Raw genomic sequence first — 120,144 nt, 5'->3', positions numbered from 1 at the left:
ATAAAAACATTAAAATGTAAGCCTAATGCTCAAACGGATGCATTTGTCATTGGTGGGAGATCACATAGCAGCATGTGGCTAATATATTTATTTTACTTTTATTATATAGGCCTAAATCTTGATTATATTGCAGGGCATGCCTCTGCTTTTGTGATATGACTGGTTCATTCCTGCTACACAACAAATATTGTGCTACCATTTATCCATTGCTCATTCAATAGACAACCATGTTTGAAAGTAAATAGACCGGTAGCCTATTTAAAATATTTGACAATATGGGTGACATTTTAGCCCCACAACCACAGGGCTCTCAAGAGGGTGGTGCAGTCTGTGCAAGGCATCACCGGGAAGCTTCTATCTCAAGGCCATCAGACTGATAAAATAGCCATCACTAGCATAGAGAGGCTGCTCCCTATGTGTGTATGCTCCCTATGATGTGTATGTAGGCTGCTCGCTACATACACATCCCTACATACAACTTCAAATCATTGGCCACTTTAATAAATGGAACACTAGTCACTTTAATAATGTTTACATATCTTGCATTACTCATCTCATATCTATATACTGTATTCTATACTATCTACTGTATCTTAGTCTATTCCACTCTGACATTGCTCGTCCATAAATTTATACATTCTTAATTCCATTCCTTTACTTAGATTTGTGTGTATTAGGCATTTGTTGTGAAATTGTTAGATATTACTGGTTAGATTTTGCTGCACTGTCGGAACTAGAAGCACAAGCATTTCGCTACACCCGCAATAACATCTGCTAAATTTGTGTATGTGACAAATAAAATTAGATTTGATTTATTTAATCTCAGAGCCTATACCAAGGCAGGAGATAGAAACACAACCATGTATTGATGAACAAAATATTGAACATCAATTCCTCTTTTGAATAGAAGTGTGGGCTCTAGGCAGCACTTTTAAATTGTTTGAATAGACAATCAATCTTGCAGAATGTGTGGCCAGTGTTTGGCACTCGCTATAGAGCCCCACAGTGGAGCTGTCATAATACTCATAAAACCGAGAGGTCAAACAGGGAAATGGTTCCAATTGTTTTTCCACCATTAATTTTTACCATAGGGAATTATAGAAACACTTCAAATCCGGAGTCCCCGGCGACGGTCCGCGGTCCGGTTCTTCCGGTGACGAGCCACGGTCCGGTTCCTCCGATGACGTGTCCACGAGCGGAGTGGGTACTTCGCCCCGCACCGGAGCCGCTCCCACGGTAGATGCCCACCCTGACCCTCCCCTATTGAGTCCGGTTTTGCGGCCGTAGTCCGCACCTTTGGGGTGGGGTACTGTCACGCCCTGACCATAGAGAGCTTTTATTCTCTATGTTGGTTAGGTTGGGGTGTGATTTAGGGGGGGGGGGGGTTATCTAGGTGAATTATATTTCTATGTTGGCCTAGTATGGTTCCCAATCAGAGGCAGCTGTTTATCATTGTCTCTGATTGGGGATCATATTTAGGTAGCCATTGTTCCATTGTGCTTTGTGGGATCTTGTCTATGTATAGTTGCCTGTGGGCATATTATTAGCATCACGTTTCGTTTCTTTGTTTTGTTCTTTAAAGTTTTCTATTCCAAAAATAAAGCATGGAAACATACCACGCTGCATCTTGGTCCACTCCTTATAATGATCGTGACATCTCTATTTACTCTCAGATTAGAAAATGCTAATTAGCATCAAAGTAGACATCATGCAAAACTGCAAATCCCTGCAAGTTAATCCTCGATTTGTCAATCTTGTCCAGATCATCATGGTATTTGTAGTTATTTTTGACAGCCACATTTGTAGTTAACTAGCATTTCATTTTTGGGGGGCAAATACAGGCGAATATATGGATAAGTCACTCTGTCCTCGAGAGATTTACACAGTTCTCAAAACGTAATGGGAAAAATGAATGGTGGAAAAACGATTGGAACCATTTCCTTGTTTTACCGCTAGGTTTTATGGGTATTATGACTCATACGGTGGTACTATATAGGCGGCATGCATTTTCAGTTTGAAAAATAGTATTTTTAAGACTTGACTTTTCAGTAACTGGGAAACATTGTAACAGTCCTGAACTACTTTGTGGTTATTTATCTGCTGCAGGCCTTGCTGCTGCTGGCATGGGCGCACTCCTCAACCACCTTTAGCGTCTCTGTCGTTCTTCCTCAGCCCTGTTTTGTTGGGTATTAACCCAAGAATGAGGGTGTGACAAGCTGGTTTGCATACCTGGAAGTCCATGTGTTTCCCTCTGACTGGACTTGTGTTGGGTGTGGATCTAATGTTTTCCCCATGCCAGCTGCTCGTTCTCTGGTTTGTGGGGTGTCTGTTTGGCCCACTGCTGCAGTTTGGGTGGCTCATGAGGAATGTCCATGCACACAGGAGGTTTAGTGAGGGCACATTGCTTCTTCTCTTCACCCTTGGCTGGCTGAAGCACAGGTCTGGTGGTGCCTGTGTCGAGGCCCTTGATACCAGCAGAGGAGTGGTGGTTTTGCCCGGTGTTGTGGGTGAGGCCCTTGGCGTTGGCAGCAGGGTAGTTGTTCTGCCCAGTTTCGAGGTTGGAGAACTCTGAGCAGGCAGCAGGGTGGTGGCCCTGCCCAGTGTCAGGGACCATGGTGCCAGCAGAGGTGTGGTGGCTCTGCCCGGTGTTGAGGGCTGAGACCTTGGAGCTGTCAGCAGGGTGATGGCCCTTCAGATGACTGTTAGCTACCTAACTGAACTAAGTTACTGTACTGTCTATGGCGCTACAACTGTACTGTTGTAGCGCCATAGACCTTCTAATATGTAGATGGCGTGGGAAGAAGCTCCAAAAATCACCTTCTCTCTTCAGGATGTTTATTGTAGATAAACAGTAACTAAAGTGTTATAACTTAACTCCAGTTCAGATCACACATAGGTGTACATATCAGGGCCATACAACAACTGAGGAACCAACGGAAAAACACAACCTAATTTACAATATCATGACAATTGGAACATGTAGGGATCAAAGTAGGCGGGACATACTGCTTCTGTGGCACAACAATATTTTCCATAACCAAAAATATTGTGTTTTCAGCTGTTTCAAGCTGGTGTACAAAACCGCAAAAACGAAATGTAAGAACGGGAAACATAGAAATAGCACATATAGAACACGTCTACAGCTTCTTAGACTTGCTGTCAATGAGAATGGCAGATCTATTACTCATATTTCTATGTGCATTTAGTGTGGTTGTCCAAAAAGTTACATATTGCAGCTTTAAAACAGCAACATTTTCTCTCAGCCTCATTACAATATGTATAGAATAGTATGAGCTTGGCTATAAAACTGCACATGACAAAATTTATAGAATTGTAGGAAGTTAGCTGTTTCCCCACCAAAAAAGACCTTGCGAAGGACGGGCGTAACTGCGGTACGCCTCTACACTGGGCACCATAACATGCACCGTCCTTAAGAAATAGGAATCCAGTCCGTGTTTTGTATATGTGTGCAGAACTAACTGTGGCGGTGGCTCGCGCCCACGCAAAACAAAAGGAATTCGGCCGTAATATATCAACGAGGCGTAGCTAGTAGCTAACGTCCGTCCTTCTCAAATTTGTGACAAAATCTAGACGTAGGTTGTTTGTTGACATTTATATATGACTTAATTTGGTGTAAATTATTGTTCGATTGCAAATACGTAATGCTATCAATGGAAGTAGCATGAAAAGGTGAGTAGCCGATGCTACTAGCGCGTGCTAGGTTTATGCTACGTTACCATGTTGGCTAGCTAATGTAATGTTCGCCTTGTTAAAATTTGCTACAATAATACACGTTGTAATGCCCTGTATAGTTATCAGTTGTTAGTTACCCCTTCTGTTAGCCATGCTCTAACGTTAGTTTAATGAATATATCGTGTTGTTGCTAACTAGCGTTAGCCGTCTAGCTAAGACATGTAGTTAGCCAACTAGTAACGTCATGTCAACAACGCAGAGCTTGCGTACCGCCGTGTATTTTACTATCAACCTTAGCTTCTTCAGAGACGTTCCCTTATGTACTGTAGCTCGCTAAAAGAATGACGTTACGTGTAACTAGTTAGCGAACTAACGTTAGTCAACGTCACTTGACTAAGCTGACGTTACAAAATGGATAAGAATGGTGCTTGTACTAACCAGCTGTGGGCTAAAGAGGAGGGGTACAAATTACATGTGATGTCACATGATGATGTTTGATGAATATTATAGTGGTATTGATCACAGTTCCTCCTTGCTCAGGCTTGGATTGAAAGCAGAACTCTGTCTCAGAGCTGTAGGGCCCTTGGGGCCCCAGTAGAGGATGCACCGTGGTGTGGACAAGGACTTCCAGACTTCAGCGCGGAGGATGGGTACATCTTTGCTGTTCCAGTTGTCTGTCCATGAGCGTGAACTGGACTTGGTGTTCCTGGACCACAGCTATGCTAAGCCATGGAATGCCCACCCGGACGCCAGCAGTGCCCGGCCCACGCGCATGCTGTTCGTCACACCCCGTCGCCAACCTGATGCTGTTCCGTGAGTTTCAACCCTCATTATCCTCACCGATGACTCATTGCCCAAACAATTTTAACATTGAAAACCTGTGCCTCAGAACAACATTTAATTTTGTAGCAGTAGCTTTATCACAACAATAATAAAGTTGCAGCTTAAACTGGATGACAGCATTTACTGAAGTATGTTTGTGTTCTTTTGCAGGGAATCAGACCTGTCAATAGATGTGGAATCTGTCACGCCTACACCTATTCCACTCTATGACAATCAGAAAGCACGCAGTGTTATGAAGGAGTGTGAGCGACATGTTTTATTTGCTCGCACAATTGCTGAGGGTCCCCCACCCCCTGATGACTGGGAGGAACACATCAACAAGTGAGTGGCCTCCACCCGACCTCCCTTTGAATAACCCTATTGGGGTTTAAAAATATATCTATGTTCCGTAAGGACTTATGTGTTGCAGATGCCTTGTTTGCTCAGCTCTTGTATACACCGTCTTTGTCTCAATCTCCATTTCAAATGGTGATAATCGTCAGACTTCATTACTGACTGCTTGTATTACAGGGCTGGATGGTCGGTCATTCAAAACAAGTTGTTTAATAAGGTGCTGAAGGCTCTGCAAGCTGAAAGACTGGCCCGGCTGGCCAATGAAAACGTGAGTTCATATGCACCAACTAAGTGCTTTTGTATGTGGTACTAATTCAGGTTCAATGACTATCAAAGTTCCTGTCCCTCTAGTCTTACCATCCCTTCCTCTGACTCATAGGCCTCCAATGAGCCAGTATTGCGCAGGATTGCTGTGGACAAGTGTGCCCGAAAGGTGCGCCATGCACTGGCCAGTGTCAACTGGGACACCAAATTGACCCAGTGGCTACACAGCACCCTGATAGAATCCCTCAGTCTGGCCATGCTGGCCGCTTACCTAGACGTACTGCAGACACTCAAGAGCAAGGTACTCCTCTTTCTCTCTCAAAATGTGTGTACACATTATTTGATGTTGTGACATGCATTCTTATATAGAGGGATACGTTCTATGACTGTGACAATCGTCAAATAAATATTTTTTATACCGCACATTTCAGACATGGAATTCAACACAATATGCTTAACAGGAATATACAATGAAAATGAATACAGAAATATTTACAACACAACAAACATAAGAGGATTAAAAACTAAAGAATAACTATCAAAACTGAACGACTTTAAGATCTCTTTTAAAAATGTCCACAGTTTCGGCCCCCCTCAGGTCCACTGGCAGGCTATTCCAGAGGCTGGGGTCATAATAACTAAAGGCTGCCTCTCCGTGCCTCTTGGTCCTAGGCTTTGGGATAGTTAAAAGGCCTGTGCTAGAGGACTTGAGGGACCTACTGGCTAAATGACTTAAAAGCCTGTCTGACATGTATTGGAGTGCACAGTTGTGGATTGATTTTAAAAACTAATAGAAGAAGCTTAATTTATTCTGAAACTCAAAGGCAGCCTGTGCAGAGACCTTAAAACCGGTGTATTTTGTGCTCTCTGTCTGGTCATTACCCGTGCTGCAGCATTCTGCATGTTTTGTAGTTGACCAATGGCTTTCTTGGGTAGACCAGAAAGGAGATGAGTACACTAGTCAAGCCTGCTTGTAATGAAAGCATGGATGAGTTTCTCAGTATCAGCCTGAGTGAGGAATGTTCCTCAGGTGGAAAAAAGCTATTTGTTCACATTCCTGTGATTTGAAATTGAATTCCGAATCTAAAATAACACCTTTTTTACCTGGTGTTTATCTTTATTGCCTGTGAATTAAAATGTGCAGCCAGATTCTCTGTACTTTGGTTCCAACAATAAGTACCTCAGTCTTGTCTTGCTGGAGGAAGTTGTTAGCCATCCAAGTTTTTAAATCATTAATACAGTCTAATTTATCTGTGGAGCTAAAATCCTGTGGTGACACAGATGGAAAGTTGTGTATCGTCTGCGTAGCAGTGAAAATCAATGCTGTGCTTTCTGATAATGCTGCCAACGGGTAACATGTATAAACTGAACAGCACCGAACCCAAAATCTAGCCTTGTGGAACGCCACATGTGATATGTATTTTCTCTGAGTTATGTTTACCAAGGGTGAAAAACTCTCAACCGGTTAAGTAGGTCCTAAACCAATTAGAACTAGACGGTTAGGCAAATCCACTTCTCCAGAAGGACATCATGGTCAACCATGTCGAATGCAACACATAAATCCATGAGTACAAGGACATAGAGCTGTTGGGCATCTGCGCTGGGTCATTTACCACTTAAACTAAGGCTGTCTCTATGCTGTGGTAGGCCTGAAAACCAGATTGGAATTTTGCAAAAATACAGTTTGCACTTGAAAAACTAATTTGGCTGTTTGTAAACCAATTTTTCAAGAATTTTGCTTAAGAATGGAAGGTTGGAGATTGGCTGAAGTTGTGATATCACTTTCCTGAGCATGTCTGTGTCAACCAGGAAAAATAAATCCATAGTGCCTTTGCGTGGTAGGCTAGGGCACATATCATAACTCCCATCAGGTCTTCCTTGATTGATACCCAGCCTAATGTTTATCTTATCTCTGAAATATGTCGCAAACAAAGATCATATAGGTTTGCGGGGTTAGGATTTATCAGGCCATTAATGGTCAAGAAGAGCGAGCACTCTCAAATTATTCTGATTATTAGTGATCAAGTTAGGAAAAATTAGCCCGTCTGGTAAGTTGTTTTCTCAATGTCATAATGGACCTGCAACTTTGATTTAATCCTCTTCTGTTTTGCCTTTCTGTAATTTCTTAAATGTATTAGTTTCCTCACTCATCCAAGGGGTTCTCCATTAGAATGTTGGCTTTTTCAGCTATGGCATCAATGGTTGCCCTTTTATTTGCTATTAAAATGATCAACTAAATCATTACGAGGAAGGCAGAATCGGTGGAGTATTGTTCACACTCAGTTAAAATCTGTAGCAACTTCAGAGGTAAGATGGTGTTTCTTAATAATGCGTTCAGTATTACCCTGTGCTATGGGCAAGAAGGTAGTAAAAAATACATAGTGGTGATCCGATAAAGCAGCAACAACAATAGTGGATATGTCAATAGAAAGCCCCGTGGTAATAATCGGGTTCAGAGTATGGCCAGGATGACTCAACATCTCTGTCTGTGCAGTTGCCCTCGCTGATTGATAGGATGCTGCTGACTTCATCAGTGAAGACTGGAGCGGCCGGTGCAGAGGCCCTCTCTCTGCTACTGAAGAGGCCCTGGGACCCAGCCGTGGGCGTTCTGTCTCACAACAAACCGGTAGGTCTCTAATGCTAATCCCAGTCTGTGGTTCTGGGAGCAATCAGAATTCACTGCAGTCAGAATGAAAAAGACAATGGAAACATGCTCACATTCCAAATGGTAGTAGGGGTGAAATTGATAGTTGTGGCAGGAAGTGCTTCGTAGTTTCATCTTAATTTTTTTAATTTTAATTTTTACCTTTATTTTACTAGGCAAGTCAGTTAAGAACAAATTCTTATTTTCAATGACGGCCTAGGAACAGTGGGTTAACTGCCTGTTCAGGGGCAGAACGACAGATTTTGTACCTTGTCAGCTCGGGGATTTGAACTTACAACCTTTCGGTTACTAGTCCAAAGCTCTAACCACTAGGCTACCCTGCCACCCCTACCGTTTTACAGTGCATTGCAAAATTATTCATTCCCCTTGGCATTTTTCCTATTTTGTTGCATTACAACCTCTAATTTAAATGGATTTTTATTTGGATTTTATGTAATGGACATACAAAAAAGTGAAATGAAAAATAAAAAACCCGGAAAAGTGGTTTTTGTGGTATGACTTAAAGATTGCTGTTCAACAGCGGAACCCATCCAATTCGCTGGAGCACTTTTGCCTTGAAGGATGGGCAGAAATCCCAGTGGCTAGATATGCCAAGCTTATAGAGCCATACCCCAAGAGACTTGCAACTGTAATTGCTGCAAAAGGTGGCTCTACAAAGTATTGACTTTGGGCGGGTGAATAGTTATGCATACTCATGTTCTGTTTTTTTTTTGTGTTATTTCATGTTTGTTTCACATTAATTCCAGGTTGTAAGGCATGTTATGTATATCAAATGACACAAACCTCAAAAAAATCGATTTTAATTCCAGGTTGTAAGGCAACAAAATTGGAAAAATGCCAAGGGGGTGAATACTTCGCAAGCCGCTGTATATGCCTAACTTTGACCATTAAAAAAATGTATGGTCCAGACATTGTTGTGAGTTCACTTGTTTTTCAGAAACTTGCCTCAAACCACAAAAGACGCACACAAAAATACATCCTTTCAGAAACAGCAACTATATCAGTATAGTGATGCAGGTCTTTGTCATTCAGAAACTTATCTGCAACTTTATATTCAATTTTGTTCGACTCAAGCTGTTTCCCCAACGCTGCTGTGCAGGCTGGGTGTGTCCGTATAGTATACAGTACATCTAAAGACCTGCATCACTATAGTGAGAGCGTTTCTAAGATGCGTATTTGGGTGTTTTTGGAGCATTTGTTCGTGGTTTTTTTCAAGTCCCCCATACTACACAACAAGGATAAGGAACTGATTTGCTATTTGGGGTATGTTTCTCAATAACAAGTGAAATCACAAAGGTGTCTATGACCCTTCTTTAACATTCCATTTACTTTTTAAAAAAGAAGAGCGATTTGGTCATTAAAATAAATTCTACTTTAATGTTTCTGGATTGACTTGGGATCCTTTGATTGCATTTGCTATTAATGTGATAATGACTGGATTTCTATTTTGTATTGCAGAGCAAGCTTCCTGGCTCCCCACTCATCTTAATTGCACCATCAGGGCCCACCAATCCTGCTCTTTCTACCTCGCGCCGAATGAGATTTTGGCAGTCACAGCTCTCCTGCTTGGGAAAGGTTTGTATCTATTCATTCTCAAGTGTGATTGTGCATCACTGCGTTTTATACACACCCAATAGGTATAAACCAACATGTTTGTCTCAGGTAATCCCGGTAAATACCCACGTAAACAGTGGAGCCAATGTGGGCATCACTCAGTGTCTGGAGCACATGTTGGGCACCGTCAGGGCCAAAGTCATGGAGGTAAGGCTGTTGTCTGAACCTGAAGTTGTGTAGCCAAATATCTGTTCCTAATGGACTAGGTCTGCAGTATTCAAACTTTTTCAGCAGGATCTCCAACTGTACAATTGGTACATTTCAACAAATACATTTAAATTCATTGCACTTTCATCTCTTATGAAAATGAAAAGAAACCAATACATATATTTACTCAATACAATTATTTCTCAAATCATCTTTCTGGAAAACATTTCTATATTGTCCCATACAATAATCGGCATTCTTATTTTTTATTTAGATTTTTGGCAACCCCAGTGCATCACCCCCATATTTGAATACCACTGGACTAGATTGTTGCTGCAATTTCAGATAGTTCTTTGAAGTTATGTGCTAGACTGTCTATTTGTCTCTTTATCTGCCCTTCAATGTATTTATGAACCAGGTCCACAGTCACTTCCCTCACAAACCCATTATCCTGGTTGGCTGGAATGTGGGAGCGCTCATCGCCTGTCATGTAAGGCTGCTGTGTGACTGCTGTCTCTGTCTACTACATGTCATCAACATTTTCTGAGAGTGTTCTCTGTGATGCTCAGAAAGTTATACAGTACCTTCAGAAACTATTCACACCTCGACATTTGTCATATTTTTGTTACAAAGTGTGTTTTAAGAGGGATTTAATTGTCCTTTTTTTGTAAACTTTTTATGAAAAATTAAACACTAATATACTGTATCTTGATTAGATAAATATTCAACCCCCGGAGTCAATACATGTTAGAATCACCTTTGGCAGTGATTACAGCTGTGTCTTTCTGGGTAAGTCTCTAAGAGCTTTCCACACCTGGATTATGCAAAATGTAACTATGTATTATATTCTAAATTCTTCAGTCTCTGTCAAATTGGTTGTTGATCGTTGCTAGACAACCATTTCCAGGTATTCCCATAGATTTTCAAGTGTTTTAGGTTATTTTCCTGCTGAAAGAAATTAATCTCCCAGTGTCTGGTGGAAAGCAGACTGAACCAGGTTTTCCTCTAGGATTTGACATCTGCTTAGCTCCATTCAGTTTCTTTTTTTTTATGATGAAAAACTCCCAGGTCCTTAATAATGATTACAAGCATACCCATGATGCAGCCACCACTGTGCTTTAAAATATGGAGAGTAGTACTCAAATCAAATGTATTTGTCACATACACATGGTTAGCAGATGTTAATGCGAGTGTAGCGAAATGCTTGTGCTTCTAGTTCCGACAATGCGGTAATAACCAACAAGTAATCTAGCTAACAATTCCAAAACTACTACCTTATAGACACAAGTGTAAGGGGATAAAGAATATGTACATAAAGATATATGAATGAGTGATGGTACAGAGCGGCATAGGCAAGATACAGTAGATGGTATCGAGTACAGTATATACATATGAGATGAGTATGTAAACAAAGTGGCATAGTTAAAGTGGCTAGTGATACATGTATTACATAAAGATGCAGTAGATGATATAGAGTACAGTATATACGTATACATATGAGATGAATGATGTAGGGTATGTAAACATTATATTAGGTAGCATTGTTTAAAGTGGCTAGTGATATATTTTACATAATTTCCCATCAATTCCCAAGTGTGTTCTATTGGATTTACCCCAAACATAACACTTTGTATTCAGAACAAAAAGTGAATAATTTTTTGTTGCAGCAGCATTTTTTGCAGCATTACTTTAGTGTGTTGTTGCAAACTGGATGCATGTTTTGAAATATTTGTTCTGTACAGGCTTCCTTTTCACTCTTGTCAGTTAGGTTAGTGTTGTAGAGTAACTATAATGTTGTTGATCCATCCTCAGTTTTCTCCTTTCACAGCCATTAAACTCTAACTGTTTAAGTCACCAATGGCCTCTTGGTGAAATCCCTGGGGGGTTTCCTTCCTCTCCGGCAACTGAGTTGGGAAGGACGCCTGTATCTTTGTATTGATTCACCATCCAAAGTGTCATTAATAACTTCACCATGCTCAAAGGGATATTCAGTCTGCTTTAAAAAAAAAACGTTTTTATTTTTATTTTACCTATCAGTAGGTGCCCTTCTTTGCAAGTTATTGGAAAAACTCCTTGGTCTTTGTGGTTGAATCCGTGTTTGAAATTCACTGCTCGACATAGGGACCTTACAGATAATTGTATGTGTGGGATACAGAGATGAGGTAGTCATTAAAAAAGCATGTTAAACACTATTATTGCACACAGAATGAGTCCATTCAACGTGTGACTTGTTAAGCAAATGTTTACCCCTGAAATTATTTAGGCTTGCCATAACAGCGGGGTTGAATACTTATTGAGTCAAGTCATTCCAGCTTTTGATTTTTTATTCATTTATAAAATAATTCAAAAAACATAATTCCACTTTGACATTTATTGTGTGTTGACCAGTGACAAAAATCAGGCTATAACACAACAAAATGTGGAAAGTCAAGGTGTGAATACTTTCGGAACATCTGGTGGTTATTGAAAACAATCCTTGTGGAATCGGAGCTCTGATCTGTGTTGTGATTGGTGGATGTGACGTTGGTGCACTGCACATATTGACGTGGTTGTCCTCTCCCAGGTCTCTCTCATGGAATACCTGACTGCTGTGGTGTGTCTTGGCTTTCCACTGCTAACCATCAATGGACCAAGAGGGGTAAGGAAATGTGCTCAAATGTTTCTTGCATTGTGGAGACATTTAGATATGATGCTTCGACTTGTCTTACACAGATCAACATAATTTTGCCACATGTCTCTGGATCTTAGATGTGGATTGACTGTTTTTGTATTGTTGACTGGCAGGATGTGGACGACCCCTTGCTGGACATGAAGACACCAGTGTTGTTTGTGGTTGGTCAGAATGCTCTGCAGTGTGGCACAGAGGCCATGGAGGAGTTCCGAGAGAAACTCCGAGCCGACAACAGCATGGTGGTGGTGGGGGGAGCCGACGACAACCTCAGGTGGGTTTACTCTAGGACTGGGAATTGCCATACGATATTATCACGATACTTAGGTACCCATACGATATGTCATTCAATTGTATATGAATCACGATTCTTTGTTTTGCAATTTCATGTTCCAAACATTTTGCTCACTATATGTATTTTTAAGACGGAAAGGTAACAGCAGTTGAAAGCATTCAGTCACTGAATGTTTTCTTGTGAAGACAAAAGGCCTGAAGTTTTCACTGCTCGCTGTAATTTTCTGCAGGGCTATTAAATTGAAGAATTTGAGTGCATCAGAGTTTGTTTCTCATACCTAATTAAATGTTTTTCTTCCTCAGAATCAACTCCACAAAGATGAAATCAGAGGGACTGACACAGACCATGGTGGATCGCTGCATTCAGGTTGGTCCATGTCGCTCTTGTCCTGTAGAGAAGCCATAGTGTTTTTATTCAAACAAATTTAGGTTAAGATTCTATGAAAACGTCAAAGGATTTAACCCTAGCCATCAAACTCCTCACGTGGAGTTCCATTGAAATGCTTTTCATGCAGATATACGTCTGTCTCTCCTGTGTAGGATGAGATAGCAGACTTCCTGTCGGGGGTGCTGACGCGGGCGGAGAGCCACGGCCATGGCTCAGGAGAGCTGAGGGACCTTGACACGGAGAAGAAGAAGAAGCCTAGACGCGAGCTACCCTTTGACCTGGAAAGGGGCCGCCCCTCCTCCCCTGCCCTCAGAGTACCAATATCCCCCTCAGGCTCCGAGGTATGTCCTGCATCAGCTCAGGCACGCTCCGGGAGAATAATATATACATTGCTGATCATTTGACTGGCTTTGTTTTTATGGTTGTGTTCTCAGGACCTGTCCAGTGTGTGCAGTAGTCCCACCTCCAGCCCCAAGCCAAAGACGTCGGGACTGTCCCCAGCACAGAAGTCCAGTCTGATCACTGCCACACAACTCCTCAAGACCCATATGCAGCGGTCTGGGACTGTGCTCACACACAAGCAGGCACAAGGTTTGTGTGCCAACTAGCATGTACGAAAACAGACGCAGACACACACACCACAGTTCTCACATTTGACACATTTGTTTGTGTGCGCTTGTTTTAATGAGTCATTTAACTCTCTTGCCAATGGGTTTTTCAATAGCTCTATGGGCTTGGGAAGATGTGAATGCGATATTGAATGGTGAAAATGGTTTACTTGGACACATCTTGCTAGGGCAGTAACGACATCAGAAGGGCACAATGGAACGTGACTATCTTTTCATCCCTTCTCTACTCTCTTTCGACTATCCTTCCACCTTTCTTTTCAATTAATTTCAGCCCAGTTTGCTGCTTTTATGAAACAAAACATGCTTGTGAGGAAAAATCTTCCTCCTGGCACTCCCTCCTGTGTCTTTGGTAAGTATGTCTTTCTCCTTTCTTTTCTCTTCCTTTCTGTCTGCCATCTCCCTCTTGCTGCCAGATCATTGATGTACATGGTTAACAGGGTCATATAACAATTTTAAGTGAGCATTATACATACACTGAACAAAATATAAACGCAACAATTTCAAAGATTTTACTGAGTTACAGTCCATATAAGGAAATTGGTCAATTGAAATAAATTAATTCCCTAATCTATGGATTTCACATGACTGGGAATACAGATATGCTTTTGGTCACAGATTCCTTAAATAAAAAAGTGTAAACCTAATGCAGCGTGACACATCTCTTTCGCATAGAGTTGATCAGGCTTTTGATTGTGGAATGTTGTCCCACTCCTCTTTAATGCCTGTGCGAAGTTCAACGTGTGACTTGTTAAGCAAATGAAGTTGCTGGATATTGGCGGGAACCGGAATACGCTGTCATACACATCGATACAGAGCATCCCAAACATGCTCAATGGGTGACATGTCTGGTGAGTATGCAGGCCATGGAAGAACTTCGACATTATCAGCTTCCAGGAATTTTGTACAGGTCTTTGTGACATGAGGCAGTGCATTATGCTGAAACATGATGTGATGGCAGTGGGTGAATGGCACGACAATGGACCTCAGGGTCTCATCACGGTATCTCTGCATTCAAATTGCCATCGTTAAAATGCAATTGTGTTTATCTGTAGCTTATGCTTGCCCATACCATCACCCCACCGCCACTATGGGGCATTCTGTTCAACTTTCACATCAGCAAACCGCTCGCCCACTGCCTGGTACAGTTAACCAGGATTCATCTGTGAAGAGAACGCTTTTCCAGCGTGCCAGTGGCCATCGAGGGTGAGCGTTTGCCCACTGAAGTCGGTTAAGAAGCCAAACTGCGGACGATAAGCACACAGATTAATTTCCCAGAGACAGTTTCTGACAGTTTGTGCAGAAATTCTTTGGTTGTGCAAATCCAGTTTCATCAGCTGTCCAGGTGGCTGGTCTCAGACAAAAGCTGCATGTGGAGGTCCTGGGCTGACGTGGTTACACATGGTCTGTGGTTGTGAGGCCAATTGGACATACTACCAAATTACCTAAAATGATGGAGGTGGCTTATTACATTCTCTGGCGACAGTTCTGGTGTACATTCCTGCAGTCAGCATTCCAATCGCGCTCAAAACACTCAAAACATCTGTGGCATTGTGTGGTGTGACGACTGCCCATTTTAGAGTGGCCTTTTGTCTCCAGCACAAAGTGTCTCTGTGTAACGGTCATGCTGTTTAATCAGCTTCTTGATATGCCACATCTGTCAGATGGATGGGTTATCTCGGGAAAGGGGAAATGCTAACCGGGATGTAAAATTTCAGCTCATGAAACACTTTACATGTTGTGTTTATATTTTTGTTCAGTATATTCCATTATACTTTGAGAAGTGAATTTGTGATCAGGGTTGGAATGGTCTGGTCTGTTTATCCCAGTCAGTGATGTGCTGTGTCTGTGTTTCAGTTCCTGTATCCAGTGAGCAGACCGAGGAACTGGAGAGAGACGAGCTGCGGGCCCATCTGAAGAGGAGGCAGACTCCCAGCCCCACTCCCACCAAAGCCTCCAAGAGAGCCAAGATTAAGGTGACCATTCTGCATGGAGAGACAGCAGGGGGCGCTGTCAGTTCTACAGCACAGGAAGGTAACTCGCTCAGATTTAAATATGAGCAGTTTTCTGAACCTCGAAGTGAATGATCCAGTAAAGAGATTGGAAGTTGTTGCCAAATGAATTGTAATATGTGTGGGGCTTTCATCTGAATGTTTATCAAATATTTTCTTATTTCCACTATTTCTAAAGTCTTTAGAAACCATTTTCAATGTTATAGTGTGGTGTTGTCTGATCAGATTTGGCTTATTTTCTTAATTGTCTGTTCTAATGCAGGGGGTCCTTCTGGGATGCCCCTAGCTGTGACTTTGGGACAGACGGTGTCTGGAGCCAAGGAACTCTCTGGACTCCTCACATCCCAGCGGTAGGCCTGACACACACACGGACACACAATGATCTCCAACTCCTCAGACAATCTCCTGTTGGGCAGCTCTGTGTGCAGCAAACGGATTGAGTTTTGGACTCTGGTTGGAAGTTGTTGAATAGGAAAAAAACTATGGGGTGGGTAGCTACCACAGCTCTGGTTATGTGTGTTACTGCAGGTCTGGTAGTCTGACAGAGGTGTCTAGTGCCCTGAGCTCGGGGTCCAGCTCTTTCCACAACCTGCAGAGTTGCATGGTGTCAGGGTCCTCCTCACCAGTCCAGGCGCAAGCTCCTGCTACTGCCCAAGGTATCTCCTACCTGCCTGCATGACTGTCCTAACTCGGCACAGCAGCGGATCTCAAAGATGACAGTCTAGACTCTAGACACTGAACTACAACCAAAAATGTTGTACGGTATATTTTCACTGATTTGTTAGTTGTGCAGAGGAACAGCAAATCCATCACACATTTAAAAGGGGGAGAGTTCTGTTTTATGTCCTGATTTTGAGCACTTCATGAGAACAACCGATCTGAGCAAACAATGTTATTGATTACTTAGTGTTACTTCTGCATTATCTATGGAAGCTTAACCGTTGGCCTTTTCTACCAGAGGTTGTTTTGTCGATTGGATGTATAGGGGTGGATCTCAACTGTTGTCAGTAGTTGTGTTGTTGAGCCTTCGGTATTGACTGTGTATAAATGTGAGCAGTGCTGATTCATTCTCGCTGTGTTTGTGTGCAGCACCTTCCGCCAGCAGCCTCCTCCAAGGCCTAAGTTTCAGTCTTCAGGAGATCGTGACCAAATCCCCTAGCCTGCCCACCACCACAGCTAGCATGGGCAGCATTCAGGTACACCCTGGACTTTCCTCATGAACCTGCAAAAAGTATACTCAGTAATGTGAGTTTGTCTGTGTGCTAACTCATTGTCTGACTGACTCCACCTCTCCTATCCCCCTCAGGCCTCTGGTGGGAAGCCCCAGGGTCAGGTCCTTAGCTCCATAGGTACTGGCAGCAGCACTCTGCTCCGGGCAGTGCCTGTGGTCTCCACTGGAGGGCTGTCCAAGACCACTGCCATCCACCAGCTTCTCACCAATGGCGGGCTGGCCAAGCTGGCGAGCAGCCTCCCTAGCCTGGCACACATCTCCACCCAGAGTGCCGGTACGTCCCGAACTGCCAAACCACGGCGGCCACGCTGAATGCCCAGGGTTCTCCTTAACCCCCTGATTTTCGGAAAAGCTAGAATAGCAGGACGGGCCCTATCGCCAGGTCACCTTGGCCACACCACAGATAGCTGACTGAGATAGTGGACAGCATGATCAATAATGTGTATGCAGATAGTCATCCATGAGGATCCTAGGTGTGGTCAGTATCAGGAAAACCAGACTTGCAGCCATGTAACATCAAAGTGTACAGATTTGTATCGTAAGGGATGATGTGTTTTTGTACTAATGTTCATGTTTGGAAGAGCCATAAGGAAAACATCAATGAATACATGATCCAGGTGTATGTGACATTGGAATTAGCAGTTTGATGAAGTCATGTTTAATACATATTGTTTATGTATTCGTCTACACATTTCAAATGTAAATGCTTACATGAGAATCTTTGAATATGTTCATGTTTGCCCGTAGTTTCCTTGATACGTGGAACTCATTGATACAAAATTGTTGTCACGATAATTGTGAATCAAGAGGGCCAAAAACAAATGGACATTCATGCATTTTGGCGTTTTGAATAGCGCCTAAATGTCACGTGACAACTGACGATGTCAATGGCCCTGTTCAGACTGCATTTGTTCACCAGATCTGTCCACTCGGTAGATGCCTCTTTATGTTTGTTTCATTTTGATTGCTTGGTCTTAATGTTACATTTTGTAAATCCATTAATTAAATCACCTGCAACAAGCAAGCAGCAGCCATGATTCCAGATGCACCCAAGGACCCACGGACTCACTGGACTTTGTAGAGAGGAAAGAGTATGAGGAGAAGTAGCAATAATATTCACATCCGGCATACCACCTGTTTCTATCATTGCAATAAAGATTGGAAAATAACCCATGTTTTCATTCCTCTTTTTTTGATCGAGAAATGGGTGTTGCTGTTGCGATATCCAAGTTGTCCACTCCTTTCCCAGGATTGCTGTTGTCTTTGATAGCTTCTTTTTTTGTAATTCTGTACAAAATTCAAACCTGGATTAATAATTATTTAAGCTAAGAGTAAAACGGCACTCATCTCTCTCTAGTCTACATCTCCTGACATGGACTATTCTTAGCATTGAGAAAAGCAAGCCAGACATGACAATACAGGCAAAATGCAAAATAAGCCCTTGGGCACTGAGTTGTATTTTAAGAACTATTTAATTTGAAAAATTCCCTCATTGGATTAGCACACACTGCTGGATTTGCTATTCAGGAATTTCAGTTGGAATGTTGTCCGCTTTGCTGTGTCTGAGGGAAAATGCTGTCTGAACTAGGCTTGACACCCAGTTCTAGTATACATATCTGAGTAGATGTGTAACCCATACCATCACTTTGTTGGCAGCAGGGCTCAGAGCCCCCACCATTATAACTGTGATGCTGCGAGGACAGCCCAGCAGAATGACTACGCTGGGCCAGGCTGAGAGGCCACTGATGCTGTCCAAACCACCTGATATGAAGGTGGGTCTCCTCACAAGCAGCTTAACGTCTCTATCACATGTTCTAAAATGAAGATTTGTTTTCAAATCAAAATACTCTATTGCAGTGATGAACCCAAAGATCGCACGCATCATGCCAGATGTGATACTCATCCTGGAGGAGTGACTGGACTGGCTATGATCCGACTCCATAGAAAAGGAGTGTAGCCATGTACCCCCTGCCCTTATGTCTATTCTCTCCCCAATGCAACAGATGAACACTTGGCGAATGGTTCCTTCCCCATGGTGTGAATTGACTTGTGTAGTGGACCAGTCTCCACGCTGCAGGAAACGTCATCAGCCCAACATATATGTATGGTCACACTCATTTCAGTTAAGAGTTGAAGATGGTATAAAATATTGAAGGTATTTTATTTTTGTCACAAGCTCTCAGTTGACACTTTTTTTGTAAGGCAATGGATAATGTAACAGCCATATGATAGTTGTATATGTGTAGAGGGGGAAATATTGTAATTGTTACCTGTTATTTTCTTGACCATTGGATCTTTAAATTAAGCCTGTCTTTTGAGATCATTACAACAGTTTTTTTTCTATATGCTTTGTTCTGTAACTTTGAATTATGCTAGGTGGAATTTTACAGCTAATATTGTTTCATGTTTAATTAAAGCCTTTTGGCCTGGCAAGATGTTTCAAAAGCCGAACCATGGAATTGATTTCTCAGTTCATGTTCAGAAAAAATATTTTCTATGTAGCGTGACAATGATCATGTTTAAGTAGGTGGACTACTCTTGGGTTGAAAATGTGAATTTACAGATCTACATTTGTAAACCATTTTACTTTTAAATGGAACAAAAGTGCGGTTCTCTCTGGGAGTCCTTACCTTTCAGTAATATAATCAAGAGAAAGAAATCCAGTCTTCACTGAACTTTAATTGTCAAAATGTGTTGGTCTAAATTATATTTATAATGTTATATCCAAAGTTCTGCGGCTGGCGGATTGTAATGGTAATGCTTGGCACCATCGTTTGGGGATTTTCATGTAAATTTGAATAGATATTAGTGAAGAATTGAACAAGCATATAATCTCCAAACCGTATTCCAATTCAGAATACAATGATTGAACCGTGTCCTGCGCACTGAATGAATTTAATTTGCATGAAATGATGTGAGTGCATAATCATTCTCACAGGCAGCTGCATTAATATAGACCTACTCATTTAGCAGACATCCTCTGTTTCTGCATTACACACATGGGTAACGGTCCGACAAGATAGAGGACAGTGTGTTTTAGGTTTTAGCTCTTATATAAGCCAGGCTTTGTCTATTATAAGCAGACGATACATATACCCGTCAGGAAGATAGTGAGAGACCTCTGTCAACTAACTTCCCCACAGTTCATGTCCATTCCTTCAGCGATCCATGATGAGAAATATCATATTCACACTCTAGTATGGGACTTCTACTGTAACATAACATGAGTGATTCCCCCCCCCCCCCCCATCAATCTGCACACAATACCCCATAATGATAAAGCAAAAACAGGTTTTAAGAAATTTCTGCAAATCTATCCAAAAAAGCAACAAAAAAACTGAAATAACACATTTACATCATTTCCCATCAATTCCCATTATTAAAGTCGCTGGAGTTGAGTCAGTGTGTTGGCAGCAGCTACTCAATGTTAGTGGTGGCTGTTTAACAGTCTGATGGCCTTGAGATAGAAGCTGTTTTTCAGTCTCTCGGTCCCAGCTTTGATGCACCTGTACTGACCTCGCCTTCTGGATGATAGCAGGGTGAACAGGCAGTGGCTCGGGTGGTTGTTGTCCTTGATGATCTTTATGGCCTTCCTGTGACATCGGGTGGTGTAGGTGTCCTGGAGGGCAGGTAGTTTGCCCCCGGTGATGCGTTGTGCAGACCTCACTACCCTCTGGAGAGCCTTACGGTTGTGGGCGGAGCAGTTGCCGTACCAGGCGGTGATACAGCCCGACAGGATGCTCTCGATTGTGCATCTGTAGAAGTTTGTGAGTGCTTTTGGTGACAAGCCGAATTTCTTCAGCCTCCTGAGGTTGAAGAGGCGCTGCTGCGCCTTCTTCACGATGCTGTCTGTGTGGGTGGACCAATTCAGTTTTCAGGTCTCTCCAGAGCTGTTCGATCGGGTTCAAGTCCGGGCTCTGAATGGGCCACTCAAGAACATACAGAGAATTTTTCCGAAGCCACTCCTGTGTTGTCTTGGCTGTTTGCTTCGGGTCGTTATCCTGTTGGAAGGTGAACTTTCATCCCAATCAGAGGTCCTGAGCGTTCAGGAGTAGGTTTTCATCAAGGATCTCTCTGTATTTTGTTCCATTCATCTTGCCCTCGATTCTGAATAGTCTCCCAGTCCCTGCCGCTGAAAAACATCCCCACAGCATTATGCTGCCACCACCATGCTTCATCGTAAGGATGGTGCCAGGTTTCCTCCAGACGTGACGCTTGGCATTCAGGCCAAAGACTTCAATGTTAGTTTCATCAGACCACAGAATCTTGTTTCTCATGGTCTGAGTCCTTTAGGTGCCTTTTGGCAAACTCCAAGTGGGCTGTCATGTGCCTTTTACTGAGGAGTGGCTTCCGTCTGGCCACTCTACCATAAAGGTCTGATTGGTGGAGTGCTGCAGAGATGGTTGTCTTTCTGGAAGGTACTCCCCTCTCCACAGAGGAACTCTGGAGCTCTGTCACACCTCCCTGACCAAGGCCCTTCTCACCCGATTGCTCAGTTTGGCCGGGCGGCCAGCTCTAGGAAGAGTCTTGGTGGTTCCAAACTTCTTCCATTTAAGAACGATGGAGGCCAGTGTCTTCTTGGGGACCTTCCCCAGATCTGTGCCTTGACACAATCCTGTCTTAGATCTCCACAGACAATTCCTTTGACCTCATGGCTTGGTTTTTGCTCTGACATGCACTGTAAACTCTGGGACCTTATATAGACAGATGTGTGCCTTTCCAAATCATGTTCAATCAATTGAATTTACCACAGGTGGACTCCAATCAAGTTGTAGAAACATCTCAAGAATGATCAATGGAAATTTCGAGTCTCATTGCAAAGGGTCTGAATACTTACATAAATATGGTATTCTGTTTTATTTTTTTATACATTTGCAAAAAATTCTGAAAACCTATTTTCATTTGTCATTATGTGGTATTGTGTGTAGATTGATGTAGAGTCATCCATTTTAGAATAAGGCTGTAATGTAACAAAATGTTGAAAAAGTCAAGGGGTCTGAATACTTTCCGAATGCACTGTATATTGCCTCAAACACACTGAAATGCCAGATTTTTTTTCACACAACTCAGAAGTCACCTTTCAGTGTAAATGAAAGCTTTTCCTGTCTGTTTTAAATTATTTGAAATGTCAAAAACAGCCAAATTTGCTCTCATTGGTTGCTTTGCAGTTAAACATTTTTTTTTTAAATCAGACTGCAATTTCATCATGATCTTTGTGTCAAAATGACACTTTTATTTAGTCAACACAGCTCCATCCTGTTCACTCCCCAAGCAATGGACTGAGACACATGACAAATCACATGCTTACTCAGCTAATCTCAACTCATCTCTACTTTCAGTGTAAAAATCAGTACACTATGTGTTTTTGCAAAGTTTGAGTAATGTAGTAGGCCTATGATTACACAAAGAATGAGGGCTGGGAAAGCTTTCCCTGGAACTTGACATTGAAGCTGACCTTTTAGCAGTGATGCCACTTAATCAACAAGATACAGTGGGCAGCTGAGCCAGCATTGGCCCAATAATGCTGGGGAGTTGGGTGGGCAGTTAGTTAGGAAATGATCCGTCTGCAGCATTGTGTTTCATTAATCCTCTATTGAATATTTGGTGAAAGGTTTTTATAATATATGTGATAGAAATGAAAATAATCTAATAATTGGATTAAGTTACTATTTTTGAGTAATCCATTGCTGTACCTTATTTGTCATGCCCTCCTTTTGGGTTTCTTCACAATCACATACATATTAAAATAGTTTCATCATTCTTCATGTTTATTTTTAGATAACAAAATGAGTGATCAAGTTTTTCTCTGCAGGTAAAATATTTCCATAACTGCAGTGTAAAATATGATAATTTTATGTGTTGGCAACAGGTGGAGCGTAACTCAATAAAAACCATTGCCTATATTTAAAATGATACAGTACGAATTATAACTCCCTTTTTTATTTAACATTTTATTTATTTTTCTCCAATTGTAGTTGGATATCGAATGAAGTGATGATAATGTTCAATAGGCTGTGATAATGGTCACTGTCTCTTACAGAAGATTTCTACTTTGTGTCTGTTGTAAGGGAACCCTCTCTGACAATGTCACCCAGGAATAAAAGTGTGTGTCTGTGTGTGTGCGTGCACATGTGTGTTGACTATAAGAGCAGAGAGAGGGGCATGATGATACACAAAATGTCACTTTTGTGATTTGTAGCTTTGGAATGATGATAGATTTGAGATTTTACTGACTCTCACATCACATTAAAAAAAACATACACATTGACCAGGAGGTATCATAAGAATGATGCTCTTAATTTTCCAGAATATTGTCCATGCACGCACATTTCGGGATCTTTTGCTGTGTTGAAATTAAATGTTTGGGTAAAATGTTATATATTTTTTCAAACATTGTAAAAATTGAAAGGTTTTCCAGAAGGTGTACAAAAAAAACATTAAGTTTAAGGGTTATCATTTTATATAGGCAAATATAAAGTATTTTCCTATAGCTGTGGCCCCTTTCCAGACCGAGGTAAAGACAGTTTCAAGTTGGATATTCGACGGATATTGGCGCTTTCTAACCTCAATAGCTTTCAAACCACTTGAGCCACAGACTCCAAATAAGTGTCATGATGTTGGAAAAAGTGCGCACAACATTGCACAGGTCTTATTTTCACAATTTGGACATTAATTCACTTTCAAAAGCTAATAAACCTGTGTAAATGTGAGAAGCATTTTGTATTCCAAGTTGAATTAGTTAGGGAGCGTAAAAAAAGTACAAACTATTTTTACAAAGTTCAGAATGTCCACTCAGTGGGCCTACACATTGCACAGCCTTTAGTTTGTCCATTTTCATCTCACATGGTTTTACATGAATTTTTCAAATGTAAAATTTCAATAGCTCCTTGGTCATGTGACCTCGTGACTTCAAACAAGGTTCAGAATATCCACTCAGTGGGTCTACACATTGCACACCCTTTAGTTTGTCCATTTTTTTTATCTCACATGGTTTTATATGAATTTTTCAAAATGAAGAATTTCAATAGCTCCTTGGTCATGTGGCCTACTGACCTCAAACAAGGTTCAGAATGTCCACTGACTATGCCTTCATATCGCACACTCTGATGCTTGTCTACTTTCATCTCATGCTATTAGACTTAAATCTGTAAGCTTTGCAGGCCTTCATTTCACATTGGTGTTAAATTTTAAAAAATGAAGTCAACAAATGTTCCATACTCGCAATAACTATCTTTCACATGGACACTGAAAAGATCCGTAAAATGGCTGTATGTGGTATGGATCAAGGACAGGAGAGGTGTTCGAACAGAGGTGCTTAAAGGAAGGTGCACAGGTAGGCCTCATGAAAAACAATGTTTCACATGCTCTTTTTAATCACAGTAATAGGCAGTGGTTTGTCAGTCACGGTGAGCTTGATAACGTGAAAGAATCCTTTTCATAACATCACTTTCATATACTATACATTAAGACAAATCCTTCTGCGTTGAGTATTAGAATGCCGTTTACATTACCTGATAATGACTTGATATTTGAGTGCATTCACAACAAGCCACCTGCACACAACTTACAAAATGCAATAGTGCATTTGAGAGTTCGTTTTTCTGATGAAAATTGTTATTTGATGCATGGCCTACTATTTCTAACTGGGAAAATAAATTCCTACGTCTTTTGTGAGTAAAATCCTTTTTCCAAAATTGATTTAGGTACATTTTTGTGAAGAGGTATGAGGGTTGTGATGTGGGTCATTTAATAGTAAAATAATTTAAGGGATCAATACATTTCTATATTGCTTCCCCAGTATCTGCATGAACCATCAGGCCAAGTGTTTTTGGTTGACCCTGCTGGACAGAAAGAGAAGGAGGAATCAGAACAAGCTGCATTCAAATTCAGGACTTAGTTATTCCATTGTACTGGATCTAATACATATTAGCATTTTACATACATTAATTAAATGTAATAGTTTTTCATGACATACTGTGAAAAACTCTCTTGGCTGCTGGCTCTGTCACTTTCAGACATACGCAGAGCAGACAAGAACCACAGGGGTTCTCTGTGAAGAGAGAGTAATCCAAAAGGCACAGACACACCCCTTGACATTCAATTGGCACCGTTGACCTGTATGTATTCTCTCCTGATTGGCTCTGTGGTGCACAGTCTGGCAGTCTGACTAAAGTGCCAGAGGTATGAGGAGAGACATCCTCTTTTGTATTTATGGGAACAAATATTTCCTAACACTTTGGATCCTATTCTTGGACAGTTAGAAGACACAATGCAGGGTCGTTATCCTGTTGGAAGGTGAACTTTCATCCCAATCAGAGGTCCTGAGCGTTTTGGAGTAGGTTTTCATCAAGGATCTCTCTGTACTTTGTTCCATTCATCTTGCCCTCGATTCTGAATAGTCTCCAAGTCCCTGCCGCTGAAAAACATCCCCACAGCATGATGCTGCCACCACCATGCTTCATCGTAAGGATGGTGCCAGGTTTCCTCCAGACGTGACGCTTGGCATTCAGGCCAAAGACTTCAATGTTAGTTTCATCAGACCACAGAATCTTGTTTCTCATAGTCTGAGTCCTTTAGGTGCCTTTTGGCAAACTCCAAGTGGGCTGTCATGTGCCTTTTACTGAGGAGTGGCTTCCGTCTGGCCACTCTACCATAAAGGTCTGATTGGTGGAGTGCTGCAGAGATGGTTGTCCTTCTGGAAGGTACTCCCCTCTCCACAGAGGAACTCTGGAGCTCTGTCACACCTCCCTGACCAAGGCCCTTCTCACCCGATTGCTCAGTTTGGCCGGGCGGCCAGCTCTAGGAAGAGTCTTGGTGGTTCCAAACTTCTTCCATTTAAGAACGATGGAAGCCAGTGTCTTCTTGGGGACCTTCCCCAGATCTGTGCCTTGACACAATCCTGTCTTAAATCTCTACAGACAATTCCTTTGACCTCATGGCTTGGTTTTTGCTCTGACATGCACTGTAAACTCTGGGACCTTATATAGACAGGTGTGTGCCTTTCCAAATCATGTTCAATCAATTTAACTTACCACAGGTGGACTCCAATCAAGTTGTAGAAACATCTCAAGAATGATCAATGGAAATTTCGATTTTTTTCAACTCGAAATCTCAATTTCGAGTCTCATTGCAAAGGGTCTGAATACTTACATAAATATGGTATTTCTGTTTTATTTTTTTTGCAAAAAATTCTGAAAACCTGTTTTCATTTGTCATTATGTGGTATTGTGTGTAGATTGATGTAGAGTCATCCATTTTAGAATAAGGCTGTAATGTAACAAAATGTTGAAAAAGTCAAGGGGTCTGAATACTTTTTGAATGCACTGTATATTGCCTCAAACACACTGAAATGACAGATTATTTTTCACACAACTCAGAAGTCAACTTTCAGTGTAAATGAAAGCTTTTCCTGTCTGTTCTAAATTATTTGAAATGTCAAAAACAGCCAAATTTGCTCTCCTTGGTTGCTTTGCAGTTAAACTTTCTTTTTTTTAAAAATCAGACTGCAATTTCATCATGATCTTTGTGTCAAAGTGACACTTTTATTTAGTCAACACAGCTCCATCCTGTTCACTCCCCAAGCAATGGACTGAGACACATGACAAATCACATGCTTACTCAGCTAATCTCAACTCATCTCTACTTTCAGTGTAAAAATCAGTACACTATGTGTTTTTGCAAAGTTTGAGTAATGTAGTAGGCCTATGATTACACAACGAATGAGGGCTGGGAAAGCTTTCCCTGGAATTTGACATTGAAGCTGACCTTTTAGCAGTGATGCCACTTAATCAACAAGATACAGTGGGCAGCTGAGCCAGCATTGGCCCAATAATGCTGAGGAGTTGGGTGGGCAGTTAGTTAGGAAATGATCCGTCTGCAGCATTGTGTTTCATTAATCCTCTATTGAATATTTGGTGAAAGGTTTTTATAATATATGTGATAGAAATGAAAATAATCTAATAATTGGATTAAGTTACTATTTTTGAGTAATCCATTGCTGTACCTTATTTGTCATGCCCTCCTTTTGGGTTTCTTCACAATCACATACATATTAAAATAGTTTCATCATTCTTCATGTTTATTTTTAGATAACAAAATGAGTGATCAGGTTTTTCTCTGCAGGTAAAATATTTCCATAACTGTAGTGTAAAATATGTGTTACGTGTTACACTTTGTTTTGTTTTAGATTGAATGTTTTGCATGCCAACGGTGGTTCCATGTGCTGTGCCAAGGAATGAAGACAAATGAGTTCAACAGAGTGAAGAACACAAACTGGAATTGTGGTCTTTGTTGTTGAAAATGTATGCTCTACCCCATCCACACTGAAGAGGCTCTGAAATGTACATCAACCAGGGATAAAGAGAAAGCTAACACTGTGAAATGTTTCATAATTTAAATGTCTGTTGACATTTTTATTAATTGATTTACTGGCCACCGTTACTGTGGTTACATGTTCAGTATATATATTGACCAGCAAACCCACTGCAGCCTACCTCACTAGCTCCCTCTCCATCTCTGTTTTGGACAATTAATAGCATGACTCTCATACTTTGCCCTTTTCCTTTATGGTTGATATTAATGACAGGGAAAATAAGTACTTAAAACTACCAATTATTGTTGATAAATATTTTTAAAAAGGATAAACACAACACTGGACTGAACCCCCTAATGGTCAAACTAATAATAATGTACCACAATATAGAAGATACATGACTAGGTTATGCAATATGGGTGTATATCCACTGCATGCTTCTTAGGTGTGTAATTGACATGCTCAAGGAGCTATTGCAAATTTGAAACTATGTACAATGTACTTTACACTGCGTGATTTTACAGTACACAAACAAGAGTGTGCAATATAGAAGGGTAATCAGCGGACATTAGGTCACATGACCAAGGGGCAATTGAAATTCAAAATGTTGAAAAATTCATGTAAAACCATGTGAGATGAAAATAGACCAACGTGTGCAATGTGTAGGCCTACTGAGTGGACATTCTGAACCTTGTTTGAAGTCACTAGGTCACATGACCAAGGAGCTATTGAAATTCAAAATGTTGATAAATTCATGTAAAACCATGTGAGATGAAAATTGACAAACTTAAGGGTGTGCAATGTGTAGGTCCACTGAGTGAACATTCTGAACCTTGTTTGAAGTCACTAGGTCACATGACCAAGGAGCTATTGAAATTTTACATTTGGAAAAATTCATGTAAAATCATGTGAGATGAAAATGGACAAACTAAAGGGTGTGCAATGTGTGTCTATGCCATCGGGTACAACCAGTTTTGAAAGTGTTAGGAGTAATAGTTAAAGAGCTATTGAAATTTGAACATTTTGATTTGTCACTATGTTGATAGTCCCTAACTGCTGTTGGTGGACGTAAGGGAACTACAGGCGAATATCCGTCGAACATCCAACCTGAAACTGTCTTTACCTCGGTCCTCTCCAGACATACCAACGCGATGATGTGCCACGATCACCGAAGTTTGCTGGCAAATGCACTAGCCCGGAGCACGGCTAGGGGAGCGAATCACTGCCCCAGAATCAAGACATTGTGGAGAGGCTGAGCTCTGATTTTAAACCCGCCCTCCGGAGAGATCTCATTTCCCCCAAAACCTCCCATTTTCTCTCTCTCTCTCTTTCTGTCCCTCTCGTTCCTCACCTCTTATTTCTCGTCTTTTGCTGTACCCCTCACTCACGAATCATGGATCTCACAACGAGATGTTTGTTTCTTCTATCCTGCCTCTGCATGATATCGGCGATCGATTTAGAAGCAATAGAAACAAGCTACTATGTGGAGTCCACTGCCACCTCAGATGTGATCGACTATAAGGATCCCTGTAAAGCTGGTAAGCTTTTGGAATGCTTTTTATCTAACATTTATGTGGACCTAAAACATGCCACGAAATGCTTTTATGTGTTTGGAAGTGAGGGAAATTCATTTTGGAGATGACAGCAGGGAATCGAAATAGATTTTTTTAAATGATTCTTTATTTTTTTTTTTTACATATTGTCATAGTTTTGCTGATTTACACATGATTGAGAATAGTAACATATGGTGGAAATGGTGGAAATATGGCACTCGTGGAAATAAACCGAGGACATCAATGTAATTTCTCAGGATACATTTTTCAAAGCAAGGGAAAAAAAGTTTGGAATCTTTACTGGAAGAACATAATGGAAAATGCTATTTGTTTTAAAGTTTCGCCATATCTTTATCTATAGTTAAGAGTATATTTAATGTATAATCTGTCTGTGTAGTTGTCAAAAATATGGCATTTTTAGAATAGCCTATTTAATCAAATGTATAGCCAAACTTGGAAGATTCATTTTGATAGCACTAAATCTTCACCCATTGAACTGTCGGTTGAAATGATTCAAATCCTTGCCGATGTTACATTTACTTAAGCTATGCAGGCCTTGGTCGTGAAGAAAAACACTGCATTCTACTATGTTATTATGAGGCTCTTGTGTTCCCCAACTGGTTTTGTCATTGCGCAAAATGACGTGCATTTACTTCACCGGCTGTTCACGCGACCACTGAAAACAAGCGGCTGGAGATTGGGGTGTTGTATGCTACATATGGGGTGTATTCATTACGCCGTTTCTGTTGGAAAACATTTCACCGTTTACTCCACGCGAGAAACGTTTTGCAACGAATCCGAGAATTTCTATTGGACAAATTCAGGTAGGTCCCTCCCGTTTTCGTTCCGTTTGGTTCTGTTTGGCTCATACATTTACATTGACATTTAAGTCATTTAGCAGACGCTCTTATCCAGAGCGACTTACAAATTGGTGCATTCACCTTATGACCTCCAGTGGAACAGTAGTGCATCTAAATCTTTTCAGGGGGAGGGGGTGAGAGGGATTACTTTATCCTATCCTAGGTATTCCTTAAAGAGGTGGGGTTTCAGGTGTCTCCGGAAGGTGGTGATTGACTCCGCTGTCCTGGCGTCGTGAGGTGAATAGTGAATACACCCCTGATCTATTTCATCCTCATGTATGAATGATCTCCATCTGACCCCATCTAAAAACCATTAGACCCATATTGTATGTGTTCTTCTAATTATATGTTGGCTGTTATCTGCAAGTTTCCTTGGACATTGCTCTCATCATCATGGGTCTTCTTCTCCCATAGCCAAGGTTGAAGGGGGTCTTTATTCATAATCCAGACAATAAGTGCAGCCTAATTAAACTAAATCAATACATTTGGATTCTGTTGAAGTATCGGATTTCACCATCCCCTGTCTAGCTAATGTCTCCAAATATAAAGTCAACATTCATAACAGAATAGGCCTATATTTTGTATAGAAGAAGATATCCCAGTTGTCACTTCAATAAACACTGTGCTGTAAATTCACTGTATCTCCTAGTGTCTTTGGGGAATTCTGAGAGATATTTTCCTCATCTGGGGAATACATTTGTTACAGATAGAGACATGGCTCCTCTTAGAAATTACCCCTCTGGAAGTTCTCCCTGGCACTTAAATGTTTTGGTGCTTGTATATGTCTCATTCTCGGTTGACAGCATCATGCAGGGGATGTGGGCTATTCCATGGTAAACCGAGTGATGGCACAAACAGCACAAACCATCATTATTTTACCAAACTTTGAATCTGCCCTGTTCTTCAGGTAAATGTGTTTTTGTAAAATGTTCAGCGGAAATTGTTAAAAGTAGTCCTCGTGTATAGAGTTGTATGGTGTGTTTAACTTTTCAATCAGTGGTTTTTGTTTTACATACATTTTAAAGAGTCTCAGCATCATTCTGTTACAGTGGAATTGACCACGTGTAAAGTCGTACTCTTATTCAGGTCCTTGTCAATTCAGTCCTCCGTCACCTCCTCTTCCTCTCTCATCAGTCCAGTGGCCTGGATTATTTGTCCTGTGTTTGTAATGAGAAGAAGCTGGGTTGAGCTTGACATAGAAGACCATATACCAGCCACTCTAAATTGCTGCAGAGGCAGATTATAATTCAAGTGGCATGTTGCAGTACAGAATGCATCACACACACACTGCTCATATTTCATGTGGCTTGTTTATACTCCTCTTTTACATAGTAAGGAGTGATGTGTTTTTTTTTGTTTGGGGGTTCAAGAGGTTGCTTCCTCTCCTCTACTCTCAACTCCCTACATAGATCTGTTTAGAGGAACAACCCTTATGTAAATCATCAGTATCTGTCATCTCAGTGGTCAGGACAAATTGTTATATGTCACTTGTAATAGTAGGATAACTGACGCATTACTAGGGTTGCAAAATTCTGGCGACTTTCAATAAATTCCCTGGTTTTCCCAAAATCCCGGTTGGAGGTAACCCGGAATCAGGAGGGAATAAGCAGGAAAGCAGGAAATCCAGAATCTTCCAACCAGGATTTTTGGAAAGCCCTACACATGACTCCAGGTAAGGAGCCCCCCAAAAGCACGGTCAATCGATCAGTACAAGTGCTCCAAAGTGGTATTCCTAAATGTAAAAAATGATGTCTTCAAATAAGGAATATATGTTTTGGCTGGAATTGAGGATGCAACATGAACAAAGATGTAATTTGCAGTGTTTGCTATGGATCAAGGTCCATGGTGTCCATTTGTAGCTTGCCGCTTATCCCGTTGGCCTAACATGATGTCTTTCATTTGTCTAGAGAGCAAATGACCAAAACAAGCCAGCTCTGCTGTGTATTTAGGCAGGGACTTAAGTCACGAGCTGTAGCAATCAAATGTCAAGAAATTATAACTTATTTTAGTAATGATGATATACCATTCCCATCATCATCATTATGAACAGTGTTATTATGTTCAGTGTTATCCCTGGGCATTGTTTAGGACAGGTGGTGGAGAGACAGTTGCAAGAATAACTCCCACCCACGTCAAGCCTCTGAGCCCCTCTCCCCTCCTCAATCCCAGCTCTCCCAGCTCTTTCCACCTGCTCCTTCAGCATGGTCTACATTTGTTAAATAATCCAAGGGATGGCTGATGTTGACCCGGATCCAACTTTTGTACTCTTTTTCCCAAAGATATGCTGCACCTATGATTCAGCCCTATTTAATCTCACTCAAACGTCTTCACTCAATGACTCGCTCACTGACTCGCTCACTCTCTCACTCACTAGTTTACTTGTTCATAATGCTAGAGCGCAAAAGGTGACAACCACTGTCAGCAATCAAAACTGCTGTTGTGTTCCTTCGCTCACTTGGCCTCGTGCCTGTATAGATTTCTACTCTTATTTCCCCTTAAGGACACCATTGCATTGAGTCAATTTGATAGTTGTCTGCTGCTCAAGGTTAGCTTTAGATCAATACAATGGACAGAGTGTGCTTTCCAGCCGTCAAGATTAAACGATAAATTAAACAAATCATTTAACTTTAGGTTCACTTGAGCAAAATATAACTGCTAACATTCATTAAAAATGTATATGGGGAAAAGCCATTTAAAGCTGATAGTTAAATGATGGAAAATGCCTTAGTTCACAGAGCTCCAACCTTTGTAGCATCCCTGAAACTAATTTAAGACTGTAAGAACCCATTGAGATTAGATCCACTTACTTTCTATATGAAAAATGGATGAGAGCAAGTCACGCTCAATGTCTTCTCTATTTAAATAATGATAGATCTTCAAGAGAGCAGAAACTGAGTTGACATTTGATTATGGATTATAATGGGGTAGATGACTTAATCTACCAAGGAGCGTCTTGCAAGGGCTGAGTCTCCTGAATGTTAAATAGTATCCTAATTTGTATTCTGACATCAGTCTGCGGGTTTGCCCTGTGTTTGAGCTCCTCTACTCTAAGCATTACCAAGAGACATCTGCTGTGTAGCCTATAGGGAGGGAGAGGAGGAGACCAGTCTCAAGCAACCCCCTGCCCTCACTTATGCAAGTGGTTTTCCGTCTCGCCCAGCCCATCTCCTCTCCCCTCTGACTAGCTCTGGCAGTTCCCACAGACTGTAGGTCATTCACACCATGCCAGGGCAGAGCTGCTGGAAGGTGGAGGGCAGGCTGGGCAGACTGGCCACACCAGCGTAAGGTGAGTGCAGCCCATTCAGAGGGGCTTGGCAGCTTATCCCGGGGCTGTTTACTGGCCCTGAGAATTGCATGTGTGCATATAACCCAAGCCTTTAATCATTCCCGCCTTAACTTGTGCATTTGGCTATGAGCTAGTCTCTGACTTGATAATAAACACAGGATTATGGGGTGATGAGGGATGGTTCGAAGGCAGGCAGCCGTCTGATGCCTTTTATCATCTGACAAGTTTAGTTTGATAATTCCCTGATTTTATTTCAGGTGTCCTCAGTTGTTGAGAGTATGTCCCAGAGGGAGCTTGTTGCTTGAGGCCCTGTTCTCTTGCCAAACATGGAGAGCTCACATGTCTGGGTTCAAATCCTGGATCTTTATATAACTCACAATGCAAAATGGGATCCTAGCGTGTATAGGCATTCAAGAAACAGATAGTGAAGTGTGAATGGTTATTCTCAAACAGATGTAGTTACTAGTGCGATTGACAGTAAGAAGTTTGTCTGAGTTTGTTTGAGGGGTGATTCTATTAGTCAGCAAAAAAGCAGTAGGAATGTCAGTATTGTTGTAGAAATGTTTTACTCCTAGTATGGCTTGATAATGGTTGTTAAATGGTTTGTTGATTTACTTCTAAACTTTATTTCATTATTTAGTTCATATTGCCCCTAGAAAGCCCATTATCATTACAAGGCAAATAGTTATCTAAAGGGTAAGCAGCCATGTATGGAAGATGAAATGTATACAAACCAGCCCACCCCACACACACAATGTAGTTTACATCAACAGGTTTGCTCCTGTAGTTTCCAGGTGATTAGGGTGCCATAATGTGTGTGCATTTGTGGGGAGTGGGACAATTTGTTTGTTGTCAGCGCTAAGAAATAACAAATGCCGTGGGCGTGCTCATTTAAATGACTCAAAGCACGCCCAATTAAGCAACAATAATGATGCTAAACAAGCAAAATGGGGACTTCTTTACAATTCATTCCCATTTGTCATTCAGTTTGACTATTCATTTGATCTTCAGTATTGTTCATCGGGATATATTATTGTGTTCCCAACCTGTAGTTTCTTAGAAGTCTCTCTTTTTGATTTTGAACATTATTTTTTATTCATGGAATATTTTAAGAGGGTTTGAAGTCTATTTGTGACTCCAATGCATCTTTAAGCATATCTCAGCTTGACTAATGAATTCAAGTCATATCTTAAGCAACTCTTCTCTAATCTCAGATCTGTACCTTATGTAGCTAGCGCTCTTGACAAGCAATGCATTGCCAAGATGTGCATTGCCACGATAACAGATGTAATGTGTTGCAATGGTTACATGATCATGGAACTCTATAATTATGATTATTTAACAATGTTATGGACATACAGTTTGGAAGTTATCGGAGAACACTGTCAGTCAACATTAAGCTTACATTTTAGACATGGATAAATATTGGGAAATTAGATCTAGCTAATGGGCCTGATGGAGTGTGAAATATGTAAATTGAGACAGGCGTTTAAACGTGTGGCTCTCCAGCTGAAGCTGTCTTCATGGTGTCAATAATAGGACTCAGTGGGGTGTCAGTAACTCTGGCCTGATCTCTGCTGTGGTGCCTGATGAGACGTCTAGGCTTTTATTGGAGTGTTATCCCCCTTGAATCTGGGGCTTTAGCTTGAGGCTTCTCCGGAACCTCTCTCCTAATTACACCTTAGTTATCTTTGAAATGAGTATACAAGTTGAGTTTGTACTCCTGCCTTGGGCTGAAATTGCAGTGTGAGGAAATGTCAAGATAAGCATTTGTTTAAGATGAACAGCTGGAGTTGTTTTTACAGGAAAGGGGCATAATATTTACAATACTCCCACCCATAATTCCACCAACCAGCTCTTACTGGAGTTATAAGCTTTTCATAGATTGTAAGATGCTGTTGCCTCACTATTCATGATGCTTGGATGCTTTCTTCATTTTTTTTCTCTCCGACATTTTAAAGATACAGTATACTCGTTGTGCCTCCTGTTGCTGTATCTCCCTGTTGTCTCACTTTAGCCAGTATGTGTGGCGTCAGATAGGGTTTGCAGGCACAGAATGAAACCTGAAAAGTGATACCTGTACTGACATCAGATGGTAATCATCTTAACTCAATACAGTATTGGCTTCCATTGGAATTCAAATGCAAAATTTGTTAAAGAACACATTCACTGTGAAAGGCGTCGCCATGTCATTGTAATGCATTTCAAGCACACGTCAGCTGTTTTTTTCCCCCCTCCTCCACCTCATCTCAGGGTCTTCGATTGGGAAAATGCCATTTTTCTTCAGGGAAACTGAGCCTCACGTTGCCTGCACTGTTGTCCTACTGATCCAACTTTCCTTTGTGTGACAGTGGTGTTAATTTTTAGATGATGTAGCAGATGTGGTGCCCTGGAAGTCACACAGGGACAATTGCCGGTAAAGAGTGTCAGTCAGTCATGGTGTGTGTCTGACACTAAGGAGGCCATGTCCTGGGAATTCCCTGTATCAAGTGGTGTTTAATTTGATAGAGATCTTGTGCGTAATCTTACAGGACACAGATTGATGGGGGTGGTCTGAGATTAAAGGGATTATGATGGTTAAGATTATCTAAAGAGACATTCCTTCCAGCTATGGGGGAGGGGGCAGCCTGGTTAGACTAGACATAACATAGTAAACTTAAATCCGAGACACTGAAATTAGTGTAACATGTTCAATTTAGTATGGTTACATGGTTACATAAGACAGAAGGTTACTTAATGGTGCACTATGCAGACATCGCTCTGCCATTTCCTGTTTGCTAAGATTCTAATACTTTGCCTAATTTCAGTTTGTGACAAAACAGAGAATCATTGTACGATCTTAACCACTGTGAAATATATTTTCAATTACCCAAAATATTGTATTTTCAGCTTTTTGATGCGGGTGTTAAAAATCGAAAGAAAAAGAAGCAAAAATGAAACTTAGGGAATCATAGAATTGGCACACAGAACAGATCTACTGCTTCTTAGACTTGCTTTCAATGAGAGTGACAGATCTATAACTCATACTTCTTTGTGAGTTACATATTGCAGCTTTAAATCAAAAAAGAAAGGAGGGTGGTTGGTCGGGGTGGATGGGTCAACATATAACGTGAACGTCTAGCAACCCAAACGTTGTGTGTTCGAATATCATCACGGACAACTTTTGCATTTTACCAAGTTAGCAACTTTGCAATTACATACTCCTTGGAATGTTAGCTAACCCTTCCTCTAACCCTAACCTTAACCCTTTAACCTGACTCTTAACCCTAACCTTAACCCTAACCGTTAGCCTAGCTAACGTTAGCCACAACAAATTGGAATTCGTAACATATCATACATATTGCAAATTCGTAACATATCATGTGAATTGTAATACGTAACATATCATACAAAATGGATAATCGACATCCACAAATTAATACATACCATACAAATTGTAACATGTATATCATACTAAATGGAGGGAGACAGATTAGCATTTACTATGTTAAGTCTACCCCTGAGTCCAGGTTGCAGCGGAGGGTCTAAGTGTAACACACACACAAAGTGCAATCAATCAAATGTTTCATCAAAGGCCATTTTTTATCTTCACATTATGTCCACATGAAAACCATATTTTTCCCAGCCACCGAGCGTGTCGCGCTGATGAAAAATGCCTGTTGTGTGTTTTCCTATCATAGATGTTTATGTTAGGACACTGAAAACCATATAACCTATCAACTGGAATGAAACTATTTATCAGAGCGGAAATGATCAAATTGTTCATCTTTTAAATTCCTGTTGATATTAATACCATGCCCGCAGCTGTTGTCATTTAGTTAATGAATGTTGCTGGAAAGAGAGAGAGAGAGAGTGACAGCAGTGCTATGCTCAGTAATGATCTGCTCCCATCTGCCACTCTCTCTCTCTCTTGTGCTCTCTCTCTGGGTTTGAATCTACACTACTAGTCTTTCTCTGCTTAGTCTGTTTTGACAGGGGTGCACATACAGTGAGGTTTCTCAGTTTAAAAAACAACTGCGCAAGTGCAATGGCTGCCATCCTGTCCTCTGCCCGGTGCCCCATATGGAAGATTCCAGAGATTCAGTCTGTGTCCGTGGATAATTCAAGGCAGGAGACAATGGGATTCATTCTCAATCCCTGCGAGATTTTCCTTAACCTGCAGCTTCTCCACGACGACTGGGTAGCCTGGGGAAATGAGGCCTAATGACGCAGGGGCTGTGCATTTGCTCATTTCAATCTTCGCTGTTGTCAGGGTACAATTATAGGCTGGATTAAGAGCTTGTCTCCAGAATGTTTTGTGGATGAGTGGGTGTCCACCATGGATGAAGAATACATTATCCCTCTGTGTAGGGCAGTGGGGTGGGGGTAGGGGACAATCCTGCACCTTGTTGTGTGGTTAGTTCTAGCATTAGGCCAGTAAATCACTGCTAATAACTAACTGAGTACAGTATTACTGTAGCATTAAGAATTAGGTAAAGCAGAGTAACTCTTCAAATTGGAGCTGCATTTTCATCTTCCACTGTGTTAAAGGGAAGATTACTTTGCAAATGATTTTGGACATACCTGTCTTAGTGCTCACTGTCCTCTGACATCAGCCCCAAATGTATGTTGGTTTTGTCCAAGTGCTTGTCTGTTCTCTCATCCTTTAATGCTGTCAGTCAGTTTTAGGAATCAAAAGTAAGAAGTAAGACAGTTTGTATCCATTGCATACTGTATGGACAGCTGGTAGCTAGCAATGATCAGATATACTCTTGGCACAGAGTTTCTGTATTAGTGCTGATTAGGAATAGTCTGTTTAGTGTTTCGGGGTTTTGGTCACACACAGCAATTTAGCGTTTTTCTGAGTGCAAATTCAAGGATCCCTTTGACTTCTGGTATTTCAAACCTGCCCGCAGAGCTCTGAGCATGCCCTATCTTGCAGGCAGAGATCTACATATTTTCTTATTGCTGTCATTAGCCTGTAATCCTGCCTAGCCCCACCGCTCTACAACATGCCCTCTCTGACCCTCTCTGTTGCTTGTGGGAGACTGGCTGCATCTCAGCCAGCTACATACTGTTTCAATAATTCTCCTCTGGTAGATAAGGGACACAAGCGAAAACCCTTTTTTTCTCTATTGTTTTCTTTCTCTTCCTTTCTCTTTGAGATAATCACACACCACTATCTGACTGTTATCAAGGGCCGGGCCAATGATAGCTCAGTTATAAAAGAGCTTTGTCTTAGATGCTTTTGTAGTGTTCTAAAAACAACTATACGTGCTGAACATATGCTTTCACTTTGATTCCTAGACCACAGTTTGTCAGTTCCTAGTTGTCCATCTTTCTCTATTGCACTTGATTTTCAACAACTCTGGGTAATTCTTGGGGTAACCTACTTTCACGCTCAAATTGTGAACACACAGTAGTCGGTACCATATTCACTCCAGCCACAGCAGATCACTCCATTAGGTCTGACTTGATCTATCTCTTGCTACTCTGCCTCCTATCCCCAAGGAGTAGAACCCTCACACACAGTGAAAACATGTTTGCAAAGGATAATCTTTCTCCCTCCTCCTCACATTCTCCCCCCCACAGGGTTATGAGGTGGGCAGTGAGGCTTTATGCCCTCCTCACATTCTCCCCCCCACAGGGTTATGAGGTGGGCAGTGAGGCTTTATGCCCTCCTCACATTCTCCTCCCCACAGGGTTATGAGGTGGGCAGTGAGGCTTTATGCCCTCCTCACATTCTCCTCCCCACAGGGTTATGAGGTGGGCAGTGAGGCTTTATGCCCTCCTCACATTCTCCCCCCCACAGGGTTATGAGGTGGGCAGTGAGGCTTTGTGCCCTCCTCACATTCTCCTCCCCACAGGGTTATGAGGTGGCCAGTGAGGCTTTATGCCCTCCTCACATTCTCCCCCCCACAGGGTTATGAGGTGGGCAGTGAGGCTTTATGCCCTCCTCACATTCTCCCCCCCCACAGGGTTATGAGGTGGGCAGTGAGGCTTTATGCCCTCCTCACATTCTCCCCCCCACAGGGTTATGAGGTGGCCAGTGAGGCTTTATGACCTCCTCACATTCTCCTCCCCACAGGGTTATGAGGTGGCCAGTGAGGCTTTATGCCCTCCTCACATTCTCCCCCCCACAGGGTTATGAGGTGGCCAGTGAGGCTTTATGCCCTCCTCACATTCTCCCCCCCACAGGGTTATGAGGTGGCCAGTGAGGCTTTGTGCCCTCCTCACATTCTCCCCACAGGGTTATGAGGTGGGCAGTGAGGCTTTGTGCCCTCCTCACATTCTCCCCCACAGGGTTATGAGGTGGCCAGTGAGGCTTTGTGCCCTCCTCACATTCTCCCCCCACAGGGTTATGAGGTGGCCAGTGAGGCTTTGTGCCCTCCTCACATTCTCCCCCACAGGGTTATGAGGTGGGCAGTGAGGTTTGTGCCCTCCTCACATTCTCCCCCACAGGGTTATGAGGTGGGCAGTGAGGCTTTATGCCCTCCTCACATTCTCCCCCACAGGGTTATGAGGTGGGCAGTGAGGCTTTATGCCCTCCTCACATTCTCCCCCACAGGGTTATGAGGTGGGCAGTGAGGCTTTATGCCCTCCTCACATTTTCCCCCACATGGTTATGAGGTGGGCAGTGAGGCTTTATGCCCTCCTCACATTCTCCCCCCACAGGGTTATGAGGTGGGCAGTGAGGCTTTATGCCCTCCTCACATTCTCCCCCACAGGGTTATGAGGTGGGCAGTGAGGCTTTATGCCCTCCTCACATTCTCCCCCCACAGGGTTATGAGGTGGGCAGTGAGGCTTTGTGCCCTCCTCACATTCTCCCCCACAGGGTTATGAGGTGGGCAGTGAGGCTTTATGCCCTCCTCACATTCTCCTCCCCACAGGGTTATGAGGTGGGCAGTGAGGCTTTATGCCCTCCTCACATTCTCCCCCCCACAGGGTTATGAGGTGGGCAGTGAGGCTTTGTGCCCTCCTCACATTCCCCCACAGGGTTATGAGGTGGGCAGTGAGGCTTTGTGCCCTCCTCACATTCTCCTCCCCACAGGGTTATGAGGTGGCCAGTGAGGCTTTATGCCCTCCTCACATTCTCCCCACAGGGTTATGAGGTGGGCAGTGAGGCTTTATGCCCTCCTCACATTCTCCTCCCCACAGGGTTATGAGGTGGGCAGTGAGGCTTTGTGCCCTCCTCACATTCTCCCCCCACAGGGTTATGAGGTGGGCAGTGAGGCTTTATGCCCTCCTCACATTCTCCCCCCCACAGGGTTATGAGGTGGGCAGTGAGGCTTTATGCCCTCCTCACATTCTCCCCCCCACAGGGTTGTGAGGTGGGCAGTGAGGCTTTATGCCCTCCTCGCATTCTCCCCCCCACAGGGTTATGAGGTGGGCAGTGAGGCTTTATGCCCTCCTCACATTCTCCCCACAGGGTTATGAGGTGGGCAGTGAGGCTTTATGCCCTTCTCCTCCCCTCTTCCTCCTGCTCTCATCTTCCTGTTCAGACATGGATTACCCTGCCACCCCTTCTCTCTTCCGCCTTCCTTCCCTCCCTTCCTCCACCCCTTTCACTCCACTCCTTCACAAAGAACAGGCTGTAAATCCAGCAAACGTGCTGGTGTTGAAAGCTTGTAAAACAGAGTGGCGTGTCTCTGTGGAGAGGACTCCTACCCTAACTGCTACAGAAATGGGGCATTTTAGAAAGGAATCCCATAAAGCATATTCCTCATAAAGGATGACTTTGGTTATTTGTCCTTCTCCTTGGCCTCCATTTAAAAACCTATTACTTGTTCAAGGTGCCCCATATACCGAATCGAGGCAGCAACTCGCAGTATTAGGTCTGCTTGAGGACTAATTAACGGTACAAGAATATCAGGACATGACATTTTCCCTCAGTTCTCTTAGCGGCAACTGGATTGACCCAGCACATCTGGGGTATGCTGCTCTAAAAGCTTTTGAATGTAGCTCTTATTAATTGATTTCATATGTCCTTGAATGTCATACAGATATGTTCCCTCCCCTGATAATATGATTTATTTAGCTTGGAGCTTATAGAGCTCTGAGATTCAGACCACACTCTTCTCCTGTTATTCAAACAGTCACATAACTGCTGTTTCACAACTCTGTGTTCTGTTTGAGAGCGAGGGAGAGGGGGCTAAAGAAAGGGGAGGGATTGTGTGTGGTTGTGCGCATGTGTATCAATGTCTAGCTTTTTCTCCCTTGGTTTGAATGGCTGTCTATGTGATCCACGTGGTTTGTCTGACTGCAGAGCAGGAAAACCTTGAGGCTAATGGACGATGCAAAACGATATCCAATATTGTGAAAACACCTTAAATATGTCTGACATACTTTCTCTCTCGGTGTCTGTTTCAGTTGCCTTTTGGGGAGACATTGCTCTGGATGAGGAGGACATGCGCATGTTTAAGGTGGACCGGATTATAAACATGGTCCAGCGGACCGTCCAGACCTTCAATCAGACAACCACAGGTGAGCAAGAGCTGTGAGGCTGAACCCAGTCATGGTCATTGAGACTATCGACTTCGGCCTAGTGCCATAGGCTTAAAGCTTGCATTTTCTTATAAATGTGCCTGCCATCAGTTCTAAAAGTCTGACTCCATTTGTGCATGTGCTATTATATAGTGCTGACTAAAATGTGTCTCATAGGAAACCTCCACCAGTATTTGTTTCATTAGTCCATTGTTGATATAGTCTCAAAATGTTTTGCTTGTCAGCAATCAAGTTGTCAAGATATGTACCAGAACTTTCAAAATACGTCCCCGTATGATGCATTTTGCATCACATGATGCTGCGTTTTGCATTATTCTGTATTTAGAAAGTTACATATTTTGACAACTTGATTGCTGACATGAAAAACATTTAGGTACTAAATCAACAATGGACTAATGAAACAAATACCAAATGATAGTTTTGGGGTGGAATTTTCATTTAATGACACAATTACAAACAATTTCAAGAAAAAACTTTAATACAGTGAAATAGTTCCCACATTTTCCCACCTCAAGGCCAATTATAAAAGGAGGCTTTGCAACTCTCTCCCAGTGCATCTGCCAGGAAGATGTGTACTATGCATGAACCACTCAGCACCATGTGATGGCTCGGCTCCAACACTTGGTTGGCCATGACACCTGTTTATAAACTAACAGCATGTTTATCACCAGCACTCTCAAAGTGTTTATGAAGGCGCTATAGAAAATGCTCAACGGGAGTTATAAAGCACGCTTCATTGTCGTTGTTATCTCTTTACCATTTAGGAACAGCTGAAAAGTGGTAGTCTCAAATGTTTAAGTTTCTCATGGTTTGTATTTGATGGTCTGTGAACTGTCAATTCACATAACAGGTCACTTTCTGACTCAATAATATCTGTTACGGCCCATTCTAGATTCCACAAAAAGGTGTTTGGTTTTTTACCATGTTCTCACCGGAGTTGAACTTGATGTGATTGTACAATATAAACTTCATCTTTGGCTGGGTTTTGTGAATGACAGGGTCTTCTGCAAATGAGACCAGTCGAAACATAGTAGTGCCAAACCGGCAAGGATCACACCGCAGGAAAAGGGCGGCAACCTCCAGGCCTGAGAGGGTGTGGCCAGAAGGTGTCATTCCCTATGTCATCAGTGGGAACTTCAGTGGTAAGTCCCACATCATCACTGATGTTTACTTGCCCTATGGTTCTCATATGAGCCCTATAATATAGTTCCCTACTAAAAGGTGGCAGCTGGTGTCTGTTCAGCATACTTGCATTCACAGTACCTACATTAAAATGAATATCTTGGCAGCTATTCTACATAAAACATTTTATTAACTTGACTTGGGATGAATTTGGCAGTGGATCTAGAACTATGAGCAAGCTGTCAGCATTGGTACAGTGTTTTATCCTCCTTTTTACATGCGTCTTATGTTCGTCAGCCTCACTGATCTCCCTTCTTCCCTTCACATTCAGGCAGCCAGCGGGCGATATTCCGCCAGGCCATGCGTCACTGGGAGAAGCACACCTGTGTGACCTTTATGGAGAGGACAACAGAGGAGAGCTACATTGTGTTCACCTACCGGCCATGTGGGTGAGTCCACGGAGGTCTAGGCTCGCATCCCTCAGGAAGGAAGTCTAACTGGTCAGCCTGCTCACACATGACACTCCTTTATCCACACAGCCATAATGATTTATCGCTTAAGTACTTTTCCTTACCTCTCCTCCATCGGCCTTTAGTGCTTGCTCATCCCCTCTGTCCGCAGTCTGTCTGCATGAATTGTGGTAATTGCAGCCCCCTGCAAGTACTGGGAAAGACGGCCATTCAGGCCCGAGGAATGCTTGCTGTGCCTCAGTCCTGATTCATCTTTCACTGAGCACATGTTTTTTTTTGAATGGCATCCAAGGGAGACCTCCTCAGCTTTATCATAACACGCCAGCTTTTATTCTGCGTGATATAGTTTGTTATTTTCCCAGCTATGCATGTTTTTAAGTTCAAATGAGTTTACACAAAAACTGTAGCAGCGTTGATGGTTACATTCTGACTCGGTGCACACACAGTACATCAGTTAGCAAGAAGAGCATATTAAAGTGCGGATATGGAACATAAACTGCCCTTTTTCCACCCAGCTGTTGTTAGCCATTTTTTTCCTGGTAACTGGCCTCCAGAGTAACAGGGATGACATTATCCACGCAGGCGGCTGCGGTTAGCAGTGGGAATGCCTGAGCTCTGGGCTGGCCTGCTGCATATTCAGCAGGCTCCATCTGTCCTGTGCAAAGTTCAAGACCCATCTCAGGAGAGCCTGGCTGGGTTCATAGTAATTAGAGAGAGGCTGGTTGGCCCACAGGGGCGCGGTGTGTGCCCATGGACCGGGCTCCCACACTGAGCCTTTCATGTCAGGGAGGGAGAGAAAGAGCCCTGCAGTCTGCAGCCAGCCTTTACGGTCACACACTGTAACCCTCCATCTACAGTGAAGCACGCATCAATGAATGTCACCACTGTATTCGACCCGGGCACTACCAGGAGACCCATGAGGCGGTGCGCAATTGGTCCAGCATCGTCCGGGTAGAGGAGGGTTTGGCCGGCTGGGATGTCTTTGTCCCATCGCACTCTAGCGACTCCTTGTGACAGGCCGGGCGCATGCACGCTGACTTCGGTTGCCGGCTGAATGGTGTTTCCTCCGACACGTTGGTGTGGCTGGCTTCCGTGTTAAGCGAGCAGTGTGTCAAGAAGCTGTGTGGCTTGGTTGGGTCGTGTTTCGGAGGATGCATGGCTCTCAACCTTCGACTCTCCAGAGTCCACACGGGAGTTGCATCGATGGGACAAGACTGTAACTACCAATTCGATATCACGAAATTGGGGAGGAAAAAGTGTTAAAAAGTACAAAAAATTAGAGATGCCAGTTGAACCACAAACTGTTGCCGTCAGTCTCTCTACAAACAGGGATTCCTTCCCTTGGCTTATTCGTTATTTGTTCACTGCCTCTGGTTTACACTTGCGTGTTTGTGGAAGTAAAGCTCTATATCCGGTGTAACATGAAGTTCACAAAGTTCTTGTTACATGATTGATCTGTAGACATAAATGTAGCACTTAGATAGTACCATGGTAAGCAAGATGGCCCCTCTTGCGCTAAAACTGTCATCTTTGTGTCTTTTATGTAGCCAGTTACCACAGTCTTGGGCACTAGCTTGCTACCCTGCCTGTTGACTTGTCCCTGATCTGTGTTCTGTGTGTTGGAACCTGCAGGTGCTGTTCCTATGTGGGCCGCAGGGGTGGCGGTCCACAGGCCATCTCCATTGGAAAGAACTGTGACAAGTTTGGAATAGTGGTTCATGAGCTTGGCCATGTGATTGGTTTCTGGCACGAGCACACCCGGCCCGACAGAGACGAACATGTCAGCATCATCAGGGACAACATCCAGCCAGGTAAGACAACTGTGTATGGAACAGCCCACTCATCTAACAGGGAGAGATGTCATATGAGATCAGCTTATTTTATGGTTCGATGATGAGACCATCACATGATTCTGTGATGAACATAGTTTTCCCTTTCTAGGTGATAGCCACTCACGTTTGCCATTCAGTTTGCTGGTACAGTATTTGAGGTAGGAGTAGGTTTCAGCTTCTGTTTTCTTGCTTCTATTCACAGGACAGGAGTATAACTTCTTGAAGATGGAGCCAGGGGAGGTGGACTCTATGGGAGAAGTGTATGACTTTGACAGCATCATGCACTATGCCAGGAATACATTCTCAAGGTAGGAACTGGGCTAAGTTCCACTTCATACACAGCAGAACAGACATAGAAACCAGTTGCAATCTAGGTCAGAGAGCAGATTCCCAGACTATGTAACTTTTGCTCTCTTAATGTTTCTCTCCATATCTGTTCTATGTTACTGCTGGAAGTTTGATCTCTTCATAGTTGGGGCTGTGGCGGTCAGGACATTTTGTAAGCTGGTTATTGTCATGCAAATGCACGCCTTTGGAACATCCACATTTTTTAAAGTCTAAATAAATCCATTTATTATACACCATTATTTATTTTAAGCAGGTCTAAAGAAACTATTTCAAAAGAACCGAATATTAGTCTGCATATTGTATGTTATCTGGCTATGCTCCATGTCAAATGCTGTAGGCTTGTTCATTTAGCAGACAAGATATGTTTATAAGTCCTGTGCCATTTTTTAAATGTTATATTATACGATTTTAGAAAGGATATTTCTACCATTCTGGAGCGTGTGCGCATATGAAGTGGCTATGTTGAGCTTAAAAGTTCGAATTTGAAATAGGTCCTATACACTAGATTTAGAGTTGCACTAAAAGTATGTGGACAATTAATGGATTTGGCTATTACATCTGTTGCTGACAAGTGTATAAAATTGAGCACACAGCCATGCAATCTTGGTAAACAAACATTGGCAGTAGAATGGCCTGTACTGAAGAGCTCAGTGACTTTCAACGTGGTACCGTCATAGGATGCCACCTTTCCAACAAGTCAGTTCGTCAAAGCTCTGCCTTGCTAGAGCTGCCCCGGTCAACCGTAAGTGCTGTTATTGTGAAGTGGAAACGTCTAGGAGCAACAATGGCTCAGCCGCGAAGTGGTAGGGCACACAATATCACAGAATGGGAATGCCGAGTGCTGAAGCGCGTAGCTGTCCTCGGTTGGAACACTCACTACCGAGTTCCAACCTGCCTCTGGAAGAAATGACATCACAAGAACTGTCCATTTCCATGGCGAGCAGCCACACTCAAACCTAAGTTCACCATGCGCAATGCCAAGCAGTCCAACGGATGAATCTGGGTTTGGCGAGTGCCAGTAGAACACTACCTGTCCAAATGCATAGTGCCAACTGTAAAGTTTGGTGGAGGAGGAATAATGGTCTGGGGCTGTTTTTCGTGGTTCGGACTAGGCCCGTTAGTTCCATTGAAGGGAAATCTTAACGCTGCAGCATACAGTGACGTTCTAGATGATTCTGTGCTTCCAACTTTGTTGCAACAGTTTGGGGAAGGCCCTTTCAGCATGACAATGCCACCGTGCACAAAGCGAGGTCCATACAGAATGTCACGGTTCTTTCCGTAACTGTCATTAAGCACACCTGGTCCCCATTCCCATTGATAAGTGTGCCCTTTGTTCACCATTGTCCTGTCGATTTATTGTTACAATGACCGTAGGTCATGTGAGTATCTGTGTTGTTTTGGCTTTCCTGCCACTTGTATTGTGCAGATGATTACGGGTCTCGCCCCGTGTGGCATCACAAGTTGGGCAATAAGGCTCGGCTCACACTTGGCGTTCCAATTCATCCCAAAGGGGTTCGATGGGGTTGAAGTCAGGGCTCTACAGGCCAGTGAAGTTCTTCCATATGGATCTCGACAAACCATTTCTGTGTCACATTGGTATAAAGGGATCAGGAGACAGGCGCAGGAATGTGTAATAGAGGTTTTTATTGAGGTATTGAACAGTACCATGTGAGATCATTTGTGTACATCTGAAGGTACAGGTAACTGCCACAATAAAGGAAACACAAACATAAAGTGTCTTAATAGGGTGTTGGGCCACCACGAGCCAGAACAGCTTCAACACCTCAGCACCTTGTCATAGATTCTACAAGTGTCTGGAACTTTATTGGAGGGATGTGACAACATTCTTCCATGAGAAATTCCATAATTTGGTGTTTTGTTTATGGTGGTGGAAAACGCTGTCTCAGGTGCCACTCCAGAATCTCCCGTAAGTGTTCAATTGGGTTGAGATCTGGTGACTGAGACGGCCATGGCGTATGGTTTACATGTTTTCATACTCATCAAACCGTTCAGTGACCACTCCTTCCCTGTGGATGGGGGTATTGTCATCCTTTGCGGGCATAGCCATGGTAGACAAAATATTTGGCCAAAATAACGGCTTGCCCAGCATTTCTATACATGACCCTAAGCATGATGTGATGTTATTTGCTTAATTAACTCAGGAAGCACACCTGTGTGGAAGCACCTGCTTTCAATATACTTTGTAGCCCTCAATTACTGAAGTGTTTCCATTATTTTGATAGTTACCTGTACCCCAAGAAAGAATACTGTACCCTAACCATACCCTTTTTTTTGAAAGTGTACTATTAAATTATTGATCTGCTGAAATTCTTAGCTTGGGAGACAGAATCTGAAGAGTTTTAAGTACAGGGAAGCAGGACAAATGTCAATAAACAACACTTGATGGACTTCATGAATGTGTCAGTGCCTTGGCTTTAAGGAAGAACAGCTGCAGAATATATGACTTCTTGAGTGTCTTGACTTTCTCTCTTTCTTCCACAAGTTTATTTTGCCTTGGATCTTTTAACTCTCAACAGTCACTACGTTTTCCTAGACAGCGCCAACTTTTCCATATTGTATAGCCTCATGTCCACCTTACCCAGTCACTCTGTACTCTGAGTAGAGCCTGCCTACCAACCCCCATGTAATACAATGCCTATCTGTTCTTCATAATGGAGTTGAGCATATATCATATTCATTTCTTCCAGGTAGCTTTTCAGATAGCTAAGTCTCTCAGTGAGGATGCTGTCCAGTGGCAGCTATGTATTAGAGGGGGGGGGCATTTATGGATAAGGTTTGATTGTGTCTACCTTTTGATGAGCTAGCTTTTACCCACAGCCACAGGTTGTTCCAATTATCCCTCCCCTGGTTGGCTCCTGCTGCTGGAGTGTAGCAGCAGCCCAGTAAACCTCCACATCCATCCCCAGTTTCAGGTTTAGGTAGAGCAGCTAGCACCAGTGGTCCTGCTGCATCAGGCTGCGTGTCACTTTCATACATCCTGTGAAGTTCCTTGTAAAAGCTCTCCTCTCATAGCGTGAACTGCCTCATTATGCCACATATGGCCGCTTTTGAAGAGGCTTTGATCGTCGTTAGCAACATGATCCCACATACCAGGCAGTTATAGGGTTTTATTCCTGAGGTGTCTGCTGGCTAGCTTCATGGCTCCCAGGTGTTAGTGGGATTTAGGTCAAACACTAATGATCAGATGAACATGTTTAGGTATGGGGAAATGAAGACATAAGCGCCGTAATTTCCCCGACATTGACCTGACAAGCCAAATCTCAGAGTACAGAATCAAACTGATCCTGTTTCCAGGTGCGTTCTGACTGCAGGCTATAGATTTTTGTTTATTTAATTGATCTATTGTGGCATTTGTAATCAAGGCGTCAAAGACGATTTGTGCAGTCTTTAATAGAAGAGTAAGGACGTAAGGAGTGTAATAAATCACATCAGAAAGATGCATTCTTTCCCAGATTTTTTTCATGGCCACATAGATGGAATATGTTAAAGCTTTTGTCTCATATTATCTTACTTTTTCCTCGTACGATTTTGTTTTCTGTAGAATGTATGTAAGGATTTAAGGAAAAAATACAGCAAGAAAACTGCTGTCCACTCCATCCAAACTCTCCTAGTGCTGTTGTAGTACATGCTGCTGCCATTTGACAAAAAAAAAGTCTTCTTGGCCTTGAAGTAGGCTTGAAAAGGAGAGCAGTGAACGTGTCATAATCTTAATGATACTCCACCATGCCAGTTTGTCCGTGGGTGCTAGCTGACCTCTTTCTTCCAGATACCCTGTCTGACGTATCTGGAAATCTCTCCAGATGCTGTCCTGTCAGCCCCAGACCGAGACGGTGGTGTTATAGTGGCTGTTTGAGGTTTGGACCAGCCCACCCTCAGACTACTGCATGCTAATTTGGGTTGTGTCCACCCATTCTCTTTTTTTAGGCTGTAGTTCAGCACTGTTTCCATTGGATCAAAGCATGGTCAAACAAGTCCACTTGGGACTGAGTTGGAGATTGAGGTGCCATTGTAATTATATACTGAACATGTTTTCATGAGCTGAAATAAAATATAACGCACAAGAAGATAATTTCTCTCAAATTCTGTGTACACATTTGTACATCCCTGTTAGTGAGCATTTCTCCTTTGCCAAGATAATCCCTCCACCTGACATGTGGCTTATCATGAAGATGTTTAAACCGCATAATCACTACACAGGTGCACCTTGTGCTGGGGACAATAAAAGTCCACTCTAAAATATGCAGTTTTGTCACACAACACAATGCCACAGATGTCTCAAGTTTTGAGGGAGTGTGCAAATGGCATGTTTACTGCGGGAATGTCCACCAGAGCTGTTGCCAGATAATTTAATGTTTATTTCTTTACCATAAGGCGCATCCATCATTGTTTTAGAGAATATGGAAGTACGTCCAACTGGCCTCAACTGCAGACCACATGTAACCACGCCAGCCCAGGACCTCCACATCCGGCTTCTTCACCTGAGGAATTGTCTAAGAGCAGCCACCCAGACAGCTGATGAAACCAAATAATTTCTGCACACACGGTCAGAAATCATCTCAGGGAAGCTCATCTATGTGCTCGCTGTCCTCACCAGGGACTTAAACATGACTGCAGTTTGCCGTCGTAACCGACTTCAGTGAGCAAATGCTCACATTCGATGGCCACTGGCACGATGGAGAAGTGTGCTCTTCACGGATGACTCCCGGTTTCAATTGTACCAGGCAGATGACGGCGTCGTGTGGGCGAGCGGTTTGCTAACTCCAATGTTGTGAACAGAGTGCCCCGAGGTGGTGGGGTTATGGTATGAGCAGGCATTGTAATAGGTGCGTGTTGGTGGCAGGGAAGTCAGGCGCAGGAAAACAAACTTGGTATAAACGGAGTCGTTTAATAAGTGCTCATAAAACTCAAAAAACCAAAATATACAGAAAATAATGTAAGAGGGTTAAATACAATAAAACAATCTCCAACAAGGACATGAGGGGAAACAGAGGGTTAAATACACAACATGTAATTGATGGGATTGGAACCAGGTGTGAAGGAAGACAGACAAAACCAATGGAAAATGAAAAATGGATCAGTGATGGCTAGAAGGTCGGTGACGTCGACCGCCGAACACCGCCCAAACAAGGAGAGGGACCGAATTCGGCGGAAGTCGTGACAGGCATAAGCTACGGACAACGAACACAATTGCATTTGCTCAAGTTTCCGCTTGATAATGCACAGCCCCATGTTGCAAGGATCTGTACACAATTCCTAGAAGCTGAAAATGTCCCAGTTCTTCCATGGCCTGCATACTCACCAGACATGTCACCCATTTGAGCATGTTTGGGATGCTCTGGATCGACGTGTACGAGAGCGTGTTCCAGCCAATATCCAGCAACTTCACACAGCCATTGAAGAGTGGAACAACATTCCAAAGGCCACAATCAACAGCCTGATCAACTCTATGCAAAGGAGATGTCACACTGCATCACGTGGTCACACCAGACACTGACTGGTTTTCTGATCCACGCCCTTACCTGTTTTTTAAGGTATCTGTGACCAACAGATGAATATCTGTATTCCCAGTCATGTGAAATCCATAGATTAGGGCCTACTGAATTTCTTTCAATTGACACTTTTTCTTATATGAACTGTAATTCAGTCAAATCTTTGAAATTGTTGCCTGTTGCGTTTTTATATTTTTGTTCAGTGTAGTTTTTATAGTTTGAGATGGATGAAGAAGTGATTGATAGAAAGGATATGGGAGTGTGTTATTAAACGTTTGGGGTCACTTAGAAATGTCCTTGTTTTTGAATAAAAAGCATTTTTTTTCATTTTTAAAATAACATCAAATTGATCAGAAATACAGTGTAGACATTGTTGATGTTGTACATGACTATTGTAGCTGGAAACGGCATCATTTTAAAAATGGAATATCTACATAGTTGTACAGAGGCCCATTATCAGCAACCATCACTCCTGTGTTCCAAGGTATGTGACCAACAGAAGCATATCTGTATTCCCAGTCATGTGAAATCCATAGATTTAGGGCCTGATGAATTTATTTAAATGGACTGATTTTCTTGTATTTACATTTTTACATTTAAGTCATTTAGCAGACGCTCTTATCCAGAGCGACTTACAAATTGGTGCATTCACCTTATGACATCCAGTGGAACAGTAGTGCATCTAAATCTTTTAAGGGGGGTGAGAGGGATTACTTTATCCTATCCTAGGTATTCCTTAAAGAGGTGGGGTTTCAGGTGTCTCCGGAAGGTGGTGATTGACTCCGCTGTCCTGGCGTCGTGAGGGAGTTTGTTCCACCATTGGGGGGCCAGAGCAGCGAACAGTTTTGACTGGGCTGAGCGGGAACTGTACTTCCTCAGTGATAGGGAGGCGAGCAGGCCAGAGGTGGATGAACGCAGTGCCCTTGTTTGGGTGTAGGGCCTGATCAGAGCCTGGAGGTACTGAGGTGCCGTTCCCCTCACAGCTCCGTAGGCAAGCACCATGGTCTTGTAGCGGATGCGAGCTTCAACTGGAAGCCAGTGGAGAGAGCGGAGGAGCGGGGTGACGTGAGAGAACTTGGGAAGGTTGAACACCAGACGGGCTGCGGCGTTCTGGATGAGTTGTAGGGGTTTAATGGCACAGGCAGGGAGCCCAGCCAACAGCGAGTTGCAGTAATCCAGACGGGAGATGACGAGTGCCTGGATTAGGACCTGCGCCGCTTCCTGTGTGAGGCAGGGTCGTACTCTGCGGATGTTGTAGAGCATGAACCTACAGGAACGGGCCACCGCCTTGATGTTAGTTGAGAAGGACAGGGTGTTGTCCAGGATCACGCCAAGGTTCTTAGCGCTCTGGGAGGAGGACACAATGGAGTTGTCAACCGTGATGGCGAGATCATGGAACGGGCAGTCCTTCCCCGGGAGGAAGAGCAGCTCCGTCTTGCCGAGGTTCAGCTTGAGGTGGTGATCCGTCATCCACACTGATATGTCTGCCAGACATGCAGAGATGCGATTCGCCACCTGATCATCAGAAGGGGAAAGGAGAAGATTAATTGTGTGTCGTCTGCATAGCAATGATAGGAGAGACCATGTGAGGTTATGACAGAGCCAAGTGACTTGGTGTATAGCGAGAATAGGAGAGGGCCTAGAACAGAGCCCTGGGGACACCAGTGGTGAGAGCACGTGGTGTGGAGACGGATTCTCGCCACGCCACCTGGTAGGAGCGACCTGTCAGGTAGGACGCAATCCAAGCGTGGGCCGCGCCGGAGATGCCCAACTCGGAGAGGGTGGAGAGGAGGATCTGATGGTTCACAGTATCGAAGGCAGCCGATAGGTCTAGAAGGATGAGAGCAGAGGAGAGAGAGTTAGCTTTAGCAGTGCGGAGCGCCTCCGTGATACAGAGAAGAGCAGTCTCAGTTGAATGACTAGTCTTGAAACCTGACTGATTTGGATCAAGAAGGTCATTCTGCGAGAGATAGCGGGAGAGCTGGCCAAGGACGGCACGTTCAAGAGTTTTGGAGAGAAAAGAAAGAAGGGATACTGGTCTGTAGTTGTTGACATCGGAGGGATCGAGTGTAGGTTTTTTCAGAAGGGGTGCAACTCGTAACTTGTATGAACTGTAACTCAGTAAAATCTTAGAATTTGTTGCATTTTATATTTTTGTTCAGTGTATAATGCATACAAACCCAGCATAAAGGTTTCATATAATCTTTGTCAGGCAGTGGGCAGTCTATAGGGGATTGCGTGACAATGGGGGAGTATCCTGGCACTGAGTTTAACATACCAGTTACATGAGGTTCCCTCCCACAGCCGTGTGTGTGTGTGTGTGTGTGATTTGAATTTTGGTACCGTCTGTGCAATTCGACCCAAATTTTCCCAAACAATATGTGAAACTGTTTAGCGGTACAGACAGCGGTACCAGTGATTGTTATTCAAATTTAATGCCCCTTTCCCAATTGCAGGAAGAGATTTGATAGGCCCCAGCTCCCCAATGTGACTGTAACGTGAGTCTGGGCACACGCAAAGCGAGTGAAAGCTGGAGGAGAGGGAGGCCAGACCAGACCGTAATCATTACTACACAGCTCTCTGATATGAGAACCAGCTGTTGGCTGTCCTTTTGTTCTTATTTTTCTGCCCTCTTTTTCACTGAGCCTGGACCTATCCGCCTCCTATTGCAGCCTCGCTGTCTGGACCTCGTCCCAAATAAACTGCCATGCGCTCGTGGCAACCAAATTTTGGGAAGCCGGGAGGCTGAGATTGGATACAAACACTGCCAGGCCACTGCACAGAATGGGCTGTCTGGCCCTTTATTTTCGAACTGTACAGACAGAATGAAGTAGGTTTATGATTGTTGATGCTCCCTGCTTTGTTGTCATTTCACCACTCTGAGCATTCCTATTTTCCCTGAATATAGCCGTATACCATTATTTTACTGTTTAGAGATACATTTTTTTCATTGTGGATTGTATCGAGAGTGTGGTCAGTGTGTTTTTCAGAGATCCTTATTAGGGGACAAGGTGCTCCTGTTAGCTTTTCTCAAGTCACTGAGGTTTGTGATCCGGTTTACACTTCCCCTGCATGCTGATTGGCTGATGTACCTGTCCCAATGTCTCCCTGTGTTTCCCCATTATTAGCCTGTGTGTTTGCACAGCGTTTTTACTGTAAATCACCGTGGGAAACCAGGGCCTTTGCTGAGATTGTTGTTGGGAAGATTTCATGGGCAGCCCTCATGTTTTGAAGTGTCCTCCTGGGGACAAGTAAGGCAGCTCCCCATGCTTTTTGTCTGGGGCATGTTACCCAACCCTGGGCTTTATCCGCCCCCCTACGCTGGGGACATTTTTAAGGCCTGGTGCATGGAACAGAGCCAACTCAAATAAAGACCTTCCAGTGTGCCCTTTGTCTACTCTGACACCGGCTGCAGTGGCGTTGTTCACCGGCAGACAGACAGGCAGGCAGTGCTTCAACTGTTAGCTCAGGCTGTTCTGTTTGCACATGCCTGGCATTGATGGGCACGTCACCATGGGAACGGCCAGGGAGAAGGCCTTTGCTCGCCATTGCAGAGAGAGAAAAGGAGATGATAAACTAGCAAAGTGTCAAGTGAGAAAGTGGTGTGAAAACGTCTGTTTTTTCGGCATCAACTGTTCCTTTTCAAGGCAAACGCAAGCCACCATGGTGTGAGTTTTGTACTTCTTTGTAATCGTTCTTGTTCCTTTTGACTTCTAATCCTTATGCTAAATGTTGTTGTCCATACAACAAAACAATCCATTTTGAGACTTTCCCATAGAGATGTCAGAGGAGGGCTTTTGTTTTCAGTGTTGGACTTTTTGTTCTGTACTGCCTGTACAGATGGAAGTAGTACAGCACACATGATGAGGTCAGTGTGAGTTCAGTTCTGACACTCAGACCCACGTCCTCTGATGAGGACATTCCTACAGCCTTAGAGGGTACCACTGACCAGGAACAGTCCATTACTTAGTTATTATATAATAATATTAGAAGTTAAGCACTTAGTTATTTGAGCTTTTTTTGTATTTTACCCCCTTTTTCTCCCAATTTCAATTATGATTGTGTCTCATCACTGCAACTCCCCAATGGGCTCGGGAGAGGTGAAGGTCGAGTCATGCGCCCTCTGAAACATGACCTGCCAAACCACGCTCATTAACACCCAGCTGCTCAACCCAGAAGCCAGCTGCACCAATGTGTCGGAGGAAACAATGTTCAACTGAAGACTGAAGTCAGCCTGCAGCCGCCCGGCCAGCCACAAGGAGTCGCTAGAGTGCGATGAACCAAGAAACCAAACCATAGTGAGGACACTGAGAACCAATCAGTGGGCAGCACAACTTGGCATCACACTCTGTCCACTCTCTTAACTGGCAGAATGTTCCAGTGTGTATTTGGTGGTGTCATGGCACCATATTCCAAACACAATAACCGTGTTTAAGATGGGGGGGGGGGGGGGGGGTATTGTACATATTTTCTCATATGTTTGTTCGTACATGTGTGAATTCAAAGGCTTATACATATCTTTATTATTATTTGAGTTGTTATTTCCACATCTTCACCTTTTTAAATGCATCCCTTTCTGATCCAGAGAGAGTGAAACAGGGATTATATGGCCTCCAAGCCCGTTGTCTGCCCTCATACAGTAGATCTCACTCCTTGGCTCAGGCCCTACTGTCAGGCCGCCAGACTTCACACAGGCAAAGCTGTGGCCTGATGCTTCCATAAGTTTCAGCGTCCTCAGTAGATCCCTGAATAATGCCTACTGTCAGTGTTAATGGCAGCAGTTTAGCTGCTGGTTGATGGATCTTTAGGCTTCACCAGAGTCCTCTGAGTGAACATATTTTCTGAGTGTGTGCAGTGGTGGAAAAAGTACCCAATTGTCATTCTTGACTAAATGTAAAGATACCTTTTTTAATAGAAAATGACCCAAGTGAAAGTCACCCAGTAAAATGCTACTTGAGTAAAAGTCTAAAAGTAGGGCCTCCCGAGTGGCGCAGTGGTCTAAGGCACTGCATCTCAGTGCTAGCTGTGCCAATAGAGATTCTGGGTTCAAGTCCAGGCTCTGTCGCAGCCGGCCGAGACCGGGAGACCCATGGGGCGGCGCACAATTGGCCCAGCGTTGTCCGGGTTGGGGAAGGGTTTGGCCGGCAGGGATATCCTTGTCCCATCGCGCACTAAAGACTCTTGTGGCGGGCCGGGCGCAGTGCACGCTGACAGTCGCCAGGTGTATGGTGTTTCCTCTGACACATTGGTGTGGCTGGCTTCCGGGTTAAATGGGCATTGGGTCAAGAAGCAGTGTGGCTTGGTTGGGTTGTGTTTCGGAGGACGCATGGCTCTCGACCTTCGCCTCTCCCGAGTCTGTACGGTATTTGCAGCAATGAGATAAGACTGTAACTACAAATTGGATACCACGAAATTTGGGTGAAAATACAAAAAATACTAATAAAAAAGCTCAAATAAAGTAAAAGTATAAATAATTTCACATTCCTTATATTAAGCAAACCAGAAAGCACAATTTTCTTGTTTTTTCATTTAAGGATAGCGAGTACTTTTGCGTGTCAGGGAAAATGTATGGAGTAAAAAGTACATTATTCTTATTTAGGAATGTAGGAATATAGTAAGTAAAATTTGTCATAAAGTAAATTACAGATACCCCAAAAAACTGCTTAAGTAGTACTTCAAAATATTTTTACTTAAGTACTTTACACCAATGTGTGCGCGCGCCAGTGTGTATGTGTGAGTGCCTTCTTGGTTTTGTTGTGTTTTGATCTAACCGCAGTCTCTTCTCCTGAAATGCAGAGGAATCTTCTTGGACACAATCCTGCCACGCTATGATGTCAATGGAGTGAGACCGCCGATTGGCCAGAGGACAAGGCTAAGCAAAGGGGATATCACACAGGCACGCAAACTCTACAAGTGTTCCAGTAAGAACAGCACAATATTTGTAAACAATATTTTGAATGAGTTCAACATACATGTTGGTGTAGAGTTGATACATACCATATGGTAGATATTAAACAATAGGCTTATGAAGTTGAGATAATATTGCATAATGGATATAATATAGTGCTTGCTGTTGCTTTAGCTTACTGCTGGGAGTGAGATTGTATTTTTTTCCGTGTCTCATCACAGAGTGAATACTGAAAACACTTTGTTTTCTGAGGTCTTTTACTGTACATTGGATGGAAAAAGTTGAGCATTTACCATTGATGTGGCGTGGTTCCCTGGCAGTGGAGGCTGCTGAGGGGGAGGACGGCTCATAATAATGGCTGGAATGGAGTTAATGGAATGGCATGAAAACATGGTTTTCATGGGTTTGATACCATTCCATTATACTCCATTCCAGCCATTATTATGAGCCGTTCTTCCCTCGGCAGCCTCCACTGTTCCCTGGCTATGGTTGCTGTGACTTCCCCGGGCCAGGAGAAGGAGTGTAAACAGTGCCCTGGGACAGGAAGTTTGTCATCACTCTTTCCCAGATAGACCCAAAAGAACAGCTGGTTTCAAGAGGACAATGACTAGAATGATGGCTAGGAATCAACACTCTGTTCTTAGGATCCAGAGATCACGACATTTACAATGTAAACTGAATACATACAGTTGAAGTCGGAAGTTTATAGACACTTTAGCCAAATATATTTAAACTCAGTTTTTCACAATTCCTGACATTTAATCCTAGTAAAAATTCCCTTTCTTAGGTCAGTTAGGATCACCGCTTTATTTTAAGAACGTGAAATGGTGGAGAATGATTTATTTAAACTTTTATTTATTTATTTCATCACATTGCCAGTGGGTCAGAAGTTTACATACACTCAATTCGTATTTGGTAGCATTGCCTTTAAATGGTTTAACTTGGGTCAAACGTTTTGGGTAGCCTTCCACAAGCTTCCCACAATAAGTTGGGTGAATTTTGGCCCATTTCCTCCTGGCAGAGCTGGTGTAACTGAATCAGATTTGTAGGCCTCCTTGCTCACACAAGCTTTTTCAGTTCTACCCACAAATTTTCTATAGGATTGTGGTCAGGGCTTTGTGATGGCCACTCCAATACATTTACATTACATTTAAGTCATTTAGCAGACGCTCTTATCCAGAGCGACTTACAAATTGGTGCGTTCACCTTAAGACATCCAGTGGAACAGCCACTTTACAATAGTGCATCTAAATCTAGTAAGGGGGGTGAGAAGGATTACTTTATCCTATCCTAGGTATTCCTGAAAGAGGTGGGGTTTCAGGTGTCTCCGGAAGGTGGTGATTGACTCCGCTGTCCTGGCGTCGTGAGGGAGTTTGTTCCACCATTGGGGGGCCAGAGCAGCGAACAGTTTTGACTGGGCTGCGCGGGAACTGTACTTCCTCAGTGGTAGGGAGGCGAGCAGGCCAGAGGTGGATGAATGCAGTGCCCTTGTTTGGGTGTAGGGCCTGATCAGAGCCTGGAGGTACTGAGGTGCCGTTCCCCTCACAGCTCCGTAGGCAAGCACCATGGTCTTGTAGCGGATGCGAGCTTCAACTGGAAGCCAGTGGAGAGAGCGGAGGAGCGGGGTGACGTGAGAGAACTTGGGAAGGTTGAACACCAGACGGGCTGCGGCGTTCTGGATGAGTTGTAGGGGTTTAATGGCACAGGCAGGGAGCCCAGCCAACAGCGAGTTGCAGTAATCCAGACGGGAGATGATAAGTGCCTGGATTAGGACCTGCGCCGCTTCCTGTGTGAGGCAGGGTCGTACTCTGCGGATGTTGTAGAGCATGAACCTACAGGAACGGGCCACCGCCTTGATGTTAGTACCTTGACTTTGTTGTCCTTAAGCCATTTTGCCACCACTTTGGAAGTATGCTTGGGGTCATTATCTATTTGGAAGACCCATTTGCGACCAAGCTTTAACTTCCTGGCTGTCTTGAGATGTTGCTTCAATATATCCATATAATTGTCCTCCTCATGATGCCATCTATTTTGTGAAGTGCACCAGTCCCTCCTGCAGCAAAGCACCCCCACAACATGATGCTGCCACCTCCGTGCTTCACAGTTGGGATGGTGTTCATCGGCTTGCAAGCATCCCCCTTTTTCCTCGAAACATATCAGAAGCTTCTAAAGCCATGACATCATTTTCTGGCATTTTCCAAGCTGTTTAAAGGCACAGTCGACTTAGTGTATGTAATCTTCTGACCCACTGGAATTGTGATACAGTGAAATAATCTGTCTGTAAACAATTGTTGGAAAAATGACTTGTGTCATGCACAAAGTAGATGTCTTAACCGACTTGCCAAAACTATAGTTTGTTAACAAGAAATTTGTGGAGTGGTTGAAAAACAAGTGTTAATGACTCCAACCTAAGTTTATGTAAACTTCCGACTTCAACTGTACATGTAGGTATTGGACACTAAAACAAACCCTCCTGGCGCTTTACTAGTAGTTCCGTTGGTCTTTAGAAATCCTTTTTTGAAGGCTGAACGGACAAAAACATTCACAAGTTTGAAATAGTCATAAAAAAAATAAAGGTGATGTCAGTGTGTTAATTGTGGCTCAGAGAGGGACAACGGGGTTTGTCAGAACCACATTAAAGCTCAGTGAATAAACAGCATACTGCTGACCAGAACTGGACCGCTGAATGTGGTTTTATTTGGGGCAATCATCCGTCTTGACCATAGATGGTTCAGAGGGGTGGGGCTGGTTGAAGGGGTGTGTTATGTGTCTTTCCCAGTGATTAACTCCGTCTCAGTGGAACAGGAGAGAGTAGATGATGTGGCGCACAGGGGATGCAGCTAGGAGGGAGTCTCTGTCTGTTTTCCTGGTGCGGTGGATCCTCATTCATACAGCATTCCTGGGAGCATTTGTCATATCCCAGTGTGCTTGTTAATGGTTTAGTATCAGCATACCTTATTAGACAGATCTCTCGCCTCCTCTTTATATGCTCACACAGGTTTGGAGGGAGTCAATGAAAGAAAAATAATCTAGGTTAGATTACTCGTTGGTTATTACTGCATTGTCGGAACTAGAAGCACAAGCATTTCGCTACACTCCCATTAACATATGCTAACCATATGTATGTGACAAATAAAATGTGATTTGATTTGAAGCAGAGGAAGGTGAAGTGAGCAGGGAAGTAATATCTGAGGTTTGTGTCCTAGAGAGACAGTACTTATATGCTTTCATGCTTTTTCCTCTCCTCTGTTAATCAGTGAGTAGAAAGCTTCCAAGGTCTGTTCAGTTCCCCTAGAGCCAGTTTTTCACAAACATTTTATAGTATACCCATAACATGATGTAGCCACCACCATGCTTGAAAATATGAAGTGTGGTAGTCAGTTATGTGTTGTGTTGGATTTGCCCCAAACACAACGTTTTGTATTTGGGACATAAAGTTAATTTCATTCTAGTGAGGGCCGGGAATCCACTCTCACATAGACACGTAGTTGCAAAGGGCATCAGTGTCTTAACAGCGCGATTTGCCAAGGCAGGATACTCTGAGCGCAGCCCAATCCAAAAATCTGACAGTGGCTTCTGATTAAATTACATTTTCACAGAAGCACTGTTGCAATATCGATGAAGCTCTTTTGTTCAGATCTCGGTAAGTGGACTGGAGGCAGGGCATGAAAAGGATAACAAATCGTTGTTTGTGTCGTCCGTTTCGGGAAAGTACCTGCGTAATTGCGCACCCAACCTATTCAGGTGCTTCGCTACAGTTGAAGTCGGAGGTTGACATACACTTAGGTTGGAGTCACTAAAATTCGTTTTTCAACCACTCCACAAATTTCTTGTTAACAAACTATAGTTTTGGCAAGTCGGTTAGGACATCTACTTTGTTCATGAAACAAGTCATTTTTCCAACAATTGTTTTCAGACAGATTACTTCACTTTTAATTCACCGTATCACAATTCCAGTGGGTCAGAAGTTTACATATACTAAGTTGACTGTGCCTTCTAAACAGCTTGGAAAATTCCATAAAATTATGTCATGGCTTTAGAAGCTTCTGATAGACTAATTGGCATAATTTGAGTCAATTGGATGTGTACCTGTGGATGTATTTCAAGGCCTACCTTCAAACTCAGTGCCTCTTTGCTTGACATGATGGGAAAATCAAAAGAAATCAGCCAAGACCTTAGAAAAACGTTGTAAACCTCCACAAGTTTGATTCATCCTTGGGAGCCATTTCCAAACGCCTGAAGGTACCACGTTCATCTGTACCAACAATAGTACGCAAGTATAAACACAATGGGACCATGCAGCCGTCATAACGCTCTGGAAGATGACACATTCTGTCTCTTAGAGTAGAATGTACTTTCGTGTGAAAAATGCAAATCAATCCCAGAACAACAGCAAAGGACCTTGTGAAGCTGCTGGAGGAAACCGGTATAAAAGTATATATCCACAGTAAAATGAGTCCTATATCGACATAACCTGAAAGGTCGCTCAGCCAGGAAGAAGCCACTGCTCCAAACCTGCCATTAAAAAAAGCCAGACTACGGTTTGCAACTGCACATGCAGACAAAGATGGTACTTTTTGGAGAAATGTCCTCTGGTCTGATGATACAAAAATGTAACTGTTTGGCCATAATGACCTTCGTTATGTTTGGGGGAAAAAGGGGGAGGCTTGCAACCCGAAGAACACCATCCCAACTGTGAAGCATGAGAGTGGCAGCATCATGTTGTGGGGGTGCTTTTCTGCAGGAGGGACTGGTGCACTTCACAAAATAAATGGCATCATGAGGAGGAAAATTATATGTGGATATATTGAAGCAACATCTCAAGACATCAGTCAGGAAGTTAAAACTTGGTCGCAAATGGGTCTTCCAAATAGATAATGACCCCAAGCATACTTCCAAAGCTGTGGCAAAATGGCTTAAGGAAAAATGGCTTAATTTCAATAAGCATTTCTCTACGGCTGGCCATGCTTTCCTCCTGGCTATCCCAACCCCGGCCAACAGCTCCGCACCCCCCGCAGCTACCTGCCCAAGCCTGCCCAGCTTCTCCTTCACCCAAATCCAGATAGCTGATGTTCTGAAAGATCTGCAAAACCTAGACCCGTACAAATCAGCTAGGCTAGACAATCTGGACCCTCTCTTTCTAAAATGATCCGCTGCCATTGTTGCAACCCCTATTACCAGTCTGTTCAACCTCTTTTGTATCGTCCGAGATCCCTAAAGATTGGAAAGCTGCCGCGGTCATCCCCCTCTTCAAAGGGGGTGACACTCTAGACCCAAACTGTTATAGACCTATATCCATCCTGCCCTGCCTTTCTAAAGTCTTCGGCTTTAAACAGATCACTGACCATTTTGAATCCCACCGTTCCTTCTCTGCTGTGCAATCCGGTTTTCGAGCCCGTCACGGGTGTACCTCGGCCACGCTCAAGGTACTAAACAATATCATAACCGCCATCGATAAAAGACAGTACTGTGCAGCCGTCTTCATCGACCTGGCCAAGGCTTTCGACTCTGTCAATCACCGTATTCTTATCGGCAGACTCAACAGTCTTAGCTTCTCAAATGACTGCCTCGCCTGGTTTACCAACTTCTCAGACAGAGTTCAGTGTGTCAAATCAGAGGGCCTGTTGTCCGGACCTCTGGCAGTCTCTGTGAGGGTTGCATAGGGTTCAATTCTCGGGCCGACTCTTTTCTCTGTATATATCAACAATGTCGCTCTTGCTGTGGGTGATTCTCTGATCCACCTCTACTCAGACGACAACATTCTGTATACATCTGGCCCTTCTTTGGACACTGTGTTAACTAACCTCCAGGTGAGCTTCAATGCCATACAACACTGCTCTTAAACGCTAGTAAAACCAAATGCATGCTTTTCAACCAATCGCTGCCCACACCCGCCTACCCGACTAGCATCACTAATGTGGACGGTTCTGACTTTGAATATGTGGACAACTACAAATAACTAGGTGTCTGCCTAGACTGTAAACTCTCCTTCCAGACTCATATTAAACATCTCCAATCCAAAATAAAATCTAGAATCGGCTTCCTATTTCGCAACAAAACCTCCTTCACTCACACAGCCAAACATACCCTCGTAAAACTGACTATCCTACCGATTATCGACTTTGACGATGTCATTTACAAAAAAGCTTCCAATACTCTACTCATTAAACTGGAAGGCAGTATATCACAGTGCCACCCGTTTTGTCACCAAAGCCCCTTATACCACCCACCACTGCGACCTGTGTGCTCTAGTCGGCTGGCCCTCGCTACATATTCGTCGCCAGACCCACTGGCTCCAGGTCATCTATAAGTTTATGCTAGGTAAAGCTCCGCCTTATCTCAGCTCACTGGTCATGATAACAACACCTACCCGTAGCACGCGCTCCAGCAGGTATATCTCACTGATCATCTCCAAAGCCAACACCTCTTTTGGCCGCCTTTCGTTCCAGTTCTCTGCTGCCAATGACTGGAACGAATTGTAAAAATCGCTGAAGCTGGAGACTTATATTCCCCTCACTAACTTTATAGATCAGCTATCTGAGCAGCTAACCGATCGCTGCAGCTGTACATAGCCCATCTGTAAATAGCCCACCCAATCTACCTACCTCATCCCCGTATTGTTTTTATTTACTTTTCTGCTCTTTTGCACACCAGTATTTCTACTTGCACATCATCATCTGCTCATCTATCACTCCAGTGTTCATTTGCTAAATTGTAATTACTTCGCTACTATGGCCTATTTATTGCCTTACCTCCTCACGCCATTTGCACACACTGTATATAGACTTTCTTTTTAAAATTGTGTTATTGACTGTATGCTTGTTTATTCCATGTGTAACTCTGTGTTGTTGTATGTGTCGCACTGCTTTGCTTTATCTTGGCCAGGTCACAGTTGTAAATGAGAACTTGTTCTCAACTAGCATACCTGGTTAAATAAAGGTGAAAAAAATAAATAACTCAATTCTATCGAAAATTTGTGGGCAGACCTGAAAAAGTATGTGCTAGCAAGGAGGCCTACAAAGCTGACTCAGTTTCACCAGCTCTGTCAGAAGGAATGGGCCGAAATTCACCCGACATATTGTGGGAAGCTTGTGGAAGGCTACCCAAAACGTTTGACCCAAGTTTTAAACAAATTTAAGACACTCAGTATTTGGTAGCATTGCATGTAAACTATTATTCTGACATTTCACCTTCTTAAAATAAAGTGGTGATCCTAATTTGTACTAGGATTAAAAGTCAGGGATTGTGAAAAACTGAGTTTAAATGTATTTGGCTAAAGTGTATATAAACTTCCGACTTCGACTGTATATCACATTTGACATTGTCTGTAAGCTTGAGTTCATTTGCACACAAAACAATCATACAATGATGACAAGACCTGATGATGACAGTGAGAGGACGTTTCTTTTTTTGCTGAGTTTATATAAAAATTACAGTGCATCCGGAAAGTATTCAGACCCCTAGACTCTTTCCACATGTTGTTAAGTTACAGCCTTATTATAAAATGGATTAGATTAAAACAAATTCATCATCAATCTACAGACAATACCCTATAATGACAAGCAAAAACAGGTTTTTAGACATTTTTGCAAATATATAGTAAAAAAAGTTTTAAAACTTATTTACAGAAGTGTTCAGACCCTTTGCTATGAGTCTCGAAATTGAGCTCAGGTGCATCCTGTTTCCATTGATAATCCTCGATGTGTCTACAACTTGGTTGGACATGATTTGGAAAGGCACACACCCACTCGGTAGCACACCATATAAGACGCTTCTAGCCCCTTCTTATTAATGTTATCTGTTGCTTTTATACATGTCTTACTACTCAAAAGTCATCTTATTTTTCAAATGGGTATGTTTTCTTTCTAAATGTCTGCACAAGAGTGAAGGTGTCATCAAGTTGTTAGATAGTACTTTTGCACATATAACACATTGTGGCTGAGGAAAGGCACTACTCCCAATATAAGTGAACCCCAAATCAATGTTGTTCTCATCATATTTGCGTCTCTTCGATGGTCCAACGTCCCTGTCTGTTGTTCGGTGCTTTCCCGGGTAAAGGGGCAATAGCTCTTCGGCTGCATCAGATCCACAACTGTCAGTGTCCATGCTAGCTGCGCTAACAACAAATGTAGAATTACTGATGCTAGCATTAGATGTACTCGTGGAAGCAGAACAACTTCTGTCATTGACAGCTGCAGGTGTAGTATGTGTCTCTATGGACACGGGCCTTACTAAATGGACTGTTTGAAAATGTGAAGAAATTACATTTTTAATATTTTATTGTATTTTTAAATGTGAATCACGTTTTTATTTGGCATGACCCCAATGGCATTGCGCATACCCCAGTATGGGAATACTTGCCCTAGAGCACTGTCCCCCTAAGCCATGCGTGCTGGTTGGAATGAACCCCTGTAAGCACAGTTGGTTTAGCCAGTTGTCCATGGGGAGGCTTGACTACCAGAATGTACATTATGTATTACGTCTCCCAGAGGGTTGGGTTATTTATAGTAAGCCAGGTTTATTTTGAGACGATGTACAGAGGATGTGTCTCATACTGTTTTCTGCTATCGCTTCTCATCATCTGGAAGAGGTTGAATATCATCACGATCAGCAGATGTGCCTCTGAACATGAAAGAGTTGCCCTCTTAAGATTCAGGATTATACAGTGCCTAAACAAAGTATTCATACCCCTTATTCCACATTTTGTTTTGTTACAGCCTGAATTCAAAATGGAGTAAAAATAATAATAATTCTCACCCTTCTACACACATTACCCCATAATGACGAAGTTAAAACATGTTTTTAGGAAGTTTTAGCAAATGTATTGAAAATGAAATACAGAAATATATAATTTGTATAAGTATTCACACAAAGTTGAATCTGCCTCCCAGTGTCTGCTGGAAAGCAGACTGAACCAGGTTTTCCTCTAGGATTTTGCCTGTGCTTGTAGCTATATTCCATTTCCTTTTATTATGAAACACTCCCTAGTCCTTGTCGATGACAAGCATACCCATAACATGATGTAGCCACCACCATGCTTGAAAATATGAAGTGTGGTAGTCAGTTATGTGTCGTGTTGGATTTGCCCCAAACACAACGTTTTGTATTTGGGACATAAAGTTAATTTCTAGGCCACATGTTTTGCAGTTTTACTTTAGTGTCTTATTGTAAACAGTAAACATTTGGTAAATCCGACCACAACTCCATCCTTCTGGTCCCTGCTTACAAGCAAAAATTAAAGCAGGAAGCACCGGTGACTCGGGCAATAAAAAAGTGGTCAGATGAAGCAGATGCTAAACTACAGGACTGTTTTGCTATCACACACTGGAACATGTTCCAGGATTCTTCCAATGGCATTGAGGAGTACACCACATCAGTCACTGGCTTTATCAATAAGTGCATTGAGGATGTCGTCCCCACAGTGACTGTATGTACATACCCCTCACCAGAAGCCATTGATGCCAGCTGCCACTTTCAAAGTGCGGGATTCTAACCCAGAAGCTTACAAGAAATCCTGCTATGCCCTGTGATGAACCATCAAACAGACAAAGCATCAATACAGGACTAAGACTGAATCATACTACACCGGCTCCGACGCTCGTCTTATGTGACAGGGCTGGCAAACTATTACAGACTACAAAGGGAAGCACAGCTGCGAGCCACCCAGTGACACGAGCCTACCAGATGAGCTAAATCACTTCTATACTCGCTTCGAGGCAAGAAACACAGAGGCATGCACGAGAGCATCAGCTGTTCCCGGACGACTGTGTGATCACGCTCTCCATAGCCGACGTGAGTAAGACCTTTAAACAGGTCAACATACACATGGCTGCAGGGCCAGACAGATTACCAGGACGTGTGCTCCGGGCATAATGCTGACCAACCGGCAGGTGTCTTCACTGACATTTTCAACATGGCCCTGATTGAGTCTGTAATACCAACATGTTTCAAGCAGACCACCATAGTCCCTGTGCCCAAGAACACAAAGGCAACCTGCCTAAATGACACAGACCCAGAGCACTCACATCTGTAGCCATAAAGTGCTTTGAAAGGTTGGTAATGGCTCACATCAACACCATTATCCCAGAAACCCTAGACCCATTCCAATTTGCATAACACCCAAACAGATCCACAGATGATGCAATCTCTATTGCACTCCACACTGCCATTTCCCACCTGGACAAAGGGAACACCTATGTGAGAATGCTGTTCATTGACTACAGCTCAGCGTTCAACACCATAGTACCCTCAAAGCTCATCACTAAGCTAAGGGGCGGCAGGGTAGCCTAGTGGTTAGAGTTTTGGACTAGTAACCGGAAGGCTGCAAGTTCAAACCCCCGAGCTGACAAGGTACAAATCTGTCGTTCGGCAAGTCAGTTAAGAACAAATTCTTATTTTCAACGACGGCCTGTTAACAGGCAGTTAACCCACTGTTCCTAGGCCGTCATTGAAAATAAGAATTTGTTCTTAACTGACTTGCCTGGCTAAATAAAGGTTAAATAAAAATAAAAGGATCCTGGGACTAAACCACTGCCCTCTGCAACTGTATCCTGAACTTCCTGACGGGCCGCCCCCATGTGGTGAAGGTAGGTAGCAACACATCTGCCACGCTGATCCTCAACACTGGAGCTCCCCAGGGGTGCGAGCTCAGTCCCCTCCTGTACTCCCTGTTCACCCACGACTGCATGGCCAGGCATAACTCCAACACCATTAAGTTTGCAGATGACACAACAGTGGCCTGATCACCGACAAAGACGAGACAGCCTATAGGGAGGGGATCAGAGACCTGGCCGGGTGGTGCCAGAATACCAACCTATCCCTCAATGTAAGGAGACTAAGGAGATGATTGTGGACTACAGGAAAAGGAGCACCGAGCACACCCCCAAAGCCTATTCCCCCTCAGGAAACTAAAAAGATTTGGCATGGGTCCTGAGATCCTCAAAAGGTTCTACAGCTGCAACATCAAGTGCATCCTGACTGGCTGCATCACTGCCTGGTACAGCAATTGCTTGGCCTCTGACCACAAGGCACTACAGAGGGTAGTGGCCTCATGGTGAAATCCCTGAGCGGTTTCCTTACTCTCGGGCAATTGAGTTTGGAAGGACGGCTGTATCTTTGTAGTGACTGGTGTGTATTGATACATCATCCAAAGTGTAGTTAATAACTTCACCTTGCTCAAAGGGATATTCAATATTTACCCATCTACAAATAAGTGTTCTTCTTTGCGAGGCATTGGAAAACCTCCCTGTTGTTTTTGGTTGAGCCGGTGTTTTAAATTCACTGCTCGACTGAGGGACATTACAATTATCTGTATATCTGGGGTACAGAGATGAGGAAGTCATTAAAAAAGCATGTTAAACACTATAATTGCACTCAGGGTGAGTTCATGCAACTTAATATGTGACTTGTTATGCACATATTTACCCCTGAACTTATTTAAGCTTGCCATAACAGCAGGGTGGAATACTTATTGATAAGACATTTCAGCTTTTCATTTTTAATGAATTTGTAAGACATGAGTGACCCCAAGAATATAATTCCACTTTGACATGATGTGGTATTGTGTGTATGCCAGTGACACAACATCTCAATTTAATACATTTTAAATTCAGGCTGTAACACAACAACATGTGGAAAAAGTCCAAGGTTGTGAATACTTTCTGAAGACACTTTAATTGCTGCATCAAGCTGCTGTCTTCTGGAACATCCTTTTAGTGGGACTCGGCTACTTCATTGCTGTTTCTCTATGCTACTGCTGGAGTCCATATGTCTTAGCCCATATCATTACAGAAACTAATTGCTATGTCCTCCACTGGTTGACGTGGTCCTCATGTTAATGTCTGTCTCTCTCTCTTTCTCTCTTGCGCACTCTCTCTTTTTCTCTCTCTCTTGTGCACTCTCTCTCTCTCTTGCGGACTCTTTCTCTTGCGCTCTCTCTCTCTCTCTGTCCGTCTGTTTCTCTGTCCATCTGTCTCACTCTCTCTCTCTGTCCTTCTGTCTCTCTCTGTCCGTCTGTGTCTCTCTCTCTCTCTCTCTCTCTGTCCTTCTGTCTCTCTCTGTCCATCTGTCTCTCTCTCTCTCTCTGTCCTTCTGTCTCTCTCTCTCTCTCTCTCTCTCTGTCCTTCTGTCTCTCTCTGTCCATTTGTCTCTCTCTCTCTCTCTGTCCATCTCTCTCTCTCTGTCCATCTGTCTCTCTCTCTCTCTCTGTCCATCTCTCTCTCTCTGTCCATCTGTCTCTCTCTCTCTCTGTCCTTCTGTCTCTCTCTGTCCATCTGTCTCTCTCTCTCTCTGTCCATCTGTCTCTCTCTCTCTCTGTCCATCTGTCTCTCTCTCTCTCTCTGTCCTTCTGTCTCTCTCTGTCCATCTGTCTCTCTCTCTCTCTCTGTCCTTCTGTCTCTCTCTGTCCATCTGTCTCTCTCTCTCTCTCTGTCCTTCTGTCTCTCTCTGTCAATCTGTCTCTCTCTCTCTCTCTGTCCTTCTGTCTCTCTCTGTCAATCTGTCTCTCTCTCTCTCTCTGTCCTTCTGTCTCTCTCTGTCCATCTGTCTCTCTCTCTCTGTCCTTCTGTCTCTCTCTGTCAATCTGTCTCTCTCTCTCTCTCTGTCCTTCTGTCTCTCTCTGTCCATCTGTCTCTCTCTCTCTGTCCTTCTGTCTCTCTCTGTCCATCTGTCTCTCTCTCTCTCTCTCTCTGTCCTTCTGTCTCTCTCTGTCCATCTGTCTCTCTCTCTCTCTCTCTCTGTCCTTCTGTCTCTCTCTGTCAATCTGTCTCTCTCTCTCTCTCTGTCCTTCTGTCTCTCTCTGTCAATCTGTCTCTCTCTCTCTCTCTGTCCTTCTGTCTCTCTCTGTCAATCTGTCTCTCTCTGTCCTTCTGTCTCTCTCTGTCAATCTGTCTCTCTCTCTCTCTCTGTCCTTCTGTCTCTCTCTCTCTCTCTCTCTCTCTGTCCTTCTGTCTCTCTCTGTCTGTCTCTCTCTCTCTGTCCTTCTGTCTGTCTCTCTCTCTCTGTCCTTCTGTCTGTCTCTCTGTCTCTCTCTGTCCTTCTGTCTGTCTCTCTGTCTCTCTCTGTCCTTCTGTCTCTCTCTCTGTCCTTCTGTCTCTCTCTCTGTCCTTCTGTCTCTCTCTCTGTCCTTCTGTCTCTCTCTCTGTCCTTCTGTCTCTCTCTCTCTCTCTCTCTCTCTCTCTCTCTCTCTCTCTCTCTCTCTCTCTGTCCATCTGTCTCTCTCTGTCTGTCTCTCTCTCTCTGTCCTTCTGTCTCTCTCTGTCTGTCTCTCTCTCTCTGTCCTTCTGTCTCTCTCTGTCTGTCTCTCTCTCTCTGTCCTTCTGTCTCTCTCTCTGTCCTTCTGTCTCTCTCTCTCTCTGTCAATCTGTCTGTCTCTGTCTGTCTCTCTCTCTGTCCTTCTGTCTCTCTCTCTGTCCTTCTGTCTCTCTCTCTCTGTCCTTCTGTCTCTCTCTGTCTGTCTCTCTCTCTGTCCTTCTGTCTCTCTCTCTGTCCTTCTGTCTCTCTCTCTGTCCTTCTGTCTCTCTCTCTCTGTCCTTCTGTCTCTCTCTCTCTGTCCTTCTGTCTCTCTCTCTCTCTGTCCTTCTGTCTCTCTCTCTCTCTGTCCTTCTGTCTCTCTCTCTCTCTGTCCTTCTGTCTCTCTCTCTCTCTGTCCTTCTGTCTGTCTCTCTCTCTGTCCTTCTGTCTGTCTCTCTCTCTGTCCTTCTGTCTGTCTCTCTCTCTGTCCTTCTGTCTCTCTCTCTGTCCTTCTGTCTCTCTCTCTCTGTCCTTCTGTCTCTCTCTCTCTGTCCTTCTGTCTCTCTCTCTCTCTGTCCTTCTGTCTCTCTCTCTCTCTGTCCTTCTGTCTCTCTCTCTCTCTGTCCTTCTGTCTCTCTCTCTGTCCTTCTGTCTCTCTCTCTCTCTCTCTGTCCTTCTGTCTCTGTCCCTCTGTCCTTCTCTCTCTGTCCTTCTGTCTCTCTCTCTCTCTCTGTCCTTCTGTCTCTCTCTCTCTCTGTCCTTCTGTCTCTCTCTCTGTCCTTCTGTCTCTCTCTGTCTCTCTGTCCTTCTGTCTCTCTCGGTCTCTCTCTCTGTCTCTCTCTCTCTCTCTCTCTGTCCTTATGTCTCTCTCTCTCTCTCTCTCTCTCTCTCTCTGTCCTTCTGTCTCTCTGTCTCTCTCTCTCTCTCTGTCCTTCTGTCTCTCTCTCTCTGTCTCTCTCTCTCTGTCCTTATGTCTCTCTCTCTCTCTCTCTCTCTCTCTGTCCTTATGTCTCTCTCTCTCTCTCTCTCTGTCCTTATGTCTCTCTCTCTCTCTCTCTCTCTGTCCTTATGTCTCTCTCTCTCTCTGTCCTTCTGTCTCTCTCTGTCCTTCTGTCCGTCTGTCTCTCTCTGTCCTTCTGTCCGTCTGTCTGTCTCTCTCTCTCTCTCTCTCTCTCTGTCCGTCTGTCTGTCTCTCTCTGTCCGTCTGTCTGTGTGGATAGGATGTGGAGACAGTCTGCAGGAAAGCAGTGGGAACTTCTCTTCTCCTGGCTTCCCCAACGGATACTCAGCCTACATGCACTGCATCTGGAGAATATCGGTCACGCCAGGGGAAAAGGTGGGAGGCATGATGAGGCCTTGGAAAACTGACTGACATAGAAACTTGGATCAGTCTTAGGAGAAGTGCTTTGTTTATCACGGCCTGGTAGTGATACGTCTGTTTTCCTTAGGACAATGTAATCTTAGATGATGATCTATATGATCCCTTTGAGTCAGCACTGGAGTTTTGTTCTTCTCATGTTGAAACTGTTTGGACTCGGGAAAAAAATGTATATAAATGCTGATGCTCCAGATACTCAACTAGTCTAAAGGCCAGTTTTTTTTATTGCTTCTTTAATCAGAACAACAGTTTTCAGCTGTGCTAACATAATTGCAAAATGGTTTTCTAATGATCAATTAGCCTTTTTAAAATGATGATAAACTTGGAGTAGCTAACACAACGTGTCGTTGAAACACAGGAGTGATGGTTGCTGATAATGGGCCTCTGTACGCCTATGTAGACGTTCCATTAAAACCAGCCGTATCCAGCTACAATAGCCATTTTCAATATTAATTCAACATTATTTTCAATGTCTAGACTGTATTTCTGATCAATTTGATGTCAATTTAATGGACAAAAAAGTAGCCTTTCTTTCAAAAACAAGGACTTAAGTGACCCCAACCTTTTTAACGGTAGTGTGTGTATTATATATATATATATATATATTTTTTAAATTTTTTAAAATTTATTTTACCTTTATTTAACCAGGCAAGTCAGTTAAGAACAAATTCTTATTTTCAATAACGGCCTAGGAACAGTGGGTTAACTGCCTGTTCAGGGGCAGAACGACAGATTTGTACCTTGTCGGCTCGGGGTGATTTATATATCATCTCCACAATCACCCGACCTCAACCCAATTGAGATGGTTTGGGATGAGTTGGACCGCAGAGTGAAGGAAAAGCAGCCAACAAGTGCTCAGCATATGTGGGAACTCCTTCAAGACTGTTGGAAAAGCATTCCAGGTGATGCTAGTTGAGAGAATGCCAAGAGTGTTCAAAGCTGTCTTCAAGGCAAAGGGTGGCTGCTTTGAAGCATCTAAAATCAAAAATATACTTTGATTTGTCTAACACTTTTTTGGTTACTACATGATTCCATATGTGTTATTTCATTGTTTTGATATCTTCACTATTATTCTACAATGTAGAAAATAGTAAAAATAAAGACAAACCCTTGAATAACTAGGTGTGTCCAAACTTTTGAATTACATTTAACATTTAAGTAATTTAGCAGACGCTCTTATCCAGAGCAACTTACAAATTGGATGGTACTGTATTTATGTTTTATTGTCACATACGCTGGATAGATGCAGGAAAATAAGTTGTTTTACAGGTTCAGCTGTAGTAGTACCACGCCCCTGGAGCAAATTAGGGTTAAGTGTCTTGCTCAAGGGCACGTAGGATGATTATTTTCACCTTGTCGGCTCAGTTATTCGAACCAGCAACCTTTCGATTACTGGCCTAACACTAACTGCTAGGCTACCTGCCGCACTGTACCAGGTCTGTAACCATGCTCTCTTGGTTTTTAAGATCATCCTGAACTTCACCTCCATGGATCTGTACAGGAGTCACCTGTGCTGGTACGACCATGTCGAGATCAGAGATGGATACTCCAGGAAAGCCCCTCTGAAAGGTCAGGATTTATTAGAAGAAAGATATAGTTCCATACGTGCACTACACTACGGTACAGTGATGCTGAAAATAAACTTAATATAATAAGTTTGTCAGGACAAAAAAGTAGTTCTGGAGTCTGATAAGGTGGTCTGGTGTGTGTGTGTGTTCCAGGTCGTTTCTGTGGGGATAAGCTGCCTGAACCAATCATCTCCACTGACAGCCGGTTGTGGATCGAGTTCCGCAGTAGCAGTAACTGGGTGGGGAAGGGCTTCTCCGCTGTGTATGAAGGTAAGGCCTGAGCCGGAGCCCAATCCCCAGCAGACCCATAACAACACAGCTCAGCTGACTGACTGGGCACCTGGGTCACAGACTGAACAACGTGCCTGAAACAGCTCAGTGATTCTGTCAAATCCCCACATCTGGCTGCCTCCATGCTAATGGGTAGAGCACGTTATTCTGCATTAATCAGATTTTGGTCCGAGGTGATTTTCAGCTCAACATTATATCCAGACTGTAGAGCATGATGTATTTAATATAGGAATCATTTTTAATAATCAACATTGTGATGAAACAAAACACAATACCCCTTGAGAGAAATGTGGTAATGATGATGAGGATGATAGATAACGATGACATCACTGCATGTTCTCTGACATTCAGCCATCTGTGGAGGGGAGGTGAAGAAGGATAATGGACAGATCCAGTCTCCTAACTACCCAGACGACTATCGTCCCAACAAGGTGTGCATATGGAAGATCAGTGTTTCTCAGGGCTACCACGTCGGCCTGACCTTCCAGTCCTTTGAGGTAAGAGATACGAGCCTTTGTTTATTTTCATACCCTCCACATCCAGTAGCACATTTTTACACAGTGCTACACAGACTGCGAATCATACCATGACATTGGGGGTCTCCATTTTTTTCATGGGACTGATTGTTAAAATTGTATTTATGTGGCATGATGTTATTTTCATCTGATCGTCAAACAAATAACTTCAAAAAGTAGGCCACCTGCACACTTTCATCCACTGCAAAATAATTACAGCACTGTGCACCCGCGATTGATGAAGGGAATCTGTTGCAAAATACCCCAATTTGTTATTAGGCCCACTCTTGTAGCCTGAATTAATTGATGCGTCTTGCTGACAAATTGACATTTTTTGTAAAAAGAAAAGTCGGGACACCTGAAAAGGGTCTGTCCCAAGCTCATCGGCAAGGTAAACTTTTGAGGGCCCAGTTAGAACAATGTTGCAAGTTTGCTAGCGATAGCTCAAGACAGAGGCAGAGTGAAGAAATGAATGTGATTGAAAGAACTTGAACCAACTGAAACCAGTTTAAACCATGACAGAGAGATGGGGGTGTTCGTTTAATTTGGAATAAGCTTTTATTTGTATATTTACCACTGTAGCAGTACACAAATGCGTTTTAAACAAATAGGAGATTGGTTCAATTAGCCCCCCCAAAGTTAGACTTTTGTTACATTTAGCAGCACTCATCTCTCATTCAAGGGGGCCCCCTAACTCCCCCAACCCGCTTTCTAATTTGCATACGGCCGCTACATCCATATCCTCTGCAACCTTTGATTATGAAAATGACTTGAAGTTCTACTAACCCGGTCCCTTTGTCTCCTATTTTCCTTAGATTGAGAGGCATGACAGCTGTGCCTATGACTACCTGGAGGTGAGGGATGGGAACTCAGACAACAGCCCACTGCTGGGACGCTTCTGTGGCTACGACAAGCCAGATGACATCAAGACCAGTTCCAACCAGCTGTGGATGAAGTTTGTGTCTGATGGCTCTGTCAACAAGGCTGGTTTCGCAGCCAACTTTTTCAAAGGTCAGATCTCAAGGGTTTGGACTATAGAAAAGAACATGATGGCATATACCCTCGTTGTAGAAATCACCAGCGTGATTTCCATAGTAATACATTTCTCAGCAGCATGTCAAATTGAGTAATTTGAGAGTAATTCCGTCATGATTGATTTAGTTAAATTATGTTTATTTCAGGATAGTTAAATTGCAGCATTCATCATTTGTGACTTGTAGGCTGTTGAGATGCGAGGCCATGTAAAGGTAACATGTTGTTGTTGTTGTGGTTGTAGAGATGGACGAGTGCTCCAAGCCCGACAATGGTCGCTGTGAGCAACGCTGTGTCAACACACTGGGCAGCTACAAGTGTGCCTGTGACCCGGGCTACGAGCTGGCTGCCGACAAGCGCAGCTGTGAGGGTGAGTACAGCAGAATGCTGCCCAGAGCCTGGTCAATAATGTCTCCTCTACTGCAGGTCACATAGTAATGCAGTTCACTGCTGTTATTTAATCACTGCCACCCAAATACAGCAAGTCCAGTTGGCCCACATAGTAGCTAGAAAACATACCGCCAGAGATTTGTCATTGGATTGTCATTTGGATTTCTGCCACCAAATGGGGTTGTAATTTGATGCACTCACCCGACCAAAATTCAATCCAACATCACAGGTAATCAGAGCCCAACGCAAGTGTTAAAAACATCCTAATTAGAACCAGACAGAAGTGCTGATGCAGTGGTTTATAGCTTCACCTTTTCATTGCTCTTTTCTTTTTACCAAACCTGACCACTGTCTGCCTCTAGAGGAGGAGGCCTGCTATTACATGTTCCTCAAACATTGAGTAATTATCGAGCTTAACCCTTTTGGATTACATACATTTCTGCATGTTTAAGTTTTTGGTGAAAATAAAGTAGGGTGTCTGTTATAACATTATCCTCAATGGTTTATTAATACCCAGCTTAACCTTTTTGGATGACATGCATTGTGTTTTTAAGCTTTTTGGGGATAAAACCCTACCACACTTTTCATTAATACGACAGAACATGATATTGCGTAACTGTCAAGCCTGTCGGAGACCATCAGCAGTAGGTTGCTTGTGAAAACAGCAGGTCAGCCAATTGTGTTGACCTTTATTGACCGATATGGGTAATAAAAATTATTCTGCTACTACAGATAGGTGTTTTGCACAAATTGTCAGTGATACACATTTTTATATACACCATTATATCATTATAACCATATGAAGTTTAAGCACATCTTAACCATTGTCCTGATCTTCTCTCCTCTCCTCTGTCTGTCTGTGTAGCTGCCTGTGGAGGTTTCATCACCAAGCTGAACGGCTCCATCACCAGTCCAGGCTGGCCTAGAGAGTACCCCCCCAATAAGAACTGTATCTGGCAGCTGGTGGCACCCACACAGTACCGAATCACCCTGCTTTTTGACGTCTTTGAGACTGAGGGCAATGACGTGAGTACCGGGGTTGTTATGACTGAGCACGGGTTGGGTTTGTTCTATCCCCACGGGCCGTAGTGGTGTCATCATGAAGCTGTCCTCCTGTCTGTCATAGAGTACAGACTGTTTGTAATATATTGCTGTGCATCGTATTTGTACAAGTTTTAATTACATTCCCTTTCATGTTGTAATTACCTGCTGTTTCTCTGTCCAGGTGTGTAAATATGACTATGTGGAGGTGCGCAGTGGGCTTTCTGCAGACTCAAGGCTACATGGGAAGTTCTGTGGAGCAGAGAAACCCGAGGCCATCACCTCTCAGTACAACAACATGCGCATTGAATTTAAGTCAGACAACACAGTCTCCAAGAAGGGATTCAAAGCTCAGTTCTTTTCAGGTGAGCCTTTGACACTGTGTGTGTGTCTTTCCCTCCAAGAGTCTGTTTCTGTGTGTACAGTGGCTTGCGAAAGTATTCACCCCCCTTGGCATTTTTCCTATTTGATTTTTGTGGGGTTTGTATCATTTGATTTACACAACATGCCTACCACTTTGAAGATGCAACATATTTTTTATTGTAAAACACAAGAAATAACACACAAAAACAGAACATGAGTGTGCATAACTATTCACCTGCCCAAAGTCAATACTTTGTAGAGCCACCTTTTGCAGCAATTACAGCTGCAAGTCTCTTGGGGTATGTCTATAAGCTTGGCACATCTAGCCACTGGGATTTTTTCACATTCTTCAAGGCAAAACTGCTCCAGCGCCTTCAAGTTAGATGGGTTCCACTGGTGTACAGCAATCTTTAAGTCATGCCACGGATTCTCAATTGGATTGAGGTCTGGGCTTTGACTAGGCCATTCCAAGACATTTAAATGTTTCCCCTTAAACCACTCAAGTGTTGCTTAAGCAGTATGCTTAGGGTCATTGTAGCCGGCAGGGTAGCCTAGTGGTTAGAGCATTGGACTAGTAACCGAAAGGTTGCAAGTTCAAATCCCCGAGCTGACAAGGTACAAATCTGTCGTTCTGCCCCTGAACAGGCAGTTAACCCACTGTTCCTAGGCCGTCATTGAAAATAAGAATTTGTTCTTAACTGTAAAATAAAAAAATACAAAATGTTCTGCTGGAACGTGAACCTCCATCCCAGTCTCAAATCTCTGGAAGACTGAAACAGGTTTCCCTCAAGAATTTCCCTGTATTTAGCACCATCCATCATTCCTTCAATTCTAACCAGTTTCCCAGTCCCTGCTGACGAAAAACATCCTCGAGGTGTTGGGTTTGCAACATACATAGCATTTTCCTTCATGGCCAAAAAGTTCAATTTTAGTCTCATCTGACCAGAGTACCTTCTTCCATATGTTTGGGGAGTCTCCCACATGCCTTTTGGCGATCACCAAACGTGTTTTTCTTATTTTTTTCTTTAAGCAATGGCTTTTTTTGACCACTCCTCCATAAAGCCCAGCTCTGTGGAGTGTACGGCTTAAAGTGGTCCTATGGACAGACACTCCAATCTCCGCTGTGGAGCTTTGCAGCTCATTCAAGGTTATCTTTGGTCCCTTTGTTGCCTCTCTGATTAATGCCCTCCTTGCCTGGTCTGTGAATTTTGGTGGGCGGCCCTCTCTTGGCAGGTTTGTTGTGGTGCCATATTCTTTCCATTTTTTAATAATGAATTTAATGGTGCTCTGTGGGATGTTCAAAGTGATATTTTTTTATAACCCAACCCTGATCTGTACTTCTCCACAACTTTGTCCCTGACCTGTTTGGAGAGCTCCTTGGTCTTCATGGTGCTGCTTGATTGGTGGTGCCCCTTGCTTTGTGGTGTTGCAGACTCTGGGGCCTTTCAGAACATTTGTGTATATATACTGAGATTGTGACACTTAGATTGCACACAGGTGGACTTTATTTAATTAACGTGACTATGTGACTTCTGAAGGTAATTGGTTGCACCAGATCTTATTTAGGGGCTTCATAGCAAAAGGGGGGTGAATTCATACGCACGTACCCCTTTTCTGTTTTTGTATTTTTTGAAACAATATGTATATGTCCATTACCTGAATTTAAATTACAAGTTGTAATGCAACAAATAGGAAAAACGCCAAGGGGGATGAATACTTTTGCAAGGCACTGTATGAGTGAAGGTTCATCAATTTGACACCACAAGTGTGCTTGAGTGCTTATGGCAGTGTGGTAGTGTGGGAGAAACGTTCATCAAGGTAGTGTCCCTTTATGTCTCCAGACAAAGACGAGTGCTCGAAGGAGAATGGAGGCTGCCAGCACGAGTGTGTCAACACCTTCGGGAGCTACAGCTGTCAGTGCCGCAGTGGCTTTATGCTGCACGAGAACAAACACGACTGCAAAGAAGGTACCAATCGGCCACCTGCACACTGAAACTGAGACCCACTGGCACATTGATTCTGGGTGATGCTAACTTTGTGGATGTGTTTTTGCAGCCGGCTGTGATCACGTTGTGAACAGTGTGACTGGCACCATCACAAGCCCCAATTGGCCAGATAAATACCCCAGCAAGAAGGCATGCACTTGGGCGCTCTCCACCACTGCAGGCCATCGCATCAAAATCGTATGTGTCCCCCTCCAACTCTCTAACATACAGATTGCATGTGTGTGGCTCTTGGTATGCTTGTGTTTGCGGGAAGGGGGGTTTGAATGTACTGTGGAAATCATTGAGGACTTTATACTGTACTGTACTGAGCATCACAGCCTCTGTTGACAATGCCCTAAGCATGAATGGCTCCCCCTTCTGTCACATTCATACCATTTGTCTTCATCCATGGCATGCTGTGCATATCTCAGCTTTTTGAATATAGTTAACTGGGCTCAGCAAATGAAAAGTGATTGCATGTGTCTTCGTTCCAATGGGTTTCTAAAGGTTATTCCGCCAATAGGGAACCATTGTATTTCATACTCTAGCTCGTGTAAAACATACCTGCAATCCTCTTTCCCTATTTGATCTCATTCTCTCCCCTCATGCTTTGTCTCAGGCCTTCAATGAGATCGACATGGAGGCCCATCTGGAGTGCGCCTACGACCACATCGAGATCTACGACGGGCGTGACGGCAAAGCCCCCAGTCTGGGTCGCTTCTGTGGCACTAAGGAGCCTCCTCCCATCATGTCCAGCGCCAACAAGATGTTCATCCGCTTCTTCTCTGATAACTCTGTCCAGAAGAAGGGCTTCGAGGCCTCCCACACAGCAGGTATATTACCGCCAACACAACTTAGACTCACAATAACCTCAAAGGTTATTGGTTAGTTCCTTCTGAGTGATATCTATGGATGTTTTTTTGTTATTATCTCCAGAGTGTGGAGGTCGTCTTAAGGCTGAGGTCAAGACCAAAGACCTGTACTCCCATGCTCAGTTTGGGGACAATAACTACCCTGGTGCGTCTGACTGCCAGTGGGTGATCGCTGCTGAGAAAGGCTACGGGGTGGAGCTCATCTTCCAGACCTTTGAGATTGAGGAGGAGGCTGACTGTGGCTACGACTACATGGAGCTCTTTGATGGTGTCGATACCAAGTCCCCAAGGCTGGGACGCTACTGTGGCTCTGGGGTAAACTCACTGATAGTCTCATCTATTGAAGGACTTTTTCTGCCCAACAGTATTTGTAGCACCAGCGATGTACTGTCATAATATCGGTATTCTCTCTTTCAGGTCTAGCTTTGATGAACCAGCTGTGTAAAAACAACACTTTCAGAGATTGTGTAAAATTAGCTCTGCAGTTGAAAAATAACCTTTCACACTGTGTCTGTGTTTGAGTGTTAAAGTTTTGAAGATTACTACTCCGCTCTCCGGCTTTAATCACTTTGTTAAAGTTGATGTGTTCCACCGGGTTGGAGTATATTGCTTCAGTAGCAGCTGAGCTTGATAAGAGCGGACCCTGGCTGGCTTGTGAAAGGCTATCATGGTCTCCAGCATTGAGCTGTAACCGAACCAATCAGCTGACGCTGAGGCTACAGTAGGTGGGGGGGGGGGGGCTGAGACAATGAGGCCACTGGGGAGTTGAAGCGTTAAATCCGTAGGTCAAGGAACAGCTTGATTTAATTTAACACACATCAGTAATAAGCCTGTGTCTCTACTCTACTGATGCCTGGTCCTGTAAATCAGTGCTAGCAGGAGCTGGATGACATATAATGCTCACAGTACCAAGTGGGCCACTTCCTCCATCAAGCCCTTTTTTTAGACATATTGGACTAAACTGGAAACAGACTGTAAAGTAAGGTGGAAAGCTCATTATATGATTTTTATTGGAGAATAAGGGGCAGTTGTTCACTCCAACAGCCCTCCCCTCCCTTACCCTACAGCCCCCTCAGTCTGGATCTATGAGATATCATTTGGTTTTAATTGAAGTGCAGTCGGAGTGCCAGAAGGCGACAGCGGTTAATTTCATCTGCGTTTTCTCCTCTGTTCCCCCAGCCTCCTGAGGAGATCTACTCTGCCGGCGACTCCGTTGTAATCAAGTTCCGCTCTGATGACACCATCAACAAGAAGGGCTTCCACGTGCGCTACACCAGCACCAAGTTTCAGGACACACTGCACTCGCGCAAGTGACCAGCGGGGGCCGGAAAGGGCCGGGTGGGGAAGAGGGGCAAGTGGAGGGGCCCCCAGGGGAGGCGACAGCCTGACACTCGGAAACCTTCGGCCACCAAGATCATTCAGAAACGACAGAACAGCCGCAAGACCACCAACCGCACCTCAACTCCAAGGGGCTCCAGCTTCCTACAGACTGGGAGGAGTAAAGCCATTCTGCAGTAGACCTTGTTTTTACCTTTTTTTTAATGGTTATGATTGGGGCGGGTGGGTAGATATCCGTTTAGGTGGATTCAGGGGGAGAATTTTCTACCCCCAGGTTTTTTTTTGTTCTTTTTTTATTTTCTATGCCTCCTAATGAGAGCGAAATGAACAACAGTGGATTCTCAGGACCTGTAGGAAGGCAGGCATCAGCCAGATAGATCCCTGCTTTTGTCAGGCCAGCCCCCCCCCCCACGCCAGGAGGGAAGGAGGCGAGGAGAGAAAAGGAGGGGGAGGAGACCGGAGGAAGTTCCAGAGGGATTCACCAACCTCAACCTTCCAGCCAAACTCCTCCAGAATACTAGAGCTCCTCTCCTCCTCACATTCCCACCCATATTGTTCAAGGATTCCAGTCAATAAGAGGATTGGAGGGATGCCCTTGACTTGAGGTTTTAATACTGTATGTCTGAGAATTGCATGTAATTACAAGAAGAGAGAAGGAAACTGTAGGGTGACAACACCAGCATTTGTAATTGGCATTGTTCTGGCAACCAGTGCAAGATTCTCGCTATTACCGTTAACAAGGAAATTAAAGAAGCAGTTATCTTATTAAAGGACTAATACATGAAATGTGGCCTATGTCTTCTGGTTGGTAATTGCTTGCCCATTGAGGGGCTATTGCTGTATCTCTATGTGTAATTGTAATGTGTATGATTATTCAAAGGGACATGACATGCTTTCCTCAACTCAAATCATCAGTAAGCACTTTACAGTGAATTGTTCAAAAATCATGAACTAACGATTTTTTTTGTAAAATGCAATGCAAGTTCACTTATTTTTTATGCATTTTATCACTTTTATTCCCTGATTTTATTTTCATTGCACCATTTGGTTTCTCAGGCATGCTTGAGAGCTATTTGTACCCTGTAACATGGGGTAATAAAGATATGGGTTCTGTTTCAGTGTTCATGTACAGTTTTAATGTGCAGCATTTTCTCTCCCTAGACTAAAACTCTCCATAAATAGTGCAATCTCTAGGGGCAGGCCAGAGCCCTTTATAGTGACAGAAGGGTCTGGTGCAGGCGAGTCTGAGTAGTCATTGTCATAGCAACACCTTCACAATATATTCATCTGTTTATGGTGGGGCTCTGCTGAATCCCATGTATTATGATGTGTTGGTATTGTGCAGCGAGAATGATGTTGAATACATGTCAATTACTGTTTTCCCACTCTCTTTTCGGGTTCTTTTTAATTTGACTGAAAATGCCAGCTGTCACTTAATGTCTTTGCCTCTATAGCCATTCAATGCAGATGTTCAGCATGGTTGGTTTTGTAAGAACCAATGGATGTGCTTGTGCTAGCAAAGTAAATGGTGTGTGTGTGTGTGTGTGTGTGTGTGTGTGTGTGTATGCTCCTGTGTCGTTTTAAGCTGTGTTTTTACCCTATTCTGTTTAGGTGAGAGCCCTGGGCACTGTAGGGGCAGAGAATGCTTCCACAAGACTGATTATTTTCTAATAGCCTGAAGCACATAGGTCTGAGACTGCCAAGCTCCATAAACCAATGAAGGCCAAGAATGTTCAGGTATTCAATCACACAACACCCCCCCCACAAAAAAAGCAAAAACATTGAATCTTCCTAAATGATTTCCTATGTTTAGTTTGAGTTTGACTAATGTTGACCTGTGAACATATCCAATAACCTCTGACAATGGTTCAGCCACCGTTTTGCTCTGTACAATACTGCCTTATTATTCATGTCGCATGAGTGAAGATGGTATCAAGCAATCATCCTCGGGGTGGCACCAAACAGTGAATTCACACTAGCTGTGCTCACTGGAAACCAAATCTGTACATCTAAGAGTAAAACATAGCATAGGTGGTCTTTGTGCATTTTGAAATGTGATCATTTGAATAGTATTTCTTGATTTGTTTTCTCTTGCTTGGCAGGTAGGACATGGTTTTATACAATAATTAAAAAATGAAATATTCTGTAGCTAAACTGCAAATTGATTTGGAATAATTTATTTAACTAGATATTATGTGCTCTGCCATGGTTGATGCACAGTAATTGCAAATGATGAAATCCCAATAGTGTTGTCCCTGTATACAGTGTTGGCAGAATCTCCAAGCACAGACATCCAATATATATACTAATTCCATATTTGAACATAAGCTGGCAGACTGCTGCTGTGTGATTTTAGTCATCAGACAATAAGGCTTGTGTCAATAACAGTTCTGTGTTCACCTAATGACATGGAAAATGTCATTACAATTCATTATTAATCCTGAGATATTTGTCATGAATTATTAACTGTCACTAGAGGAGACATGTCAAGCTCTCCTCCTAGCTCTCACATTGGCTGAGTGTCACACTAAGCTGATTATGACATCTCTCTTAGTATCCCTGCTCTCCTGAAACATTGTGTTACCAAGCTAAATCAGAGGCGGGGGGGGACAAGGACACACACCACTAAACCCACTCGATTGTTCAGCTGTAGAGAGAAGTACTTGCAATCAAATACTACCAAAATAACATCTCTGTTGGATGTTTGCCCTTCAAGAACATCTATAAATGCTTAGAGTTAGTGGGTAGTGCTGTTGAAATGTGTGATTTAAGACAGATGGCTCATTCAAAGGGTATATGCAAACATTAGCCTATATCATTTCAATTATCAGTCTTTTAAAATTAACTTTGAAATGCAGTGAAAGAAAAGACCCACTTTCAAGAACATTCTTCTAAAGATATCTGCTTTATTTAATATTAACAGCAATACACACATATAACAAGACTAGTTACAGTTACATCAAGTAACTCCCTTTAAAACCATTATTGTGTCACATAAATGAACCAATGTGTTTGACCTTGTCTGCAGGGCAGGAGAGAGCTTTTGCGTTGGTGTATAAAACAGTGCTCTCTACTAGCCTGAAAGCAGTAGAGGGAGCCAAGTGAGTTATAGTAAGTACCATCAAGTGCTTTGCAAAGAGCATTGAGTGCCTTCACCTGAGAGGCTCACAAGTGATCATGTTATTATTATTATCTTCGGGTTGGGTCATGGTTGAGTCATTTAAACAGCCAGTTGGTAGAGGTTTGTGTATTGTAGGTAGGCGGACAGAAAAAGGGTAAAGGCAAGCATACAAGCCTACTATTGATATAAAAGCACATGGGAAAAATACATTTTTTTAACACCCATCAAGGAAAGAACATGTTTTAAGATGTACTGTGCCATAGAAGAGAGAAACCTTCACCACAGAACGTAACTCGCATTTTTCTATGTTTACAATTTTCCATTTACAATCTGCAGTGCAGGAAGATAGGGTACCTCTTACCTCAGAGAGAAATGTACAGTACATACCTCAGAGAGAAATGTACAGTACATACCTCAGAGAGAAATGTACAGTACATACCTCAGAGAGAAATGTACAGTACATTTGAACCATAATGACAGGTTAGCATTTCTTGTTGTTGCATTTTGTTCAGGTAGGTGTGGCTTCTCCTTAATGTCCTTGTCTGCTGTTGAAGTTGAATTACTCCTGGCTGTGGCATTGTTCGTGGAATTGCAATTTCCTTTCCTCCAAGGTGCTCCTCAAATCACTGCTCTATTTGCACAGTATGTTGCAGCACTTAAAGAGTGTGTTAGTAGTCTCAAGATACAAGGAATCACTTTCCAAATGTGTGTTAGCAGCATAGATACTTACACATTAAGCTACATCTCACACTACATCTAAGATGCACATATATAAAACGGACAAGAGTCAGAGTACAGTAGGGATTCATATTTTCCCGAAAATCTACCAAGTTTAAATACCGGGAATAATTCATATTTATCCCGATAGTCCCATACAGCAAAAATCGGAAATGCATTTAAAGCGTTTAAAACCAAGATATGGTCACTATTCCAGGGTTCTCCCCAAATAAGAAGGTCGCTGTGCCACCTCATCACTTGGCTACATGCGCCAATATGTACAGATTTCAGAGAAAATAAAACATATATTCAGCAATAATATGATTTTTGATCTCCAGTGCATTTCAGCAGTAGGATATCTCGAGACAGAGCGCACTCCGAGTACAGGGTTGTCGAATCATTCTAACTTTGTAATGGCAGTCAAAAGCCATAATTGCTCAAATGCCAGATAACCTCCAACGAATGACAGATCAACTAGATTTTTCCAAATATAGGAGATGATTATGGGATACAGATAGCAGATCAGCTCATAAATAATGGGGAGATGAAGAGTGGAAATAGTTTAAATATCAAGGTAGGCGATCTTAACAGGGACCAACTCTTTCAAAAACATGAATATCTACTCGCATACCGTTTTTTGATCACACAATCTCTACCAAAGCTCTCATTATGGGCAAATACCAGACTGCGCAGAGAATATGGAGAAATGTTAGAGGTATTTTGCCATGCATAGGTGAGACGTGCCTTGATCATTATTTTATTTTTTATTTAACTTTTTATTTAACTAGGCAAGTCAGTTTAAGAACACATTCTTATTTACAATTACGGCCAAACCCAGACGACGCGGGGTCGATTGTACGCCCAATGGGACTACCAATCATAGCTGGTTGTAATACAGCCTGGATTCGAATCAAGGACTGTAGTGACGCATCTGGCACCGAGATGCAGTGCCTTAGACAGCTGCGCCATTCGGGAGCCCAAATAATGCAACATATGGATTACAGAATCAAGTTAGAAATTTTCATGCGATACAGGAGTCAGGATTTGGCGTTTCGGTGGTATTGGGACTGGATATGAAAATAGCCAAGGCTCTAGAATAGCCTCTGAATTGTGTCTGTGACAGAGCTGCCTAGTGAATTGTGCATAGGCCTGTCAAATTCGTGCCTGTCTAAAGATTCACAATGACAGATTTAAGAGCAGCCCAGCGAGGCTCATGTTAATTTCTAGGCTATAGCCTACTGTAAGGGTTTCCTGATGGTTATTACCTGCATTCGGCTCACTTGTGCAGTCCGGCAGTGTTAATTATGCGTTCGCTTTGCATTTATGGCGACTTTGTTTGAAGTAAATATGCTAGGCTAAAAGGCTTCCATGCGACAACCTGTTTGTATTTTGTGGAATTGCATATTGTACCCACTTTGGGGGAATTGTTTAAATAATTTCCCCATTACCCATGTTAATTCCTGGAGTAGGCCTACAGCTGCAGTACCTTTCATCCATGTTTTTACTTCTAAATGTAAATTTATCTGCCTTGTGGTGAATAACCTTATGACTCCTAACATTTTCTTTTGAACAATCATATAAGTGAAGAGAAATTGTATGTCATTTCAACCAAAAGGTCTGTGTTGACATTGAATCAATGTGGATAATTGATTGGATTTGCAAAAAGTCATCAATGTCAGGGAATGTTGTCATTTTTCACCCAACATTTAACCTAAACCCAATGAGAAAGTGATTTTTTTTTGTTGATTTCACATTGAATTCCAGCCTGGTCTGATAGACTAGACATAACATAGTAAACATACCAGTAGTTATTTTTGGCATGGATTCGTATGGTTGCGAATGTCCAGCAACCCAAAGCTTGTGTGTTCGAATTTCATGAAGAACAACTTTAGTATTTTAGCTAATTAGCAACTTTGCAACTACTTAATATGTTACCTAACCTTAACCATTTAACCTAACTCTTAACCCCTAGCCAGCATAGCTAATTTTAGCCACAACAAAATTCGTAACACCATACATTTTTATATATATTTTTTGGGACATATTGTATGAATTGCAATTCATAATATATCATATTAATTATCATTTGTAACATATCATACAAAATGGATGATGGAGATCCACAAATTAGTACATACCATAAGAAACGTAACATATCATACTAATTGCAGTGTCCTGGATTTACGTGTACTATATGATATCTACCCCTAAGTCCAGGTTGTGAATTCATGTTAGTTGACAATTCAACCAAATGTAAATCAAAACTAGACATTGAACTGAGGTTTGTTCCCAGTGGGATGTGATATGAGTGATATCACTGGAATAAGGGAGTGCATGACACATTCTGGCTTGCATTTGTTTATGGTACAATACCAGTCTTTTTGGACCTCAAAGTGTGGTTTCAAACTGCCAGAGATGAGGTCAGTGCTAACAACAGGAGGTCAGAGAACAGTCAGTGATTTTACTGTCAGGAACAGAATAACGTAGACAATAGAACAATGTGGACTCAATGAAATACTGGTTATCATTGTGTCATCTCCTTTCAGCAGTAGGCTGCATCCACAGAAACCAAAGCATGTCCTGCAGACTACCTATTCTCAACAGACTATGTTCTGTTCTTTTGGGAAAAAAATTATTAAACTTTAAATCATCCACACAAAGAAATATCTACTTCCACAAGATGCTTTTACGTACATCTGAAACCTTCCACCTGCATTTATAGAACAATACTACACTGATGTTTAGACCGAGCCTTTTGGTTCTGCTTACAGAAGTGACAGTAGTAGTTGAGTTATGTTTGTGGGGTCACATGGTGACTGCTGTGTGCCAGGTGACTGGTCCTAGTTGCCCTCCTGCCCAGCACAAGGCAGCGCCAAAGGCTGTGGTGCCCAGTACTGCCAGGCTGGCCTTCAGCACGGCACCAGGAGGCCTGGTGAAGTTGGCAGGGCCCATGGTGGCCAACATGGCTGCAGTCACAGTCAGGGTAAACAAGATGGACACTGATGTGTTAATGGCCACAATCTGGCCAAACTTAGCAAAAGGCACGATGACACAGAAAAAGAGAGGGACTGTGGAGATCACGGTGGTGACAGCACTGGACACAATGGCAACTCCCACGTGGTTTACTGCATCTAGGGACCTTCTCTGCCTTTTAGCTGACAGGCTCTGAGAATGAAAAACAGATTGATATACTGAGTCTTTTCTCTTTATGCATTATTTCCCTCAGCCTTAATTTAATTAAATATGATTACTTTTAAAGGGCATGTGGAGTCAAAAATGTGAATTTTCTGTGTTTATATAATTCCAAACTATGAGGTTGGAATAATACTGTGAAAATTATGATAATGCCCCTTTAGTGTAAGAGCAGTTTGAAAAGACAGCCTGAAATTTCAGCCTGTGTTGGAGGGATGGAGATTTTTGGCCTGCCTGGTGATGTAAGTTAGTCAATAGACCAATAAGAAACACTTCCAAACCGCTGACAATAACAGCACATTTTCAGTTTTCCCCTCCCGACTCAGACCACTCCCAGACAGTCCTAGCAAAAATTTTGCTTGAGAAATTGCTCTTTGCTTAGAAGCTATTGTTGTTTGTTTTCAATGAAAATTGTACTAAAATAATCACTGAGGTACTAAATTGTTATCCAGAAATGATTTGACATTGAGATAAAAACGGCTGCAATGGACCTTTTAAGTAAACTGAATATTGTCGAGGCAAATCCTTAATTTACATAGTTTTACTCTCTTACAGTAGAATATATAAAGGAGTGAATTCAATACCTCTATGCCAGTTATAGATGATTATCAGATTATGTGTTGGATGTACCATAGTGTGTCCTGATGTGGCTGGTATGGTCTCCCCAGCTAGCAGGTAGCCCTCCACCAGGTGCAGGCAGTAGTCCACTGAGGAGCCCACTAGGATGGACAGAGAGATGGCCTCCACGGCCCCCAACTCCCAGCCCAGCCAGTACATGATGGCCACCACCAGACAGATGACCCCTGTATTTGGTCAGGAGCTCAATGTTGCACACTGACAGACAGATGACCCCTAACCCTCCCAAGGCTAAAACCACAGAAAATACAGTATGTACAGTACAACAGTTAATGACTTCCTCTTACATTATTCCCAATAACACTTCATATCAATACTGCATCATATCTTATTATTGGAGACTTTTCTCTGCAGTCTATGCATAATGGGCCCATCTGATGACAAAGGTTTGATCAGCAGTGTCTTACCCAGGATGGTGAGCAGTATTGGCAGTAGCAGAAGCGGATGGGCAGTGAAAACAGATACAGCTGCCACACAGATGGCCAGGGACAGGAGCAGACTGCAGAGGGCGCTCTCGACACCTACAGAAAACCCACAGAGGAGGTAGTCAGTTAGCACAGGAAGGTTACATTCCCAGAAGGACTGAAATCATCTTTTAGATACATACAAATGAAACATTTATTGATTGTGCCTTAGGTATGGAACAACTGTGTCCTCCAGCCTCTCCACTTGCCTATGATTTCCATAAAGATCTGCTTCCAGTGCTCACAGGTCTGGAAACCTCTCCGTAGAGCAGAGGACTCTGGGAGAGTCGAGAGTTGCTCTTGTAGGAAGGTCTCCCATTGGAGGAAGTCTGAGTGTGTCTGGAAAGAGGATTTCCCCTTGTAGGTGGTCTTGGGAACAGACAGATGAAAAAGACATGGGCTCAGTTTCTGGCACAGATCTGGACTGGGCTACAACATTAACATTACATTAGAGGTGGTAGTATACACCACAGACAACCGTTGTACTCACAGACTCAAAGGCCATGGAGAGCCAGCTTACTCTGCCACCATGCGTCCCCACAACCCCATGGGATAGCTGGCCTGGCAGAAGGTTGGGCTCAGGGAGGGAGTGGCAGTCTGGGTTGAGTAAGGGCAGGATAGAAGAAAGCTTGTTGCCTAAGGGGGAAAGGGAGTATAAGAGAGAGAATACATGTAACTCATATCAAACATGGTTTATGTGTGCGGTTATATTTGTTAGACTGTGTCTGTGCAGTTGGTACCTGACGGTAGACACTGGGCTCCTCCCGGCTTCACAAGCTGTTTATTAGCACTGATAGCTTTACAGATTTGGCAGAGGTGTCCAATCTCTTGGAAGATATCGAAGTTTGGATCCAATATCACACTGCCCTTTGGAGATCATTTTAGAACAAATCAATACCACTAAAACAGTATTGATTATTGAATTACACCTTATATCGTTATTGTCATGCAGTTGGCCCCTCACCATGTCCCCAATGACGTGGTTGTCTGTGCGTTGGGTGCGGTTGACTCCAAGTATTCCAAAAACCACAAACACCATCGCACCAGTGTCAACCAGAGGACGGACTGCTGGCTGGCCACAGCCACCTCCACTACAGGGGTTAAAACCAGAAGTCTTGGACCTTTTGGTTGAGGTGGAATCTTTGAAATAAGGTACAAATGAGGAAAAAAGTAACTCCCTCACATTCATAGGCAAACATTCATTAAACCAATGCAGAGTATTTATGCAGTTCCCTGATGTCTTCTGACTCCAGGTGTTCTCCCTCTTACCTGTGGGGAGTGGAATGTAGAAAGAGCCCTTCGTGGGTCCATCAGGCCCGGAGCTGATCACACAGCCAGGTGGTTCTGCACACACTCGGCTGGGATGAGGACTCAGCTTGTGCTGGGCAAAGTACAACCTCCTGGGAGGCACAAGGAGCTCTGTCAACAACTTGCCCACAAAAAGCTTGACTGATTGACTAATTCACTATTCAGCCATCATCTGTCCCTCATCATTCCTCTTACCTGCTGTGCTGCTGCTCAGCCAATGCCACATAGAAGCTGAACTCTGACCTCCAGCCGTGGTGTGGATCACATGACTGGGAAGTGATCATCCAGCGAGGGTGGGGGTGGTACACACGGGACACACACACAGTCATGTGGGTGCTGAAGTTGCTGTGAGGTCCACTGTATGCCTGTTTAGAGACACCAGAAGCTATAGTAGATCATGACCCAGAAATAGTGTGTTTATATTTGTGGGTCTCCTAACCTGAAAGGATGGAACTTCTCCATGCCCGGCACTGAGGCTTTTCCAGGGCGATGGCACACTGGTATTCAGAGAGAAGCGGTACAGAGTGATAGAAGCACCCACATCCAGCTTAGAGACATACACTGTCAACAGAGGCCCTGCCATGAAAGGATACAGTGAGTGGCAGCAGTAGAGAAATAGAGGCACACATTAAAACATTGCCAGAACATTGCTACGGATATATTCATGTGGATCCTCTTTGGATATATAATACCATTTTATCCAGTACCTGTTGTGATGGAGGATATGCTTGGTGTGATTGGGCTTTGTAGAGTTGAGTTTGAAGGGCTCTGTGTATGTTGCTGAGCGTGAAACCCAGGCATGGAGGGGGTTGTATGGGTAGGACTGTGCAGAAGATGTGGTTTCTCCATGAACAGACCTGCAGGAAATATGACACTTCGATTCAACACTTCAAATCAAAGCCAAAATGCTTGGCTGACCTTAATATCCTGATACATGCAATAGCCTGGGAGTGTTATGAATGTGGGCACTGAACTGGAGCATGCAAATATCCGCAGGAAGAAAAATGTCATTGAGTCAGTTCTTATCAGGAGTTGACTGTAAATTAATATCCCAGTTTAAAATGAATTGTACCATGTCATATGAAGACATTTACAGCCAGACAGTTGCAGGACCTGGGTTTAAAGTTCATTTGGGTTTAAAGTAGTGGAATTGGTTTACTTTACACCCATCTGGGTTCCATCACGCAGATTGATGGTGACGTCTCACCAGAGCACATGTGGCAAGAGATGCCCTGGGCACTGAGGTTGTTCCTCAGTCCCAGTAGAGTCTGGAGGTTGGTGTCTGGGCGAAATAGTAACGGGGCATGAGTAGCCGGTCGCAGGAGGCAGCAGCACCCAGCAGACAGCAGCAGGACCAGGATGTAGATGCCTATGGGCAGCAAGACAAAGACTGGCCTGTGAGAGAGCCAGGTCAGATGGGGTAGATCACTGAGGGGAGAGGCATTAGATTAAATTGCTTTTCTGTGAGGAAGAGCAAGGGATAGGCAATACAAAACACTTAAGTTGAAAAAGGCATATGGGCATCATGAGATGTGATTTTCCCAGCCCCTGTAGACAGACAGAGCCCTTACCTAGAATGACTTTGCGCTTCTCCACGGCTGGCTCTGCCACCCAGTGCCTCAGAGCCCACTGAAGGTTAGCGCTGACCACGCCTGCAGTCCCCCGCCCTGGGGGTGAGAGCGAGGTCTCCACTGACAGGGACAAAATGGCTGCATCTACATCAGTGTCACAGGAGCCTAGATGGGACATTATGAGACAGAGAGGGGGGATGAATAGTGTCAGGACTCTAGTACCTTTCATTCTCCTGCCATTCCTTTATGCAGCTCTGTCCAGATCAGTATCTCACCTGGCTCCATCTCCACCGACAGGAGGGCCACATCTTCATCCTCATCTGACAAAGGACTGTGACTCACTGACAGTCCTGTAAGTGCTTTCCACCTTTAAAATAAAGTGCATCAGAGAGATGCAGCTTTAGATCCTCACTTTGTTCATAGTAGGAAAACAGAATGAAAAGGCAAGCAGCACAACAGTAGGAACTCTGTTCTCTAGCAAAAAAAGGAGGAAAGATGGAATCACACCACTTGAGACAGGTGTTCTCCTGGGGGTCAACACACTGGGTCCAGATACACAGGGCAGCGGGCATGAGGATGGACACCCAGAGCCAGCAGCAGCTGACAATGAGGGCCATGAACAGGCCAAAGTCATGCACTGCCGGAATCTGTTTGTAAGGGTAAAAGACCTCAATATCGCAATACATTTACATTGTACTTTTCATATTGATACATACTGTATACAGACAGTTTGACCTCAGAGCTATTCATTCCCTTTGGAAGGATTATGCGATATGGCCTGACAATATTTCTGAGTACCTGTGAAAAGGTGTTAGCAGCGTAGGCAGCTGCGGTGGTGAAGGAGGTGAGAAAGGTGGCTCGGCCAGCAGTTTTCACCGTGTACATCATCCTCTGCACCGGGTGGACCAAGTGGGAAGCCTGTCTGAAGGTACTGATGAACACAAACACATCATCCACACCTGGAGAACAGTAAGAGGGGAAACAGAATAATGAGTGGCATGTTACCTGTAACAAAGATGATGTTTCTCAACCAGTTTGACCATGAGAGAAATTCTAGAGTATATTTTAATATTGTCACTAACCAATGCCAATGATCACAAAGGCTGCAACTCCATTGAGGATGCCAAGGTATCTCACCCCAAAGACCACATGGTAGAGGAAGAGAGCCACCTGGCAGCTCAGACCAATGCTAGTGAGCCCAAAGAATGTCAGGAACACTGTAGAGACGCACCAAATAGACTGGGTGGGAGACCTCATGCTCATGTGGTATCAAAATTCTAAGAATAAGATACTTATGCTAGCTTTTATCAGATACTATGTATGACAGCAAATTAAGTATAGGAAATGTTAGAATAACATGCATGTAATATCCAATGCAGGTGAGTTAGTGCATGGGAAAATACCTGAGAAGGAGGTGAGGACATAGACCAGTAGAGTGATGCAGCCCCCACTGATCAGCGCCAGCAACATGTCTCTGTGGAAGGTCTGTCTCACCTCGTTATCAAACAGCTCTGTGCCCCCATACAGCACCTTCACCTGGCTGGCATCACACAAACCCAGAGACGTTCGTAGTCAGAAAGAGGGAATGGAAGAATAATGTGTGGGTGTCATGAAAGGAGGTACTCTTTTGATGTGCTTAATTTCAATTGGTCTGGAAAGCGGAGACAATATTTACAAAGTCAAGTCTTGGGGGAAATGAAGAACAACATCAGTTAATCTCAATATCGATGGCTCTTTTGTTTTTTAGAGTTTATAAGCCATAGCCCACCTGGTGGACTGCTGAGCCAGGATGTCAGCGTACTGAACCACAAAGTTCCTGAAGCGCTGCCTCTGCTCCTCGGGCCGGTCCTGGAGGGAGTAGTATGAGGGCAGCGGAGCTCCGAATTGGATCTCACTGCGCAGAAGAGAGGAGGAGAGCCGGTCAGGGGCCAGACTCTCATCCACATACCAGTAGAACTGTGGGTGGGTAATCGCTAGACTCAGAGCACCTGGGAACAGAAACACAAGTGAAGATCAAAGTGGTAGTCACTGCCAAATCCCTCTGATGTTTCAATTGACCTCCCAAAATAAAATGAAGGACAAGCTCCCTACTTAATCATGCAGAGCAGTGACTATACCAGAGGAGGAAAGGGAGGACCATCCTCTGTGATAATAAAAATCGTAAAACATAAAAAAGTTAGTGTTTTTAGATAAAACTCTACTAAATATAATCACGTCAACAAATAATGTATTAAAACACACTATTTTGCAATGAAGGTCTACAGTAGCCTCAACAGTACTCTCTGGGGTAGCACCATATTGTAGCTGAAGGACAGCTCAATTCCGTCCTCCTCTGGGTAGATTGACTTCAATACAAAACCTAGGAGGCTCATGGTTCTCACCCCCTTCAATAAACTTACACAGTAATTGTGAAAACGTCCTCCAACCTATCAGAGCTCTATAAGAGCTCTTGCAGCATGAACTGACATGTTGTCCACCCAATCAAAGGATCAGAGAATTAATCTAGTGCTGAAAGCATAAGGTACAGCTAGCTAACACTGCAGAAGATAAAATCTAATAAAATTGTATTTGTTACATAATACAACCTTATGCTTGCGTACAAGCCCTTAACCAACAATGCAGTTCAATAAATGAAGTAAAAAATTAAATAAAAAGTTATACAATAAAATAACAATAACGAGGCTATATAAAGGGGGTACCGCTACCGAGGTAATGTGCGTGTAGGTAAAGGTAAAGTGACTATGCATAGATAATATGCAGTGAGTAGCAGCAGCGTAAAAAAATGAGGGGGGGGGGGGGGGGGCGATGTAAATAGTCCGGGTGGCCATTTGATTAATTGTTCAGCAGTCTTATGGCTTGGGGATAGAAGCTGCTAAGGAGCCTTTTAGGCCTAGACTTGGAGCTTCGGTAGCGCTTGCCGTGCGGTAGCAGAGAGAACAGTCTATGACTTGGGTGACTGAAGACTGAATTTTTGTGGTTAGTAGTTAACTCAAAGAGAGAGAGAGACAATAGTTGAACAGTTTGAACAAATACATTTCTTCCCAAAATTGAGAAGCAAGAGAGAAAGTGCCATTTTTCAATTTCAGTTTCACTTACTTAGCTAGCTAATGCAGCTAATGTTATTTAGTTTTGCCTACTGTTATTTAGTTTTGCCTACCCTGCTCAGACAGAGGGATGCTATGTTAGCTAGCTGGCTATGACTATCCCAACACAACACTGGAAGTCCTCCAAGTCAAGGTAAGCTTTTGGTTTGACTAATTTACTGCCACTGCGGCCTGCCGGTGTAACTGCTTACTGACTGTACACTGTAACGTTACTGCATGATTGTAGCGGGTTAACTAACATGTTACAGTGCCTTGCGAAAGTATTCGGCCCCCTTGAACTTTGCGACCTTTTGCCACATTTCAGGCTTCAAACATAAAGATATAAAACTGTATTTTTTTGTGAAGAATCAACAACAAGTGGGACACAATCATGAAGTGGAACGACATTTATTGGATATTTCAAACTTTTTAACAAATCAAAAACTGAAAAATTGGGCGTGCAAAATTATTCAGCCCCTTTACTTTCAGTGCAGCAAACTCTCTCCAGAAGTTCAGTGAGGATCTCTGAATGATCCAATGTTGACCTAAATGACTAATGATGATAAATACAATCCACCTGTGTGTAATCAAGTCTCCGTATAAATGCACCTGCACTGTGATAGTCTCAGAGGTCCGTTAAAAGCGCAGAGAGCATCATGAAGAACAAGGAACACACCAGGCAGGTCCGAGATACTGTTGTGAAGAAGTTTAAAGCCGGATTTGGATACAAAAAGATTTCCCAAGCTTTAAACATCCCGAGGAGCACTGTGCAAGCGATAATATTGAAATGGAAGGAGTATCAGACCACTGCAAATCTACCAAGACCTGGCCGTCCCTCTAAACTTTCAGCTCATACAAGGAGAAGACTGATCAGAGATGCAGCCAAGAGGCCCATGATCACTCTGGATGAACTGCAGAGATCTACAGCTGAAGTGGGAGACTCTGTCCATAGGACAACAATCAGTCGTATATTGCACAAATCTGGCCTTTATGGAAGAGTGGCAAGAAGAAAGCCATTTCTTAAAGATATCCATAAAAAGTGTCATTTAAAGTTTGCCACAAGCCACCTGGGAGACACACCAAACATGTGGAAGAAGGTGCTCTGGTCAGATGAAATCAAAATTGAACTTTTTGGCAACAATGCAAAACGTTATGTCTGGCGTAAAAGCAACACAGCCCATCACCCTGAACACACCATCCCCACTGTCAAACATGGTGGTGGCAGCGTCATGGTTTGGGCCTGCTTTTCTTCAGCAGGGACAGGGAAGATGGTTCAAATTGATGGGAAGATGGGTGGAGCCAAATACAGGACCATTCTGGAAGAAAACCTGATGGAGTCTGCAAAAGACCTGAGACTGGGACGGAGATTTGTCTTCCAACAAGACAATGATCCAAAACATAAAGCAAAATCTACAATGGAATGGTTCAAAAATAAACATATCCAGGTGTTAGAATGGCCAAGTCAAAGTCCAGACCTGAATCCAATCGAGAATCTGTGGAAAGAACTGAAAACTGCTGTTCACAAATGCTCTCCATCCAACCTCATTGAGCTCGAGCTGTTTTGCAAGGAGGAATGGGAAAACATTTCAGTCTCTCGATGTGCAAAACTGATAGAGACATACCCCAAGCGACTTACAGCTGTAATCGCAGCAAAAGGTGGCGCTACAAAGTATTAACTTAAGGGGGCTGAATAATTTTGCACGCCCAATTTTTCAGTTTTTGATTTGTTAAAAAGTTTGAAATATCCAATAAATGTCGTTCCACTTCATGATTGTGTCCCACTTGTTGTTGATTCTTCACAAAAAAATACAGTTTTATATCTTTATGTTTGAAGCCTGAAATGTGGCAAAAGGTAGCAAAGTTCAAGGGGGCCGAATACTTTCGCAAGGCACTGTAGTTCTATTAGCTATGCTGACTATGATGTTGCTTTATCTAATATGGAGATAACGATGTAGACTGTGTGTAGCGGTTATGATATGGTTTGGCTTGGAAAGGTGTTTTTGCCTGGTCACATACAGCTTATGTGTTGTGCATTGAAGTCCACAAGCAAAGGGACAAGGGGAGAGGAGGAACGCGCATAGATGCATGAAGGAATACAACGTGGCTGCTATGAAAGTTAACTATGTTTACACATGATCAGGGGTGTATTTATTCTGCCGAAAAACGTTTCTTAAATGGAAGCAAGCGGAACAAAACGGGGATAAACAGACCTGAATTTGTCCAATAGAAACTGTTGGACTAATGATTGCACCCTACTGTATATCAGCTCGACCTGTGTGCATCTACATTGTAAACTTTCATTCATAGGCTAGGTTGTAGCAACCTCATGATGGATATAGGGAAAAGTCGAGTATCATGTAGTAGATTAAACCTATCACAGTTACATTGAACTGGGTGAATGGAATATGAATGACAGTCATCCAATATGCTGTAATAGAAATAAGGCCATACCCATGAAGAAAAAACAAATGTCTTTGCGGATCTTAAACGGCACTGATCGCCACTGGACTGTACCTACAGTAATGCCAAGTTTTATGAACCTCAGACTCACCATGGATGTCAGCCAGGTCAGGTCCCATGCCATCATAGTAGATCCTGCCTCCCCGTTCACTGGGGAAGAGGTAGGAGAGGAGGGAGCTTGGAGGGGAGCAGTAGGAGGGGCCCAGGGGCAGGTCTCTCAGGACCTCCAGAGGCTTCCAACAGAACTGGTGGAACTGGGGGTGCTGCATGAGCAGGTGCTCTATGTGGTGGATGGTGCGGAGACGCTCTGGGGTGAAGATGTTGTTGTCGTCCCCACCCTGAGCTACAAACACCAGCTCCATCCTCCACAGGGCTTGGCTCTGCAGGTATGAGTAGTTGGGAGCAAACCTGCGCATCCTAGTGCGAGATCTCTCACTGTCTCTGTCGCCCTCTTCCCCTTTGGACACATGACTCTCAGGTTTTCCTAAGTTAGTTGTATTTTTATCCTCCTCTCTTATCTTTGCTTTACCAGCCCTTGCCTCTATATGCCTCTCAGTCTCTTGCTGACTCAGGGCAACTCCTCTCTGTTGCATAACTACTCTTTTGAACGTGTGGTTTTTCAGAGATTTCAAATTCAGCCCTCCGTGTGATGTCCAGTTGGATGCTTCATCTCCCTGCCTACCCAGTCTGTCCAACAGCAGCTCCTGTAGAGCAGTGAAGTCATAGTGGTTCACGTCACGCCTGCGTCTGTCCCAGGACCCCAACTGAGTCTTTATGGCAATGGTGAGTGCATCAAACCGCTCAGCGGAGAAGTGGCTGTGAACCTCAAAGGCACTGTAGGAAAGGTCTATGTCCAATGGGGGGCAGTATAGGAACATGTAGGCAGAGAGGGCACAGGGGAGAAAAACTCCAACTCCCAGGACCACCCCACTCACCCAGGGCTGTGTGTAGACCCAGCCCACCGCCCCCCACACTATGCTGCCTCCAGTGGTGCTGCTCCCCCCATTAATCTGTGTATCTGACTCCCCATCTTCCTCGTCCTGCTCCTCTTCCTCCTCAGCATCCCAGCTGCTCTGGAATAACAACGGCTCGTCTTCTAAGTCCATGGCAGCACCTGTCAAACACACAGAGTACTTCATCATCACTCACTTTCCTAATGTAAATCCTCTTCTGTCCTTGGACATGAAAACATAGACCTAAACTATAGGTGATTTACAGAGCAAACATAATAGTGGTTTCAGGATATTCTGCAGTACACAGCCAACAAGGGCACAACAATTAAATATGTCCCTCAACAGCCAAGACACACAGGGTTCCTATTCAGCTCACAGAAAAGTAAAGGGGAGAATTTAGGAAGAAGATGGACCTTGTCTCAAGGGCCCAAAGCAGTATATGGTCTGCTAAGCCCACCATTTAAGATGCTGAATTGTGGCTGGGGGCTTAGAAAGAGTACTGGCTGCAATTTGATTCCTCTCACTCCTTCCTTCAGTGTGTGCGAAAACCATCTCCCCTTGAGTGCTCGGTGGTGTCCTTGTCCATATCAGCAGTCGACTTGGGTTTGGCTGATCTGCAGCAAATTAAATCATCTCACTTGTCTAATTACTGACAGGGGAGAGAGGTGTGGAATGTAAGATAGAGGTGTGGAATATGTTAGGTGTTTTATGCCTGGTGATAGACAGCTTCTGCCTGATCGTGTCAAACTATTGTTCCTTCCTCTACTCACTGCGCTGCAAACACAAGATAATGCAGTGACTTGGTATTCAAGTGGCAATAGTCGTGTTAAAGGAAAATTGGCAAGTCATCTACTATCTTTAAAATGGAGCTCAGGGGTCATCTAGGTGGGGCAAGGGAGGCCAAAAGAGCGGGAGCATCTGTCTTCAGCCTGGGTCTTGAATATTTACATTTCCGATAAGGTAAGTGTGTTTGGATCTACTGTTCATTTGGTGGTTAAGTAAACCTATGGCCATTGATCAAGAACCAAGATAGGCATTATGATCATTTGTGTAATTAGCTGTTATCAGCCATAGTAGGCTATCTATTCAGATTTGCAGCTGCAATTGCACATAGCCACAAATACACTATATTCAAGGAGATCACCATGACAATGGGCTCCTGAGTGGTGCAGCTGTCTAAGGCACTGCATCTCAGTGCAAGAGGCATCCCTACAGTTCCTGGTTCGAATCCAGGCTGTATCACATCTGGCCGTGTTTGGGAGTCCCATAGGGCGGCGCACAATTGGCCCACCATCGTCCGGGTTTGGCCGGGGTAGGCCATCATTGTAAATAATAATTTGTTCTTAACTGACCTGCCTAGTTAAATAAAGGTAAAAGAAAAATAGTAATTTAAGAAAAATATGAAATAAAATATTTTTTAAATAAATAGAGCCCACCCAAATGCCATGCCATTGTTCAAGACACAGTTGGACACCAATGTTCGCGTTCACTGAGAGAACAGAGCAGTTGAACATCTGTCTGCATTGGGAAAACATCTGGGTCTGCAACCTCTTCAGAGGACAAATTTATTAGACACAAGATCAGTCCGTTGGGAGGGGAGAAGAAGAGGGTAAAGAAGAGAGAGGAAGGGAGGGAGAGAAAGGGGGGGAAGGGAGGGGAATGGAGGACCTTAGGCTGCAACAGTCACCCATCAACAAATGATGATCTCCTGTGTGATAAAAGGCAGCTTTGTGCTGTTTGATATTCAAGGCCGTCTAAATCCGCTAGCTCTGTACATTTCCATAACTGCCTTGTTTGCCTCCACATCCCTGGAATTTCTGATCAGTTGTCGTGAGACACCATGCTGGCCCCTCATACTTACACCACTCATCAAAGACTGTTATGCTATTAAAGCAACGTTGTGCATTTCATGTTAATGGTCGTTTGCTGGTTGAGTGCACCGTTACACAGACATAGTGTAAAGTAGACCCTCCCTGGCTCCCTCCACCAACAGGCAGATTACTGCCATGCCTCCTACAGTAATCTGTCTCTGACAGGCTCCTGGGACACATCATTTTCCCCTGTTAATGAATTCAGCTGCGCCGCTTTGCCAACCATACGATATCTAATGTACATTAATTATGAGAGAAGCCTCAACTGCAGGGTAACGCTCCCAGTGCTGAACCCGAGAATGAGGAATGTGTTGACAAGCTGAGAGAATCGTTCAACTTTTCTATTTATTCTCAGTGCTTGAGAGCAGAGGGAGTCAATTTAGACTGTGCAGGTGGGGAATAAAAATAGAAGGGAACTTGGTGAAGACTGGCTTTATGGACAACAAAAGCATTCTCCCATCTGTTTCAATCAGCATGATTCTGGAACTCTTTATCCTTCTAGTCTTACTCACTCCTTGGTCTGACATTTAGTTTCAGCCCCATATTGTAGAGCTGCTGTCCAGTAGAATTTATAGGTTATTTTCAACTACAGATTTTCCACAGCAAAAAATACATTAATTTGATGAGGTCGATAATTTTTTACATTATTGACAATGCTGTGATATACCAATTGCCCTGATACAACTAATCAAAAAGAAATGTGTTCTGTCCTTGTCTATTAATGTGATGTATTATGTCAGGTCTTATGTTTGTGTGAACCCCAGGAAGAGTAGCTGCTGCTTTAGCAACAACTAATGGGGATCCTAATAAAATACTAAAATACCAACTCATATCCTTATGTGAATAAACTTTCTAAAGGACTCAAGATAGAACTGTTCCACAGACCAAATGCTAGCTTTTTGAGTTGACTTTGGAGTGTGAAGCACCAAAGACCAGGGTTGAATGTCAGTTGGTGACTATTGCAGTTGTGTAGCAGTGTGCTGTTTTCTTGGTACTGTGCAAACTGTGTTAGTCTCATGTGGACCTGATGTGATACTATAAACACTCCCAGCATGCCATCCAACTAACTAACAGGCGTATAAAGCTTTTCTTTCTTACTTTGTGTGTGTGTGTGTGTGTGTGTGTGTGTGTGTGTAAGCATATCGAAAGGTGGGGGTAAGGGGGGTACATAACCTTCCTTACTGACAACAGCTAAAAATAGTACACCCCCCTCTGCTTTCCTTCCTTCCTCCCCTCCCTCCCTCTCGTTTCATCCTCCCTCCATCTCATCCAATATGGATTTCACACTGTTTCTCCTGCCCCACAGATTCAGCATGGTGTAATTTCACAGAGCATGCAACACCATTTAATACAGGGACATTCATCTCAGCCCAGCACTCCAAAAAACAGACATTGCTTATGTATGAGCACTGAGTATCACTACAGGAGAATCACTGAGGGCGATGCCTCTATTCTTCACATATATAGGTTCAGCACGGTGCAAGTGTTAAGACCTCTCGCTCTCATGCTCCTTTTGCACCTAATGATAGTAATTTGTTTGATATTTGCATACATGGATGACCCCCTCAACAAATATAAGTACTGTAAACCTGAAGTTGAAAGCTCACTTGCTGCTACACTTGCGTGAGAGATGGTGGGTGATTGCAAAAGACAGAATGATTGCCTGGAGATCTACAGGGCAATTTCCTTCAATCTAAGAATTCAAATGCAATACCATGTGAAGTTTGACAACAGACGAAACCAATGCAATCTTTGCCTGGTCCTGGGTTTCTTCAGGGGTCTCTGAAACTTCTCTATCCACCTGAGAGCTCAATTTACTACAGCTGTGCTCCTCAGAAGCTGCAGGCAGAGTTGACCTTTTGCTGCCACCTATTGACTATGTTATTTGGCTTAGTAAATGAGAGAATGACAGGATAATGCCATGCTCAGTTGTTGTTGTTGTTGTGGTGTGTAGTTGATTATTTAAGCATCTGTAATATCCAAACGAAATATACATTTAGTGTATGGCAGAGCTGGGGAACCTTACCTGAGCTTGATGAGTAGAGGTATGATGGGATGTGCAGCCCTATGGGGTCCTCTTCTGAGGATGCAAACCTATGCTGAACAATTTCATTTCAAACTTGTTCTCCAGATGCTCTCTTAATTTTCTCTGTTGATCCGTTTTATTTTCATAGTACTCTAGCTGCACGAGGGAGAGCGACTGCACCTCAGCACAGCCTCTCCTACACAATTTATGAGATCTTTAATTTGCTTAATAAGTCTTGTCTATCATTTTTTTGTTTTCTCCCTTTCTGCCTTTCTCTTTCTCTCTTCCCTCCCTCCTCTGTGCCTGGTTGTCCAGGCGACGGAGTCAGTGAGAGTATCAGTTCTTTCACTCTCCCAGCAGCTCCTCTCTCTCAATGCTTTGTTCAAGCTCCTCTCTTGACTGACTCACCAATGGGGAGAGGAGGGGAGGAGAGCACAGCCCTGAGCATCAAGGAGACTGTCTGACAGGGATAAATCTCATCGCAGCCTAACAGGTAAAGCAGAAAAAGGACTGACTCTGATTCAAGCTCTATTTGTCAGGAAACACGTGCCTAAAATGAAGGTTTTGCCAGGAGGCTGCAGCAGAGTCCCCCTCTAGTTTGAAGAGGATTTTGTTGGTATAGTCTGGCTGGGGCTCTGTGAGGAGGAAAGGGGTAGGAGGGGGGTAGACCAGAGTAACTGGATACAGTGGAAGACGAGGTGTAGGCCATATAATTTCCACCCCAGGAATCTGAGCCCTTTAAACATCTCTTATTGTTTTGCTCCCCAATTCCCTGCTGCATTCACATCTAATGAATTTTGTTAAATGCAACTCTCAGAATTTTTAAATATATTTTTTATTGAACCTTTATTTAACTAGGCAAGTCAGTTAAGAACCAATTCTTATTTACAATGACAGCCTACCCCGGCCAAACTCTCCCCTAACCCGGAAGATGCTGGCCAATTGTGCGCCGCCCTATGGGACTCCCAGTTGTGATACTGGGAGTCCAGTATCACTGGCAGTGCCTTAGACCGCTGCGCCACTCGGAGTGTATTCAACATGAAATTCCATTTGTGATTGAGGTTATTTAGTAGACTGCTATGATTGAATAATATGGTCAGATAGGGCTGCTTGCTGTCACATCACTTTTCTTTGTTACGATACAGTGATGGTTTTACATATTCTCTCCACTGTTTACTCAGCTGATTGTGCCCATTTGTCCATGTACCGATACACTACACTGGGCGTAGACATACACTACCGTTCAAAAGTTTGGGGCCACTTAGCTTTCCTTTCAAAAACAAGGACATTTCTAACTTTTTGTTCATTAAAATAATATCAAATTGATCAGAAATACAGCGTCGACAATGTTAATGTTGGAAATGACTATTGTAGCTGGAAATGGCAGCTTTTTTATGGAATATCTACATAGGCGTACAGAGGCCCATTATCAGCAACCATCACTCCTGTGTTCTAATGGCATGTTGTGTTAGCTAATCCAAGTTTATAATTTTAAAATGTTCATTGATCATTAGAAAACCCTTTTACAATTGTTAACACAGCTGAGAACAGTTGTGCTGATTAAAGAAGGACAGTTTTGTTGATTCTTTAGACTAGTTGAGTATCTGGAGCATCAGCATTTGTGGGTTCGATTACAGGCTCAAAATGGCCAGAAACAAAGAACTTTCTTCTGAAACTCATCAGTCTATTCTTGTTCTGAGCAATGAAGGCTATTCCATACAAGAAATTGCCAAGAATCTGAAGATCTCGTACAATGCTGTGTACTACTCCCAGAGCATTGCAAACTGTCTCTAACCAGAATAGAAAGAGGAGTGGGAGGCCCCGGTGCACAACTGAGCAAGAGGACAGGTACATTAGAGTAGATAGTAAATAGAGTAGAGTAAATAGTATGTGCAAAACACCAGTCTCAACATCAACAGTGAAGAGGCGACTCCGGGATGCTGGTTTTCTTGTCAGAGTTGCAAAGAAAAATCCATATCTCAGACTGGCCAATAAAAATAAAATATTAAGATGGGCAAAATAACAGACAATGGACAGAGAAACTCTGCCTAGAAGGCCAGCATCCCGGAGTCGCCTCTTCACTGTTGATGTTGAGACTGGTGTTTTGCGGGTACTATTTAATGAAGCTGCCGGTATTCCCATATTCTTTTTATCCATCTCAAACTTTAACTACACTGAATAAAAATATAAATACAACATGCAACAATTTTACTGAATTACAGTTCATATAAGGAAATAGGTCAATTGAAATATATTCATTATGGATTTCGCATGACTGGGAAAACAGATATGCATCTGTTGGTCACAGATACCATAAAAAGTAGGGGCGTGGATCAGAAAACCAGTCAGTATCTGGTGTGACCACCACCACCGGCAATCGAAGGTGATAATTTGCCAGCTGAAGCCGCTTACGACACCAAACTGTTCAGGTCAAGACCCTGGTGTGGACAACGAGCACATAGATGAGTTACCCGGGGACTGTTTCTGACAGTTTATGCAGAAATTCTTGGTTGGTTGTGCAAGCACTCAGTTTCATACCCCCAGTATCATTAGCTGTCTGGGTTGCTGGTCTCAGACGATCCCTCAAGTGAAGAAGCCGGATGTGGCGGTCCTCTGCTGGCGTGGTTACATATGGTCTGTGGTTGTGAGGCTAGTTGGACATACTGCAAAAATTCTCTAAAATGATGTTGGAGGCAGCTTATGGTAGAGAAATAAACATTCAATTCCCTGGCAACAGCACTGGTGGATGTTCCTGCAAAATTGAGACATCAGTGTTGTTTGACAAAACTGCACATTTTAGAGTGGCCTTTTATTGTCCCCAGCACAAGGTGAAACTGTGTAATGATCATGCAGGTTTAATCATCTTCTTAATATACCACACCTGTCAGGTGGATGGACTATCTTGGCAAAGGAGAAATACTCACTAACAGGGACGTAAACACATTTGTGCACAGCATTTAAGAGAAACGCTTGTGTGTATGGAACATTTCTGGGATCTTATATTTCAGCTCATAAAACATGGGACCAACACTTTACATGTTGCATTTATATTTTTGTTCTGCGTGATATCCAAGCCTCGCCTGTGTGTTTATACACACACGCATGCACCTGCACCAGAAGACAGTCAATCCATCATTGCTAAACTGCAGTATTTAGATAAGGCTGACATTCAGAGTCCTGCTGGTTTTCTCAATTACAAAGGATGTTATTGCACGTGATAGGCAGGGGAAATGAGGTTGCAGACAAGGCCAGGCGTGTAAGTGCAAGTCAATCGGTCTCTGCAACATGCAGGCCAATTTGTCATTGTCTTTTTCAAGAAGGATCCAATCTTACCTCAGAATAATCCTACATATCTAGTGATTTCAGCTCACCTGCTTAGTATGAATAGAGGACAATGGCAATAGATACCAGACTGCTGTGAGTCATAGCCATCTGCAGGACTGAATGGTACATTTCTGCAGATCTTATCATGACTTTACAGATCATATCAATTATAAAGGACATCCTGCAAAGCAATCTTAGAGGCCAGACTGTTGTTGTTAAGAGTTTAATGAGTCCCTCCCATCTGAACAGATATTATTCTATCAATTTACATGTATCACAAATATTGGCAGTCAAGCACTTCCAGGCAGTTTGTAAAGATGTAAGATATACATTTAAATAATAGAAAACACAGTCTCATTCAGATAGAAAAACTTAGATATTCACACACACACACACACACACACACTGTCCTTTCAGAAAGACAGACTAGACACCGTGCTCTCCTTGATCACATAGAAGTCAGTGTTTCTGCTAGATGGTGCTTGGTACCTGTTCCTTTAAGGCTAGTCTTTCTGAATAATGCTCATCATCCTTTGTGAACATTTCCATGACATACAAAAACCGATGCACACTTACACTATAAATTATTTGAGAAACTTTAGAATCTAATTGTAAGTGGAAGATACACTAACGTCACGCAATTGGTACTAAATCACAAATAAAAGGCTGCAGGGCACACTTCCCTTGGGGATCTACATCAACAAAATGAGGATATAATTACAGCTGCATGCACAAGTTCAAATCAGAAACAATGTTAGTCTCTTACACCTCCAACATCCCTGTCACCTCCAACATCCCTGGGTAGAAGCAGGCCTAGGGATAGTCTTCAGAAGAGGTGGCACCCCAGCAACAGCCCCCTCTCTCTCTGAGACACACTGCATACATGGGTTAATTTAAAGGGAGGGAGGGGGTGACTGGGGTACAATATTTCAATGCATTCTGAGATTTTGAAAATTATTTTAACTTTCCTTTGGCCAAGTAGATTTCTACAATGAATCGCTATACCCCTGGCCCTCAAATCATTGCTGGACTCCACCTACTATTCTGCATCTCCTGACAAGCTAGCTATACAAGATCTATATATACACACACACCTATTCAACTCTTTGTGGGTGCTATTCATAAATATGGTTTCAGTTATCCAACAACATGCGAATTAAGAGTCTGACTAGAAACTTCATACGGAGAAAAGGAACACTGTATTCTATGTTGTGAACGTACAACTTTGTTATAGGACTAAATATGCACAAACAGTGCAACCGTATACCTGGAACGATACATAAATGCGACACACGTAAAGAACATACGTCTGCTCTAGGGTACAACTACTGTACTCAGTTGCACTGTAGACCAGGTCAAACCAAACCTCTGCAGCATCCCCGAAGACCAGGATCATATTTCAACATTACATTGCAGACAATGCCCACTGTTCAACCTCGGGTTGGGTTGTCACCCTCTGTTCAACTTTACAGAACGTTGCTTAAAACAAGGGGAAACCTGATACTGACTGATTATACTTACTCTACATATGTTCAGAAACTGTTACATGCATATCAAGCAGTCATGGTTTGAGATCACCCTTTCACAAATAGATACCTAATCAATGGAAACAAATGCAGCAGCACAACCATGTCATAATCAGATGCAAGAAAGACTCAGGAAAACAACGTAATACTCCACATGATAAACAACACATTGACAACCAAAAGACCAGACATTTAGACAGACGATTGTTGCAACAAAACCAAAATTGTTTTTGATGATGGTTCTCTTTCACATTAAAGACATCACAATGGACCAGCTCTGCCTGAGTGTGTTGGTCTCATCACTATATTCACAATGAGACACAATAGTCCAAATCCTGGACAGACAAAAAGGACGGCTGGATGTTTAATGGACAGTGTGAGCTCAGTGGTATTGCCATACATTACCATCACACACACACACACACACACGGTCAGTTGCATTGGGCTACCACAGGTGTGTCTCCCGGATCTCTGAGATGATGTTGCTGGCTTTTTGGAGAGCCTGAAGTGAAGAGAGAGAGAGAAGGATACTGGTGTTAAAAAGGGGGAAACAGAAAGTACAACACAAAGTGCATGAGAGTAATTAGGGGTACTAGTAGCACTTGTACAGTACCTCCAGCATCTGGGCCACCTCTGTCCTCTGTTGTGCTGTGTCTTGGGACTCGATGAGCAGCCCCTGTAGCAGGTTCTGTTTGTACAGCTGGCCCACCAGCTCACTCTGCAGACGCTCCTTCACAAAGTTCACCAGGAAGTGCATCACCGTCTTGGGAACACTGCAGACACACGTCACAAGACACACAGTTAGCTAGGCCAGAGAAGGCTCAACTCACCACTAACTGGATACCCAAATAATAACACCCCTAGATGCCCTGGAGCGCCGGTCTCTGACCTGTCCTGAATGCTCTTGCGGACAATTAGGAAGTAGCATTTGATAAGGCGTTGAATGACCTCACAGTCTCTTTGCTCGCGGGCACTCAGCTTTCGGGACACCGGCACCGCCTGGCAAACAGAGCAGGGGTCAGATGTTACAATCTGTCACAGATCGAATCAGATACAGTGCTGCTCTACAGGGTAGCGCTGGGTCAGTTCTGACTGCTGATTCCACTACTCACTGTGTCCAGGAGGTTGATGGCCTGGCCCTTAACAGGGCTGCTGAAACCTGCCACTGGTGCCTTCTCCTCAGCCACCTTCTCATTCATCCAGCATTTATCTCCATCCTGCAGGCCCTAAAAGAGGTGAAATGGGGGGGGGGGTCAATTCAATTTAGTTGTTCAGGTATCGGTGTTAAAGTCACAACTGGCTTATTGGAATTCCTCAAAAGGTGTGATGTCCATACTGGTACGAGAAGACCGCATCAGACTCTAGAACCCTCTGGTCAACATTAGGCTCATCTATATGCATGAAAGCAGAGCATGTGCTTTGAGTTGAGGCAGAATTACCTGTTGACTGTTGACAGATGCTGAGACCTGAGCAGCATCGGTGAAGTCTGGGTGCTTTGTGTTGATGTAAGCAAGCTCAATTTGAACCAAGTTGTGGACCTGAAACAGTTTGGTGCTCAGAATCATTCACGAACATAGACAGACCGCCAGTAAGCAATAGCACTAAATTGTAGAATAATTACACAGGATTTTTGTACAAAACAAATTAACTGAAAATGTCAAATCACAAAAACAAATTTGTCTTACCATGTCATTAGTAATGGGCAAGCGCTTCCTGAGTAAACTAGTCACCACCTCCACAATGGAGTCGTGCAGCTTGGGAAACCGAAGGAGCTCCTGAAAAACACACAGCATGTCAGGACGCATACAGAGACACTTCTATTACAATTTGGTTCAGGCTTGCTTTGTAATATGTGTTGTGCAGTGTCTAGCGTACCTGCGTGCTGTAGGAGGAGCAATGCTGGATGATCCTCTGCAGCTCCTCGTGGACCAGCTCCACACAGCGCAGACTGGGCTCCTCCAGACGCTTGATCTGCCTCTTCACCAGCAGCTCAAAGGAAATCTCAGGTACAAAGAGGGCCGGCCGCGGACCCTGCAGCACAGCACAACACACACCTCTATTAACATAACTCATGTGATTCACACAGACAATGCGATTGGAGCTGATTGGTATTACCGTAGCATTGCGGATTGCAGTGAGGATGTCGAGCTCCGTCAAGCCCCCCAGGGGGTCAATAGACTGAAGAGTGCGGCCAAAGGTCTCATGGAATATGTAGCAGATCCGAGCCCCCCCGCAGCTTACCAGAGAGGAGGACAGAGGAAGCAGTATCAGTGGCTGTGTCCGAGGGTTGTCAACATCAGATGCAGTCAGCCAGAATGAGTCAATACTTGCTTCACATGCTTGAGGAAATCAATAAATCAGTGAGCGGTACAAGAGCTATTGAAATGAACCCACAAAATATGAAATGCCAATACATGAACACCTACAAAATTACAAGGAGGCCAAGAAATACAATAAACGCCTGCTTAAGTGAAATGCATTCAGCAGAACAATAACCATGTTTTCCGTCACAAAATGTCCGCTGTGCAGATTCTAGGTGGTTGCTAAATATTTGGTGGTCAATGAGGAGTTGCTCCAATACAATATAAAATACTAAAAGATGATTGGTGCCTGGATAAATGAGCCTAAAGCAGTTGAACTACTCACAGTTCAGATGTCTGGATGTGCGTGGCGGTGCCCTCGATGGTGTTGCAATAGTCGCTGGCGAACTTGGTGACGATCTGTAGCAGGGTGGAGCTGTGGTCCTCTACAGGCTGGCCGTAGCTGCTGAGCCGGGCCTGGTACTGGGCACTCAATACCGTCACACGCCTCTTCAGCTCCGGCAAGCAGTCCCTGATGTGGTGCATGAGCAGGCGGCTCAGGGTGCGAGCCAGGTAGCGGGAGCCGCAGCGGGAGGCCAGAGACGGGTAGTGGCGCTGGAGGAAGGCCTGCTCGTCCCGTGCCGTGTCCTCTATGCTCTTCTGCGTGTTGATGTCATGCTGGCTCCTAGCAGGGGGAGACATGGAGGATGACAGCTGGAGTTCCAGAATACTCCACAGTGCATCTGATCATGCAGAACGTCACCTGCTCCAGCATAGCAGGAAGTTATACACGCAAATAGGATGCAACACTTTTGAAATGGACGTTACTGTAGCCGTACAGATTCCTTTAGCACTCTGGAGGAATGTGCTAAGCTGAGGTCCCTACTGACTTCAGACAGCCTTCCAAGGCGGTTGCTATGATTGCTAGTGTGAGCTGTCGGTTGAACTAGATTGTCTCTGCTCAGTGAAATTACTTCAGAAAATGACTTACCATTTCAGCCTTTGAGGGGCAGATATGTTTTTTTTTTGTGTTGCAATTCTGTACCCTTGGCGAAAAACCACTCAGATAACTCATATATCAGCCCTGTGCTGGAGCCCCATGAGTAAGACATGGCACACATTATCTCAGCAGGATATGTGAGAACAATCTCAAAGTAGAGAGAGGCAATCATTCAGAAATTAGAGCTTTGTTTGAAAAATGCAAACAAATTGATCTGGTGAATAGCAGGGCCATTGGAACATTCGTTGTTTATAGCACAAAGGTCTCTGAGGGTACTTGAGTTCATTTAACGACCATAATGATTCAGATCCTTTATACTCAATCAGATGTGATACATTGGCCTAATATTTGTATAGCATCTTTCACTGCTATGGGACTTCATCCTTTTAAGCACCGAGGTGACATCACCCAGTAAGAATTAGGTAAATCTGTTAGATAAGTTGTAGGCATATGGACAAACCTGTTGACCACTCCCACAATTCCGAGCCGCACTGGAATGACCCGGCCCAGCAAGACCTCCAGAGCATCTGTCCCTGCGTCCATCAGGTCCAGCTTACTGACCACCAGCAGTGTTCTGCGGCCTGCAAGACACATGGACACAGCTGGGTAAAGACACACCCCTTTTGTCCATGGCTCTTTCTCCACACACACATTCATTATCTAATCTAAAATATTGTGTATATAGCAATCACTGATGTTAAAAAGTTGAGGTCAAACCTAAAAAGTAACATTGACCATGTTTACTGATGTTTAACACATCTGTATCAATGAGCAAACAGGGTACCTGCAAGTTCCATGAAGTTGAATAAGACTTAAGACCTTTTTAATGCCACTTGGAATGCAAATTAATACAAATTTGAAATCTGCTTGTGCCACACAGATGCTAATAATAGGGCTAGCTCTTTCACCAAAGGCTATATACTACATGGCTCATATTATCAAGCAAGTGTGCTATTCTAGCAATGAGCATTCTCCTGTAGTCTAACAGTAGTAGCATAGTGGCTAGGCTATAGATGGCTGAAGCATAGGGTTGCCCATCTGCATTTGTTTAGGCTACCCCAATGACCTAATCATCAGCTAGATCACAACTCTAAGTGTTTAGAATTTTGGCTTCAATACCACTACCAGCTTAGTATAATGACACTCAACACCATAATGATACCACTGTGAAAAAATGCCTTAAATGTAAATATACAGAACCGTTACTGTATAAAACAAGTGGTCCACTCTCCATCTGGAGAGCTAGGGTAATGGGTGAGCAGTTTGATCCCGCACTGCTCAAAACACACCTGAGTCAACTTAACAAGGTCCTGTTGAGCTGTTGATTTATCAAATCTGGTGTGTTAGAGTGGGATTGGAACAAGTCTACACACCCAGTAGCTCTCCTGGAGGTGTTATGCTAGAAAAGACTACAACACCCCAAAAAAAATGTAAATCCCTCTTTCAGTGAATCGGGTATCACATGGCTATACTTGGGAGCAAGGTAGCTCAGCAAGAGAGCTCTAGAACTGACAGTGCCAAGTAAGACGTGAAAGAAGCTAACTATTTCATCTAACATGTTCAGGGAATGCATAATGAATATATTGATGTGCTACATGACAAAATAACCAGATATATTTTTGGATCTCTCGAGATTAATTTGCCTGCATGTTTTTTGTGCATATTGCCCTAGGCTATGCTACATGTTTTACAACCGGAGGAAGTAGGAACTCAAACATTAGCTAGTTTGCTAACTAAATACACTGCTCAAAAAAATAAAGGGAACACTTAAACAACACAATGTAACTCCAAGTCAATCACACTTCTGTGAAATCAAACTGTCCACTTAGGAAGCAACACTGATTGACAATAAATTTCACATGCTGTTGTGCAAATGGAATAGACAACAGGTGGAAATTATAGGCAATTAGCAAGACACCCCCAATAAAGGAGTGGTTCTGCAGGTGGTGACCACAGACCACTTCTCAGTTCCTATGCTTCCTGGCTGATGTTTTGGTCACTTTTGAATGCTGGCGGTGCTTTCACTCTAGTGGTAGCATGAGACGGAGTCTACAACCCACACAAGTGGCTCAGGTAGTGCAGCTCATCCAGGAAGTCACATCAATGCGAGCTGTGGCAAGAAGGTTTGCTGTGTCTGTCAGCATAGTGTCCAGAGCATGGAGGCGCTACCAGGAGACAGGCCAGTACATCAGGAGATGTGGAGGAGGCCGTAGGAGGGCAACAACCCAGCAGCAGGACCGCTACATCCGCCTTTGTGCAAGGAGGAGCAGGAGGAGCACTGCCAGAGCCCTGCAAAATGACCTCCAGCAGGCCATAAATGTGCATGCGTCTGCTCAAACGGTCAGAAACAGACTCCATGAGGGTGGTATGAGGGCCCGACGTCCACAGGTTGGGGGTTGTGCTTACAGCCCAACACCGTGCAGGACGTTTGGCATTTGCCAGAGAACACCAAGATTGGCAAATTCGCCACTGGTGCCCTGTGCTCTTCACAGATGAAAGCAGGTTCACACTGAGCACTTGACAGTCTGGAGATGCCGCGGAGAACGTTCTGCTGCCTTCAACATCCTCCAGCATGACCGGTTTGGCGGTGGATCAGTCATGGTGTGGGGTGGCATTTCTTTGGGGGGCCGCACAGCCATTCATGTGCTCGCCAGAAGTAGCCTGACAGCTGCCATTAGGTACCGAGATGAGATCCTTAGACCCCTTGTGAGACCATATGCTGGTGCGGTTGGCCCTGGGTTCCTCCTAATGCAAGACAATGCTAGACCTCATGTGGCTGGAGTGTCAGCAGTTCCTGCAAGAGGAAGGCATTGATGCTATGGACTGGCCCGCCCGTTCCCCAGACCTGAATCCAATTGAGCACATCTGGGACATCATGTCTCGCTCCATCCACCAACGCCACGTTGCAGCACAGACTGTCCAGGAGTTGGCGGATGCTTTAGTCCAGGTCTGGGAGGAGATCCCTCAGGAGACCATCCGTCACCTCATCAGGAGCATGCCCAGGCGTTGTAGGGAGGTCATACAGGCACGTGGAGGCCACACACACACTACTGAGCCTAATTTTGACTTGTTTTAAGGACATTACATACAAAGTTGGATCAGCCTGTAGTGTGGTTTTCCAATTTAATTTTGAGTGTGACTCCAAATCCAACCTCCATGGGTTGATAAATTTGATTTCCATTGATAATTTGTGTGTGATTTTGTTGTCAGCACATTCAACTATGTAAAGCTAAAAGTATTTAATAAGAATATTTCATTCATTCAGATCTAGGATGTGTTATTTTAGTGTTCCCTTTATTTTTTGGAGCAGTGTATATTGTTGCTAGATATATCCATTCAATGGATCGATCTAACGGTACATTTTATGTCCCACAAAAACATTACATTGTGTGCCTATAGGCTACTTAGGGTATTAACCGCAAATGGCGCTCTCCACTCCGTATCATCTCAATTACATAGCCTACTCAGTTTGTAAAGTGGTTATTTCCTCTATAGTGACAGTTGAGAAATAATTGTTCTACTCACATAAATCTGCGACTCTGTTCTTGTTCAACAGTAAAAACGGTCTTTCCCAGTTACATTTAGAAATGTTTCTCAACTGTCAGTAAGTAACGTTATGCTTGCACTTATCAGAATGCATCTTTCCCTTCACTGTGCGCAAAAGGTGGGAGAGGGAGTGAGAACAAGCAGCGAAACAGGGACAGGGCAAATACTTTCACAGCAGGACGCAGGTTAATGCACATTACTGTTGAATAAATAATGGTTTTAGAACCAAAACATCTGCAGGAACGTTGTGCAGCCTAATCACTGACATTACAGACATAAGCCAAATTGCATAGGTAAGAGGAGGGCAATGTTGGTGTCTGTAATTTCTGGTTTATTGTCCCAGCTCTAGTTAGTGTTGTCTATCAAATTGTATAGGCTACCATGCGCTTTCCTCTCCCGCTCTCCTCTGGCAATGGCCCGACTCCCATTGACACATGATGTTCACACAAGGAAGTGAACATGTGGTTGGAAAGCTCAGGAAAGTGCCTTGACTATTATTTGATGTTCTATTTTTTTTCTTTCTTGCCACGTTGGAAACAATTAAGCAGAGACACAATATTATATTGTCGTCCACGTTTAAGACCTTTGAAAACGGAACTAAGGCATTTAAAAATCAGATAAAAATGAATTTAAGACTTAAACACCCTGAAAAATATATACAGTGCACTCGGAAAGTATTCAGATCCCTTGACTTTTTCCACATTTTGTTACATTACAGCCTTATTCTAAAATGTATTAAATTATTTTTTCCCCCTCTCAATCTACACACAATACCCCATAATCACAAGGTAAAAACAGGTTTATAATTTTTTGCAAATTTATTACAAATAAAAAAAACTGAAATATTACATTTACATAAGTATTCAGACCCTTTACAGAATGACAGATTTGTACCTTGGCAGCTCGGGGGTTTGAACTTGCAACCTTCCGGTTACTAGTCCAACGCTCTAACCACTAGGCTACCCTGCTGCCCAAGAATACTCGAGGCTGTAATCTTTGCCAAAGGTGCTGTTGAAGAACAAATTCTTATTTTCAATTTCAATTTTCAACTGCCTGTTCAGGGGCAGAATGACAGATTTGTACCTTGGCAGCTCGGGGGTTTGAACTTGCAACCTTCCGGTTACTAGTCCAACGCTCTAACCACTAGGCTACCCTGCCGCCCAAGAATACTCGAGGCTGTAATCTTTGACAAAGGTGCTGTTGAAGCACCTTTGGCAAAGATTACAGCCTCGAGTATTCTTGGGCGGCAGGGTAGCCTAGTGGTTAGAGCGTTGGACTAGTAACCGGAAGGTTGCAAGTTCAAACCCCCGAGCTGCCAAGGTACAAATCTGTCATTCTGCCCCTGAACAGGCAGTTGAAAATTGAAATTGAAAATAAGAATTTGTTCTTAACTGACTTGCCTAGTTAAATAAAGGTAAAATAAAGAAAGAAAATGACACTACAAGCTTGGCACACCTGCATTTAGGGAGTTTCTCCCATTCTTCTCCGCAGATTCTTTCAAGCTCAGACAGGTTGAATGGGGAGCATTGCTGCACAGCTATTTTCAGGTCTCTCCAGAGATTTTCGATGAGGTTCAAGTCCAGGCTCTGAATGGGCCACTAAAGGACATTCAGAAACGTGTCCCGAAGCCACTGCACAGAACAGATATAGCCCTTGGTTCACTTCAGACCTGACTGCCCTTGACCAGCACAAAAACATCCTGTGGCAGACTAGCATCGAATAGTCCCCGCGAAATGCAACTTTTCAGGGTATTCAGGAAAGCAAAGGATAGCTTTTTCAAACAGAAATGTACATCCTGTAGCTCTAACTGCACTAAAGTCCATGGAGAATAAGAGCACCTTCTCCCAGCTGCCCACTGCACTGAGGCTAGGTAACACTGTCATCCCACTCTTCAAAGGGGGTGACACTCTAGACCCAAACTGTTATAGACCTATTTCCATCCTGCCCTGCCTTTCTAAAGTCTTCGAAAGCCAAGTTAATAAACAGATCACTGACCATTTCAAATACCACCGTACCTTCTCCGCTGTGCAATCCGGTTTCCGAGCTGGTCACGGGTGCACCTCAGCCACGCTCAAGGTACTAAACGATATCATAACCGCCATCGATAAAAGACAGTACTGTGCAGCAGTCTTCATCGACCTGGCCAAGGCTTGCGACTGTCAATCACCGTATTCGGCAGACTCAACAGCCTTGGTTTCTCAAATGACTGCCTCACCAACTACTTCCCAGACAGAGCTCAGTGTGTCAAATCCGGGGGCCTGTTGTCCGGACCTCTGGCAGTCTCTATGGGGGTACCACAGGTTTCAATTTTTGGGCCTACTCTTTTCTCTGTATATATCAACGATGTCGTTTTTGCTGCGGGCGATTCCCTAATCCACCTCTATGCAGACGACACCATTATGTATATGGTTCTGGCTTAGAATGTGGACAACTTCAAATACCTAGGTGTCTGGCTAGACCGTAAACTCTCCTTCCAGACTCATATTAAACATATCCAATCCAAAATAAAATCTAGAATCGGCTTCCTATTTCGCAACAAAGCCTCCTTTACTCACGCCGCCAAACATAAGTCTATGCTGGTTTGAGCGCCGCCTTATCTCAGCTCACTAGTCACGATAACAACACCTACCCATAGCACGCGCTCCAGCAGGTATACCTTACTGGTCATCCCCAAAGCCAACACCTACTTTGGCCTCCTTTTCTTCCAGTTCTCTGCTGCCAATGCCTGGAACGAATTGCAAAAATCACTGAAGCTGGAGACTTATATTCCCCTCACTAACTTTAAACATCAGCTATCTGAGCAGCTAACCGATTGCTGCAGATGTACATAGCCCATCTGTAAATAGCCCATCCAATCTACCTACCTCATCCCCATATTGTTTTTATTTACTTTTCTGCTCTTTTGCACACCAGTATTTCTACTTGCACATCATCATCTGCACATCTATCACTCCAGTGTTAATTTGCTAAATTGTAATTACTTCGCTCTATGGCCTATTTATTGGCTTACCTCCTCCCGCCATTTGCACACAATGTATATAGACTTTTTCTATTGTATTGACTGTATGCTTGTACAAAAAGTATTTAGTCAGCCACCAATTGTGCAAGTTCTCCCACTTAAAAAGATGAGAGAGGCCTGTAATTTTCATCATAGGTACACTTCAACTATGACTGACAAAATGAGAAAAAAAATCCAGAAAATCACATTGTAGTATTTTTTATGAATTTATTTGCAAATTATGGTGGAAAATAAGTATTTGGTCAATAACAAAAGTTTCTCAATACTTTGTTATATACCCTTTGTTGGCAATGACAGAGGTCAAACACTTTCTGTAAGGTTTTCACACACTGTTGCTGGTGTTTTGTCCCATTCCTCCATGCAGATCTCCTCTAGAGCAGTGACGTTTTGGGGCTGTTGCTAGGCAACACGGACTTTCAACTCCCTCCAAAGATTTTCTATGGGGTTGAGATCTGGAGACTGGCTAGGCCACTCCAGGACCTTGAAATGCTTCTTACGAAGCCACTCCTTCGTTGCCCGGGCGATGTGTTTGGGATCATTGTCATGCTGAAAGACCCAGCCACGTTACCAAAGTAACAAAGCCTACCATCAGTAACACACTACGCCGCCAGGGACTCAAATCCTGCAGTGCCAGACGTGTCCTCCTGCTTAGGCCAGTACATGTCCAGGCCCATCTGGCACTGCAGGATTTGAGTCCCTGGTGGCGTAGTGTGTTACTGATGGTAGGCTTTGTTACTTTGGTCCCAGCTCTCTGCAGGTCATTCACTAGGTCCCCCCGTGTGGTTCTGGTGAGATCTTGCGTGGAGCCCCAGATCGAGGGAGATTATCAGTGGTCTTGTATGTCTTCCATTTCCTAATAATTGCTCCCACAGTTGATTTCTTCAAACCAAGCTGCTTACCTATTGCAGATTCCCAGCCTGGTGCAGGTCTACAATTTTATTTCTGGTGTCCTTTGACAGCTCTTTGGTCTTGGCCATAGTGGAGTTTGGAGTGTGACTGTTTGAGGTTGTGGACAGGTGTCTTTTATACTGATAACAAGTTCAAACAGGTGCCATTAATACAGGTAACGAGTGGAAGACAGAGGAGCCTCTTAAAGAAGAAGTTGCAGGTCTGTGAGAGCCAGAAATGTTGCTTGTTTATAGGTGAGCAAATACGTATTTTCCACCATAATTTGTAAAAAATTCATTAAAAATCCTACAATGTGATTTTCAGGATTTTTCTTCTCATTTTGTCTGTCATAATTGAAGTGTACCTATGATGAAAATTACAGGCCTCTCATCTTTTTAAGTGGGAGAACTTGCACAATTGGTGGCTGACTAAATACTTTTTTGCCCCACTGTATATTCCATATGTAACTCTGTTGTCGTTTGTGTCGCACAGCTTTGCTTTATCTTGGCCAGGTCGCAGTTGAAAATGAGAACTTGTTCAAATAGCCTACCTGGTTAAATAATGGTGAAATAAAAATGTTTTAAATTGTCTTGTCTGTGTGCTTAGGGTTGTTATCCTGTTGGAAGGTGAACCGTTGCCCAGTTGAGGTCCTGAGCGCTCTGACGCAGGTTTTCATCAAGGATCTCTCTGTATTTTGCTCCGTTCATCTTTCCCACGATTCTGACTAGTCTCCCAGTCCCTGCCGCTGAAAAACATCCCCACAGCATGATGATGCCACCACTGCCCCCCGCACCTCTCTGATTCAGAGGTGTTGGGTTAAATGTGGTAGACACATTTCAGTTCAGTTGGACAACTGACTAGGTATCCCCCTTTCCCTTACTTCACTGTAGGGATGGTGCCAGTTTACCTCCAGACATGATGCTCCACATTCAGGCCAAAGAGAATATTGGTTTCATCAGACCAGAGAATCTTGTTCCACATGGTCGGAGAGTCCTTTAGGTGCCCTTTTGCAAACTCCAAGCGGGCTGTCATCTGCCTTTTACTTAGGAGTGGCTTTCGCCTGCCACTCTACCATAAAGGCCTGATTGGTAAAGTGCTGCAGAGATGGTTGTCCTTCAGGAAGGTTCACCAATCTCCACAGAGGAACTCTAGAGCTCTGTCAGACTGACCATCAGGTTATTGGTCACCTCCCTGACCAAGGCCCTTCGCCCCCGATTGATCAGTTTGGCCAAGCAGCCAGATCTAGGAAGAGTCTTGGTGGTTCCAAACTTCTTCCATTTAAGAATGATGTAGGCCACGGTGTTCTTGGGGACCTTCAATGCTGCAGAAATGTGTTGGTACCCATCCCCAGATTTGTGCATCGACACAATCCTGTCTCGGAGCTCTAAGGACAATTCCTTCTACCTCATGGCTTGGTTTTTGCTCTGACCTGCACTGTCAACTGTGGGAACTTATATAGACAGGTGTGTGCCTTTCCAAATCATGTCCAATCAAATGAATTTACCACAGGTGAACTCCAATCAAGTTGTAGAAACATCTCAAGGATGATCAATGGAAACAGGATTCACCTGAGCTCAATTTAGAGGTTCATAGCAAAAGCTATGAATACTTATGTAAATAAGGTGTCTGTTTTTATTTTTAATATATTTGCTAAAATATCTAAAAAACGGTTTTTGCTTTGTCATTATTGTGTGTAGATTGATGAGGTATTTTTTTTTAAATCGATTTTATAATAAAGCTATAACATAACAAAATGTGGAAAAAGTCAAGATGTCTGAATACTTTCCGAATTCACTGTATACACTGAAAAGACATGCAGTGAAAAATGAAGGAGCACAAGTGTACACTATGCCTCACCATCCTGGTCGACCTCGCGGGCCAGTTTGAGGGCATCAGAGGTGGCCAAGTCGGAGTTGGCAGGAGACACTGAGAGGATAAGGGAGTTGGGGTTGGAGATGAAGGATAGGATCATCTCTTGGACTTGAGCCTCTATGTCCTCTGGCTGATCTCCAACCGGAACCTAGTACAACAAGAAATAACGACATTACTGCAATTAAATATACACATTTGTTTTCAATGAGTAATGTCATTCATTTTACCATGAGGAACACCATAGTTGTGCATTTTCAAATTAGTGGGATTAACACACTGGTTGGGCTTACCTTGGTTATTCCTGGCAAATCAACCAGTGTGAGATTGAGGACATGAGGAGAGAAAATCTTCAAATAGATGGGCTCAGGGCTGATTCCCTAAAGACCACAAGAGAGGAAATGGGGATGGAGCGAGAAGCAGACAAAAGTAAATCAATAACGCATAAACTGGAGATAAGACAAATCTATCTACAATGTATACATACCTTGTTGCCTCCTGAGCTACGCTCAGTCTCTTCTTCAATCTCCTTGCGAATCTCCAAGAAATCTGTGAAAATCTATAATGCAAACAGAGATGGGATACTGAAATATTGACTTCACCAACACCCCTGGTGGCATGACGTTAGGAGATACAGTACCAGGTTTCTCGGACAATGTAATGCCCTACTGCAAATATGAAACACTCAATGTGCAGTGCAAAACAGCTAAATAGATTTGTGCAAAGCGAAGATAGTGCCACATACCTGGTTCTTGCTATGAAGGAACGTGCCCCATTCATCAGCCTTGATCCCTTGACAAAAAT

The 120,144-nt window shown here is 43.4% G+C and overlaps 4 protein-coding genes across 13 annotated transcripts in view; 2 read left to right on the top strand and 2 right to left on the bottom strand.

Moving 5' to 3' along the window:
• Positions 1–3,452: 3,452 nt before the first annotated feature.
• kansl3 (KAT8 regulatory NSL complex subunit 3) lies at positions 3,453–19,237 on the top strand. Of its 6 annotated transcripts, none has more exons than XM_029678032.2 (22): positions 3,454–3,690; positions 4,234–4,506; positions 4,687–4,857; positions 5,047–5,137; positions 5,249–5,434; positions 7,628–7,759; positions 9,257–9,373; positions 9,461–9,559; positions 9,978–10,049; positions 12,123–12,197; positions 12,344–12,501; positions 12,825–12,888; positions 13,062–13,250; positions 13,344–13,500; positions 13,810–13,887; positions 15,393–15,569; positions 15,810–15,897; positions 16,076–16,203; positions 16,637–16,743; positions 16,854–17,052; positions 18,438–18,550; positions 18,636–19,237. In XM_029678032.2, exons 2-22 carry the CDS (start codon positions 4,295–4,297, stop codon positions 18,636–18,638), a joined length of 2,616 nt encoding a protein of 871 aa, XP_029533892.2. In that variant the 5' UTR covers positions 3,454–3,690; positions 4,234–4,294; the 3' UTR covers positions 18,639–19,237. The 6 variants fall into 6 exon arrangements, with proteins under 6 accessions (XP_029533894.2, XP_029533892.2, XP_029533891.2 ...); XM_029678031.2 differs by having other exon boundaries at positions 18,435–18,550; XM_029678034.2 differs by lacking the exon at positions 16,076–16,203 and having other exon boundaries at positions 3,453–3,690; positions 16,653–16,743; positions 18,435–18,550.
• Positions 19,238–28,400: 9,163 nt separating this feature from the next.
• On the top strand, positions 28,401–81,584 carry LOC115140028 (bone morphogenetic protein 1-like). The gene is made up of 20 exons (XM_029678029.2): positions 28,401–28,628; positions 41,139–41,252; positions 42,272–42,415; positions 42,727–42,844; positions 44,498–44,676; positions 44,900–45,005; positions 56,352–56,476; positions 70,914–71,029; positions 72,538–72,640; positions 72,793–72,909; positions 73,282–73,427; positions 74,261–74,456; positions 74,722–74,847; positions 75,733–75,893; positions 76,093–76,273; positions 78,113–78,238; positions 78,327–78,454; positions 78,876–79,089; positions 79,193–79,443; positions 80,308–81,584. Exons 1-20 carry the CDS (start codon positions 28,484–28,486, stop codon positions 80,440–80,442), a joined length of 2,931 nt encoding a protein of 976 aa, XP_029533889.1. The 5' UTR covers positions 28,401–28,483; the 3' UTR covers positions 80,443–81,584.
• Positions 81,585–83,358: 1,774 nt separating this feature from the next.
• Positions 83,359–102,208, bottom strand: LOC115140027 (protein dispatched homolog 3-like). The gene is made up of 21 exons (XM_029678028.2): positions 101,869–102,208; positions 97,110–98,132; positions 93,244–93,463; positions 92,879–93,015; positions 92,558–92,692; positions 92,274–92,434; positions 91,983–92,122; positions 91,751–91,842; positions 91,476–91,640; positions 91,112–91,273; positions 90,612–90,761; positions 90,344–90,480; positions 90,100–90,269; positions 89,866–89,996; positions 89,561–89,736; positions 89,337–89,463; positions 89,087–89,232; positions 88,806–88,965; positions 88,540–88,653; positions 88,127–88,299; positions 83,359–87,469 (listed from the first exon to the last, which is right to left on the bottom strand). The coding sequence occupies exons 2-21, from the start codon at positions 98,122–98,124 to the stop codon at positions 87,110–87,112; spliced, it is 4,071 nt and encodes a 1,356-aa protein (XP_029533888.1). The 5' UTR covers positions 98,125–98,132; positions 101,869–102,208; the 3' UTR covers positions 83,359–87,109.
• A 3,191-nt stretch (positions 102,209–105,399) lies between these two features.
• The window catches only part of LOC115140023 (dynamin-1-like protein), a 17,308-nt gene continuing 2,563 nt past the window's right edge, over positions 105,400–120,144 (bottom strand). For 3 of the 5 annotated variants that reach the window (XM_029678014.2, XM_029678013.2, XM_029678016.2), the window contains 13 exons: positions 120,086–120,132; positions 119,828–119,899; positions 119,634–119,720; positions 119,329–119,491; positions 110,479–110,599; positions 109,365–109,703; positions 108,594–108,954; positions 108,404–108,493; positions 108,158–108,256; positions 107,831–107,944; positions 107,608–107,717; positions 107,332–107,491; positions 105,400–107,220 (listed from right to left, as the gene is read on the bottom strand). In XM_029678014.2, the coding sequence (XP_029533874.1) occupies positions 107,164–107,220; positions 107,332–107,491; positions 107,608–107,717; positions 107,831–107,944; positions 108,158–108,256; positions 108,404–108,493; positions 108,594–108,954; positions 109,365–109,703; positions 110,479–110,599; positions 119,329–119,491; positions 119,634–119,720; positions 119,828–119,899; positions 120,086–120,132 (1,820 nt within the window). In that variant the 3' untranslated portion in view covers positions 105,400–107,163. The remainder of the gene's footprint in view (positions 107,221–107,331; positions 107,492–107,607; positions 107,718–107,830; positions 107,945–108,157; positions 108,257–108,403; positions 108,494–108,593; positions 108,955–109,364; positions 109,704–110,478; positions 110,600–119,328; positions 119,492–119,633; positions 119,721–119,827; positions 119,900–120,085; positions 120,133–120,144) is intronic. The other 2 variants (XM_029678017.2, XM_029678018.2) reach the window with 1 other exon arrangement.

This window comes from Oncorhynchus nerka, linkage group LG13, assembly GCF_034236695.1.
Source record: "Oncorhynchus nerka isolate Pitt River linkage group LG13, Oner_Uvic_2.0, whole genome shotgun sequence".
In the NCBI taxonomy this organism is placed as follows: Eukaryota; Metazoa; Chordata; class Actinopteri; order Salmoniformes; family Salmonidae; genus Oncorhynchus; species Oncorhynchus nerka.
This window is presented reverse-complemented; position numbering and strand designations above follow the sequence as displayed.

Bases quoted from the DNA above. Each gene is read 5' to 3' on its own strand.
- kansl3 (XM_029678031.2), top strand. From the start codon at position 4,295: ATGCACCGTGGTGTGGACAAGGACTTCCAGACTTCAGCGCGGAGGATG. The intron at 12,198-12,343 runs GTAAGGAAATGT...GTTGACTGGCAG, and splicing joins CCATCAATGGACCAAGAGGG to GATGTGGACGACCCCTTGCT. The intron at 17,053-18,434 runs GTACGTCCCGAA...CTTTGTTGGCAG, and splicing joins CATCTCCACCCAGAGTGCCG to CAGGGCTCAGAGCCCCCACC.
- LOC115140028 (XM_029678029.2), top strand. From the start codon at position 28,484: ATGGATCTCACAACGAGATGTTTGTTTCTTCTATCCTGCCTCTGCATG. The intron at 42,416-42,726 runs GTAAGTCCCACA...CTTCACATTCAG, and splicing joins CATCAGTGGGAACTTCAGTG to GCAGCCAGCGGGCGATATTC. The intron at 72,641-72,792 runs GTCAGGATTTAT...TGTGTGTTCCAG, and splicing joins CAGGAAAGCCCCTCTGAAAG to GTCGTTTCTGTGGGGATAAG.
- LOC115140027 (XM_029678028.2), bottom strand. From the start codon at position 98,124: ATGGACTTAGAAGACGAGCCGTTGTTATTCCAGAGCAGCTGGGATGCT. The intron at 91,843-91,982 runs GTGTGATTCCAT...TTTATTTTAAAG, and splicing joins GAGAACACCTGTCTCAAGTG to GTGGAAAGCACTTACAGGAC. The intron at 88,966-89,086 runs GTGAGTACAACG...TCTGTTCCCAAG, and splicing joins TCTCCATGGCCTTTGAGTCT to ACCACCTACAAGGGGAAATC.